This window comes from Alosa pseudoharengus, unplaced genomic scaffold (assembly GCF_046254945.1).
Source record: "Alosa pseudoharengus isolate Yale_2024_CS ecotype anadromous, Long Island Sound unplaced genomic scaffold, YU_APseudo_1.1 YU_APseudo_1.1_scf_6, whole genome shotgun sequence".
Lineage (NCBI taxonomy): Eukaryota > Metazoa > Chordata > Actinopteri > Clupeiformes > Clupeidae > Alosa > Alosa pseudoharengus.
Genome location: NW_027468848.1, coordinates 21,410,824 through 21,555,002, shown reverse-complemented (window position 1 = coordinate 21,555,002; position 144,179 = coordinate 21,410,824). Strand labels below are relative to the sequence as shown.

The following is a 144,179-nucleotide window of genomic DNA, read 5'->3' as shown; positions in this document are numbered from 1 at the left end:
ACCTCATTCCAGTAGTAAAACTAAGTAGAAGTGTGATTAGTTGATCTGCAATGGTAACAGCTGAAGAATGTAGGCATGAAGTCATGGAGTTCTCTTTTATTCAAACAAAAGGATGAGGATCCAACGTCTAGTTGGAGTCAGAATGGGAGTAGGACACCTTTGAAATGAATACAATAAATAAAACAAATGTATGATTCAGACGTTTATGCTTATCCACAGCTTATAACACCTTCTATAAACACTTAATGAATGGGCTTTTGTAATCACAGCCTCCTCCTCTGCTGTAGAGGGACTTGTTGGATGATTCTTATGTGTATAATAAATATTCAAGATAAACAACGATAGTTTCCAGCCCACTGTAAATCACTGGAGCTGCACACCCGGCTGAGAGGGGATATTGCTAATGTTAATGTGTTTGTGTAGACTGATTCTCCCGTAAGGCTGATGAAGTATGATGATGGCGGCACAGAGCACAGACTTTTCCCTCTCTCTCAAAAGCCCTGGCACACAAGTATATACACATACACACACACACATGTACACACACACACACACACACACACACACACACACACACACACACACATACATACACACACACACACATACATACATACACACACACACACACACACACACACATACTACACAGACAGACACACACACACGCACACATACACCACATACACACACACATACACACACACACACACGCACACACATACATACATATACACACACACACACACACACACACACACACACAAACACACACATTCAGACACACACACACACACACACACACACACACACACACACACACACACACATACATACACACGCCTTGAGTGGAGAGCGCCATCTTCCCTTAATGGAACTTCCTAATGTCCCTGACTGTCATTACTGTAAGAATTGCAACAGCCACCATATTTAGAGCAAATCTTTGGGTAATTAAAGGAATTGCTCCCCGACACATGCATACGTCACATAATGGAGGTTGCCACTAACACCCACACCCCAGCCCCCAATCCTAACCCCCAAACCCTGCGCTTGATCATTAGAGGGCCCGTTCCTGATTCATCAGACAGGGATTCAGAGATTCATCTGCAGTGTCTGCAGATGCCGCACAGAGCGTCAATGAAATGCATTTGTTCTGTGTGTCTCCGACTCTCTCTCTCTCTCTATCTCTCAGCTCCCCTCTGATGTTCATCTCTCATCTATCGCCTGGCCGGAGGGAGGGAGGGAGTTTGTAGGAGAGGAGGGTTGTAGGGATGGGGGGGTGGAGTGAGAAGGGAATGGGGGGGGAATATGTTCAATAATGGAAAAAAGGGGGGAGAAAGCTGGCAGTAACCTGTGCCATGCTGTCATCCCAGCTGACAGAGTTAGCAGCCCAGCGTGACGCGCTGCCCTAGTTATCTCTCCTGACCACAGACACTGCTGCTGCCGCCACTCCGCACGTCCTGCTATGTGACTTTGGACGCCTCGGCTCAACTCGAACTCGACTGGACTGGACTAGAGTGGACTCGGCATGCGAGTCCGCCCCGGTTCAGTGACGTCCCTCTGCTGAGCGCCGGCAGTGTGTGTGTGTGTGTGTGGCTGCGGCAGAGTGCAGTGGCAGGCAGGCAGGCAGGCAGGCGGGCAGGCGGTGGCTGTGGCTGTGGAGGCTGTAGAAATGTCCCGAGGAGCTGGAAGCTGCTGCCTCCGCCGACCAAGATCACTCCAAAGTCACTGGCTTTCAAATTCAAAAAACGGCCGATGAAAGCATCCTCTCGGCGCCGGGGCTTTATCACTAATGGAACAGCGACGGAGAAGGCATCTTAGACACAACTTGTTCCATTACTATGAATCGCTATGCATTTGCATTGCAAATGACTCCTTAGTGATTTGGAGAGGCTTGCCTCGAACTCTTTAAAGCCCTGTGAAATGATATCACTTGATGATAATATTATGTGTTAAATGGCACACTCGGGCTCTTTGTGGAGGTCGGTAATTATAATCTGACCTCTTATAGGAGACAGATTTAGGGTTCAGCCCACATGGAATATTATAACAGATTTTTTCCAGCTGGCATTTCAACGATGCATGCATAAGAGGTGAATTCCAATTATTGTATCTTTGTACTTGTACCTGTGCTGAACTTCTGAAATGAAGATTTCAAAGGACTGCAGCCTGAACTTACTTACGTCATCACATCGCTTATTAGAATTGTGACAACCAGACCACAACATTACTGTACTTTTGGACCTCATGCTTTGCTCAAGCAAGCTGATGCTTGTGCATGCTTGTCATTCTCAGTATTATGAAAAGCAAGGTAATGTCCTATTCAGATCTGTTATACAGGGGCCATGAAAGACATCAGAGAATCAGAGAATAGGGAATGTTGAATAACCAGGGGACAGGGTTTCGTCATCTGTGTCCATATGCTCCAAATCTAACTGTTTAGATGACAGCTGTTAGCACACGTGAATGACTTCCCCCACAATCCCACAATGCCAAGAAGCTTCCATCAGTCTGAGGTATAGAAAAGGTTGGCTCTCCCATTGAAAATGAGAATTGTGGACTTGAGAAGAGGTGAGAATTGTGGGACTGTTGATGTATTTGTCGTAGATATCACAAACGGAGCGAGTGAGTCATCTACCTTCTTCCTCTTCTTGTATTTTTTTTTGCTGCCCGGTTATTGCTGAAGGCATAAGCAGTCACATTCAGTCCATCTGTGTCTGTTGGAGAGAGAAATGCTCACAGTAATTGAGGGTGGTTGTCATCTGTGGGGGGAATTTAACCAAGCAATACAGCGTGAAGGAACATTTCCCCCAAGAATAACCTCCGATAGTCTCGCACAAATATAGTCGGCTATATATGTTTTTATTTAATTATTTACAATTTACAGTGACAACATTATCTGTCAAAGGCAATAGCAATGGCAATATGTTTAAACAATACCACAGCATATTCTCAAGAAAAATGGCTGCCAAGTGCCAAGAGCTAATACCGTGATTGAATAGGTGGTAAACGCCCTCACAAACACTGTAAAATTAAAGGCTGTCAAACATCTGTCTTGTAGCACTTTTGGATATCCATCCAGGACTAATACTGATTGGCCTTTCCACCAATATAATCTCAATTGCTCCATTTCGGGCTGCTTCCAAAGTACATCTCATTCAGACTTGACACGAAAATCACATGCAGGGGGATGCAGTCAGGGGCCGGACCTGCCCCTTTTATTATTTTTTTTAAATAAATGATCACCGCATCCAAACAATATATTCTAATCCATAATAAAGATTGGAAAAAATATTTTGCCTCTGTCACCATAGCAGCAACTAGCTAGTCTGAACCAAAGATTCTAGAACAGAGCTCTGTTCTAGAATCTTTGGTCTGAACGAGGTCTTGGTGAGGTGTGGAGTTGAGCGATTGACAGCAGCCATGAAACGTTTCCAGAGTGGAAGTGATAAACGAAAAAGAAAAAGGGAGGAGGAAGAATTTAGAAAGAAATTGCCTAAATTAACCAACTTCTTCCAGTCGAAGAATTCTTCCACGGAAGAAAGTAATTTGGACAGTGATGCAACAACATCTGCAACATCTGCTGAGCTGGGTGGTGTAGCTAATGCTAGCTGCAGCAGCTGTGGCACTGATGCACCACCACCAGCAACTTGCACTACATATTCTTCTACTGATGATGATGATGATTATGATGTTGATCTAAGTGAAACAGTCGTGAGGGACAAGATCACTGTCACTGCCGAAGTCCGCACTGGTGCTGTTGGTGCTGCTACGGACACAGTAGCAGAAGCTTTGGGTGCAACGAAACCAGTAACGTGAGTAGCCCTAACAGGATACCAGCACACGATAGCACTTCAGTTATCAGTGACGACCCTGCATTATGGCAAGACACCGTAAGAGATGCAGAGTGAGTTGAAATCGTTAAAAAACGCCCCGTGCAAATTAATAACTTTGAATTCCCCAAAAATGCAGATAAACCACCCAGAAGATTCACTCTCGGAATCCTTTGCCTTGGGCCTCAAAGTGTCCAGGTCCGCCCCTGCAGTGTAATGAGCTCAACGGGGCAAAATCACTTTAGGTTCAAGATTTTCAGGACATTCCCCATGATTGGTTGTTGTTGCTAGTTCAGCATATTTTCCTGATTTATATTCCCTACCACCAAGGTAAGAATTAGTTACAGGGCAAATAGATGACATTCCTACTCTTCTATTAATTCAGGACATAAAGATTTTAACACAACATTATTAGATCAGGGAAGTTACTGGGGCAGCTCACACTGAACTTCGTATTCATACATAGCCCCTTAGCCCGCATGCAGTGACAGCCATGTAAAGTAATGCATTTCTGGATATCTCTTCCTATTGTGCTGACCTTCCAACAGGAAAGCATGCCCCTGACTGAAGAGGCCATGTTGTAGTTTGGCAGTTTTCTCTTTCCTCTGACTTCATTAATGTGTTGCCCTCCTACATTTGTCTATGAGATTTCTTGCATGGGAGTATGTTCCAGGGCCATACACTGATTGCACTAATCATGCATCAACCATAACAGCTGTTCAAGCATGTGCCCACGCTCGGAGAATCCACAAACACCAACAACCATTTAGTATTTTCTCCAAGCTTGGGCAGATGGTGTTTTATGACTCCAATGATGGATGAAGACAGTGCCCAGCAGTTCGGCTTTCGCAAAAGTGGGTGCGAACTACATGAGGGCACATCACCATAGCATGTCCACCAACCCCTGCGGCTCTTCTCCAGCCATGAGAGCCGCGTGGGTCGGATTGGCTGATCCGGTTTTTACGGGGCGCTCGGCGCGGGGTGAAGGCGCCTGGGTTGCCTGGTCCTAGTGGCTGTTTCATCTCGGGGCAGATGGGCGAACGGCAGGGCGCCCCGAGGATGGGCCACTTGATCACAGCACAACGGTCCGCCCATCCAAGGCGCCGTGTTAATGCTCAACGATCCGTCCGTGCTTCCCGACGCTCCAGGAAGTTGTACAAGCTGTCCGGTAGCATGGCATCAGAGAGAGAGAGAGAGAGCAAAAGAGAGAGAGAGAGACAGAGAGACCCATCAACCATGGCAACAACCAGGAGCCGACTGGTTGCTTTGTTTACCTGGCAGCGCATTATACCGCACCTGCCCCAGTTGTCACTTTGATCTGCGGTTGGATTTTTGACGAAGGGGGTTACAGTGGTCTGCTATGGAATTGTGGATATCTGGATGCAATCTAATCCAAAATCAATAACAGATGGGGAGGCTGCGCTAGGCCCAGTCTCGACAATCCAGTTGTTAAATGTCATGTTTTATGGATTTGCTTTCCCCCCCCTTCTTTAATGGTTGATTAATACATTACTGCATCCTTTACGGAAGTGTCCTGGTAATTTCTCAGCCATCCCTAGTTTCATGAATCATGGTAAAAAGTTAATTAGTGCGCTCACGTTAAGGGGAATTAGGCAAAGGTATACGCTGTCTGCCCCTGGTGATAACTCAAGCTTCAAGACAGTAAACCCAGATTATGAATCTTAGCTAAGTCTGAGAGAGAGAGAGAGAGAGTGAGCATGAGAGAGAGCCAGTGTGAGAGAGAGAATCTTAATGTGAGGGAAACAGATGGCGTCTTTAAATCCTCTCAACCTACATTGTCTTTTATGTTTGCTTTATTGATTTCCTAATGGCGCAATTGATGAGAGGGTATGAAAATGGAAAATGTAGTTGATCAGCCTGCCGTGACTTCTCTATACCCTCCATTTGTCCCCCCCCCCCTCTTGCTATTTCGACACACACACACACACACACACACACACACACACACACACACACGTCCTCTACAGCCACTGAAACTGTCATACATATTCCACCCTAGCATTGTCAGGTTTGGAGCCATTAGCCCTGAGAGCCTGTGGAAAAGCACAGGAGGGTGAAATGGACTTGGTCGGCTAATGAGTTGAGAGGACTCTGGATCAAAATGCCTGGATGTCTTTTCTGTTCTCTCTCTTGCCTTCTCACTCTCTCTCTCTCTCTCTCACACACACACACACACACACACACACACACACACACACACACACACACACTCGCTCTCTCCCTCCACTGCTGCCGCATCTTAATGCAGTGCATGGAGAAGAGTAAAGTGGGGTGTGAAATGAGAGCTCGGACAATTGCCCTGGGATTGAAATTTGTCTGTTGGACATTTTATTTTTGTTACAGAGGTAGGCTTCTGTTTTTTTCTTTCTTCCTGGCACTGCAGACCAAAAGGTGCCTCACTACCACTGATTTGAAGAGCTAGCCTACTGGAAAACATCTAGATGTGTCTGTCTGAACTGTCTATATCTGTCTACCTCTCTACCTCATTTGTGTGTTTACGTATGTGAGTTTGTTGTGTTGTTTTGTGTGTGTGTGTGTGTGTGTGTGTGTGTGTGTGTCTGTGTGTGTGTGTGTGTGTGTGTGTGTATGTGTGTACGTTGGGGGATGGGGGGGGTTGTTTGTGGGGTTATTTGAGTGTGCTGGTTTGACTTTCTGTGCACGTGTGAAATGGTTCAACGTGGTTCAAGTCATTCAAGCCGTATTTCACCGCGTGCTTCCTGAAAGTGCTTGCTTAATTTATGGATGGTAAAGTGCAAGGACACGGGGCAGCACTGAGAATTTAGTGTTCAACATTATCATAGGCAATGCAAAGGAATCAATACAGAAACTTACACATTCATTACAGCCCACACTTTCCACTGACCCATAACATGTCCACAAACCCATGTCCAGTCAACATAGGCGACCAATCAGACCAGCAGCACCTCGGACTTTTCCAGAATTCTTTAGTAATAATGCACAGTAATCCTGGCTGTGAAATCCATCGTAGAGCAATTCATCTAAAAACAAAAACAGAATTACATAAGCCATTTACCACAGAGCATGTTTGATGGATGACATCGCCCCCAGAGCCAAACGGCTACCAATCACAACACTTTTCCCGCAAATGTCACACACCCGACAAACTGATTTCTATTTAAATGCAGCTCTGTTAGCCTAAAGCAATGCACCTATTGTCATATTCCACCTCGCCGTCAAGCAAAATCTAATGTAAAGAAATAAAAAAAAAAACTTTAAAGATACCCACAGCTAAGAACACAAAAGAAACAGCTTCCTTTTTTATATTATTATTTGGACGTCTCGGTGATTGTCAGGCTTTGATTGGCTGTCGGCAGCTAAGCTGGGGCAGGTTGGCAGATAAAATTTAACTGCCCCTGACAGATGATTTATGGGTGCAATTTTGCCCAGCTGTCACGAGCCTTTATTTGGGGAGACAGGATCTGCCGCAGCTGAAGCGGCTGGTAAACACATTTGATACAAATAGGGGTGCATTCCTTTAACTAATCGAGCTGTAGCCTGATAGGGTGGCCACGCACTGTGTACATTTCCCCTGGTTCAGGGGAATTAATAGTGGAGGGGGAGGGAAGGGGTGGTAGAACATGGAGGTGAGTTGCGTGTGTGTGTGGGGGTGGGTTGGTTGTGGGGAGGGGGATTTGGGGGTGGTGGGTGGGATTATGAGGAGGTTGGCGTGCTGGCAGATCAAAATCTCGCCTGTCTTGGATTCCATTTGCCAAAATAATCCTTCCTCTCTGAGGAGCAGAGGCCGGTGTCAGGCCTGAGCTGTCAGCATGTCACCCTGGCTATTGTGTTTTCAAAAATGAAAGTATGACAGCTGCATCAGGGTCAAAAAGGCGCCACGCTAAACCCAGCACTAAGCGTCTGGGTGATGTCATTCTCTCGATGTCAGTAACCGTAGCTGAGGTAGTAGCGATTTGCAGTTGGTAAAGATTTTCATTTAGGCTTTAGACATCTGTGAAACAAAACACTGACCAAGATATACAGGCGGTCTGAAAGCTATTGTTTCCATGAGGGCTTTCGTAAATCGCATGTTTTAAATGGGTCCTATGCTCTCTTACGACTTAAATCAGATAAAGGGGTCCGGCAACTGAATTCATTAGGCTCTCATTTGGCCCACTGTTAGAACACGCTAACAAATTTGGTATTAATCAACGGCGGTCTTAATGGCCCCTGCTCTAATGCATTTAGAGGAAGAGAGAGGAGGAGGAGGAGGAAGAGGGAAGAACAAAAAAAACGCATTTCTCTTCATCTGCTGTCATAGTCCAGCACTCTGGTCCTCTCCAAAAGAGCCTCTCCGACTAAGCACCGATTACTCACTGCCACTCCCAGCCTCTGTTAGCATCCACAACGCAAACGCAGCCCACCGCCACGAAGGCTCATGTTTCCAAGCAGTGGCTGCGTGCGCCAGGGAAGATGAAGAGGTGGAATTTAGTTTAGGATTCAGGCTAGCGCAGCTCTGCGATACATTCATTTTGCAGAGACAAAGCCTTAGCATCAGGAGTGACAGGTACTTAGCTTGTCAGAGACAAAGAAGGCTCAATATTTTGGTGGATTTATTTGATTATGTGTCAATGTCACAATGCATTTTTTTTTTCAGTAGTTTGGTTTCAGTCTATTTGGTTGCATTGCAAATCTATACCAGGCCTTTATCTCGCTATAAAAGCTGTGCTTTAGAAATACATGACTAACCATTTATGATGTCAGAATGCACATCAAAATGTTACATCACCTCTGACATTATGAAGAGAGCATTCTTTGCCTGAGCCATGTGCTTATATACTGTAGGCTAGGTGTGTATAGTCAATGTAAGTTTCAATGTGCTGCTAGTATTTGCTAGCAAATATGCAACACTGTACTGAGTATTGCTATTCCACTGTAAAAAAAAAACAACACTATGTAATATATATAAGTGTAACTAAATATTAAAATGGCGAATCAATTAGAGTTAGAAGTGTTATTACTGTCTTGTAATCTAGTTTCATTTTACATAATGGTACACTTGACCTATCTCAGTCGACAGAAATTAATTACAAGGTTTGATCTGACCAACCCTCAATGTTGTGGTAAACTTTTGAAACAGAGAAGATCTGTTACAGTTCTATAAAAGCTAGTTCACTGGTAGTGCGCACAGTATGGAGGAAAGACAATGTCATAAAAGAGAGTTTCTGCAACAGAGAGGGAGAGCGAAAAAAGAAAAAGGAGTTCAACTGAAGATCAGAACAAGAGAGATGAAGAGGAGAGTTGCCGATCCGGATCAAGAGCAAAAATAATCAGTGTCTGTGGTGAGGGGGCTCTTTGGTGTCCAGGAACTATGTGCAGCAGAGCGACGCCCCTCATCCCCCCTTTACCCCCTCTTCCTCCCTATCCCCCATCCAAAATGATAAAGCGAAGGTTCACAGGGAATCGGTTATAGTTAGAAATCAAGGAGGAGGAAAATTGGCAACAATATCTGGGAGGCAGAGGCAGGCAGGAGCTTCATTTATCATCCGTGAGATAAAAGGTTATATCCCAAGCAGCTGGCGCTGTTTTAGCCCCACGCAGGGGAAGGAGAGCCACGGCCAGGCCTCCTCCCAGCAGGCCACACTGGAAAAGGAGGGCTTCTACGTGCTAACAAGCGCTAAGCTAACACCTTGTTTTGTTTCTTATGAGAGTTAACTCATGTTAATTAAGTGTCAGTGACACATTTCACGTTTTCATGTCAGAGATGAACTGGTATGATAGGCTATGCTATGTGTGTGTGAGATCCAGCCGTCAAGATTCGGTGATTGCATTGTGAAAGGCGTGAGATTATCAGATATCATGCTGAATGAGTTTAGCATGAATGCTTTTGTCCAGAGTGAAAAGCAGTTTGTTGGCAGGGGTAACCGTGTTCCACAACATTAAGGGCATGATTGAGGCTGCTAAGTGCCCTGTCATGCTGTGATTGGCATTTTGGACACCATAGAGCTTTGTGCTGGACAGTGTGCAAAGAGAAATCGGCAGCACTCTCATTTGAGTAATGGCCCTCTTTCAGTTGCCGGACATGTACTTTTTCTTGTCATTTCACTCTTTGAAAATAACAATTTTATTGCCAATGGATGGTGCATAAACCTGAAAAGTTGGATCTACAAGATACTCCCAAGCAGTGATTTAAAAACAACATTTTGAATATCTTTTTTTATAAAAATCTAAAGCATTTGTAGAAGGCATTGATCATTTTTAATGTAAATATCTGCAATGTAGGCCTACCTTATCAATTTCATTCCCTTGCCATCATCCAGAGTAGAGGACCCTGGTGATGAACCCCTCTCCTCGGCCTCACCTCACCCATGTCTCTCATGCTATTCAACCATCTGAGTGCTCCTTTGAAGATATTTTAAATCTACATATTCAGACTATATCTGTGTGGATAGATGTCACTGTTGTGGGTTCCTTAGCTGCTATCTCTTCCCTCTCCTGCAGCATCAAATATGGCAATCTCACCTCAGCTCATGCTTCTCATGAGTCTGAAGGCTTTTAATATTTATTAGTATTTTTGAAATTTTCAGAGCATGACTGCCTGTCTTCATCACATATGATGCAAACATTAGCTCTGCCTCAGTATGACATGGGTGATTCAGTTTATATTTCACCAAAAGCACAGACAGCTATGTAATGTTATATTACACATGTACCAGGAAACCATATTTATACGCATGGGCAGAGATTTATGATGGTTAGGATGATGTGATATTGATAATGCAGACCATTCCTTAAAAAATATGGATTTTTTAATTTTATTTTTCAGAGATTTTTCTTTTCATCATCTTGTTTGTGCCTAGGGGAAAACCTACAGTTGTTGAGGTGGAATATTAAACTTCACATCTGAAGAACACCTTCAAACAGCTGTCATGTGAGTGCAAAACCCTGTATTTGCAATAATAAGCATCATTTGGTTGCGCTGTTAGGCTGTGTCTTTTTGACATACGGATCTGTGATGACAGAAAAAAGGCAGCCTCATTTAGTCATTCAAGCTGAAATTAGCCACAATTGTACAGATTCCTAATAGGCACTGAAGTTCGATCCATTTTCTGTGTCCTCTTCTCTCTTTATCCTCTTTTCACGTTGCGTGCCACGTCGTCCACAGGAGACCACAGCGAAAGCCTCAGACACCGGAGCCAGCTGGCCTGGATACGGTCAGCGTTTGCTGGCTGGTGCCGGTTTTAGGGGCCGGCCTGGCAACCTGGCCATGGCGCCCAATCTCTATCCGGCTCCTGGGTCCTGGAGCTCTCACACAACCATGGGATCTCTAATCCACAACTAAGACAGTGTACATCCTGGGCGTCAAAGCCGCTTTATTGGTGGGGCATCTGATGGGAAATGGTGGGAGGTAGATGTGGAGGTGGCAGAATCCTCAATATTGGACCATGATGGAAATATCGCCTTTGGCTGTGTTTGTTCCAATAGAACGTTTTTGTTTGTTTGTTTGTTTGTTATTGACCGTCCATAGAATACAGAGGGTTTTGTGATGTACAAAAGCATGGAGTATATCTCAGCTGTGATATGACAATATAACAAATACCACTTTCAGACAAAAGAAGCCTGCATGAATGAATAGCTCAGATGAGCACTCACGTGCCCCACTGACAAGACTGACACCTGCTGGCTTGGCTTCACCATCAATAGCATTCTTCCACATAGGAAACCTTGAAGCAATCCAACCCAACCATTCAGTCAGTACATGTACTAGGGTATTCATGAATATCATCTGCCCATTAAACTGTATAACAAGCTCCCATATTTTGCATTATAGAGCAGGGCAAACATTCATGTGGTTATCATGCCTTTGCTGTAGCCTGTGGTCCATGAGCCCGCACTGCTTAATCAGGTTCTTTCTCACACATCATGTCTCCCTAACAAGCATATCGCTTACATATTACAGGCCAACCATAACACTGTAGACTGTGTGCAGAGCGCGACCAACAGGATACTCAGTGTCTGCTTGGAAAAAATGTGTCTCTGGCCTCAAAAGAGGCTGGTGGATGTACATATGCACATAATTAAAGGATTGCATGGCTTCCTCTGCAGACATATTTCCAGACTGTACGTTTCTTATTGAATATCTGTTTTTCCTCACATCAGACATATGTCTATAGGCTGTAAGAGAGAAAGAGGGAGAGAGAGAGAGATTCCAAAAGTGTGAGAGATGGTCTGATTTTAACCAGAGCTGAGTTTATGTAGAACCATACCAGTGTAATCTCAAAATAACAGCCTTAGAGTGGATCAGTGATTGGAACATGTGAGTGCAGTAAAGAGATAGAGAGAAAACAGAGGAACACGGAGATAGCAAGAGGAGAGAGAAAAGAAAGATGAAGAAGGAGAGAGACATAAATATATATATGTATGTGTCTGAGCTGTTTGTGCATTCTGGTGTGACTTGGAGAGACAATGCACACGCACAGCATCTTGAATGCGTATGTGGGTGTCTGGGAGTGGAAAGGCATATCGCTTTACAAGTAATTAAACAATCTAATGCACTCATTAACCCCAGTAATGAGCAGATCAATATACTGGGGCTCAAAGATCTGTGTTAAAATCACACACTGCATATGATATGATGAATGGACGTGCTCTCTCTCTCTCTCTCTCTCTCTCTCTCATTCTTCTGACTATACAGAGAGGAGTAACATAGTGGGGAAGAGAGGCGTAGATTCCATGCTTAGTTAAAGAAAAGACGTCCACTCCACACCCAAGACTAATGAATCATCTACCTAAAAAAGAGCATCAGTGGCGAGAGCTGCAGCACAAAGACATGGCAGCAAATGCATCATAAGATCATTACCCCCTTGATGTCTGGCAATTAAAGTGTCTAAGAGGAGATCAGAGCCACACTCCGGCAGGCACGAGGAGACACCTTCGGGAGGCGAAGCACCTTCCTGGGCCGCGACGAAGGAGAAGGTATGCAAATTCTGTCCCACATTTAATGGGAATTAACAGGGTGGGATGGATGGTGGTGGTGTGTGTGTGTGTGTGTGTGTGTGTGTGTGTTAGGGGTTAGACACAGCAAACACCAGGGATTGGGACGTCGGACAGAGAAATTAGCTCGAGGTGAAAGCCAACAACCCTCTTGACATGCACGCTCGCTTCACAGGGCAACCAAGGCCTCAGCACGGAGTTTGATGATGGGAAGCTTTGCCGTAAAGCGCCGAGGAAACTTGTCAAAGTGAAAGAGACAGGTGTCAACCCATGAATGGGAAGGGTGATTTGGTGCTGCGTGACACCACAGAGTTGGATTTGTGAGACCCTGTTAAGCACCATAATATTTCATCAGACAAAAGAGGCGAGGAGAAGCACACCTGAAAACTCGAAACCATCAAAGTGGAGATGTGACAGTGTAATGACTAAGAAACACAAAGGTAAAAAAGACACAGAAATTAAATTAAAAAATAGTGTAATGAAAAAACAGAGAGAGAGAGAGACTGATTTATTTATGACTTTATTCTATTCAACCTTGAGGAGACATGTACGTAGGCTATGATGTTTTACTTGGGATCCAATCCTTCTTGTGGAAGACAATAAAAAACAACAAAATGTTAAACAACTTTCACTCATACATCTCTGTGGAACGTGGTTTGATATCTTGGCGTGTTAGTGCACTGGGTTTCGGCAGGGAACAAAACACTGACGTGATTGATGTGAGAAATGATGGGCTCTTATTGAAATCCAGCTGTCTCTGCCTCATTATGAAGCGAGTGAGATATAGCCTCCATGTTTGGGCCCACTGCGTTCTGTCTTCTCCCAGATGCTCACTATTTCAGCCCTTTGATAGTTTCATTGGCTGTTCAGTGCTTGTCTTCGATGAATAATTGAAATGTTTCATTCATTTGCCAACATTGATTATACCAACTTGTATACACATATTTAAGTTAACTGGATCCTCTGAGAATGTCCTTTCATTAGACTTGCTGGACACATGCATACTGAATATAACAGTGCACTAAATACAAAATTCATAGATATTTTTATGAAATGGTCTCAACCAACCCAAATGGTGGCCTTGGGTGAACTATCAACTTAAAACGAGGCAGTATCTGATCTCTTTTGTTCTCCGCTAATCAGCATTGTAAATTAAATAGGACCAAGCTGACAAATGTCACAGTGGAAATCTAAAGTCAACAGATTAATGAATATTCTTTCAATCATTTACTTTGCTGAACACCAGATTATTTAGTGATGCCTCCTCTGAAAGCATCTGATGTTAAAGTGGACCAGGGCATGGATAGAGGTAGCATACACGTTTGCTACTCCTGTTTACTCTAAATTGAAAGTGCATTGTCCATCTTTATTGGTCTCAGGGTCTATGTTCTGGCGAGTCATTGTAAAAGAGTGGTGACAAATGGTGGGCTTGATGGTTAAATGCTACTTCTGTATTATTATCAAGATTAAAGAAACACTGAAGGTGCACCACCATTTTGAGGGAAAGGGAAGAAAAATAAACGCAGTGGGTGAATGAATTACGTTGGGGTTTGGAGCTTCAGGCCTCAGTGTGCATGTTTGAATCCTCCTGATGAATGTGCCAGGCTCCTGCTTCCATTCTGGAGTTTCACCGGGATTTTCTCTGCTCGTAGCCATCAGTGTTTTTTTTACGTGTGACGTTAACGCTATGCTAGGGTTGAAACTGAGAACCCCCTCAATCCCCGAACCATCAGAAACCACACCATGCTAGTTTCAGAGTGCCCTTGCTGGTCGTGACCTCTGATATTGAGTTACTAGCCAGCCATCATCTGCACCAGGTTACAGTGTGTACACAAGGGCTACTTTTAGCACAGGGATATGGTAATCAGACTCTATTAGGCTAGTTTGGGGCCGAGGTCTCTTGGCAGCTGAGGGGCTCAACTGACAGAAGGGAGGTATTGATTGGCTCGAGGCAATTGTCAGAGACATAATTTGTAGCAGATTGGAAGACTATTCCCAAGGAGGGCGACCAAGATTGCCGTAGATGTTGACGTGCACTGCGCACTACGTTTTCAAATATGAATCATTTAATATCCCAGGAGCCAAATCAATGATAATTTTCAACAAATTATCTTCTCAAATCAAATCATGCTTCTAAAAAAACACACTAAAGTGTGATAGAGCATAGCGCCTCAGTGCTATGCACACAAACTCACAAGGCTACTGAATATAAAATGTTCTTGCACAATAACAATGAAAGGATTCATAAGCATAGAGGGCTCCATAGCAACGCAAGCAGTGGAACTTCTCTAAGAGTTACTTCTTTGTAGCATCTTTACATGACTTCACTTGCAAAAAGAAGAGAGAGAGAGAGAGAGAGAGAGAGAGAACAAAAGGAAACAGGGAGACTTGGTAAATCACCCCAGGTCAGACTCAAACCTGGACATCAACGCAACATTACAACAGCTCTCATCAAGCAACATTTCTCTTAAGCCTTCATTACGTGGATATGATAATACATCATCAAATAATAATGTAGTTCTCCGTTAATGAATAGCAAGCTACCAGCTGCGAGTGTTGCATCATGGTGGTTCAAATGTTTTATAAACAGCTTTTACGATCTTCACTTAGAGCAGAGTGGATTGTGGCCCACTGGTGGTCCGTTAAGGCATTGCTGGTGGTCCCTGACTATACATTTAATTCAAATCAATGTAGTTTGAAGTTGAAGTCTATTGGTCATTCAGCGGTGGACTTCAGGTTGGTTCCTTAGTCTGAGTGCTGGTCCCAGGGTCACAATCAGTTTAGAGGTTATGCAGAAGAAGGGCTTCAGTTTCATAGATGCCCTCAACCGGTTTCAACTTTTCATACCGGTAACTAATCCAGTGATTATGAATTTAATAACTGTTGTTTCATATGGTACTGAAAACTAGAGCATGTATTATGTCTTGAAAGAGCCTTTAAGTGTTACTCCTTTACCTCCGTTTCTATGGTTTCATGCAAGTTTTCCTCACTCATTATTCCTCTGACGACATTGCTCCATTAAGTGGTTCTTCACATCATTGTGTGTGCATAAGCACTTAAGCAGTAAAGGTCTTTGTATTGGTACTTTATCTAAAGCACTGCCTAAATCTATCCATTTCTGAGCATTTCCTTTTTAGAGCAAAAACCAGGGAAAAAACACTTCCTCTGAATATAGAGTAAAAATAAAAGTTGAAGTTTGACAAGAAATCAATGTGACATTTTAATACACTTTGAAGTCTCTTCTGAGCTTGAACTTAGTCGACTTGTGTCTTTTTTGCTTGCTGCTGCATTCATCCCATTTCCATATAAAGCAACATGTGAGAAAAGCCAGTCTTGTCTTCAGAAAAGGAACACACTGTCCAAGATACTGATAACGGCATTGCACTCAATTAAAATCCTATCTAGATTAGAGCTTTGATCGTGCCATGAGCCAAATGAAAAGGCCGGACACAGTGGTTAGATACTGTCCCATTCTCCCGCGCCCCCTCATTCACACACACACACACACACACACACACTCATTCATTTACTTGATTTTTTCTTCCTCCTCCCTTTCCCATTTCTCTCCACTTTCATTCTTTTCCCCCCTTGTTTCCTCCCCTTTCCTTTGAAAAAGCGAGGGTGGCGACAGTTGTGGCTCCATAGGCATGGCGGCCATTGTGCGGAAAGTTCCGGCTTGCTTTGGTGACGGGCGTCTATCTGTCTCCCTCAGATGGTGGGAGGCCTGCGGCGCCAGTGGCGATTAGGCCAGTCCCCTGCTGGTAGTGGACGGAATGAAGCTCGACGATAACGCCTTGCTATCTTCACAGGCTTTCCTCATCCTCTCTCTCTCTCTCTCCCTTTCTTTTTTCTCCCTCCCTCTCTCACTCTCTGTCTGTGGTGATGGAAGGAGAGAGGGATCAGTTGGAAGAGGGGCGAGTCAATGCGCAGGAAACCCTGTCGCTGTACCACATAAATCCAGACAGCTTCCCTCATCCACTCTCTTTTATTCTCTCTCTCTCTCTCTTTCTCTCTGAGGATGGAGGGAGGGAGTGAAGCATCAGTAGAAAGAGGAGGGAGTCAATACACAGGAAGCTGTGTTTCTGAACACCAGAAAGCTAGTCTGATTAAGTATACACTGCATAGGGAAGACACCATTTAGCCATCAACACGCTCAGTGAATTCCACTCACATCAACATGTGGAGGGTACTGAAGAGAGAGAGAGAGAAAGAGAAAGACTGGAATTTATAAATAAGAAAGCAGAGATTTAAGAGAAGAGTGAGTGGTGAAGGGGGAATCTTAAAGGATAGAGAGACACATTTCTCTTTCAAAAAGGTCCTTTGAAACAGTGACAGCTCAAAGTTGTCCCTTAAAATTTGATGCAAATGTATGTGACTGATGCCTGCTAGCAGTGGCGATTCTAGACATTTTTAACAAGGGTGGCCCTAGTGGGGCACTGATTAATTCAAGGGTGACATGAGGCAAAACATCCAGATAAACAGAAACAGGCTCAAGATATTAAATTAGCACAAATACATTCGGAAAACCATGCACCAAACACCATACTCATCAATTTAAAGGCAAATATCATACTCTCACATAAAATGTATTTGAATAAAATGCAAATACAAATAAACAAACATATTAAATCTAAGTTGTCTATCAATGGGTTATGCTGTGCTAAAACAAATTCCATCATGGGGACATTAAAATTTATTCTATTATATTATATGGCTATCTATGGCCATCTATTTTTGTAGCTGTTAAAATAATTTGACCTGCTTTTTTTGTCTGAATTGGCAAAGAGCTATAACAAAGTCATCCAAAATCAACAAACACCTCTGAACTAAATGCTTAAAATACTTTTGTATGAAACATGAATGAAATAAACACCAATTAAAGACTAATCTTAATCTAAACATAATGTTACATTCATAATGCTACAGACCCTAAGGCTCAATCCCATTTGTCATTCTTCCCCTTCCCCTTCTCCTTCCCCTAGCCTTCCCCTTGTCCCTCAAAACAGAGTGGCAATACATTGGGGTGAGAATATTCCCCTTGGATATAGGACACCTGGCCTATAGGGGACAGCTGGGACGATCAAAACACTTTTTAATTAAACGTTATTTACAAAGAGACCACACCGAAAGTTAATATTTTGTCACTAGCAATAACTCACAGTATATCTGTCTTTTGTCAAATACAGTTGCACTTTCAGCTCTGAACAAAACCGTTCAGGATTTAAGCAAAAGTGGAACGTGCGCAATGTTTCATTTATCCCTCCTGGTCGGGACGAATAAAACAGGCATGGGGTAAGAAAGAAACATACAGTTTAGCCTAAGCTACGTAAACTTCCCAAAATGTAAATATTTCACAACAAATCCTTGACTGGTTGAATGGTCACCAGAATTCATATCGCTACCTGTAGCCTATGTGACAAGTGTTTATAATGAGTGAGATTGATGAACAGTACAGTAGACCTGCATCACTGTATGAAACATGACAAAAACATGAAACATGACATATTACATAGACCTGTAAATCATCTGATTTTAATATTTACAAATATCTAGGCTATATTTAACATTTATGTTTTATTTGCCCTGCTATAAAATGTAAAGCCCACAGTTGGAGACATGTAGAAATTTGCTGCAAATTCAAAACCAGATTACTCTGGAATGGCTATCTGTACAGGGGGATGCTTTACACCTTTGTGTTCGGTAAGGTCCGCTGTTTATTCTGATATATGGTTTGTATGTATTGTTTGTATATGGGAAGAGTTCGCAAAGCATTCCACCGAGATGAATGGGTAGGGAGATGGGCGAGGAACTGTATAATAATATGATTCAATTAAAGTTACTTTTCTCACGAACTGTTTACAACAGCAACTAGTGGCTCACATCATTTAAAAGCTGAGAAAACGCTCTTTCATGTGATGTGATACATGTAATGTCTGTGTGATGAGTAGGCTACTTTGCGAGTAGGCTACGGTAGTTCAACAGAGAAGAATAGGTGAATTTGGACGCTCTTTTTTTCTTGCCGTGCGCTGTCACTTTCTCCACTGCGTAGCCTAAAAGACTAAATTAATTTGCGCTGTAAATGCTAAGATTATTTGACAGGCCATAGGTTAAATGAAAATCGCTATTAGTCAGATGCAAAGATTATTGAAATAAGGGGGCACCAAGTTCACAGTGGCCAGTGAACCTCCGATTTTCCAACCTTGATTTGGACAGTATTATCATTAAACGCTTTTACAAAAGTAGGCCCACAGTTAACACTTAATGACCTAGCAAATGTTAGCTGGGTAGGCTAGGTAAAATAAGCAGGTAGGAAAATTAGTCTAGGATGATGCAACTTGTGTGTGTGATTAGATAAATAGGCACTGGCAGATGTGATAGGTAAATAGATATCTTTGCTTGTTAGCACAAGCAGGCCTAAACTTACATGCTAAAAACAGTAAGTCATGTATAATGGCGTGTTTGGCACTTTCTGACATCTGTCTGACACTTCAAACTAGCGCTGCAAGTGCATCAAGAAAGGTCCCGCCTTAGACCGTCATAATAGCCAACCGTAGACTAGGATTTTGGGGTGGCACCTGGGGTGACCAATCGAATTTCAAGGGTGGCCTGTGCCACCCCGAGCCACCCCTCTGGCTCCGCCCCTGCCTGCTAGGACTGACTGAAATGATTTTGTATATGTTTCAGACTAATCACATAAGAGCATATCCAATGATTGAAAACCTATAGTGTTGTTATTTCTTGGAAGGATCCTCCCTTTTTAACTGAATGCAGAGTTTCTCTGTGATACCATGTGAGGCCATTTTGAATGCATTCTAATACCAAGTGAAGATGAATCCCATTGCAGACCATGCTTGGCTTATCCACAGAAACGGTTCATAACCATATGTTTGCTACATAATGAAATGGTGTTGTGTCACAGAATCAAGCAAACATCTCTTTATAGCGCTCTTATCCAAATTTTATAGGAACCTTATAAATCTTGCCCATCCCTTCACACAGTTTGAATGGGAATGGACATTTCTGTAGAAACACTGTTAAATTCACTAGCATGAATCAAATTCCATCAAAACAAGTGGCTGCCATATATTTGCATTCTTGTTAATCCATGTAAAGATAAATGTCTCATGATCTGACATGATATTCCAGTAAAGATGTTTGCCAAGAATTGGAATAACAACATATGCCATTTCGTTACCAGCTTTTGTAATGTTCACAGACGCGAATGATGTTCAGACAGTCCACTCGTTGAAGGTATCAGAGGCAATGAGGATATGACGTATGACCCCCTCGTGACACACCACGACCCTGACCTGAGGTGTTGATCATACGTAATGAGGTATTCATGAGTATGTTAATGCAACAATTGCCCCTGTTATCATACAGTAGGTGTTATGTATTTGCAATAAAGGCAGGATAGCGGGAGGGTGTGTATGGGGTAGTGAATCAGGCTGGGATGGATAATCTGGTGTGAAAAGGTGCCATCATTATTACCACCATTATCTGTAATGAGGCCCACTCTCTCTTTGAGCCCCGTGGTCATGGCACTGCTATTAAACAAAACAACAGCAGCAATAACACCTAGAAAAAAATACATGTCTGGTACATAAGTCCCCACAGTCAGGGAGGTATAGTGTGTCACTCTAATTGCGAGGGGAATATCTGCGCTCAGAGAAAATCGTGCTGGAACCTGCTGGTCTTTATGGGTGGGTGTTGAAGGCCTAATTAAGGCTCTGATTGGTGGAGCTGGGGGATTGGGAGAGGGGAGTGAACAAGCCTCGCTATCAGGTCTTTGCTGGTTAACAGTGCCTCATCTGGAGCTGGGTGTTATACACCCATAGGTGTAAGTTTGAACATACCAGATGATACAAACACATCTACTGTCAATTTAAGGGCCATGTTTCATGCAAGAACACATTACCTCGGAATTGAGATCATTAGGTTAAAGGCAGACATGGAGAAGAGAATAGGGTCAAAAGGAAAACTACATTTCTGCAGTCAAGTAGGATATGCAGAAACAGAGTGTGACAGGAGCTTCGCTTTGAATTATGTGCTGAAGTGTGTATCTGTAATTGTGTTTCTTGGTGTTTTATGCCCCCAATGTTGTCTTCAAGGCAGCACTGCCTGGAAGGCGCTATGGTTAGGCATGGGTTAAGGTTAGGGTTAGGGTTAGGTTTAGGATAAGGTGCCTTTAAGTCAGTGGTGGCAGCGCTGCCTGGAAGACAACGTTGGGGGCATAAAACACCATCGAGCTGTATGTAATTGTGCTACTTTGAATTGTAAAGGGTAGTTGTGTCACATCATATCCATTGTGACAACTGTACAAGGCACTCATGATTACCAGTGACACAAATGGTCAGTAAGACCAACGAATGTTTCTGTAACTCCAGTCATTTCTTCGCCGATTTCTCACTTTTGTTGTCGCATTTTTCTCTACGGAGCTCCCCCTACAGCTTTGGGGTGCATATTTCACAACCATCTCTGTTTTTTGATGAACGTCTAAAAAATGAATCAATCTTATAGCTAGCTAGCATGGCTTACCGGTGCTTGAGGGGGGCGTGTGTAGGTCCAGAGAATTTTAAGCATTTTGTGTTTCTCGCTTGTTCTCGCACGGGACTTCCTGATTCAGACATGGGATGCTAGTGCAGATCTTGCAATGGTTTTCCGCTAAGACGGTAGGGGGAGCAGGGAAAGTCGTCATTCTCACCACAACAGGTCATTTAACCAACATTTCTAAACTGTTTTATTAAGTTGAAAATGTTGCATAAGGGGCCTTTAATTCTACTTCTTATTTGTAACATTGCTGTACACTATGAAGCATTTGACAAGTGAGATTAGATTGATGTTTTCTGTTAAAGGGCTACTTATTTTAGCCTGGCCACGCCTACTTAGAGCTCTTTTCAGGGAGATACTAGTCTGAATAGTTCCATCGGTCATCAGATTACCTGCCCAATCAGTGACGAGATATTCCCAATCGTGAGTGACCAGACTCTATTCACTTTGTTAATTGAGGTTTTTTAGTTTTACCAAGCTAACTCATTTCGACTGTCAGGTCCAAAGTCTATCTTGTACATTTGATCATATCCAGAGTGCATTCTGCCTTTCAAATTGGAGATCTTACTCTATAAGACTTCCACTGGCTATAAGGCCCAGTGGATACCATCCCTTGCACCTGGTATGCTGGAAAAGCCTGTGATGTACTCAACCTCCTCTATTATGATGTAAAGCTCTGTCATGGGCTGACAAATGTCTTTCTGAAGTCCAGAGGGCAGGTGGAGACTGACTGATGGTTGTAATAAACACACCTCACTTAGTTCTCACTGGAGTGAGGGTGAGCTGCAATGGGATCCCACAGATTGAATGTGTTATAGACACACTTATGTGCATTTGTCTATATTCAGGCCTACAGGTTATCATAAGGTCGAACTCTAACTGAGTTTCTTTAGGAAAAGTAAATGTAAAAAGAAAAAGAAGTGAAAGGTTTCTACCAAACAAAGTTTGTAAAGATAACTTTTTGGTTTCACTCCAATACATAACTCAACAAAAAGACGTTATGGAATGCCACACAACTTTACTAGACATAGGTCCTTTTAAACATCAACAGACAGTATGTATTTGAACAAACATGCACAGTTTGAATCACAGCTGTGCATATATTAAATGAGCCTCCCACAAATCCTCAAGAAGGTACCTTGCGCCGTGTTCCATGCACAAGCCACTTTTAAGAGCTTCTAAAAACAAAGTACTGGCAATAGTCCACGACTTGCCCAAATATACTGATATACTTTTAAAATCCAAGAGCATCCACCAACAGGGAAATGTTTTTGGAGGACCAGACAGATTGAAAAGTAAGGACGCAATGTCTAGCCTTCTTTCCAGTCCAGCAAGTCCAGCAAAACATCGAACAACGAGGCGGGTAGGGGAATGATAAGTTGAAAATCGGAAGCCATAATTGACCATCCACCATAAGCGAGGAGGAGTACCTCTGGTGCTGATGGCAAGGACAAAAATCAAAAAGCACTGGAGTGCTTGGGCCTCTCCATCAATCAAAATGGGCCCATTCCCCTCTGTGCTCACACTTACTCTTTTAAGTCATTAGCGGCTAATGGAGGCGGATGAAATAATGGAACCAGCACATAATTAGGGGGGGAAACATCATTAGATTAATTCCGAGAAAAGGAAAAAAAGCATTGGGGCTAGAACAGAAGGAAGCACCCTACTGTTTCACAAAGGGTCCATTTCAGTCAACCAAAGAAGCTTTTGGTTAAATCTTTTAGATTGAAACTGTTAATAAATGCATTCGTTAATTTCAAATTTACTCCATGAGTATTTTTGGCCTGAATCAATGCTGTTCATTACACTATGATTTTAATACATAAATAAATAAACTGGATTGTTTTATTTAAAATATTGTAATGGGTGTAATTTCATCTTTACACTACACTTTTCTGTCTTGGGTCTCCAATAAACTGTAATTAAGTGAATAAAGCTGATGAGGCAATGTGTCTAGAGATGGATGTGAACGACATATTAAAGAATACAATATTCAACAGCTTCATTCCTCCACTTCTAATCCTTAAAGTAGCTCTCTCCTTGGCTGACCTCCTGCTTTGTAGCATACAAACACAACACAGGCCAATGTGTGAAAGAGTCTGCAAGCCAAGCAGACATGGGTTTTCCCACAGCAGGCAAACCCATCACGCGTCTACGGCAACTCCCACTCTTGTCAGTCTCTCTCCCCTCGCCATCTACTGGAAGTCGATGCAGCTTTCAATAGTATGTCAGACTGGTGGAGGTGTGTGTGTGTTGGGTGTATCGGGGGGTGAGGGGGGGGGGGGGGTGGGGGGTGGTAGAGAGTTACAGATGAAGCTGAGGTTGACTGGCTCATGACCTTTTTCACGCCCCCTCCCTGGGAGCCACTGAATAATGCATGGGTATTAAAAGCCCCGGTGCGGCGAGGATGTGCCGTGTCGGAGTGCATTATAGAGCAGCAGCCAAGGAGGGCCAATGGCGTGGATGGGGTGTCAAGACTACTAGACAGAAAAGTGCAAACACACTCCACAAAGGGTGTGTGAGCGCTCGTGCGTGCCTGTGTGTGAGGGGAGGGACACAGGGGCAGGGATGGGGTGTGTGTGTGTGTGGGGGGAGGGGGGGGGGGTGAATGACATCACATTTTTACATCTCTGTCTTCTCACAACTGTCAAGGTGGTGAACAGCATTTGTGTGAACTTTCTAATTTGCTGTGAGTAAACCCAGACGCAATGCAGCCAGAGGAGGATGCAGGAGTCATTAAATTACCTCTGGTGTTTCGAGCGCTTCGGCAGCACACGCGTCTGAGAGAGGAAATGGTGAGGCTTTGAATGAATGTAATTGCAACTGCAGTAAATTGGATGCTGAAATCATGTCCCCCCAAAAATAAGTTGCGGGATCTTGTAAAAGAAAAGCAAAAGAAGGAAAGCAAGACAGAAAAAAAATAAATGCTTCCCCCTCCTCCATCTGCCTGATGAAAACTTCCACAAACACATGCCGAGTCCCATCCATCAACTTCCTCTCATTTCCCTGCTGGAATAATTACATCTGTTTCTCACTATCCTGCTGCAGACGACAGATTTTCACTTTCTCTCCACACTTAAACGCTCATGTCAAACGTTCTTCGCCAAAAAGCCAATTAGAATGGGGTGTGTGTTAGTACCATTTTGCACATTTTACTTGTTTTTTGCAGTGTCATGAAAAAAATGTACTATCACGTACACAAACAAACTACTTTGTTTTAGTTTACACTATCTGTGTCACAAATGATTCAGTCGTTCAGGGAGGGTAGGGGTGTGAGTTGCTGGAAGTTCTTACAGATAGAGGCTATATATACGAGCTATTGCTGAACTTGAAAAGTCTCCTCTGCTTCCCCATTGTTATTGGTCCCATCAGCATTCCACTTCCTGCTACAACACTCGCTACCTCCAGCAGCTCCTACCACCCACACGCCACCACCCCAACACACACACACACACACACACACACACACACACACACACACACATACACACACGCCACCTGCCTCTCCAGCCCTCTCTCCCTTAACCGTACCTCGGGCTCGCTCGACTGCCCAGAAGCAGACCCCTCATAAATCACCAGCACCCAAAAAGCCCTCCAGTGCGAGCTGGGCTCCCCAAACGCGCCCCCGTACTCCACTCCTGTCTGCTGTCCTCCCTGTGTCCTTGGGAAAGCAGGATGGCTGTAAGTAGGAGTTAGCCCCCATCCTTTATCACACACACACACAGAGACACACACACACACACACACAGAGACACACACACACAGAGACACACACACACACACACACACACACACACACACACACACACACACACACGCACATACAGAGAGAGAGTCACATAGACACAGAGAGAGAGAGTCAAATAGACAAATAGACACACACACACACACACACAGCCACCCATAGCTCTGCCTTTGCATACCTGAGCCAGGTTTTGTCCACTGTCACAGGGGCTGCCAGAATCCCCCTTGGCAACCGCCTTGTTGTCATGACAAGCGCATAGCTCATCGATTGGGCATGGAAAGCAAACAATGAGCACCTAAACGTGCTCTTAGTTATTTTGATGTGGGCAAATAAACTGTATCTGACCTCTGCAAAACATCTAACGCCAATGAAGATATGTGAGTGGTTGATGTGTGGTTTGTGTTGAATGGGGCCAAAAATCCTGACAAGTTAATGGTGGAGTGTGTGTGTTGTGTGTGTGTGTGTGTGTGTCTGTGTGTGTGTCTCTGTGTATGCGTCTCTGTCTGTGTCTGTGAGGTGTGTGTGGGTGTGTCTGTGTGTGTATGTGTGTGTGTGTTTGTGTGTGTGTGAGAGAAAGAGAGTGTGTAAGGGGTGGTGGTGGTAATAAAGAGACACCAAATGAAGCAGATGGTGACGAATGCTCAAGTGGAACACTGCAGCACATTGTGAAGGGCACTCCAGACATGGAGCCCTGCTTCATCACAGACCCACCTACCGCTTGTTTCACACTCCCTCTCCTCTTGTCCACTTTCCTATCCCCTCTCATCTCTCTTCTCTCTCCTCTCCTCTACTTTCCTCTCTTCTCTCCTCCTCTCCTATCTCTTCTCTCTCCTCTCCTATACTTTCCTCTCTTCTCTCTTCACCTCTCCTCTCTCCTCTCCTCATCTTTCCTTTCTCCTCTCCTGTCTTCTTCCCTCTCCTCTTCTCTCTGCACCTTTTACTCTCCCCAGCCTCTTTCATCTCCCAGGCTTATCCACACACAAATGGACAACACAACAAACTGACCAGAGGCGTGGAAATGTAATCTTACAGTAAAGTCATGTTTGAAATATGCCTCAATAAGCCATACCATACAGTTACAGTGAAAAAACAAACAAATGTGAGATGCATTTATTTAACATTGTTCAGTTAAGGCAATGCTCCACAAATGAAACAGACAAGAAATTCCCATGATATTGGATGGTACACAAGAAAAAAAACAAAAAAAAAAACAATAAAAATGTTGCCATTTCATGTATGGACGGAATATACCACAGAACAACATCATCAACAACAACAACAACCAAGGGAATATAGTTAGTAAACAACAGTGAGGTAATTTCTAGATACTGTGCTAAATGACAGTAAGATGCTGTACTAACGCTTGTGTTGTCTAATTAAGGATACATTCATACTTAGTAACAATATGAAGGAGACGGGAGACATTCATACATCATAATGGTACCAAAGCACATTAAAAGTAGCATGGCATTAGTATTAGGAGGCATTAAAGGAAGAGATTGGTGGTGATCAGCGTGGCTGATAGAGGGGCCGGAGGGAGGCGTGGGGAGAGAGGCTGTCTGCTCTGTCGGAGAGGCGAGATGGGGAGTGACAGACACCGGGGTGGCCTGCGTGTCATCGCCGCAACACCTCGCTGCACAGGCGCAGCTGAAGCGAAGCGACATTCATCTATAACTGTCACACAGTGGGCATCCCCCGCAGTCACGCCCCAAACCCCCCCCCCCCCCACTTTTTCTCTCTCTGTCGTTTGCTGTCTCTCTTTCGCATGTGATCGTTCGCTCTCTGTCTCAGTCAGTCTCGCTGTCCTACTCTTACTCTTTTCCACTACTGTGGGCATCACTTTCTCTCACACTTTCTCTCTCTCTCTCTTTCTCTCTCTCTCTCTCAGTCCACATGAGCTCCTGTGGGGACAGCGTAACATGACACACGTCTGGCCCCCCTGATATCTCTCCTCTTCGATGGAGCCCGATAAGGGTGAAGGTTGTTTGTCCCCTCCCTGCCTCCTTCCCTCTCTCCCTCCCTCCCCTACCTCGCCGTATCATAAATCATCTCTTAGATTCTATGATGACTGGTTATTGCAGTAGTGTCCCTCCACCTCCATCTCCTCCTCCTCCTCCTCCACTACCACCAACACCACCACCTCTGCTGCCCAAACCTCACTCCCTGTGGTTATTTTTCCTCCTCTTATCGTCTCCTGGGCCAGGAGCGGGGAGGTGATAAATAACGGCACAATTCTGATTACATCATCTATTATGTGTCAGCGGGAAGAGGAGGAGGAGGAGGACGCTGTTTCTCGGTCCCCTTTTTCCCCCTTCCTCCTATCAATCAATCGGGCCGATCCAATCCAATCCGAGCCGGGTTCCTGTTCCACCTGTACTGCTCTGATGCAAGTGCTGTCGCGCGGCTTTTATCTGCGGATGATATGCCTTTATCGACACCCGCCGTGCTCCCCCAGGCCATGCTTGATGGGCTAATTTTATTGAGTCTGTCCAGGTTACGGGCGCTGAGAGATGGCTATCTCGCCATCAATGCAGAAGCTACTGGCTAGTCACCCTTAGTCATTCGTATGTCCCATTTTGTCACAACACATGAGGCTTGCATCATCAGGTCTCAACACTTGCACACGTATGACATAAGATGACCACATATTCACTCACACCATTTAGACAAACCTGTTCCAGCTGAGAGAGAAGCACATTCTGGTTTTGTTTTTCATGCACACTTCCTAGATCAGGAGCAACTTCAACTGAAAAAAAGAAAAGATGCAAGGGCTGGGGGAAAAAATGTCTCAAAAAATGTGAAAAGAAACTTGACAGACCTCCAGTGATCTCTTCTATATTTTCTGACAGGATTATTACGCAACTGGAGGACATTATACACTGAAGATAATGCCAGTGCCTCTCCCTTGGGCAGATCTCACAGAGCAGCGCTGGATGTTTGCTGGACAATCCGGCCCCGTGCTGCGGGCAAGGACTCGGCTGCCTCTGTAAAAGGGCACTGTTCTGTTTGCATTAGCTTACCAGTGTGGCGCGGACGGGCTCTTCAGAGAGCTCCAGTGCCAGCCGTGGCCCGAGGAGGACTCCGATTACTGACCCTGATGCTCCGCAATTCAAAAGCCCCACAACTGGTGTCTTTTAGTGGATGAGCTCTGAAAACTGTACAGTCAGAGTGAATTAGTCTGTGTGTGTGTGTGTGTGAGAGAGAGAGGGAGAGGGAGAGAGAGAGAGCCAACGAACGAGCGAGAGAGAGAGTGGGGTGGGTGTTAAGATAAGTGGGTTTATATGTGTGTAATTTGCACTAAAAATTCAATGGTTATTTATCTAATTAGGTATGCCTCGAAGACTACAATGTCAGTTAAGACCTTGGGCTGAGTTTTATAAGTGAGTATGCATGGTGTACTAAAAACTTTGTCAAGAATGAATGGCCATTATCTATTCAAAAGCCCTTTTGTACAATGGTCTTCACCTCCGTTACCTGGAAAACATTCACACAGACTACAATGCGCTAACTAGTGCACCATGACCCAAAAACGTGCTCTGTTGGACGGTGTGTGTGTATACATTGTGTAAACCGGTGGGACACACAAAGGCAGCACGGGAGAAACTGCAATTAACCCCGTCTCCATCAAGCCAGAATGATTCACTGCCAAATCAATCGCTGGGCCTTTGATGTGCTGGTCAGTGGGGACAGATCCCCTGGGCCGGCCTGCCTCGCAGGTCCCCCTAGGCTGGAGCTTTGCCCAAGCAGGGACACAGCCAAGTCAATACCCCTCCACCCACCAACCCACCCCCTCCCTCCACACTCCCCTCTCACCTGCTAAGAGAAACAAACAGCTCTCCGGTTTATAGAACACACCACCTTCAAGGGACATAAATATCGCCACTCAGCAGCGAGAATGGCAGCAGCGGCGGTGGCGGGTGGAGGCAACTGAGGCATTTCTGTGGCTGCCGCCGCTGCTGCTGTTGCCTTTGCTGTGGGTGCTGAGGGCAGGGTGGGGCTTTTTTGTTTTTTTACTGTGCTGTAAAATGCCACTCCGAACAGCAACAGAGACATGTGGGAGAGACAGGGGGGCCCGACAGCTCGTGGGAGAGAGAGAGAGAGAGAGAGAGAGAGAGAGAGAGAGAAAGAGAGAGAGAGAGAGGAGAGGGATGATGAAGATGTAGGGCACTGGCTGCTGGGTAGCGTGGTGCGGTGTGGAGTGGAGCGCTGTGGTGCGGTGCAGTGCGGAGGTGCTCTGTCGGGTGATTAATGGCGGAGACCAGGCTCATGATGAGGGGGATCTGAGGGAGAGGCAGCCCGCTCACCTCCTGCAGCTTTCATCCCTCCCTCCCTCCCTCCTCTTTCCATTTTTGTCCTCCCTCTCCCACCATCATTTCAAAAACACTAATGATGTGGAAGGGCCATAACATGGACTGTCACTGCAATACATTTAGATGTCCTGTCTTTGTACCACAGAGATGCTCTTTAATGATGCCAGGGTCACAGGGTTGACTTCCCAGAGAGTCTAAGCACTACATTTTGTGCTGCATTGTAATTACTATTATTCGGTTACACTTTATGATGGATGTTTGGATGAAGGTGCCCATGAAATGACTAATTATGATGGAAATTCAGTACAACAAAGCCTCTGTTTCTGAGGTCCAATTTGTTATGCCAAACTATGTTTATCCTTAAAACCTGTGACAGGAGGGTCCTTAAAGCCAAAGGCTAGTGTGTGTCTGAAGAGCTATGGTGTGTGTGTTCCGGATAACCTTTCAATTAGCTAATAGGATAGGATCTAAAGAGCCTACAGACACTTCAATGGAATCGATTCTTTAGTCAATAAAGTGCTAGGGTCCCACCAAATCCTTCACATTAGGCACTGCTGAGAAGACAGACAAAAGCCTCCAGTCGCATTGGCCTCTCCCCTGGACAGACAAGACAATGGCAGAAGTGTTGCCTGTTTAACTCATTTCTGTTGAATTAAAAACAAAATCCAGTGAAAATGAAAACAGGGCGAGGAGACGTCCCTGTGGTAAGGAACCTGTGGTGTTGCGTGTGCGCTATCAAAGAGGCTGTGATGTACCGAGGCCTGTTGGCTGAAATTAAACCTGCCTTTTTTTCCTTTCCCGCAGATATGAATATTTAATATGCATGGACGGCCTTTACGTTCCCATACAGATGAGTGCGTGCTACGCTGCTGAAATATGTATGTTCAATCAAATGCTAATCTGTGTACCTTGCAAACTCCAGTGTCGAAAACAGCTGTTGCTGTAATTGGAGCCAAATAGCAATATGCGGCTGCGGTGACAGAGAGCGAAAATGAAGATGTTAAGCCTCCTCCTTGCGACACGCTGCGCCATGCCACCAAAGAAGCCCCCCCCCCCTCCCAACTCCCAGCTGCACCCCCCCTCCCCACTTCCCTTCCCTCCATCTACAGAGAATAAATAATTCACACACATGTCTGAAGAGTTCTGTGAAACTAAAGATGTACTTTAAATATTCAAAAAGACATTCACCAAACCTCTGAAAAGGTGGATTACAATGATGTAGATCTAAGAGGGTATTTCAGGACTAGTTAGTTCAACAGGTGTTTTAACAGGAACTGTGGAACGTACATACTTTAACTGTAGACCTAAAAGGTGTTCCCATTACATATGGATTGATTTTGTATGGTGGAGAAACACAAATGAGAGTATATTTCCTTAATGACATTGTATACTTCAATTGAATGGAATCAAATTGAACTGAATTGAATTTGTATAATTAGCTGTCTAACAGTTGATACAATACAGTATGTAGGGTAATACCTAGCCTGACGTTGTCATACTCAAAATGAAAAGTTGTGGGCGGGGCTAGGTTCGGCTGGCATCCAGGCTAATACGTGCACCTAACTCCAAACAGGTGCATATCTTAATTACAAAACGAGATCATGGATACAACCTGAAATAAGTTAATTTCATCAAAGCAAAAATGCATCTTTGAATGTCATTACAAAGTCATCCTATAGTCCAATATCTGAATACAGAGTAGCATCATTATATCCTGAATAATAAGAAAATGGGAGAAGGCGCCTCCAGTTAAAGACATGTCAACCTATTTGAATCACTTCATTTCCCTCTCCCCGAAAACTGACAGAGGCAGAACAGGGCATGTCTGATGCTCTATTAATTTTAATGACAGTGGATAAAGATGGAAGACCGACACACAGTGTGTGTGTGTGTGTGTGTGTGTGTGCGCAATCATTGAGTGGCTGTAATAGCCCATTCTCTACTTCTCAACGCATATGTTTCCATCCGTTCTCACTATTCATCTGTTTGGCCTGCGTGTGGGCACCAAACGGCCATGGAAAGTCCAGGCTCCAGGCGCTCTCTCCCCCAACCCCCTCACACATGCCGCCACACTCACAGGGATTTCTTCATGGACTTGATGTGAACCTAATCCTACCCTCATTCCCCCTCACACCTGCCTGGGCCCTGACACTCACACACACACTCACACACACACACACTCACCATGCCTTAAGGCCGAGCTGGAGCCTGAGCTAGAGCTAGTGCAAAGGCTGGAGCCATGCCCCCAAACGGAGCTCCTTTGTCACCGTCAGTGGCGCCACGGCCCTGTTCTCCCGACTCGCCGGCAGGCGGGATGATGTAGTGGTGCGGGCCGGCCGAGCGCTCGGCTCTGATTAATACCCCAGAGCCTCTCCTCTCCTCCACCTAACCCCCCCCCCCCCCCAAGCCCTCTCCTCCACCTCCACCTCCAGTGGGCTCTGCCGCTGGTCATCCACGATTGAGGAGCGCCATTACAGAGCGTGGGGGGGGGGGGGGGGGGGGTGGTTGTCGGTGGGGCAGAATTTAATAAAATCATAAAACATTTACAGGGCCCTGCTCGGCACACGTTTGAGTTATGGCGCTGCGGGAGCTTCAGGATCCCTCCGCAACCTCGCTTTCTCTCTGTCGCCGGCCGTTTCCTGTGCCGTCCTTCTCTCCCTTTGACCGTTCGTCTTCATGATCACCACACAACGCTGTCAACATGGCGTCTCCATCACTCTCGGGGGAGTCTTTTGAGTAGTTACTGACAGTCTGAGACTAATGTTTTCTTAAAAACAATGTCTTACCTCAGTTTTAATTTCTTCACTTCGAACAAAAATTATGCAGTAGTAATATTTTCAACCTGTAAGAAAGTAATTCAAAATATTGCTATCATATTATTAACTAGCCCCAAGGTTCGCAAGATTTAAACATTAACAGAAAAGCTGCTTCTGCCATTGACTCATGGGATCCATCCCTGCTGTTTTGAAATTAACTGTTAGTTAACTATCACCTGGTAGTGTTGTACAATATGATATACAGAGCCCATTTTACATCTCTCATGAAGACAGGCCAGTGTAGTCTAAACAAATGGTACGACAATTTTAAACATGCTGAAATGCCATAGCCATTTGCCTGGCAAACAGAACTTGGCTTGGAGTAAGAAGGTACTATAAATCTGACTGAATGAGTGATGTGCTAGAGGCATTAGCCTCCACACTGAGGGATCAGCAGCTGAAAGACTGGGGTTTGAGGAGGCTGCCATGCCGACGGAAGCTAATTCTGACTTGTACAGTCGTCCTCTGCCTGGATGCATGCCAATCTATTATTCATTCAGGCATTGCTTTGACAGTGTTGAGTTTGGGGTTCTATTTCCGAAGTCACAGTAAAATTGTCTGAAGTAATGGAAGTAATGCATTACACCATGGATATGCAAGTCTTTATTTGGGCATATGGTGATGGGTTGATGGATGTCTCATAGTTGTTCATATACACTCTCATATGTCTCATAGAGTTCATATACACTCTTGCTCATTGGAGTCCAGTCCTTTTCATGCAATGAAATGTTAAGCTGAAGCACCACTTTGTGGTAAAAAAAAATCAATCAATAGTCAATCAGTATTGATTTTAATCAATAAATGATACTGAATGTAATTGTCTATGGATGTCTACATGAAAAAATCATAGTTCTTGCATTATGTATTACCTGTAACAAATCACTGGAGGAAGACTAGAAGAGAGTGTGAGAGAGAGAGAGAGAGAGAGAGAGAGAGAGAGAGAGAGAGAGAGAGAGAGAGAGAGAGAGAGAGAGCATAGTCTGTGCCTTCAACTCTTACAAACAGGCACTGGGCCAAGGAGACATCCAAAAAGTAAGCAATCGCAACAGCTTGCCTCGATGACTAATGAAGAAGCCTTCAAGGACTATTACCTAGACCCAATTAAAACATAATGCAATATGTTGTTTTTCAAAAGATGATTTCGAGTTTCCTTTTTATTAACCCTCCGAGAGATGCGAGATCATGCCGTCTCTTTGCAAGCTCCAAGCAAATGTGAGCCACATATGGTGGTAAGTAGCTGTGGGCCCAGTAACATCCTGACACGGACTTCACTGCACCATTAATAAATGTGCTGACCAAGTGATGCAAAAAAGAGGAAAAACAAACGGAAAAAAACAACCTCTAACAGCAAGTTTAATCTCTGAGTTTGTTTTTCCAAATAGCTGATTGTATATAGTCCAGCAGTCATGGACCATATTTGATTTCCTAAATGGTTGCAGAGGCATTTCCACTTCAAAGGTTTTGAGCAAAATTTGCAATTGGAGTATTTTTTTCTTTAATTGACATACTTAGCCATAACTAGTTGTATGAATGTTCCATTTCCTTCTAAAGGAAAATCAGGATTACTTCAAATTGACTGGTTAAGATATGCTAATGCATTTTTATGTATAGATATGTGGGGAGGGTCCTGCTGGTTGGTAAGCATGGCAATGTGCTAATCCAAGGGAACTGGGGATGGCAGGGGGTGAATAAATCCAAACAGCAGGGGTCAGCAAAATTTACTAGCCAAGCCTCATGCATAACGGCCAAGTTAGGGATGAAAGTGCCCATTTTCACCTGGAGTACAATCTCATTTTAGGATTTAACAAGATCTGTAAGTACAGGCATTACTGGCCCCCCTCCAAGCCGAGCCGACGCCGGAGAGCGCAGTACAATCAGGAGGGGAGAAGAGACGTTCCAATACACTGCGCGACGGCACTCAAACAGAAAAAAAAATGACAAGCCCATTTTTGGGAGAAAACACAGCATTGTGCTTCTGCACACTTTTTGTCTGTCAGGGGAAAAAAAGAGAGAAAATGGCAGCTCATGCTGCTTCAAAATCAGAGCACAAACATTTAATAATCCAGAGTCTGTCTGGAACATGTCTTCACTAAGTCTGTCTTCTCTCTCAGCAAGCCTCCATCTCTCTATTTCTCTCTCTCTCCCCCTCTCCTCTCTCTCTCCCTGTTGATTCCTTCACATAGCCCGACTCCACTCTTATCTCTCTATGTGGTGACATCAAGGTGATATTATTCAGAAGCACTGAAAATGCAAATTCCCTCCCTGCTCAGATGGTGACTGCAGGCCAGCAGTTTATCAGGCCGCATCTGGCCAGCTTGTCTGAATGCTTTAGTGACTCAGAGCCGCATCATAAATTCAGTGCGGGACAAGGATGAGGTTCGAGTGAGGCAACGCATCTCGGCCACCGCGTCCTCGGACACACAGCGCATTCAGCAAGCTGAGTTACGGACGGAGATAATATCCCCCCTCCTCTTCCTTTAGTCATAGATCTCCATGTCTGCCAGACATCAAAGGTGTTGACTAGGGCGTTTATTATAACACAAACCTCCGGGGCAGACAGTGTAAAGCTTCTCTTCAAGACAGAAATGAGATACCTTTAGTGAAGTTGAAGCTGAAACTTGGCTTGACTGAAACGGACAGAGACAACAAAATCATGGTCTGTGCCAAAATACATTTGGATTGTCTTCTTTATCATGAGTAAAATCTACTAGCTTGTGATTCTATCACATGTCAGGTAGACCTGGGCATACAATGGCAGCATAAGGTCTCAGTATCCTTGATTCAGTTGTATATTAATTCAACCACATGAACACGAGGTGCCTTAAATATGATTCATTACAATAAGCACATCATCTCCAAAATCCTCCATATCCAAATCGCTGACACATAAAAAACATCCAAGCCGTAAGCTTCCAAATGGATGATGGGATTACTGGAATGTGCTTTTTATCCGCAAATCCTCCATGTCCAAATTACAGATACATTTACCCACTCGAGGAGATACACATGAGGGGCGTCCAAGAGGAGAGATTCTTAAATTGTTTGTCATTTTCAGTTTCATCATCAGATCATTATCTACATGATGTTCAAAGCTTTTTTGAACTAAGATGGGACTCTCAATGTCTCTAAACTCTAGATGCTATGGAGAAATGCACCAGAAACAAACAACTGAAACAAAATTATGTTAGAAGAGCTCAAATGTAGATAATGGAGAGAATTGTCTTATACCTACTAGCTAAAACAAAGCCATTGGCCGCATAAATGTTTTGAACTGTTTTATAAACTGATGGCAGATGTCTGTAAAAGGGACCACCAAAGCCTCTTTAGTAAGACTCATGCAGCATCCTCTACCTTGAAAGCAGTCACAACAATAAACAAAGGGTAGTAAATCACAGGGTATTTGTATTCAATTACCATACAGCCGGATCAAATCAAGGATAATTGCTTAAGTGCATTATGTTGATTAATCTGTTCCTCTCGCTATAATAAGTAGCGAGTTGGCATATCTGTTTTGTTTTTTCTCTTCCAAGATCTTTACAAACGACATGAAAAATGAGATGGGACTCTCTATCAACTTCTCTCTCCCCACTCCCTACCCCCTTTATGCATGGCTCCCCCACCTTTTCCCCCCTACGCAAGGCTTTTAGCGAAGGCAAAATCCAGGCAGCATAAAAATGTCTGAGCTAATGAAGAGAGTCACATTCCTATTCATGCTAATCACCATCTCTGAGGCCGCGGATGCAGCTCTGCCCAGCTCAGCTCTCCTCTGCTGTGTGTGTGTGTGTGTGTGTGTGTGTGTGTGTGTGTGTGTGTGTGTGTGTGTGTGTGTGTGTGTGTGGTGGGGGTGGAGGGTGGCGCTAATGTGGAATCCTAAGGTAGCAAATGGGCCATTTTTCAGGAGCGGCGCTACTCCCATGTTTTATTCAGAAGCGGCTGACTCCACAGTATGGAGGATTTGAGAAGCGGTGGGCAGGCCAGGTGAGTCACGAGTCATGTGACCTCATAAATCATAAATGGGCACCGATGCCCGGTGAACTAAGAAGGCTGTGTGTGTCTGTGTGTGCAGGCACATGTGTATATGTACGTGTGGTGGGTGTGTGTGTGTGTGTGTGTGTGTGTGTGTGTGTGTGTGTGTGTGTGTGCGTGTGTGTGGGGCGGAGGGTTGGCGAGTGGTGCCATTGGTGCCATATTCTAATTCTCCTAACATTGCTATCCCCTTTAACATGGCGGAGCACTGAAATATGTCAGGGAGCTGGAAGCCAGCGTGCTGTTTACGATGCCCTCCAGTCGCAATTTATTTGGCTGGGCCTTTGAGAGGAGCTCTGACATCTGCCCGTGGCTTCTGTTTGGTCAGGGCTCAGAGCTATAGATTGTGCCACACACACTCTGGTGGACCAAACCTCCTGCATCGCTACCAGCTGTTGACAGTGAGGCCCAAGTTCTCCATGTGTGTGCCATGGCTTCTAGCCACTGCAGAGCCAGGGGAGAGAGCCTTTGAAAGGGGGTTGGAAGATCCTAGAAGGTTGTTGTATGACATTTAATTTTCTTTTTCGAAAAAAAAGTGTGTGCAAAACAAATCGATTTTTTGTGTGTGATTGTTTTCAATTGGCTATAAATCACACTGATTTGAATACTTAAAGTCTATCCATTTCTGTGTGGAAGATTTTTTTTTTCCAAATGGAAATTTCCATTCCGTTTCATTCATCTAGTGCCAACTGTGTTACAGTATGCGCATCAAAACATCCACAGCAAATATTGCAGCTCTTCAATATTCCCACAAACACACAGAAAACAGTATTACATAGAGAGGCCTCTTCTCTCTTTCATAAATCAACTGACGCATCACTTCCTCCAGTCCTCCCCCTTCCCCTGTCCCTCCACCCTGCGCAAAGTTTTTTTCCGCCTGGTTTTTGTTTTTCCAATATTGGGGGAGATGCTGTTCTTGTAATTGCTACATTAAAAAGTCCTGTTTCCAATCTCCCTTCCCCAGCAGGAGTGGCGTGTAGCGTAGCGTAGCGCTCGGGAGACCGGGCGGTGGTGGAGCCGGGGGTTGGGGCCCACAGCCGCCGCCGTGTTCAGGAGCAGAAGAGAAGTGTCATTAGGAGGCCTCAGAGAAACATTAATGCTCCCTGTCTGGCTGAGTGGACACCTCCATCACCACGCCTGTTTGTGTAAGCTGTAATTAAACCTCCACCGAAACAAAAAATGGAGGAACAGAATGAAAGAGGGAAAACACAAAATGAAGGGTGGGAGGGGGGGCGGGGCACACCAGAGATGCACCCAAAGAGGCCCACATGGAAACACTCAGACACTCAGAGTGACACTCAGAGTATTACAGATGTCAGTTCTTGGGAGGCATCATGCTCTGAGGAACTGCACTCCATTCATTCAGTTGTATTTAGCCAACGCAATACCAACTTAGCCAGCACAAACAAACAAGCAAAAAGTTGGGTTAGTGCATGCTAGCCTAATGCACATACTCCAGAAAGGATACCCTTCATTTTAATAAATTGTATTGTCATGTGGTAGCCTACTTAACATGAACCATTAATCCTTTAAGGACATTAATTCATATCACATGTCTGATGTACTGCAAGAATTTATACATACATCCACTGCTCTCTACAACTACAATTTGTAGTATACACCAGAGTGTATAATATACTGTACATGTTTACACAATATGTAAAATAGTCTCCACTACACTTCAGAACATACAGCACACACCAGCGACTGAAACTTGGAGTCAGCTTGAAACAGTGATGATATTTTGGCAGTGAAGTCAGAGATAAAAATGCACTTGACCTTTAAATCACTCAGTGCCTTGAAGCGACTCATGTAAAGCAGTTTTCCTCTCCATCAGCTCGCTGTGTGACAAAGGGGGAGGAAATTAAAGAAGACTTCATTGTGAGCGGAGCTCCGCTATCGCCACGAGACGTAGAGCTTGCATCGCGCCAGATCCCATGCTCACACCCGCTCCTGCTCTCGTCCTCGCCCAAGCATGCCACTTTTTGAATTAGAGGGCAAACATTATTCCTCTCGAGCCATCTTCTTCTTTCACTCCATTCACAGAGTGCTGTGTTTAAGCAGTCAGATAGACACAAAGAGAGAGTGAGAGAGCGAGAGAAAGAGAGAGAGAGAGAGAGAGAGAGGAAAAGAGAAGGGTCCAGCTGTGCGATATGTACACTGTCATTCTGGCACCGAAGTCTTCAAACGCGACTCTAATGAAATGAAGAGATATGTAACTGTGATAATAGACAGACAACCCTCTCATGTGGGGCCCTGGAGAGGGGGGCAGAATCAGTGAGGTGATACAGGGGAATTAGATGGAAATGACTTTTCGCTTCTTCTCCCTCGTCATACACCACGCTGGAGAAAAGTGCAGGGATCTCGTCCGCGGCCTAGACGAAGCCGGGGAAAGACTCCTGCCGCGATGGAAATACACTGTCAATATGCATTCTGGCGCCTGGTCTAAATCTCACTGCCTCCAGAAATTATAATGTGAGAAAAGGCCACAGGCATTTTTAGCTTCATAAAAAAAGCCTTGAAATCACAGGCTGTCTATTCTGTCGCCTCTCGGATCCTGTAATTCTACGTTCTTTTCCTTCACTTTTTCCCTTAACCTTCAGGAGACAGCAGCAAGCTCTCCCTCTTCAGCATGTGGTGCGCACCAGTGGTGACTCTGCTGGAAGATAAAGCCATTTTCAAATGTGCAGAAGCGGGTGTTTTGCAAATGTGCAGAGTGAAATATGAAATTGGAAATAAACTTGGGGTTTCCTTTAACTGATCTGGTCTTCATCTTGCAAATGTGTACATCATGTAGACTACATATCTCTGATTGAGCCATTTCTCTTTAAATGGATGGCATGCGTTTCACTGCTCTCAGGACATCCATTGACTGTCACATGATCTTTAGGCGTTCTGTTTGTAAATGGAGTGAGACGCCACTTAATCTTTTTTTTTTTTTGTTGTAAGCATTCAGCTGTAGAGATCTTGATGTTATTTCTTGCCTTCATTTCCAGGGTATTATTTCCTATTTTCCAACAGATTTAGTTAAATTGGAGCCGCTAATGAAATTGTGATATCTATTATAATTACATATTGTGTATTATAAAGCGTGTAAATCAAATTAGCTGTGTATTCTCAAAGCTAACCCTCCAGGGGCCAAGGGAGGCAGAATGAAGGAGTGAAGGAGAGAGCTAGAGAGAGAGAGAGAGAGAGTCAGAGAGAGAGGAGAGGGAGAGAGAGAGAGAGAGAGAGAGAGAGGAGAGGGAGAGAGAGTGTGATTGGGCTAGGAAATCAGCTGCATTCTAATGCTGCCTGATTACATCTCATCCCTAAAATGTCAAGTGCATTTCCATTTAAAGTGCTTGCTTAAACAGGCATGAAAAAGGGTGACGCCCAGGCCTCATGGAGCGGCAGGACTGATCGAGGCTCTCAGAGTGCCCGGCGGCAGGAGCAGTGGCGGTAGTGGTGGTGGTGGTGGCGGCAGTGGCATGGAAATCACCCGCTGCTGCTGGGGAAGCTTCTTCTTTGTCATCTTTGCAAAACAATGTGAGCCAATGCATTTTACAATGACATGGAGAGAGAAATAGAGAGAGAGAGCGAGAGAGAGAGAGAGATGCCACATGCCACCCCCCACTTGCTTTCCCATGCCAGGGTGTCCTAAAGGGATCGTTCACACAGAGTACACCCCCCATCCATTCACACCCCCACACACACTATCATAACCACCCTAACCCCATCATAGTCCAACTGTCCCGCTGTCTCTGTGCCAATGAGGCGACATAAACAACAACATACATACATACAACAAAATACATACACAAACACACACACACGTCAACTTGCACAATGCACACACACACACACACGTCAACTTGCACAATGCACACACACACACACACGTCAACTTGCACAATGCACACACACACACACACACACGTCACCTTGCACAATGCACACACACACAAAAAAGCACAATGGTGTTTCAAGCCCCCAACATCGTCTTCCAGGCAGCACTGCATGGAAGGCACTAGGGTAAGCCAAGGGTCAGGATTAAGGTTAGAGTTAGGTGCCTTGAAGTTGACGGTCGCAGCGCTGACGAAGTCGACGGCCGGGGCTTAAAACACCATCAAGCCACAAACAAACACACTCCACTTGCACAGTGCATGTCTACAGTCACACACACACACACACACACACGCACACACATACAACACACACACACACACACACACATTCTTTTCCTCCAACTACACCCCCCCCCCCCCCCCCCCGTCCCCCTTGCTTCTGCATGGCTAACGAACAGCAGCCGGGCTCCATTAACACACTCGAACAATGGCACGTGGACCGCAGGCTTAATGCAGACCGGGGGTGAAACGCCGTGCTCCGTGGAGAATGGGATGTTTCCAAGCGAGTGAAAAACCCCTCGCTCCACGAAACGTCTACATCACGGCGTGGATGTATATGGGTGTCGGAATGCGCTGAATTGATGTGAATTCATAACGGGGTGATAATGCACCGTGGCAAGAGCGGAGAGCCCACACATTTCCATTTCCAACAGTGTAGCTGCACACACTGAGGCAGCATAAAAATAGCAAACAGCCAAGTAACCAACTCTCCATATTTACACTGGGGCCGCTCCATAGAAAACTGCCCAGCCATGGACTTCCGCACATGGACGCCACGACGAGTCGCTGAAAAGGAAAACTTTTAAAGCTCTCGGAAGCTCGAAAGCAAAACTAATTTTTGACTCCCTAAGGGATTCCAGGGAGGATGTGCGGGTCAAAAGGTGAAGTCCTGATAGAGATCGGAGAATTAAAAACATAATAACAGTAATCTCCCCGTGAAGAAATGACTAAATAATGAGCGTGCTCACAGGCATATTTATCACAAGCGGGGATCTCAGGGATGGACAGAAGGTTCAAGTCAGACTCGATGCATTAATAATCTCTCAGTACTCTCAGTAATCATCTGCAGGAGACAGATGTCTGACACTGATACACTCAGACATAGTGTGAGGTAAGAGAAAGTCTGGTACCTATTAGATTTAACTGAATTATATGGTGCTTAATAGAAACCTATGGGTTTGTCATACGACTTGCTAGTTACTGTAGCTTAGGTCTACAAGTAATAAAGTGCTTGCCTCAAGTCATTCAGTTCAATGGATCATGAACAGTACATACTAGTCCACATGTTTTCTCATTGACAAACATGAAATCACTAATTTGATGCTAGAATCAACACTCTTGAGCGCTATTCCACAACATTTCCAATACTCAGTATTTGGAGCAAGATGGCTATGAGCTAATTGCTTTGTCAGACTCAAAGCAATACTGTAGGCCACCACCAGCCACAGTTGGTGAACAATACTGTACTGTAGCCATGCTCTGAGAGTGTCCTCACACCAGGCCCTAGTGATTGACATCACAGTCAGAGGGAGTGGAAGTAACGGTTCATTTCATCGCTGGCAAGCGGCCTGCTAAGCGCATGCATGCTGCCCATGGCAGTCAACGGGTGGGCCGTCTAATTTACATCCATCTCTGACTGCCCCCACGCAACTATACAGCACTACCCATCCCATCACAGCGCTCTCTTGACCACCCCTGACGTTTCCTTCCAGTCTCACCACCAATCCCCCCCCCCTCTCACCCAGCATGCCAGAAATGATCTCTCGCTCCCCCCTCTCCCCCCCTCTCCTTTCTCCCCCCCCTCCCCTTTTTTTCTTACCCATCCTCTCTGTTGTTCATCTGCGCCACTGCTCCTCTGAGGTCTCTGTCTATCCATCCATCCGCTCGCTCGCTCCATTTCTCAGTACATCCTGTTCTCCTCCCAATTTCCTTCTTCCTCCTGTTCGCCACGGGGCTCCCACTACTCCCCAGTCTTTATCCAGAGAAAGGTCACGCTCTCCCCCACTTCTCTTAATATTCCCTCTCTCTGGAGTCTCCTTCACTTCTCTCCTCTCACTCCTTCTCTGGGTCTTCCCCTCTTTCTATCATGTTTTGTGTCTAATTGTCAATGGGAGGGAATTTCATTGACTTTCTGTAGCCAGAAGCTTCTTTCTTCTCCTCAGCTATGGGTCTTCTGATTGTCACTGCACTTCCCATCGGCCTGTCTGTCCCTCAGTTCCTGCCCCACCTGTCGGAGGCCAATCCCCCCCGTCTCTACTGCAGTTTGGTTCTCTGCTGCTCCTCGTTCAGGTGGTTGCTCCTCCAGGTGATCTCCTGGTCCCTCTCCTCTGCCTCTACCATCTCCACCTCTTCCATTTTCCTCTTCCCTTCATCTCTAATTCAGCACTTTCCACAGCACACTGCTTGTTCTCCAGAGTCAGAGACACCCCCAAACAAATAAGCTATGGCTGACTCCCCCTCTTGTTCTTAGCCCCTCTCTGCTTCTGAGTCTATCTGTCTTACTCTGCTTAATCCCTGTTGCTCAGCTAATTAATCTTCATGTTCAGGTGGTTGCTACTTCAAAAAGATGGCAAAATTCAATACGAGCCCAATATGAGTCTATAAAAACTAAAACCACTTTATGAATGCAAAAACTGAATAAAAGAACTCCATATCCACTATCCATCTGTGATCCTGGGAGTCTTAATATTTCTCGCTTGTCTAAGTTTAGCCATTTTCACTGAGCCCACTAGCTTACCTCAGTTAAAAGCACCCATAAGGCCCAAATAGTGTTGAGCAGGCCATCTCAGTAGTGCTTCCTCCAGGCAAAATGAAGTTCAGAGCAGAAGTCTTTGAGTACTTCCTCATGAGGGTCTCTATCTCAGTCCTACCTTCTGTTCACCTCAGCAGTTCCTGCCTACCCAGCTATTTATTTCTTTCCTCTCTCTCTTCTCTTTTTCCACTTTTTTGAAAGGAATTTCATTAAACATCTCCTTAATACCATTTTCCTCATGTAATATACTCACCTAAATATTCTTTCTGTCCATTTTAATGGATTAGCAAGCTAACTTTCCCCATAATCTCTTGACTCCTTGGTAATAAATCTCTGCTCCTGACCTGTTTTCTTTTCCTTTTGCCCCTCTACAGCACTCAAGCTGGTGTTGTTTTTAATCACAAGCATTTCATCAACATCTTCTTCAAGGCGAGAAATATGTGCAATAAGTGCATCTGTTACACTTCACAATCATCTTTGAATGCCCTTGTGTTTTTATCAGATCAAGTTGACAAAAGCGTTAGCTGTGCTTAGCGGATTTTTAGATGGTTATCCTCAAATTTCAAACCTTTTTTTACAAGAAATTCAACAGAAGCATACTATCCCATTCCAAACACGTATACAGTGCACAAACTATTAGGGTTCAACACATCATTCACCTGAAATGGCGTAGCATACACAGGCCAAATAACACAGTTTTGACTCCAGTGAAGGCTCAAAGCGCTATGCAAGGGATGACAGATAGCAGTGATGCGGCTGTCACAGCCTCAAACACCATGGACTTCTTCCATTCAGCCTAAAACTGGATTCAAAGAAGTCTCCTCTGTCAGTCTGTCTTTCTTGTCCTGTCTTCCTCTGACTTACAGTTCTCTCTGCCACCTTGAAAATCTCCTGTCAACTCTGGCTTTCATTTCTGTCTTCTGACTCGCATGTTTTTCCATTTCATATTTAAATCCCGTTCCAGGAGTCGATTGACAACCAGCCTTGCCTTCGAAAGTTGCTACTCATCCATGACCCACTGTCACCGTCTGTAGTGTTTTCCAGTGGCACCACCACCCAGATCAAAACAATGGAATGAAAATGATTCAATGTTCAGTCATTTGACTGATGTAAATTAATATGGCAGACATTTTTTTCCATTGAGCGACTCACTGAGAAGTAACAGAGGGCTCTTCTCACTCCAGACAGAGTTGCAGGACAGCCTTGACCTGCACCAGCCACAACTTCCTTATTCACCTCCTGACACCTCCCCTCCTAATGTCAGTCTGTGATGAATCCCCTTCACCATGTATCTTTTTAATCTCATGTCCTCCACCATTCTCTCTGGCGTCTGGCCTTTACCATTTCTGCAGCCTTCACTGCAGTCCAACTCAGCTTTTCCTGGCTATTTTTGCACACCGCTATCCTCAGATTTTCTGTTCCATAAATGTATACAGTATTCATGCTAAACAAGATTGCCTAGCAGACTCTATTTCCTTCATCTGTTTATTTCTTACATTCTACGGCCGTCTCAATCTCTCCTGTTTGCTTTCTTGCTCTCTTTCACACACAGAAAAATAATGAAAACAATATTAATTTTATATAACGGCATAGATGTTGTGCAATATTTTTACTTACTTTTAATGGCTGACTTATGGACAATACAAATGTATAGTATATTTCAACTTTTGTCAGCATTTATAAGGCATTAGATGAAGTGCAAACGGGTAAGTGGTCTGCCCCGAGTGTCACAGTCAGTTTAACTTGACATGTCCATTCATTGCACATCAATAGTTAAAATCTGGCCTGAAGCAAGACTAGGTGAAGGCCCTGCAATAAATGCCATACAGCGTAATATGCCGTGACAGAGGCCATCACTTACATCCACGAGGTAGAATTTCACTCTCTCACTAGACATCACATCACACAGAAAGCGGGAGCTTGCTGTCAGACACCAGTGTTAATGAGGAAGCAGGCAATCAGTGGGGTCTGCCGTTCCCACCTGCACCTCAATCAGAGCCCCAGAGGGGAGCCTCTTGCCCCACCCCCTCCTCCCACTGACACACTCCAATTTACCAGTCAAAATGAGGAAACTAAATCTTTGATTACAAATTTGACTCTAATTGTCATTAATTGCTCGTTCGCCATTTTGAACCATCACCCTGTCTTTCAAGCGAATGTTTACCTAAGTGCTCGCTGTAATTAGTGTTCACAGCAGAATTTATACAGTAGCTTTATCAGAACTGACTGGGGCACCTGCACCATACGCCGGCGACCCGAGTTTGATTCCCGCCCCGTGGTCCTTTCCGGATCCCACCCCTGCACTCTCTCCCATTCGCTTCCTGTCACTATCCACTGTCCTATCATTAAAGGCAAAAAAAAAAATATATATATACTTTCAAAAAAAGAGTTACAATATTTGAGTAACAAAAACGATGAAATCAAAAACTACTGATATGTTGTACTGTTTGCATTATGGTGTTTTTTTTTTTTTTAAATTTGGAACTCAAAGTGAGCAAAATCACTATGGTTGTCTCCACCATAGATATAGAATGGCTAGATGTCTTATGGCGGAGTCTCCAACGGCATCACCCGCGGCCATCTTGTCACAGACAAGCTATCTGGTGCATTCTGTGGTACCTGATGGCTCTTCTTCTACTAAAGGCCGAACAATGCCCCCAGGCTATAACAATGACACCTTCAGGTGCACCATTGAAACACAATGTTATGAGTTAGCGAGCTGACTGTGGCAAGATGGCCGCGAGGTGCGGACGTCGACCTCCATTGGCAAGCAGCGCGGACGAGACATCTAGCCATTCTATATATACCTATGATCTACACTTCCCATGGTACTGCGAAGCAGCATCCCCAAAGCTGACCAGGGGTGTATTTCCCAAAACCAAAAGTTTGTTAACTCAGTTAACTTTGTTGGTTGCAATGCAATTTCCCATTGCCAACCAACTAAGTTGGTTGGCTAACAGGTTAGCAGGTTACAACTATGGTTTTGGGAAGCGCACCCCATGGCAGTTCACTTTTATCTTCCTCTAATGTTCGAACCCCGGCCACAGTCACAGTGTTTATAAAGAAATGCTCATTGAAAAGCACGGCTAAAGTGCTCACACACTAATCAAAACAGACAGACTAATCAAATCAAACACTTCGCCAAAACCAAATTTGACTGTGCTGCACTAGCGCAGTCATGATTGTGACTGGACAAGATTGGGAAGAATTCAATAAATGCACACCTTTGTTTGAGCATGCATGTCATTTCCCCGTCATCTCAGGTGTGTAAATGGTTCAGACCTGTTTTAATGGATTAACAACTTCAAACAACAGCAATTCTGTGAAGGCAATGTCTATGCCAACGTCCCCACTAGTGTGAAACTAACTAATGTTCTAATGTCACACTGTTTTCTCGGATTCAGATGAAATCCTTGAGCTAATAAACTGTATGGATATCTGTCAGTTGTAGCCTACTAGATAGAAACATACAAAAATATGACAGACATACAGTATTAGTGTCAGGGTAACAGAAACTTATACCACAACTTGAGATCAAGCGGATCAAGGTTCTAAGCTGCATGGTTTGTTTTTGAAAGCTGAGTTATTCATCTATCATTTTTATCCCCTGTATCATTCACATGGTTTTTTTTTTTAAACAACATGAGTGATGTCCTGTGTAATGCACCATAATCGAGACTTATTCAATCTGTGCATTTGTTTATTTATTTGTGCGCTCTTTATTTTTTATCAAACACTCAGCTCTCTCTGCTGTGATTTATTTGATTTAATTAGTCTGCCAATGTAAAACAGGCCAGTGTGATGAAAAGGTAAACCACGTCCAGGGGAGGGGACACATAAATAACATTCTCTCTCTCTCTCTCAGTCCACTGAATAATGATAGGGGCTTAATGCCTAATTAGATTAAAAGGGTTTTGGCGAACAATGCCACGGCAGAGGGTGTGGCGGAGCTGTCTCGAGGCTATAACAGAAGACGGCGCGTTTGACTGCAGGTAAACAGATGTCCGACTGCCATCAGCATTCTGTTTATGGGACTCGCAAGCGGTCACTCCGAGGCCGTTTTCGCAGTCTCCCCCAAACTGCCCCCGTGCACTTTCAACTCGAGAATTTATGGGCCTCCAGAAGGAAGCTGATCCGACTATCTCAGCGAATAACCCACGTGATTTATTTTGAGTGATTGTGTGTGTGAGAGAGGGAGAGAGAGGGAGAAGGATAAATCATTTCTTCATGCTGGCATTTGTTTACGTGTTCCTAATGGCACCACAGATTATCTGCAGTGCTTAAAAGGCCAACACAATAAGAGCATACCTATGAGAATGTCCTGTAAATGTCTTTCAGGCATTACTAACACAGACACATCACTGTGATAAAAAGGAAAAGACATCATGGCCAATTGATTATTTGGTGCCATTTTATTTTTGCTTTGATGGTGGAAATTAAAAATAACACAATGGATTGATGGTTCAGAGAGTTCATGGTAGCCCAAACATTTATTATTTTCCAAAAGTCCCCAACAAGGTGCCTTTCTCTGAGTTAAAAATGCTATCTGCCCTCGCATGGAGAGCAAACATACGCCACACTAAATATTTTATAAGGATGCATCCAGGTCTGTAAACCTCTTAATAACCTCTGGAAGGCTTTCCGCACCACTTAGAGCGAGAGCAAAGTTAAATTATAACTGTATTGGGCTCCACGCCTGGAAAAAGACAAGGACTACAGCAACTCCGCAAGGGCGGAGTAACCATTGATTAACGAGGAGATCTTATTAGAGTGTGCAAATGAGTAAATAAGTTATGGCTCTTTTATCTGACTTTCACACCTCTTTGTGGTCGTCAGCAAATATGGATAATGAATTATATGATTTATGCATACGGAGGAATGCATTAATTTCACAAGACTTATTTCACTTTCGCTTAATTGTCTCTCGCCGTGGTCGCACCGATAATTATACACAGGAAAAGGTGTCAGCTAAAGTCAATATTGTTATTGAAATTAAAAAAAATTGAAAAGTTCGCCATGCATCTTGTTTGGAGGAGCAGAAATGACTTCTTGTCATTCCTTGTCCATCCTAATGGTACCAAAGTTGAGATTATTGAAAAATAGTGTGAGCCAGGCTTGAATGTTGCAAATAAAAGGTTATTCCTTTTCCCAGTTTGTGCCCTAAGGCTTATGAATAAAAGCATCGTGATTGAAGAAACTCTGTCTGCATCAGGTGGACAAGCATCACACTGATGCTCAAACTTAACTGAGGGAAGAAAACTAACTCGGCTATTTTTTTTTCTCTTGCTGAACTCATCACATTTCTCCACAGGCTGTTATGATCGTATCATAATGCCTCCGTGCTCACCTGGCTTTGGACCAGATTCAGGGCCATCTCATTGCTAGGCTTCCTTGCTGATGGAGATGGAGCGGCAGATACCACATCACCTCTCCGTCTACCGTGAGTGTGCAAGTGTGTGATGGAGGGGATCTGATGGAGAAGCCGTATCAGACGATACTCAGAGAACTGCTCAGACCATAAGAAAGAAATACAAGCCTCAATGCTTTTAACACACCTCACACATACACACACACGCACACACACACACGCACGCACACACAGGCAGGGAGAAAGGGTCTTGATTAACAGGTGCTCAGACAGAAAAATAAAAAGATTGATAGATTATATCGTATAATGTATAAAAAGTAACTTTACTTTTTGGGACCCATCACCCAAAACAAGCTTGTTGATGCTTTTACATCAATCAATACAATTAATGCTTTGGAACAGCTTGGCGACTAGCAGGGCCTTCCCATTTCGTTCACTTTAAATGGGCTAATTACGGGTCAAACTGTAAACATGTCCAGCTTTGTGTGCCTGCAGATCAATGCACCTAACTCATTCCCCTCACAGTTCACAAACGACCGGTGCTAAAATAGTCAACGAGACACACATAAAGTAAAACAAAACAACAGACTCACACATTCAAATTCTTAAATTGTTGAATTTACTCATTTATGTTGTGGATGGAAAGTGACCACTTAAGGCCAGAGGGATTAGAAATGTTAAAGGTGAGTTATCAAATGACCACCCACGTGTGGGGCTTCTGGTGAGCTTTGGCTGGCCGCTACGTGCTGTGGATGGAGAGGTTCTCTGGCATGGCGCCGTGTAGCCTCAGGGCAGGGCTGGGCATCACCAGTGGGTTGTGCAGGGTCACGTTGAATGTGCCTTTGAGCACCGTGTCCGCTATCGCAGGGCTTAACTGTGGAGGAGAGAGAGAGAGAGAGAGAGATGGGAGTGAGAGAGAGATGGGAGTGAGAGAGAGAGAGAGAGATGGGAGTGAGAGAGAGAGAGAGAGATGGGAGTGAGAGCCACAGAGAATTCATGCACCATCATCATCGCAGGTCAGGCCGTGGGGTCACACTCAAGAGTGCTGTTAAGTGATAATGTGTGCGCAAATTTCGATGAGTCTCTAAATTTACTGCTGGCAGAAGTTGGTCCAGCGTCATTTCCATAATGGCTGGTTGCGTGTGTTTTTTTTAAATTTTTTTAAAAGAAGCAAGCCAGATAAGCGGCAGCTCGAGTGAGCTGAGCCCCTCGAGCCGGTTCCTTAGAGGGGAGTCACCGTGTCCTACAGCCAGGGGCTGGTCATCAATAAAGAAGATGACCACAGTAAAGGAGAACAGGACGAGGAGGGAAAAAAATAACAGAGGGGGGGGGGGGGGGAGGGGGGCACAAACAGCAAAGGGGAGAGGCTGAGCAAAGTGATGACAAGGCACTCCGGGGAGCGGCAAAAGTAAATCCATATGGATCTCCCCGCTGATTTATTCACTCTTTCAAGATCTCCCTTCCTCTTGTCAGTGTGCTCTTTCACATGGCATTTGCCATACCCTTGACCTGTGATGTATACTGACAGGCATCAACAGAGTCTCACGTCTTGACACAAAAACAGACCATGCATGCACAATGTCATGCTAAGACCAGTAACTCCCACACACGAGTGTTAAAATTCACAATACTGCCACGCTGCAGAAAAGCAAAAAAGCTTTGCGACGTTTGCATGCAATCTTTTATTTATTTAACCGATTAAATATCTGCTGAAGTGAAAAAGAATGAAATATCGTGTTTGGAATGATGAACACAGTGCTGATGTAGGACAGATGATAAGATGTAATGAAAAAATGACTCACTCAATCTTCCCCACATCCAGCCGGAAGATGAGAAAGAGGCTGTGTTTACTGGTATCTCACTAGATGACTGTAACTGGGCTATCACGCTTCAAACACAGGAGCAAAGATAATGTTAGCAGCCACAGTCAGGGGGGGGGGGGGGTCTGTGGGATTCTTGACAGATGTTATTCTATGGTCAGACATGACCTATGGGGTGTTGGAGAATGAGGGGAGGAAGAGAAGGAAGAGGAGGAGGAGGGGGAAGGATGCCTCACATGCTGGACATAAGTGGACATAAGTCACTCTGGACTCTCAATGCCTTCTCCAAGTGTAGGGATAATGACAGGCAAACAAAGAAACACACTCGGGGACCACTTCTGCACTTCTGGTGAGTGTGCCATGGCAGTAAATAACTGCAGGCCATAAAAATATTCCCACGTCTCTGTCCAGTCGATCTGGCAAAAGCTGCACACTGCTGGCCCGCGGAGCCCCAGAGCCTGATGACTCTTACCGATGGCCAATGAATCTAAATACTTCACTTCCTGCTGTCCGGGCTGCTGAAATATGGCCGGTCAGTGGAATGAAATAAAAACACTCCAGCAGGTCTGGAGCGAGAGGAAACGAAACATGCTGGGCTGGCTGCTCTGTCACACACTGTGCGTGCTGATCGCAGAGGCTGTGGAGGCAGCGAACGCTGGATGGGGCAGCTCCATCAAGCGAAGCTGGGAGTGTGAGTGTGAGTGTGTGTATGTGTGTGTGTGTGTGTGTGTGTGTTGGTGTTGGAGGAGGAGTGGACGTGATCCGAGCGGCACTTCAAAGCCTGACCTCAAAGTCACCTCCATCGGGCCTGGGAAGCCTGAGCTGCCACAGTCACACACACACACACATACACACACACACACACACACACACACACATGTGTGTCTGCATCTGCACTGGCATGGCCCCTCCATCGGTATTCTGGTGGCGGGCGGTGAGCGGTGGGCTTGGCGCTTTGTATGCCTGGCGCAGGGGCGCGTGGGGAGGAGGCTGGGTGCGGCGCTCAGATAATTATTGATCTGTTTGTGGAGGTTGAGCGTCGGGGTGCCCCCCGCGTGCAGGAGAGGGGCTCCGGGGCCGGGGTGAGCAGAGCCGCATGGTAATGGAGCCGCCCGGGGAATTGGCCGCGCGGTAGGAGCACGCAGGGCTGATCAAACTGAGGCCAACGTCAGGCGCCTTTTCAGGAGAAAGGGAGAGGAAACGAAAGGGCAAAAGGAGTAGAAGAGAGAAAAAGACAAAAAGGGCATTTTTTTTCTCCTTTACCTCTCTTCCTCAAACATGTGTGGAATTTGTGATCATGACGTGCCAGAAATGTCAGCAGCTTGCGTAAAAACCAAGACATCTCTCAGCTCAAACACATACAAACCAAACCAAACACAACACCTACCAGTGCACATACTGACTGATTAACATAACATAGCGACTATATCCATGGGCGCATACTGACATTTGTTAGTGAGAAGAATATTTTTGGATGTCACTGTAAGCTGCTAAAGGACTACTGACAGCACACTGCACAGGTGCGTCTGGATAAGCTGTTTCCCATTACGTACAGTCATTAGAGAAGCAATTCACTGACAACTAGGGAAGTGATATAAATTGAAGCGAGCACATCTGACCTTCCCCTTAATTGCTCCCCACTGTCAGAATAAAAAAGCTAGAGAAAAACTTCAGTTGTAATTATATAGCGATATTATATATAGTGCTATATTATCACACATCACTGCAATGGATGTCATAAAGTCTTCTGTATGGAACGGCTCATGATCAAACCAAAGGTTGTTGCAGCAGCTGAAGAGACGCAAGCCTTTCCCTTGATCACTGCTCTCGCCGTTACACGACACAACACGTCCAAGACCAATTCGGGCCAATTAGATCAACCACGCGGATACCGACACACCCACCCATCAAACCCACAATCATACACACACCCACACAAACACACACACACACACACACACACACACACACACAGATACTGACACACACACATGCAGTTATGGAGGACTGGCTGAGCTGATTCAGTGAGTGGATGCATCCCTTTGTCTTTCCATTCTCCTCCCTGCAGTCCCAGCAGGCTGACCAAGGCCAGGTCCATCACCCTCAGCTGTCCAACCCCAGCGCGCAACGGTGACTTTCTCTCTGGTCATGGCTGTTTGCTTCTGACAGGCTAAGCCCTGTGCGGCTCTGTGCAATCTCATCTCAGCATAATCAAGAGGAGTGCCAAGCTCATGTAACACATACAATCACAGTCCCTGGATATATGCATGAGTTTCACATGGAAGAACATTTTATATGCTTATATGATTGAGTTATATTAGTCTGCGGAAACAAAGCTCAACTAAAGAGAATACATCATTGACACTTGGAATATGTCATTTCTTGCAGGTTTTAGGTAGCATATTTAAATGTCTCTGACATCGTGTGAAAATGATCTTAAGGCCAATAACTGTCAACATTTGTATCACAGCCTGATTCATTTTCAGACTGTTTCAGTTTCAGACAGCGATGAGAAATGTGCCTCTGAGACTGTCACACTCTTCCATTTTTATAACCTTGCCATCGGTCTCGAAAGCTTTAGTCCCTTTTTGTCTCTGTTTTGCCTGACTGCAGGACTTCACTCTTCCCAGGGATCTTATGAAACATCAGTATGCACCGACGTGCAGGAGTGACCCTCCATCACAAACTCACCTGGTATGTGCCTGGACCAGGGGTCATGTCCTTGTGGCTCTTGAAGCGGTCCTCGTGGGAGCCGATCAACGCCAGCTTGGCACTGGACTTGATCTCTGGACTGTAATGGCCCGGTCCTGGAAGAGAGAGAGAGAGAGAGAGAGAGAGAGAGAGAGAGAGAGAAAGAAAGAGAGAGAGAGAGAGAGAGAGAGAGAGAGAAAGAGAGAGAGGAAAAATATTACGAGTTTTAGTCATAATGTTTTTCCCCTCCCTCCCTTCCTTCTCTGAAAGAATCAATAGAACATGTGTATTGAATGGATGGAACACACATTTCCATTTTGGACTGGTGAGAGCTGAACTGTGTGTGTGCCTGTGTTTGTGTGTGTGTGTGTGTATGTGTGTGAGAGAGAGAGAGAGAGAGAGAGAGAGAGAGCCCCAGCCAGGGACTGATAAGGTTTATGGGAATGATGGAGTGATAGAGACCTCCAGTAATTACGCCCAACCTCATACGGTGTGACATTTCCACCGAGAGAGAACGAGAGACAGAAAAGGTCTTTTTTTCTTCTTCTCTCTCTGCAGAAATATACCATAATTAATCAGACAGACCCAAAGGTTTTTAAGGTGAGGTTCTCCCAGAGCAAAAACAATTAATGAATGAAATAAAATAAATAAATAAAAAAGAATAAACTCAGGTGCAAATGTGGTGCCCAGTGACAGCAAACTGCTTACTGCGATTAAAAGCAAAAAGCCTGCTTGTATGATGAGCTCTGTTGCATTGCCGGCGTTTTAACCTGGAGCACATTTGGAAGTCATGCACCCCATTACAACTGGCAGCAGTTTTTAGAGGGTGTGTCAAGAGGCACCTGTCAAAAAAAAGAACTGCTGATTGAAAATGTGTTTTTAATCAACTTCCCATCAAAGGAGGGATGTGGCGAGGCAGCAGATGAGAGGTGAAAGAACGCACGCACGCACGCACGCACGCACGCACGCACGCACGCACGCACGCACGCAGGCACGCACACACACACACACACACACACACACACACACACACACACACACACACACACACACACACACACACACATTTAGAAAATGCAAATTACGTAATAGGTGAAATGAACTACCCATGTGTTTGAGTGCAAACTTTGCAAACAGACGGATCTATTTATATGCAAATCACTCTTTTGTTAAGCGCCGGGTGACGGCCTGGGCGCGAGGGGAGAGGTATGGTTTCTCCAAAGAAGTGATGAATCTCTCCATTTTGAAACAACATGCAGAGAGGGGAGAACATCTAATTGATGTAAATATTTGCCCAACTGCACAAGAAAATGGATATGGCTCTTGGCTTGCGTTGACATTAGATTACGGCAGTCAAATCTGATGAAACGAAAGGTCAAAAGCTCTGGGTATAATACGCACACACGCGTTTCACACATCTACTTTGGGTTGAAAATTCAATGACAACAGAAATATCTCACTGCACACTTGTGCTCTAGTGAGCACCCCAGGGAGCATTGACGTGGTCTCGGAGGTACCTGGAGTGTCGGCGTGGGGGCGTATGAAGGTGGTCGTTCGGGGCGTAGCACTCAGGAAGGAGCCCTGTCTCCTCTTGGCGTCCTCATTCCGGGGCACAGAATAGCGCCTGTGGCCGTAGGTCTTCTCATAGGCCTCGCGGACGTTGTACAGGCTGGCCGGAGGGGTGTCCTGTCAAAGAGAAAGACACACATACATGTGATCCATACTGTACTCAGGACAGGATGCTGGACAATGTGGCTTCCCATGCGGATTTGAACAATTCATTTTACTTACCACCACTGTCCCACTCTATTTTTTTTCTTTTTTTTTAAAGAAAACTAACTATGTTCCCCAACTATCTAAGAAAAACCTCAAAGTCATTGAACTTGCCCTCTGCCATTTGATGCTTACCCATTTGTGCTTTAATATATATATATTTTCTTTCTATCTTTCTGTCAAAGGGAATTTTTATCTACATCTGAGATACACTGATTGTGTCTCATGTGGTGACCATTTAAGGCTGACTGCTGACGCTGCTGACATGTTCATTCATAATGACTTCACACATGTGCTCGGTCCCTGGTGAAACATCTGTGCCTTATTCCTCTCGACTTCCTTAATGAACTTCCAGGTGTCTAGAATATAGCCACACACTTCCTCCACATTACTAGCTGCATTCATAAATCTCCGATTCAGGAAGCATTTTTCAACTCCCCTCTCTCTTAAGTAGCTGTTTGAGGACAGGATGTGCTTTGCGTCTTACAATGACACACACACACAGAATGATATACAGCAGTCTGCTGTAGGATTCCATTCAACTCAGCACATGGCTACTCCCGGTCAGTTTGTCAGGCCCTGAGATGGGGTTTCAGAAGGATCATAAAAACCAGAGGAACGCGAGTACATATGTGTGTACAGGTGTGTGTGTTTGTGTGTGTGTGTGTGTCTGCGTGTGTGTGTGTGTGTGTGTGTGAGCGTGTGCGTGTGTGTGTGTGTGTGTGTGTGTGTGTGTGTGTGTGTGTGTGTGTGAGCACTCATTCACAGTCTGGGCTACATATAAACTGTCAGAAAATCAGTAGCCCCATGCAAAGGGGCATAGGGGTGGATGCCATTAGGGTGCAAAGATTAACCACGTCGATATGGTCAATCATTTCGCCTCCCCTTTTCAAGCCTCCCTCCCACCCGCGCCAGGTTGCCGGGCTGGCGCAATACCTAGCATAGCTACGTTTAGATGAGTAGAGAGACAGACTGGGGGCAGACAGACAGGGGGGAGTCATAGAGGAGGACGGGGAAGAAAGTGCGTAAAATGAAAAGGAAGACGACTGACAGAAGATGGACAGTGATGGAAGTAGCAGCAGGCTACAAGATGGAGCCAGACAAGCAGGACTCAAGAGAAAAAGAAAGACAGGCAGACAGATAGAAGAGAGAGAGATAGGGAGATAGATAGATAGATAGATAGATAGATAGATAGATAGATAGATACAGTAGATAGATAGAGAGAAAATGAAGGAGAGAGAGATAGAGAGGGAGGGAGGGAGAGAAAGAGGGAGATAGATAGAAAGAGAGAGAAAAAGATAGAGAGAGAGGGAGGGAGAGAGAGGGAGGGAGGGTGAGACAGAGAGAAAAAGATAGATAGATAGATACAGTAGATAGATAGATAGATAGAGAGAAAGAGAGAGAGAGAGAGAGAGAGAGAGAGAGAGAGAGCTGGATGGCTGAATGTGGCGGACTGCTCCAGGCTCCTTGGCTCTGTAAACACTTTGTGAGCTCCTCACATGGCGCCCCCCCCCCCCCCCCCCGCCTCCTGTGGCTGAGCGCCTTCTCTCTCTCCCCAAACTTCACCTGTTCCGGCACAGCTGTCTCCACACAGCTGTCTGCCACATGTGGCGGAGCCTGCCAGATGGAGTCAGGGCTACTGGCCCACAAAACAGACACAGGCACAATGTGATGGCGGCAGAGACGCCTGTTTACAGAGAAATTAAGTAAACAAATCACCGGGGCTGTGCTGGTACATTCACACACACATTCAACATAATGCAAATTTGTTTGCAGATTGAGTAATATTCTTCATAGAATAAAATAAATGTTTTGGAATAAATGGTAAAATAAAATAATTATGATTTCTTGAATTGGTTTATCTCTGTGTGGGAGTAGCAGAGAGGATAGAGTCTCAATTGCTTTATTGCTGAGGAAAGTCAAGGCTGCTTGTAGGCTGTAGACCAAACAATAGACCCACAGCAGTAGCAGGGTCTTCATTATCTTTGCAGTTTCTGTTAGTGTGTGCCGTCTCAACCTTCACACTCTTGTCCTATGCATGCGAGGTACAACAAACAGTTGTAGCAGATGGAAGATGCTATTTTATTTGCAAGTCTGATCTCTCCCCCTGCCTTGCCACTAGTTTTCTCGCTTAGAAGAGACCACAGGCAATGTTTTCTGCAAATCGTATCTTTTTAGCCTCTCGTGCCTGTGTGTGTGCCGGGAGGGGGGGGGGCAAATTGCAAATTCACAGCATGGGCGCATGAGTCTTTCACAGAGCTTGTGGTCTTCACCCCAACAAAGACACATTCCCCCCAACATAGGACATAATGTATTCCACACAGGCCAATTCCATGCAAATAAATGTACAGTTTTGCCAATGCAAGGTCACATTTAAAAGATTGGTTTCTACTCTCCCTTAGTCACACACACAAAAACACACAAACACACACACAAAGTCCATGCTCACACACACCACCTAATGAGTGATAAGAGCTCATTATGTAACACAGACTATGCATTACAATGGGCTAATAATGCACTGCCTGCATAGTAACGTAGGGGCCACAACTGCCTGATTAACCGCCCAACCCGACCACCCAACAAGTTGTGACGAATAGATGCACATAGTGCGTCAATTAAAAGTATTTGGGCTTGTTATGTTTTTTCCCCCTCTCCTCGGGCCAGCAAAGCTTTACTCCATGCGCGGGAGGTCTACAAAGTCCCTCAGCCGAAAGCTAATTGACTCCTGCATGGATGACAGGCCTGGTGTCCTAATAAGGTCTCTCTCTCCTACTCATTAGGATGTGGCATTAGGGGGGACACAAGCTTGCTGGGCAAAGTTTATTTTTTCCATTTGATTTACTGCAGGCTTTACTTTATCTGGTTAGTTGGAAAATAACAAGGCAAGGGAAACGAGATGGTCGACAAAGGCTGCCCTTAGAACCTTTGACACTCCCCTAACAGTAATGGGCAGTGGAGCCTGCAATGTAACAACGACATCAAAAACGACAAATTAGTCAACCCGAACGTGTTAAAGAAAAATGAATGTGTTCAACGTTCAAATCCAACACCTTGGCGATATACCATTCATTGGTGACATTCTGAAATACAGCACCTTCAGAACTTCATATTTCCACAGACGAATAGCGGATCAAATTGCTCAGTTGTTCCTCAAGAGTCCCACGGAAACTAGTGCAGACGCAGCGCGGCATCTGTACCTTCTGGCGGTCCACCACACCAAGGTCTCAGCTCGATAAAAAACATTAATGGGAAAGAGCTGTCAGTAAAGCGGGTCAATACGGCCGCCGCAGGACATTACTGCCGTCTCCAGCACCACCACTGTCCACCCAAGACCGCCGCATTTCTAATTCCATTTCTCTCACAAAATAAAGGGGAAAAAAAGGGACAGAACTGTGTAGGAGGCGAAAATGGCACCTGCAGCCGCGGGGTGGGCATGCTTCTGTGTAGTCCTGATGGGAACGGACAGCCTTGACCTGCACATTATAACGGACAATCATATCTGTATCCTTGAGCGTCCTGTGCCAGGGACTGTACCTCCATGCCATATATCCCGTCACACCCCGGCCCTCCCACAAGCCCTTCACACCCACGTCCAACATTTTTTTTTAATAGCTGGTAGGCATAATTTCGCTTATGGATCTCAGCAGCTCCACTGCTCGTCCAACTCCTCTGGGGACGCAGTGAATCGATGTGATGCTTGTTCGATAAATGTATGTTTAGCAAGGCTTCTAATTATCTCCTCGGCCGTCTAATTGAATAGATAATAAGACACCCTCAACTCTTATTAAAGAAGAAGAATGAAAAAGAAAATCATGAAACAAATGACTTTTTCCTCCTCCTTACCCTTGTCATCGCTGATGCTGATGCTTCACCTTGAGCTTGTAATTTCCTGTTAGTGGCTGTGCCCTTACTGTTTGCACTGACAGGAAAGGGGCGTTATTTATCTGAAGGGCACCTCTGGGTCCGATCCCATGGTATTCTGACTTTGCGGCGCACACAAAAAGCCTTCTGAAAACATCAGGCATACTGAAAATAGCCTCTTTTTCCAGCAGCAGTGACTATCAGGCCTTACTGTTATCATGAATGAGTCTCAGCAAGGAAGTCTTGACAGGCAGGAATAACACTCAGTGCCAATGCCTCATCTAATGGGCCAGAGAGTGGAGTGGAGAGTCGCCATGAGACTTATTAGTTATTAACTTATTAAAAGGGGAACATGTTTCCAGGCTGTCTTAGGGAAGATGAGCCATGTGCTTGGACACAATGCACTCACATTACTCACATTGTGTGGAATAACAGGACTCCCAACCTAGCAATTTAGCATTTATGGTTGTTTTCTTGTGTGCTCAAATCACTTTCAAATGATTCTGACACTAATAGCATGTGATTTTTGTTTTATTGCTTTCTTTGTGACAACAATGCTAAGATCAACAAAATGTTTTTATTGCACAGCATGATAAATTGGGCAAAACCTAATATCTCCTCACACTCCTTCAGTGACAGCCACATCAGTGGAAGATGGACAGTGACAGATGAAGGCCCTCCTCCGCACCATTTCCCTGACTCGACGTGACGGAGAAGCCTGATTAGGCAATGATTAGACACTTTTAATATAGGACGCGGTGGGACGCGGAGGCATGTGGACCATGCTGTGGTGTTAACTGCTTCGGCGTCTCGCGGTTTTTCATTAACTGTGCTGAGGGGGGGGGGGGGGACCAGCGCTGCATTATTAGAGCCTTTAGATCGTCCACTACACGGGGTGCACCACCACTCACACAGAGAGGGAAGAGAACTGGGACAGTGCTCAAGAAAAACTGCAAAACACAACTCTGAATCTCCAAACTGATGTGCACAAAAATCTGGGTGAGCCATAAAGATAGACTTCTTGACACAAGCTGTAATGTATAGTATGGTATAAGCATAGTGCATAACGTGTAGGGATCATTTCCCCAGGCCTTGACTACAATAGCATGGTTTCTTTGCTTTGTATGCTAGTCAATTTCTATCTGCACTTTATGATGTTCCATATGTTTCTAAAACTTGCTGAATGAGTCTCATTTATATGATGTATAATGTAACTGAAGAAGAAAATGTGCTCTCATAAGTGCAACCATCGTATCTGTTTCTGGTAGACAACAACGGCTAAACTTAAAAATGTACAGCTCCGGCCCCAGCAGTGGCGCAACTGGCTGGGTCACCTACACCATACGCCGGCGACCCGGGTTCGATTCCCGCCCCGTGGTCCTTTCCGGATCCCACCCCGACTCTCTCTCCCACTCACTTCCTGTCATTCTCCACTATCCTGTCGCATTAAAGGCATAAAAGCCCCAAAAAAATATACTTTAAAAAAATAAATAAAAATGTACAGCTCTTTCAAGAGGAGAATGAGCAATTACCTGCTGCAGCCAATTTCACAGCTCCATCAAAAGAGCCATTTCTACAATAACCTCTACTAATGAAAGGTCTACAATCATAATTTGACCAACCCCAAGTGCTCGTCGGATCATTTTTAAATGACTGTTAAAGGCAATTAACAAGAGGAGGTACTTGCTGGAAGGGATATTAATTATATGTCTGCTGGTATGACGGTCTACAACTGATTAACGTGGGAGGATACACTGCATGGAATGGCTTGTGGAAAGTTAACAGCACGTAGTGGTGCCATTCGAGCTAAACAACGGTAGACGCCCCAAGCAGAGCCTACCTATTTGTAGAGGACATATATTATTCCCACAGTGCAACTCCTCCAACATAAGCAGCTATGATGTTGATACACCTTTCTATATTTCCAAGCATCTGTTGGACTGATGTTTTGTGTCGACACCGGTACTGAAGACAACACATCGGCAACAGAGTGGGTGCGGAGAGCGTGCTGAACTGAAAATCTCTAAGCTCGGCGGGTTCAAATGGAGGGTGCGCCTTTCACATCAAACAGAGAAGCTTTAGTGATGAGACGCGTACATTGCATGGGTAAATAACTCACTGTGCTCCCGCCTCACCTTTAACACAGATCCCCCGAGCAATGCGATTCCCAGAGCTGACAGCTGAAAAAGGGGAGAGCTAACTATGTTGTCAGAGGGTGTGATAGCAACGGCTTCAGCTCACACCTGGAGAAGAGTACTTCTTTACACCACCGCAACACATAGGCATATGGCCTAAACCGATTTTATTTTATTTTTTTAAAACCAACATCACTTAATCACTCTGGACTACATATTTTATGCTCTGCTTCACGCGCAGAGTGCAATAAAAAGAAGCAATTTATAGAGCTGCTGAAAAGTCATGCAACAGTTTTGAGACAAATAGACAAATGTGGCACTTTTCCACCCACCTACTGTGAAGAAGCCCCCTGGCTCTGTCCTGACACAAACACGTGTCTCACCCCACTGTCGCAACACGTCACCTGGCCTGGAGAGAAGGGAGCCCTCACCATGGTAACCAGTTCTTCATCATAAAGTGCAAGACCGGTAAACAAGACCACGCCGCAGCCGAATTCCGACAGCGGGGAAAACGCACAGTGGCAGTTGCCTCTGATTTGAGCAGTGGGGTAACGTGCTGTTGTTGACAGGGAGGCAGAAGCAGGAAATGGGATGACACACATACAGAGTCCGAAAAACAGACAGCATTTTTATGTTTGATTTGTTTACCAACGAGAGGAGCACTCCGCTATGCTTTTACATGTTCTAAGGCTGTGTTTTTCTCCACAGATGGCAGAATCCTTTGAGCAAGACTTCCCTCATATTAAAAGTCACTTTCTTGTGCTCCAGCGTTAGAGTCAACACTAAATGCAGGGAAATGTTTATCCCAAGCCCAAGAGGTACAATTCAAGCATCTGATTTTGTGTAAGGTCATGTGGAAATGGTAATTTCATTGGAAGTGGTTAATTCAACATTATATCAGTGGCAGATGGCTTAGTAACCATCAGAGCGTGGCTTCTTTTAGTATGTGGAAAGTCGACTTTTTAAAGGCTTTGATGTATCTTACTTTGGTCATCGTCGGGGTTGCCAGGCGTTCTGTTTCGGACTTAAACGCCGCAGTTTGTTGACGTTTGTACAGCTCTTCCGACTTCTTCTCCACCTAAAGCACAGAGTATCGCGTTACAATAAATAAAAGCATAGCAGTAATTTGGTGAGCCCAAGCCAACTCTAATAAGACACTCACTCCAGGCCCTACCTGGTATTGTCCTGGCCCAGGAACATGAATGTCTGATTTGTTGATGAACAGGGGACTGCGGCATACCGACGAGCCAAACGCTCCTCTCCTCGTGCATTCCAAGAACGCCTTTTTACCGCTTTCCTGAGCAAGCCCGTAGTCAAATATGTTATAAGCACCTGGGCCTGCAGAAGGAGAAAGCCATGTAGAGAAAAACAATTCAAAATTGTGGATAGGACTACAGCTACATATTGTTCCTTGTTTACTCAAAGTTTGCCTTAACAGAATTCACAGTGCATAAAGTAACCAGCAGCAAAACAAGACTTTTGTTTGAGGTACTATTGCAGAGTGCCTGCACAATGTGGAATTTGCATCCCCCATCACGATGACAGGCTTTTTCCTGTTTTCTTTTTTTCTTTTTAACTGCATTCATTTAATTAAAATGCATTTTACAGGCAAACACACACTGAGTCATGGACATCTTTGCAGTGAGTGGGTGGCAACGCTTACTATTGTTTGCATGGAAATCAACAGACAGAAAGAAGTTCTCTCGCTAGGGTGAAAAACAAAGTCAACCTTGATACATCAGACAAGAATAAGAACCTGTTAAAATGCTAAAACACTCACGCGCGCACACACACACACACACACACACACACACACACACACATACACACACACAGACATGCACACACACACCCACACGCATACACACACACACACACACACACACACACACACACACACACACACACACACACACAGACATGCACACACACACCCACACGCATACACACACACACACACACACACACACACACACACACACACACACACAGACATGCACACACACACCCACACGCATACACACACACACACACACACACACACACAGACATGCACACACACACCCACACGCATACACACACACACACACACACACACACAGACACACAGACACACACATACCTGGAGTGGATGGTTTCTTTTTCTCTGAGACGAATCGCACAGCCGTCAATCCAAACGGGCTTTTCTTTAGGCTAGTGGTCTTCTTCAGCAGCTCCAATGCACAGCGTGGGTCATTATAGGCACCAACAGGGGGCGCCACCTCCTTCACCGATGTAAAGCGCTAGGAGTAAAAAACAACAACAACATGATGTACCATCCATTAGAGACGCTGTGAACTCTCAAAAACGTTTAACGTAAGGTTTAATCCATCTGCACCAATTAAAACGTGAGACAAAGTTATATAACCAAATAAATCCTCTGTTTTTTTTGTTGTTGAAAGAAGAGTGCTGACTGAGTGAAAGGCTTTTGCTCTCCAGCAGTCTAATGGTTCACTTTGGAGACGGTCTCCCCTCTGCCTCACCTTGACAGTCACCATTATATACAATCCATTCCCCCAGTTTCAATGTCGCAGGTCCAAGCCGAAGCTTTCACTTGGTGAGAATTGTCTACATCTTACAGAGCAACACCCAAGGGCACCTGACTCACAGGGGCAACTACCTGAAGGTATTGAAGGTAAGAAATTCTTGGCTGTGTTTTTTTAAAACCTTAAAGGACCAGGCGGTCAATGTGTTTCCTTCAATTCTACAAGGCTGAGGCGAGGAGGAGGAACAGGAGAAAAAACCAAGTAGCAGTGTGAGTGTGTGTGTGTGTGTGTGTGTGTGTGTGTGTGTGTGTGCGCGCACGCATGTGTGTGTGTGTGTGTGTGTGTGTGTGTGTGTGTGTGTGTGTGTGTGTGTGTGTATTAGTAATGAGTTGTTGAATTATAGAGCTCTTACGAGTTGTTCCACACAGGACACAGCCAAGGCTGAATGTGCCAGATTGCATTAAAGTGCTGCATTAACTCATGTGGACTGTGGGAATTGCGGCTCAGATCTAGCCTCAACACGGGCAGCAGAAAGCGTCTGATTAATAATCATAAGTGGATAAATTCTCAAGGAAATAGGCTGAGCTCCAGCTGCTCCACTCCTCCTCTCCCTCTCTATCCCTCCCTTCCTCTCTCTCCCCCTCTCTCTCTCTCTCTCTTTCTCTCTCTCTCTCTCTCTCTCCAGGCTTCCACAGGGCCCCATCAAATGCTGAAGCCGCAAGCCGACTGTCTGATCCCCGACACACCGCAGCACCTCACAGGTTGGTGGCAGTGACTTCACACGGAAGATCAGAGGCGACCGAACTCCTGTGCCAACGTTAAAAATAAATAAAACAAATAGATTAATTAAAAATAAAATAAAAAAGAGGTCAAAGAGTTTTCCCAAGCACTCTCACTCTCTTAGTCTTCCTTCTAAGCATGTCTGTGTGGTGTGTACGTATGTGTGTGTGGTGTGTATGAGATGGAAGGGTTTCTATCATCATGGTAGGGTACCCCCACATTGACATGTGTGAGGGTGTATGAGTGCATATGTGTGAGGGTATATCAGTGATGTCTTTCAGCTAGCACCATTAAGAAAATGGCAAACGCGAGCAGTTCCTAACATTAAGCATGCAGGCATATCATATCATATCACATCAGGAAGCATCTCATGACTTCCATTTCAAAAACCTCTGCACTTCCTGTATGAATTGAAAGTGAAATGGAAAAGAAAGAAAAAAAATCATATTACTACAGCATATCTACAGTATCTCAAAAACAAAACTCAAAAGGTCATTATGTTTTGATTTCTCTCCCAGTGGCCATCATCAGTCTTGTGGGGAGCGAGCACATCTGGAGAGACCTCCCCTGCTCCCCGGCACAGGGCACCGCGTGACAGAGATGGCAATCTCGGGCCCGTGGCCACGGGGCATATTACATGTCAGAGCCGCCCGGTGCCACCAGAGTAAAGACAGATGGCAAAGCCCTTTTGAGCCATCACCCCGTCCGCCTGTCACGTCCCGTCACAGCGGCCATTTTAGCTGTCTATCACCCGCCAATCGAATCCGTATCAATCCACCGCACCGCACTTGCTCTAGCCAACAGATGCTGTATCGGCAGTATCGCAACATGACAGGGAGAGAGAGAGATAGGGAGAGAGAGAGAGAGAGTGGGACTCCTTAAGTGCACTGAAGCAAGAGAAGATCAAAAGAGTATAGGGGAAGGAGGGAAGAAGTGATGCTTACCTGGGCCTGCGAGAGAAAGGGAGGGATGTAGCCTACAGGGGCTCTGTGGAGGCTGCTGGACTTCTCAAACTGACTCTTGATGTGGTACTGACCAGGTCCTGGCACACCCTGAGAGACAACAGGGAGCAGATAACAAGGAAAACATATAGCTGATCAATGGGGTGTGATTGATACAGAATATATGGTCTGTGGGATTATCTATCACAGGTCTAAGCAATACCCTAGAGCTTTCTCTTTTTTTCTTCTTGAAGTTGTCAAACACTCAATTACAAAGATGAAGAGCTTCAACCTCACAGACAGAGACCGACACAGGGACGGGAAAATCAAAGGCAGACAGATAGAGAGCAAGAGAGAGAGAGGGAGAGAGAGAGAGAGAGAGAGTTTGTCAGAGGGAGAATAACCTTTCTCTGATCAGACATTGGAGTGTTGTGAGGAGGTGGCCATTATGGCGCACCTCTTCACTGCCCCCCCCGCTCACCCTCCCCGGGAAGACTGTCCCACGTGGCACTCCACACCATGATTTATAGGCAATTACAGTCCACAAGACTGATGCCAACTTACAGAGTAGGGGAAAGGAGAGGCAAGTGAGGGCACACACGTTCTAAACCAAACAAAAACAACCAAGCAAACATACACACATACAAACACCTTACACCCACAAACCCCCCACCACAATGAAACCTGCACCCACAGTTTTGCAAGAGAAGCTAATCAAGTTAAATGAGACGGAACAGCGTCTAGGAGGGAAGCACTAGCACAGGCATCTCGCCACACCTTTGAATTTAATGACTGCTAACGACAAGCAGCAGTGTTAGCAGCTCCTGTCGCCACAACATCCTACCTAATGGGCACATCAGCACCGGACACCCCCTCTCACACACACACACACGCACACCTTTGTGTGTGTGTCAAGCCTGCACCCTCTCTCCACATGGGAGAGAAGAAAGTACACATCTTTATGGATGTGTCTCTGTGGTCAGGCGGGGTCAGCATAGAAACCCATCTGCTCCTGGGTAAAATAGCGAGAGCTGCCTAATGATTGCAGTCAGAGTGGGCCGCCGCTGACGCGAAGGCAGAGAGGGGTCACCCACACCGCAGGTGCTGCTCGCTTCGTGGCCCCGTTTGCGCTCGGGCAGCTAGCGGAGACCGGCTCCCAACTATCCCTTAAAAAAACACCTTCATAAAGCAGGTAAGGTAAGGTAAGGACCCCAGATGCCAATTATCTGTGACTATACCACTACATTCTTCACCATTTCCGTACTGACATGGCAAAAAAAAAAAACAGTGAAAACCAAACAGCCTTTCAGCTTTACACTGCACCAAAATGAGAGGGAAATGACAGATAACAGTTATCACATATGTTGATGTTGATGTACTGTGGGTTTGGGTGGCCCAGTTTAATGTCCCTCATTTTGGGAATGATACTATTTCCAAACTCGTTTTCGTTGAATCATGAAGACATGTAAAGAGGATTTCACAGCCAGTGCGTAATTATTAGTGGTAGTGCTATTGCTGGCCTCTGCTGACACCCTTGAGGGAAGATTACCATGCAGACATGCAAATGCATCCGTGTCAAATGAGATGTGTTGCCAACCAATATATGTGGTTAAGGATATGAGATCAGACCAAAAATGAATGTGGAATCCCCTTATTGTAACTATCTGTGTCTGCTATCTCTTTTTAGTTTGAAGATGAAACAGTAGATCATTTCAGACAACTGTGATTCTTAAGGAATCCTTCTCGCCTTGCATTTTCCTTATCGTTTGATCATGCACATCCTGAGCTCACACAGCTCACTCAGTGGACAAACTTCAGGAAAAGAAAAGTGCATATAATCATTCTATTCCAATGATTAGAATCGAATGTCCACTTACAGGAAACAGGACCAGCTGTGATTTAGCATAAAACATCAATTGTTTATGTTGTATTTCTTTGCATATTCTTTTGCTTTGTAGATTTGCATTGAAAATCGACTAGTGTTTGTTTACAGTTAAACTATACATGCAGGGCTTTGAATGTGCCCAGATATTTAATCTCTGTTAGAAGATCAGTGAAGCGAGGCTCCACCGCTATATTAGTGATACCATTTACTATTTTGCATGCCATTGAGATAAACAATGTGCCATCAACTGAACAAAGTATGGATATAATTGGACCAAATAATCATTCTGAATAATGCCTCAACACTTGGCACAAATGAAACAGACATGAGCAGAACATTTAGGCCTATACATTGAGCTTTGGCGCCCTCTAGTGTAGTGTCACATACTGCTAATTTCAATTACGAACATCCACAGAGAAACTGGGTCAGGTTGAACGATGAGAATGCAGCTACGTTTGTTTACAGGAACACTACAGTTTCTTCATACCAGACTAAGAGTATGACATGGCTATTCTGCACACGTGCTAAACCAAGGCAGCAAACTGTACAGCCAAAACAAAAAAAACTACTTTTTTTGTGCTTGGCCAGCAGCACTGTGAACTGTTTGATGCAAGCAATTTTTTCCAACCTATGGAGAGGTTACTAAGCCTCCCCGCTGCTTAAATTTAAGCTCACAAGGTTCAGCAAGGACAGAGAGAAAGGAGAGGAGAGTCAATCTTCTTCCTGTAAGAGGAAGGAGGGAGTACCCTTTGGCCTGTTGCCTTGGGATTGCTGATGTAAAAAGACAAGACCCTCCAGGCCCATCAGAGAGGAGAGAGAAGATTGGGTGGGTCAGCGTTCTTTGTGTTTCACATAGAGATGGATTGATGGAACTGCTCATCTGTCAACACACCTTAAAGGAAGAGGAAAAGGTGGAAAAAGGAGGAAAAATACAAGCACGTAGCAAAATGTCTCAGCCATTGTGGAATTTCACTGTTTACAGCAGTTTGGAGTTTTTCAAGCTACCTAAAGCATGCAAAAAATTGCAAACACCATCAACAGGCCAAATGACAAAAGCTTGCAATCATGCTAACTGGTGTCTTTTGGCAGTATTGTTGACAATATCCTGCTGTAAAGGCTTTACTTACATTTCTGTGTGGTGTTCTGACCTAAATAGCAAAGTTTAATATTGCATGGCCTAGATGATATGGGAGAACAACAGTTGTATTTACCTGTCCTTCATGTGACCGTATACCATCAAAATTCATCTAGTGCTACAACAAAAAAAGTAGCTGCTCATAAAAATATACCTTGAAAAGTGGCAATGGTGCTTTAACGTGTGAAAGAGGTGCGTTCTGGTAAGTCATGCGAATGAGGCAGTGTGGTGCTCCTAATCTCCATGCTAATGAAACACTGATCCTACTTTTAGGCCTTCTTCTCACCTTTCATGCCTTATATCTCGGTGTGAAAAGCAGCCTGTTTCTTCAAGACTTGAAGTGCAGATATTCATTATCAGTGACTGAAATTAATGTGAGGATTCCAGGAGAAGGGCGGGAGTAGGTAAAGAAAATAGAGAGAGAGAGAGAGAGAGAGAGAAGAGAGCGTGAGAGAGAGATCACCTTCTTCTCTTCCTGAAGGGTGACAATTTCGTGATAACGAGGGATGGCCAGCTCCACCCTGCTCTTCTTCTCCTTCCTCAAGTTGATGTTCTCATAGGAAGGGGCATCATGCCTATTCAGACGAAAAAGAAAAGCAACCAGCAGACCATCAGTCACCAGAACAGGAAACCAACGCTGCGATCGATCTCTTCGCTATCCATCCACCCGCCATGATAAATCTGCTCCCGTCCCATACAGTATATCTGTGTATGAGCAGAGGGCCCGTAGAAGGGAGCCGGGGAGATGTGATTTATGCATTCTGTCTCCTGTCTCAATTACAGAGAGTGGGGGCGTGATGAGTGCGGTTGCCAGTGTCCTTCCTGCAACTGAGCTGTCAATGCATTTTTTCCTCTCCTCCCTCCCTATCTATCGATGGGCTGGGCCGTGGCATGGGAAAATGCTTAGTGAGAGCACATCTCCCTCATCTTAAGGCATGCATGTCCAAAGTCCGGCCCGGGGGCCAATCACGGCCCGCGGTGAGATTTCATACGGCCCGCAGCTTCGGTCTTATAATGTATTATTTATGGCCCGCCTGCACTGTCAAACAGAATAAATAAATCATAAAACTTGAAACTGTAGTTCCTCCTTTCACCAAATGGTGGCAGCACCACTTTAATACTATCAGTCTCTGCATCGGTGCCGCGAACCCCTCTCCGCTCATTTCTGCCATGGCCACTGCAAAGAAAACGAGGAAAGTTGACAGTGAGGGCCGCCGCTTTCAAGAGAAGTGGGAATTACAATACTTCTTCACTGAAAATCAAGGCAATTGTGTTTGTCTAATTTGTAAAGAGACGGTTGCCTTGTTTAAGGATTTCAACGTAAGGAGACACTACCAGACTAAACATGCTAACATACGACAAGCTAACAGGGAGTGACCGTGCTGAAAAAGTGAAGCAGCTCCAAGCTTCACTGGCATCACAACAGCGATTCTTCACGCGGGCCTATGAGTCAAAAGAAAATATCACCAAAGCAAGCTACGAAGTGGCCATGTTAATAGCTAAACATGGCAAACCTTTTACTGAAGGTACATTTATCAAAGACTGTGTTATGAAAATGGTGGAGAACATTTGCCCTGAGAAGAAGCAAGAATTTGCGAATGTTTGCCTGGCACGTAACACTGTGGCACGGAGAGTTGAGAACAGGCCCGGGGTGGGTAATCGGGAGAATTGGGAGAATTCCCGGTGGGCCGCTTCACTTTTGGGCCGGTCGAGGAAAAAAATATTGACATTTGTCACGTTAGTCTAAGTAGGCTACACGTTCCGCATTCTGTGCATGGCACCGTTGCCTCTGCATGGGTTGTAGCCTACCGTGTGAGGGAGTTCTCCCCTCCCAAAAAGAGTTGGTTGGGTCCATATAGCCCGTCTTTTCCAAAAAAGTTTTCTCAGATACGGATAGCCGGGCCGGCCCTACAGTAGCCATAAGCGTCAGGAAGGATGGATGGTAGAGGCCAGGAGGGACTGAAACGGCCAGGTAGATGCTGCTAAATGTGCCAAGCTTCTAGATTAGGCCTACAGACAAAAGTGGCAACTGGTAAAGAGAGATAGCTATAGGCAATGATTATTAGCAGTTATTGGGCTAATATTGGACCTTTGTAACGTTGTCAAGCTATTTGCAAGCAACATATTACATTTCTTAAAATATTAGCCTTTTGTATCCGATTCATAGACTTTGCAGTATGCAAATATTAATAACAAAACTGAAGTTTGATCTGTGTAGGCCTATGCGGTAAAAATTGTAGCCTCTGAGCAGCAGATCAACCAGTCGACCACTGAAAATGATGAGCCCGAAATTAGTGATAAGGAGGCCATGACTACAGGGACAAGTAGAGAGGATAAATTAAGTAAGGGATAATATATAGAACGCCGGTCATTATGGGGAAAATAAGTCCCGACAGGGCGAACCGGACCCCGACGCGCCAGCGGAGGGGTCTTGTTTCGCCCTGAAGGGACTTATTTTCCCATAATGACCGGCGTTCTATACATTATCCCGCTTATTATACGGCTACTTGCCAAAACGAAAAAATAAACTCCATGATATGTCTCTTTACACTTATTTGTTACCGTTTCGTCGTGGCTTTTGATGAGAAACAAATAGTTTGCAACACACGCTGAACTTGAATCAAACATTCTTTAGAACACGGCTGATCAACCGTCTGCTTTCACTTTCGAATGAAGTTCCAAGCGCAAACTCCGTTGCCATTGTCATTGACAGCGGTCATTCTTGTTTTCAGAGGTCCTTTCCCAAGAAATAATGACCGCTAGAACTTTCGGAAATCCCATTCAAGTCAATGGAGCATTCTACTTGCATTGTGAAGAGCCGTATAATAAAGTTATTTAATGTAAGAAAGAGCCAAATATGTATGCTACATGATGAACCTATATGCCTTGTTTGCTTAAAAGAGGGTGTAGTAAAGTAGTAGGCTAAATCACCAAACAACAATATAGCCTACCCATGCAAAAAACATGTAGCCTAAACATTAGTTCAATATGCCTCTTTGTGGAAGCGTGGGATAGGCTACATTTCAAAGGCTTTCTTTCTTTCTGTCTTTCTTTCTGTTTTTATTAACTTGTGGAATAGTGGAATATTTTTTGTTAACTTCTCAGTTGAAGTGAATTAATATAACCTTTACACATTTGTTGAACCATGGTACTAATAAAAACTACAGGATAGTAAGAGCTGAAATGTTGCTTCATTTATCCAACTTCCACCACTATGGAAAAAGTGGGCCGGTCTTGGGCCTGAAACTCCCGGGCTGAAAAGTGGCCCCACTCCGGCCCTGGTTGAGGACATATCGGCGGATATTCAGAGCCAACTGGGGGACAGGGGAGAGGCTTTTGATTATTTCTCATTAGCCTGCGATGAAAGCACAGATGCATCTGACACTGCACAGCTAGCTTCTACTGATTTTTAAAGAGGAGTTGACAATAACATGAACATAACAGAGGAGCTGCTGGACCTCCAAAGCATGAAAGGCCAAACCAGAGGATCGGATTTATTCGTTTCTGTTTGTGAAGCTGTTGATGATATGAAACTACAATGGAGTAAAGTTTCTGGGATCATTACCGATGGTGCGCCTGCCATGGCTGGTGAGCGAAGTGGATTGTCCACACTGATCTGCAATAAAGTCAGCAAAGAAGGAGGTAACGCCATTAAACTTCACTGTATAATTCACCAGCAGGCTCTCTGCGCCAAACATCTCAAATTTGATCATGTTATGAAACCAGTGGTAAAGGCAATCAATTCTATTCGCTCTAAAGCACTATACCACCGACAGTTTCAGCAGTTCTTGCTTGACATCCAGGCTGAATACGGAGACGTAATATATCACAACGATGTGAGGTGGCTAAGTCGGGGGTCCGCACTGCAGCGATTTTTCGCTCTCAGAGAGGAAATTGGACAGTTTTTAGTGAAAAGGGGCAGCCGATGGAAGAACTGTCCGATCCTGTATGGCTGGCAGATTTGGCTTTTTTGGTTGACATAACGAAGCATCTGAATGCGCTGAATGTTAATCTTCAAGGACGAGATGCAGTGGTGAGCCAGCTATACGCTCACATCAAAGCCTTTGGAACCAAGCTGCAACTTTTCCAAAGACACTTGTCCCAAACAGAGGCCTGCACCGCGCACTTCCCGGCTTTGAAAAAGGTCATTGACAGTTTCCCACAGGACAACATCGGTGCGCAAATGAAGAGTTATGCAACAGCTATCGCATCTCTTTCTGTGGAATTTAACAAACACTTTCGGGATTTTGCAGTTATTGAAAAGGACATGCTGCTTTTCTCTTCTCCCTTCTCCGTGGACCCTGATGATGCTCCTCCACAGCTGCAGCTGGAGCTCATTGAGCTGCAGTGTGACGATGAATGGCGCGGCAAACACCAGCAGCTTTCTCTTGTTGACTTTTACTGCAAGCTGGATAAAGACAAGTTTCCAGAAATGCGAACATTTGCTAAGAAAATGCTGAGCTTATTCGGCTCCACATATTTGTGTGAGCAGATATTCTCTGTCATGAACTTCAACAAGAACCGATTGAGGTCAAGACTAAGTGACTCCCACTTGCGTGACATTTTACGCATTTCAACCACTGCCCTCAAACCAGACCTGGGCCCACTTCCCCGATAACGACGGAGACACGCTCTTAAGAGGGTTTTCTACGATTCATCTTACGATCGTTCGTTTAGTTTTTCCGACTGTTTCCCGAACATGCTCGTAGCGTGAACGCGCGTGCACTGCTCTTAAGATGCTCTTAAGGGGAGCTGTCCACGTTAATAGTTCTGAAATATCCTCTGATTTGACGGTGATGATGTCAGGTGACTGCACGTCACACCTATAGGCCTACCATTTAAACTTCAGATCTACACATTAATTCACATCAATACGAAAATAGAAACACTTTGACATCTGCATGTAAGCATCCCAAGTAGGTTATATACCACACAGAGACATAAATAATTGTAATTATTTTAAGATTAGATTGTTGCACCATGCAATAATTTTTCGCAGTGCCACTTAAGAACACGTTTGAAGATAAGAAAGAAGTCGAGTAAGAAAGAGAGGAAATGTGTAGGCTTAGATTTTGATGCAGTAGGCTACAGACTAAACCACATGTTGCTTTCTCTGCTTTTTACCTCATAGGCCTAATAAAATATTCACTTAGCAAAGATAATGTCAAACTATTCTGGCAACGTCTCGTTTCATAACTTTATTGCATTTTTGTCCGCTTTTCATCACATTATTATGACCATTAAATGTAGGCTATTTTGCACGCTAAAATCTGATTCATCACAGGTAAACACAACAAAGAATGGTAACGTAAATTGGATTATGTATTCTAAGTTGTAATTCCTCTGTATGTCCTCTTGGTGACCTCAGTGAGAAGTACTGTTAAGACGCTCTTAGCCGGTAACGAGTACTCTGGAGCACTCGTAGATCTACGAGTGTTTTCACGACGCTCTTAAGCTACGATAGTTTCGGGAAACAGTCGGCAAATCTTAAGACGTTCGTAAGAGGGACTTTACGACGCTCTTAGGCTTAAGATGCTTTCGGGGAAGTGGGCCCATTCCCCGATGACGACGGAGACACGCTCTTAAGAGGGTTTTCTACGATTCATCTTACGATCGTTCGTTTGGTTTTTCCGACTGTTTCCCGAACATGCTCGTAGCGTGAACGCGCGTGCACTGCTCTTAAGATGCTCTTAAGGGGAGCTGTCCACGTTAATAGTTCTGAAATATCCTCTGATTTGACGGTGATGTCAGGTGACTGCACGTCACAGCTATAGGCCTACCATTTAAACTTCGGAAACTTGACATTCATTCACATCAATACGAAAATAGAAACACTTTGACATCTGCATGTAAGCATCCCAAGTAGGTTATATACCACACAGAGACATAAATAATTGTAATTATTTTAAGATTAGATTGTTGCACCATGCAATACTTTTTCGCGGTGTCACTTAAGAACACGTTCGAAGATAAGAAAGAAGTCGAGTAAGAAAGAGAGGAAATGTGTAGGCTTAGATTTTGATGCAGTAGGCTACAGACTAAACCACATGTTGCTTTCTCTGCTTTTTACCTCATAGGCCTAATAAAATATTCACTTAGCAAAGATAATGGCAAACTATTCTGGCAACGTCTCGTTTCATAACTTGATTGCATTTTTGTCCGCTTTTCATCACATTATTATGACCATTAAATGTAGGCTATTTTGCATGCTAAAATCTGATTCATCACAGGTAAACACAATAAAGAATGGGAACATAAGTTGGATTATGTATTCTAAGTTGTAATTCCTCTGTATGTCCTGTTGGTGACCTCAGTGAGAAGTAGCCTACTGTTAAGACGCTCTTAGCCAGTGACGAGTACTCTGGAGCACTCGTAGATCTACGAGTGTTTTCACGACGCTCTTAAAGCTACGATGGTTTCGGGAAACAGTCGGCAAATCTTAAGACGTTCGTAAGAGGGACTTTACGACGCTCTTAGGCTTAAGATGCTTTCGGGGAAGTGGGCCCTGGCCTCTTTACTGAAATCCAGATCTCAGTATCACCCTTCTCATTAGTGTCAGCAAGTTATCTGTTTCTTGATCAATCTGAAATTGAGTATTTTGAACGGTAACATCTGTCACTATCAACAGTGAAAAGCCAAAAAAAACATTTATGCACTTGGATTTATGGCACTTATTTTTATTAAACTCTTGAGTAAGATTTGGTTATTACTGTTGATGTTATGAACCTGTAGATGTGACACAAACTATTATTTTCTGAAATATATTGTAAATGACAAGAGCAAAATTCACTTGTTTTAAGATTTAATAATAACAGACAACTTTGCATTACTTATAACTCCTGTTTTAAATGTTCATGAGGCAAAGATATTGTTAAACTCATGTAAATTTAAGGTATTTCATACAGTTTGTTCAATGTTATCTGACTATCCAGATATGAATGAAAGGCAGAACAAACTATTGGCCCCCGGGCATCTTCACTTTATCAAATCTGGCCCTCTTTGCAAAAAGTTTGGACACCCCTGTCTTAAGGAAACGAGTTGCGGTAGGCAGGGGGGCTGACCTGAAGAGCATTAGAGCTCTAGTCAGAGTGCTGATTCTCATTGACACGTACACACGTTACTGTTAAAAGGTTTTGAAACCAAATTCAGCTATATAAATTCTTAGCATGACACAGGTAGGGAAGAATTTGCTGTGTCAAACCAAAAAAGACGTGCTAAATGGGTAAGCCTTCTCTTACACTAGCTTTCTGGCTAACAGGCCACAAACCTATTTTGCTTTTGAGATGTAATTAATCTCAAGTTACAAGCTTATAGGCCAATTAGCTTCTAGCAAAGCCATAACTTTACTGAGCCACCTTGAATATTTGCCCTGCCACTCATTCCTCCACTACTTCCATGACTGAACATTATCAGAGTCAAATGTCAAAGTCATGCTGAAAACTCAAGGAAAGTGTCTGCTCTCTCATATTTTCAAAGGAGCCATTAAGTGCAAAGTTTTTAATAAAGAAGTCAAACTAGTTGTGAAAGAAGTGCCTCAAAGGTTCATGTACAGTAGAGGTGGTGTTGTTCCCAATATTTAGCTCTTATCATGGCCTTGAACGCTTCATAGTCAGGGGGCCTATGTGGTTTCTGTGGGTTTGAAATGTTAATTTTTGGAAAGTGGTTGGATTGTCTTTAGATGTCATTGAACATGGAGAAAAAATGTCTCCATTTTTTTTACCTGTTTCAACCCTATTTTTTGAAATTGTATATTTCACTGTAATTAGCACCATACATTTCACCTAAATCACTGGCTATGTTGAATAAAGTTCACAAAACAGTTATTTTCAATAGTATGATTGTATGTCAGTAATATGATTGTATGTCAAACAATTAGAGATAAGATCAATAACCAATCAGTTTCACCAAATACACATACTCCATTGCTGAAAGATAGCAAAAACATAACAGAATCACAGATGAGACCTCGAATAACATTTAATTCATTTACATATACACAACATATTAGATCTCACCTCCACAATTTCCTCATCAAAATCTACAACTAGTCTACTAGACCCTATTCCTACCCACCTTCTTAAGACTGCTCTCCCCTTCCTGGATTTTGCTCTAGATTATAAATAATTCAATGCTATCAGGGCATGTACCGCAGTCGTTTAAGACATCTGTTATTAAGCCCTCCCTCAAAAAACCTAGCCTTGTATTGATTAAGCCCTCCATCAAAAAACCTAGCCTTGTATCAATACTGGTCCTCCTGGACCTCAGCGCTGCCTTTGACACCATAGACCATGACATACTACTTAGGCTTGAAAATTTGATAGGCATCAAAGACTCAGCACTTGCTTGGTTTAGATCATACCTTCCTAACTGTCAACAATTTGTACAGGTCCATAATAAACCATCTTCCCAGATTATGGTAAAATATGGAGTGCCTCAAGGCTCAGTACTGGGGCCCCTGTTGTTTAGCAGATAATACACAACTATACCTCTCCAAAAAAGCCTGATGAATTAACCCCATTAGCCAAACTTGACACATGTATAAGATAAAGACATGGATGAAGAATAATTTCCTGCTTTTGAACTCAGATAAAACAGAAGTCATGGTTTTAGGTTCTGAAAAGATGAGGGATATGCTATCCACATCACAGGCTACATATAGTGATCTTCCACTGACCTCATCCACAAGTGTTAAAAAACTAGGAGTTATAATTGACCAGGACCTAGCACTAAATAGTCACATAAAACAGATCACCTAAACTTCATTTTACCATTTAAGGAACATTTCAAAGATAAGGAAGTCCGAGAAATTAATCCATGCTTTTTTCACCCCAAGGATAGACTATTGCAATGCTATTACGCTGGCTGTAATAATACATGTCTAAAAAGTTTATACAAAATGCAGCTGCTCACACACAAAAAAAATATGAACATATTTCCCCCATCCTAGCATCTTTAAACTGGCTACCTGTTAAAAGTCATTGACTTCAAAATATTACAATATCTCTTGGTTGGTTGCCTGCATTGAAAGAGGACACCTCATGAAGACACTCTTTTTGTCTGCTTCTGGCAGAAGAAGCACTTATCTATGCTGGCAGCAGCTGCTGCTGAACAAGTGTACAAAGTCCCTCTAGATGGACTTGATGCAGTTGCAGGTGTTGCTGCAGGTTCAGAAGATGGTGTGTTCTGCTCTGAATGGGTGTAGACAAGAACTGGTAGAGCAGGATAGGCCTAGCCTAGAAATCTAGACGCGCCCCTAGCGCTAACCTAAATTACATTTGCTGCCAGGGCTAGTCTAGCAACTCTCCGTTGGCTTGTGAGCTCCAGAAATCGAAACTTATTCAGGCCAATGAAATCGTGTATAGAGTCGTTAGGTGGGCTTAACATAATGATTGATGGCAGAGTTGCAACGGTTTGGCTTGAATTCCCTGCTACTTGAAAACAAATCAGATGGATGTTGCTGCTGGCAAACAGTGTGACACGAGTTAAGCTTTTATTATGTTGGCAAACGTTTGAACAAGCCAACTAGGCTAGGATAGGCCTACACTCAAGCACACTAATAGGCATGAATTGATAGTATTGATATTGAAGTATTATTTTTTTTAGGGGACAATTTCGAGAATTTTAGGCACAATTTCTTGTTAAAGAGATCAATCATCAGCCTCATTTTTTTAATAATGTTGTATTGTTTATGTGGTCCACTTTTGCAGACTACCATGTAGAATATCTTTACTTTTTGGCACCAAACCCTATGCTATAATACCAACAATGTGAGGTTTATGGACAAAACACCAAATTTGCCCTTTTCTGAATTTGACCTTTGATTTGGGTCCTTCAAAACCTTAAAAAAGATGAAGACATGTTTTTTTTACTCTTAAGAACCCCTAGAACAAAGATATAATACTCTCCAAAAATTTAAATGCGAATCCCACAAGCCCCCAAATTAGACACATAGGCCCCCCTACTATCATACTATATTTTATGGAAGGCCTCTTTGTGTCCACATTCATATCTATCAGATAAACGGGAACTGCGTCTGTTTCTGGCGTACAGATTACTTACACATCAGGGTCATATTGACCAGGACCAGGGCCTTCGATAACCTTATTTTCTTTGCGTTTCCCAGTCATCTTTCCAAAATGGATCCCTTTGTACTTCAGTGAGGATGTGTTTTCTGCCTGCAGGAAAGAAGAGGCAACAAGATAGACAAAAGGATAAGTATCTGTTCCCAAAAGACAAAACACCACTCATGAGTCCCTAATTTCCACTCCAAAGTGTTTTTGTCACTTGTTCCAAGACACTGAAAAAAATAAAACAACATGGAGGGAACAAAGACAAACTGGGCAGGAGTCAAAATGCTGTTTTTGCTGGCTCTTAGTCAGCTAATCAACTGCACGGCACCAAAAGCTTTTTGTCAAATCATCTGTCTAACCGAGGATTGAACGCCCAGCCAAAGTGGGAGGGAGGGAAAATGAGTGAAAGCAAGAAATTGATGCTCCTTTAATAAATGTAAATCACTGAGCTCTTCCTGTCTGGCAAAGAGTGGACATAACCTATCTCAAGGACATTGTTGACTTAGTTAGTCAATATTGAATGAAATATGAGTTAATTGAAGCCAAGACCAGCAGGCATTGCATTATTTTAAGTGAATATAGTAATATAGCTTAAAGAATAATTACTAATGGCCCTTTTTGTTGACATCAGGATGGATTAACATTGTACTCTGTGAATTTTAAAATGGCATGGCCATCATTAGCAATGGAAATAAATTCTGGCAAATTAAGAGGCCCAGTGGTGAATTAGATATGCCACTGCTAATGGAGTGGACCAGTCTCATACAGTTGGCACGCACATTCCTGTTTTATGTTGTCAATAGAGGGAAAACAAGGAAGATAAGTGTGTGTGTGGGGGGGGGGGCACAGTACTGGTAAGTGGTTTTCGGGGGTCAGTGCATATGTTACAAACAGAAAATCAGTTGCCCAGAATCGACTACATTTGGTCAAATGTAATTTTTGCCATTATTTCAAAAATGACATTTGGCTGCATTTCACTGAATGTACGCTTCCCTTTGTTTTGTACTTGGATGAGATTTAATTTCTCACCTTCAGCGGATTGTAGAAAGCAGGTCCCAATGTGTCATCCCTGTCTGGAGGCACCTGTTTGCAGAGCAGTCCCTGGTCGTTCTCCTCATAGCCATAAGACTGTCCAGGATATGGGATGGAGGGGATGTCAGGTTGTTGAATGAACTTGATGCGATTAGGTACAGCCTGCTGAAAGTGTGGAAAAAACAAGGTGTTACACATTGGGTTTAGGATTTCACACAAAAAAAAACAGCAATTATGCCATTTTGTGCCGTATAACCGTGTTATTTAAGTGTTAACATACCAATTTCTTATACTCCCTCTGTTTGGTAACCTTATGTTTAGATCCAATTGTTAGGGAAAGATCATATGCTCCTGGGCCGGGCACAGCTGGGACCGACTCCTCAAAGCGCCTTGAGCGATTTTGGAGACTCTGTCCTCCAACAACATGACTCTACAAAATGACAGTAACGGTAATCATTTGCATCAATACGAAACAGTGGATAACTAAAAAAAGTGATCAACTGCATTTTCAATGAACTTTTTATAACACCTTGGCCAAGGAGTTGTACTGGCCTGGGCCTGGGGTAGACAACTCATCATCAGAATGGTGGAACAATGTCTGTCTCTTAGTTAGTGATAGAAATGGTGCATAGCCATCTGGGTGGGGGATACATAGTGGAGAGATATTGAGAACACTGCTTGATAATAGGCCTATGTTACTGCTTAAAAGGTACTATTAGGTTAATTATAACACGAAATACATTTAAAATGGACTTATTTAAGTTGTGACCTAGATTGTTAAAATGTTAATGCAGCCAACCCACCAGTGCTAATCACAGTGCACACACACATTATGGTGACTGCTCAGCACAGTAGCTTAGGCTAGGCTACTCATTTTTCAAGTTCAAGCAACTTACTAAACAGCATGAACTGATGTAACTGACATGACATATCATTTATATTACCTTACCTCCACTTAGAACCTACCCGATGCACTGGTTTGGAAATGGTTGACTTCGTATGATCCTGGACCCAGTTTAGATGGGGTACATCCCACTGTAAAAGAAGTAACTCGAGGGGAGCGACCATACATTTTGGCTAATGTTTTCTGGAGCACACGTAGTTAACTCTTATCAACATCAGACGCGAACTGTTTAGAGCATAATTGATGTAAATCTGTTAGTCGGGTGTGTTTCTCGAAGTGCTAGCCTATCTATCGTTCATCTCTTGTTGGTGCAACATTAGCCGGACGAAATTCGATTGTATGTAGCGTTGCTTAGACACCTGAGAAACGCACTCCATGTGTGGTCACTCAATGGGAAATGGGAATTCATTATTTATTTCTCGGAAATGTAGGGTAGCTCGTTTTCAAAGATGCCGAAATTACAATAAAATTACAATAAAACAAAATAAGATAATACATGTACACATTATTTGTTGTGTACGTAGGCTAATAAATAAACCAAACAAATTACCATCAAGCCAATTACATCCCCAACCGCCCACTGCGGTCTTCTGATGAGCATCTGTTATGTCGACCAGTCATAAAAACTAGGTCTAATTCAAGACTCTATTCCTCAACCGAGGTGAAGTTAGTTATTCCTCAGTGGTTCCATGTTGGTGGAATGAGTTGCCCAGTGCTCTCCGTTCCTGTGGTAGTTTTGGGTCGTTTAAGAGGGGTCTAAAGACATTCCTATTAAACATGTAGGCCTACTTAGTTGTTTAAGCGCTTATGTGTTATGGTTTCTATAATATTGTTTTATTTTCATTAGGCTGTTAATTAATTTGACATTATTGTTTATTATTGATATTCTCCTTAATGTAGTCTTACCATGTCATTGTTTTTATATTATTGATTGAATGGACATTATTGTTTTATTATTGCCTTTCCCCTCATTTTCATAGCTTATTTTTATTAGGCTATTGATTGAATTGATATTGTTGTTTATTATTACTATTCTCCTTGTTATATTTGACCAACATGCAAGTCACCCCGCTCACAATTTGTTTGATCTATGCCCTCTGGGAAGAGGTACAGAAGCCTGCGCTCCCGCACCACCAGAATCACCAACAGCTTCATACACCACGCTGTTATGCTGAACTCTCTCCCCCCTCTCCCCCCTCCACCCTCAGCTACTTAACATCCTGGACTTTGGACCCACAATGGCTGCCTTGCACTACTCCACTTGCACTACTCCACTTGTACATTTGCACACTTTGCAACTTGTTGTTGTTGTCCTGTTGTCCTGAAAACACAACACACTTCTGCTGCTCTTACATAACTTGCACCACTATGCCACTTGCTTACTTAGGTCAAACAGAACTACCTCAGCCATTATTGGCCTGTCTATGCACAATTGCACAATTTCAACCCAATTTTGCTGCTCTTATTTATTCATTGTATGTGCCTTCTTATTTACTTTTTATTGTTTACTTGAATGTTATGTTTGTCTGTGGACTTAATTGGTAAAATGATGTCTTGTCTCCACCGTGGGATGGTGAGAAACGTCATTTCAATCTTTTTGTATGTCTTGGAATATGAAGAAATTGACAATAAAGCAGACTTTGACTTTGACTCATCAAGCCGCGTGAACTTACTAGTAGCCAGGCACATCATAAGAACTTCACTTTAATTTGAAATGTTGGTAAATGACTCCATCTAGTGGTATATAGGGGTATTTGATCACAAAGATAGCCACACACACCACTACTTTTATGATTAGGCCTACCTTTTAATCCAGGGGTGTCAAACATAAGGCCTGGGGATCAGATCATGATTTATAGAACTTGTTTGCTCATAAGTGGGTATAGTAACGGAGTATATAATCAAACAACACTCTGATACCCATGCAGAAAAATGATAATGACCATGACAATGACACCGGCCCCTAAGGTCTCATTCCAAATAAGTTTGAACAAAGTTAGCCAAAGCCTGCTTGCAATGAAATTATAATCAATATGCACAGAAGACACTGCACTTGGCCCTCATCATGACTTAAACATCATAAGACTCTGAGTAAACACCAAGTGACGAATCAAGTGATACATTTATTCATTTGGCAGATGCTTTTATCCAAAGTGAAGCAAAATGAGGAATAAGCTACATTGCAAAGAGACCTTAGATAAGTACTGCTACATCAATACTACTATTAGGATGAGAGTGCAAAAGTTGTACTAGTCAAGTGTAGTTGAAGATGATTTGGTGATTGAGTGGTTCAAGAAGAAAGGTAGAAGGAAGGAAAAAAGGGACATGGTAAGTGCTTGTTAGGTGTGTTGGATTGCTAGATGTGTTTTAGGAGAGGAGGTATACTCTTGAAAGAGTTGGGTCTTCAAGAGCTTCTTGAAGATAGAGAGGGATGCCCCTGCTCTGGGAGCACTTAGGTCTTTCCACCAGCAGGGAAACTACAATTGAAAATACTGCTGTAGACCTACTATACTGCCCCTTTTTGACAAAATAATAAAGCTATACGCAGTGTGCAGTATGCCATTTCGGAAACTTAAGCCTAAGACCAATTTAAAAATGGATTTAAAAAAAAAAATAAGATTAAATAAGATTTAGTAAAAAATGTTTTGCAAAACTGAAATAAATGTATTTATAATCTGGTTTGTTTTATTGTTATTGTCAAACAAAACATTGGACATATAAACCAATCAATCCAATATTATATTTTTACCAATGCAAGATTCTTGTGGATTCGTATCTATCTTTTACTGTCTATGATTCGTAGGCTATGGGAAAACTAAGTCTTACCATGGTAGCCTTAGCCTAGCCAGAGACATTATTAGACATTCTCTGGCCTAGCCTACTCTTGAATTCATGATGTAGGCCTACTGGTTCTTGTGAAGTCAGTGGGTCAGTGGGTCCACTAATCACGTGAACAAAAGCTGCCAGCGTAGTGACATTTTACCATGACACTGATTATGATTGTCTTTTTAAAAAAAAATAGTCGACCATATGATGGCCTGTGGTGTGCATTGTGAAAGATTTCGTTACATGTTTATCATTAGTTTGTTTATGTATTTTGAGTCATAAAACGAACACAATGCGTTTCCTTTTCCACTAAACCGCCAATCACATAGAATGGGTGGATGTTATATATCTCCCTCAGCCAATAGTTATGGTCTACACGACACCAACTACAGTGATGTAATGCTTGGACGACCAATAGTAAATTAGTTCATATGATCAAGGGCGTGGTTACTTGCAGTGAAGATGAGACAAAGAAGCCAAGGGAAGGCTGGAGGACTGTAGCCACTTTAATAGAAAAAAAGGTCCAAAAACATTGGCCGTTACAGCCAAAACGGGTGTAACGTATTAAGCCAACGATATTTTAATTCCGTTATTATATGATTTACTTTGTTCCTCACGTGTTACATCGTAATTGTCTAGGAAAACCGTCAAGCATTGACCATGCCCAGTAGCACATCTTTGTTGGAGAACGAGGAAACGGAGCCTGAGCTCCCGCCACTAGTCCAAACATTTGCCGGCATGGGCATCGATGACCACCTCGCTCAAAGCCAAACTGAACAGCCAACCCTTCCTCATCCATGTCGGACCTCGCCTTTCAGCTTGCTAGGAGCTGTTTTGGATCTTCAGCCTTTACCGCTCAACCAAGCTGGAACGGAGGAGGACGACGAAGAGAAATCAGACGAAGAGGCACTAAATGAGAATGAATCTGTGAACCATTCACTGCTCGCACAGGCCCATGTCTCAGGGCTAGGCTCTGTCATGCTCCCAGGACATGAGGCCCAAGAGCCAGTCGTCCTCTACAGTGATGGGATTGACGATTCATCTGCTCAGCCGGTTCCTGGGATGATGATACCGTATGGGGAACCTGGATATGAACCACCTCTGATTAATATGAGAAGAAAGAGCGTCAATACCAAGGAATGTGTCGAGGTGCCTAGTTCTGAACACGTAGCTGAAATTGTCGGCCGACAGGGTGAGTTTGCAACGCCTTGGATCATTAGCTAACAAGCTAACTTGCTTGGAAGCAACATATTTAGCCGGAAGCTAATGTTAGCTTTGTACCAAATAAATCGCCCAAGGTGACGTACAGGGTTCTGTCCAACTGGTCCGTGATCATGCGATCGATTTAACACACTCCATTTTGAAACTACTAAATATGTATGTCATAAGGCAACTTAGGGAAAGGGGATGGGCAATGTAACTTGGCTAACTCAACATGTTAGCTAGCGAACTAGCATTGTGCTTAGCAAAAATAGGGCTAGCTAGCTACATGTTTGAACGTGGCCACGCCATACCTTCTAATTTGGTACGAACACCAGTCCTCTAATAAACCAGGCTATCTCTCAACCATAGTTATGCCCTCACCACAATCCTACTCATTGTTGTAGTCGATTATGTGTTGTGTTGTTGATGTAGATGAACAGTCAGCGCAGCGGTATGCTGTCTTTCTTTCTGAAGTTGGGCTGTGGTACGGCTAGCTTGCTTCTTTAACGGAAAAGTAACTGAACCTGCACTGATATACATGTCCAAGTTGGCACGTTGTCTTAGTGGAAAACCTGGTGTGGTGTATGTGGTGTGTGTATGTGGTGTATAGATGTGCTTGCGGTGGGAAGTGAAAGGTCTGTTGCTAATCATGGTTTCTCACTTGTAGGTTGCAAAATCAAGGCTTTGAGGGCAAAGACCAACACCTACATCAAAACACCAGTGAGAGGGGAGGAGCCAGTATTTGTAGTTACAGGCCGGAAAGAAGATGTGGCCATGGCTAAGAGAGAGATCCTCTCAGCTGCTGAGCATTTTTCCCACATTCGAGCCTCCCGGAACAAGGCAGGACCGTTAACCACCGCCGCACCTGGTCTGTCAGGTGGCCCCACCTTACCTGGCCAAACCACCATCCAGGTTCGTGTGCCATACCGTGTAGTGGGTCTGGTTGTGGGGCCTAAAGGTGCTACCATAAAGCGAATTCAACAGCAGACTCACACCTACATTGTCACACCCAGTCGCGACAAAGAGCCTGTGTTTGAGGTCACAGGAATGCCTGAGAATGTTGACCGAGCTCGCGAAGAGATAGAAGCACACATCGCCCTGCGCACAGGCAGCTGCGTTGATATGAGCACAGATGACAACGACTTTCACTGCAACGGTACCGACGTCGGCTTCGAAACGGCCGCCCACGGGGCATGGCTCCACTCAAACACAGCCCTGCCCAGCGGAGTCCACCGGGGAACCGGCAATGGCTCAGCCCGCATCACCGCCAGCTATCGCAACGACAGCTCGAGCTCCCTCGGCAGTGGCTCCTCCGACTCGTTCTACAGTGGTGGAGGAAACCGCATGGCTGACTTCAGTCCCACGAGTCCATTCAACAGCAACAGCAGCAGCAGCAGCAGCGGTGGAGGTGGGGGTGGGGGTGGAGGTGGTGGTGGTGGTGGTAGCTTCTGGTTTGGGGAGTCCTCCATGCTCCCTGCAGGGTCTGAGGACCTGGCTGGGCTGGATCCCCCAGGCTTCGACAGTCTTCCCCTAGCGACAGCGGCGCCCTTGGTCAATCCCGTGCCGATGGTGTGGAACCCCTTCGAGCAGGGCATCCATCTCTTCGATGCCCGCGCCCCCTCGTTCCGCGACAGCCAGCCAGGTACCCCGCGCCTCTCACCCACCTTTCAGGAAGCCCTGGAGCACCCCATGGCCCAGTTTGTGCAGAGCGGCTACCTCAGCTCGGATGCACACAAGTTCCCCAACTACGGCCCTGCCTTCTCATCCTCCAGCGACAGCACCACCTCCAACTCCCCTCCCGACCACCAGTTCTGTGGTCCAACCTCTCGAGGAGGTGGCCACTACTCGCTTCCAAGAGAGTGACGCCCATCGTCGCTGCCCCATGTTCGACCGGCCCTGGGCACCCCGGTCTTTCCAGAGTAGTATGCACTCACAGTATTCTACACAGTGCATATCCCATTTGCATTTGTGTACCAGACCCAGGCTGTCAAGCTAGGTAGCATTTGAGCTGATCTGAGGTGTGAGAAGGGAGGTCCATGGGGGTGCATGTGTACTACTTAATGTAATGTTTGGGACTGGTCCTTGGGATGTAGCTGGTAGTTAGAAAGGGGGGGGGGGGGGGGGGGGTGTTAAAGTAAGAATAAGGAAATATCAAAGAATATGGAGTTTTATTTTTGCATTACATTAATCCTGTTATTTTTTTATAATTTGTATTTTTATTTCCAGAAATGTTAAAACGTACGGTTAAAGCAAACTTTAAATCAAGGCTAATGTCTAACTTTTTTCCTGTCATTTTAAAACACCCCATGTGTTTAGCTGCTATGTTGATTTCATGTATCTTTTATTTTTTCCCTCTTATTTTTGAATATTTTTTTTACATTTTCATCCTCAAATTGCTGAAAGTTGCTGGAGTAGGTTTTTCCTTGGGAATTAAGAAGTGTTATGCACTGCCGTGCTTTCCATTTCTTCAAAGAACATGCTTCGATTTTATTTTTCTAGTTACGTTTACATTAACTCGTGCCTAATCCAATTCCACTTGATTAAAATCCAACCTTAGTTTTGTGGGCGTTGTGTTACCATAGAACTCTAACTTACAAAAAGCATGTCTGCGGCCTTTGAACCATCGTCTCGGCTAGTTTAGCTAAAACACTAGACGCCAACTATGAGCTTTTTGTTTGTTTTTTCATCTTTGTAAATGAAACAGTAGATGTACAGGATAGTGGTCTTCGATGTAGTGGAAATGGGTGTGGTTCTTGCACTGACATTCCAGCTTAACCTGTACAGTTTTCTCTTGTAGCAGGGAGAGTCAAGTGAAAAAGTGAACTCTTGAACTCTAGAATTCTAGGCAGGGAACTCAAACAGTGTTGAGAATGCGGCTGTCTGAGATGGTTCTCATTACATCGCCTGATTCAAATAACTGACAACTTTATTGCCTTAAAGGAACCAGCCAGATCATTCACTCTGTGGTCTGAGACAGTCAGCAGGTCCGCAGATAGAAAAATCTTTTGCGCCAGGTACGTCCTAAGTACATGGCGTGGGGAGTTCCACAAATGTGAAGGCTAAGGCCACACCTGTTCTCATGCGTCGGTGTGTGTTTGTGTGTGTGTAGGGGGGGCGGGAGCGGGAGCAAGCTGTATTAGGGGTGAGTTGCTTTTCTCTGTGATGTGCTCATCAATGTAGAAAGGTACACGTTGTCCACTGACAACACGGCACAACAGCCCACACAATTCTTCCTCCGACCACTACTGCAAACCCAGTGTTTTAGAGCCGCAGACAAAGGCCACGTACTTGACGAGTCCTGGTCAAACGGATGGAGAACACATTGGTCCATAACCTCTCAAGATTACTCTTGACATTTTTTGCATTGTTTTTTTAAATGTAGATTGGTTAAAATTGTACAGAACTTTATTTTTTATTTCTTCTAGAAGTTACATTTCATATGCCTATAAATAAATATATATATATTACAATTTTAAAGATAAGGTTATATATTTTTTTCTATAGTATGAGCAAAATCTCTCGGTGAGCTGCAGTGCACTGTTGATTGTCAGTGCCCTCCGCTTGTAGTGCAGTTTAACAGTATTGAAAATAAGATTAACTAGACTTTTTGGCAAGGAGGAATGTGCACATAAGCATGTTTTCATAACATACCACATTGTACACTGCAACTAAAAGGCCAAGGATCTAACATGTAAGATGCATATGTCTGTACGTCACCAAACTATAAATGAAATGATATATATATATATATATATATGTGCAGATATTGTTTATCGGTACAGTGTGTACATATTGGCTCACTGCACCAACAGTAAGTATTTGCTAATTTTACTACCTTCATTATGTGTATGTAGGGACACATTAGGGCATATATGTTCTACAAAATAAGGTTAAATGCAAATTATATTTTATGATTAATGGCCTTCATGTGTCATGTGGCCAAAGCACTGATACTATATATTTGCTGTAAAGAGAATTAAGAGTTTTATTTTCTGATATTAAAAGTTACTTAATAAAGGCAGTTTCATTCTAAAAAAAGCCTGTTTTTCCTGTTTGTTTTGTGTGTAAGTGATGCTTAATTTCTCCTTATCCTTGACCTCCCCTCCCCCACTGGGAAATGGGTTAAATGTGACGCTGCTACGCAGCAGAAGAAAGCCTACTACAAAGTGCTGTGCTTCTCATTGAGTTGTGCTTGCATCCTTTTGGGCTTCAGATTATGTTGACAGATATGAATAGGTTCATTTGTGGTATATTATTATATTATTATATAGATTTACGATGAATTAATCTGCTGTTTCAAAAGTCAATATTACTGACACAAGGTTAACGTCAACCTATTTCAACCAAGTATGAATAGAATTGTATGGTGAATATTTAACAAAAGAAATTATCATTGTTGGAAGTGCATAGACCTTGTGGTCTCTAGTGTATGCTAGTAGGTGGGAATGCCTGCACCTATTTAACTTAGTGTCTGCATCACAGTTTGTCACCCTTTGTATGTATGTTCACTTCACAAAGACTTGACCAAATATGTAAGAAATAACTTTTTATTGCCCTCTAACTGTTCAGTGTTTATGGCAGAACTAAAAAAAAGAATTCTGTCAGAGCAATTTGCTTAATGCAATAATACCATACTATCACTTGACATGATCAGTAATATGCCTCATACAGGTTAATTTAAACATATTTAATATTGCTATTTGCTAATTATATTATACAATATAGAATGCAACTAGATCTGCTGAAATGGAAAAATCCATAAAAGTGTAAGTAAAACTCTTTTAAAGCTGCTTTTAAAGTAAGAAATGAAAATGGCAAGAATTCACACAAAGTAATATCCACTTTAACAGGCCTTTTAGAAAAAGAAACCTACACGGTAAAACGACAGCTTTGTAGTATGGCTCTAGGACACTTCATGAAAGATGTTTATTTATTTTGGAGGGCAATCCAGACATCAGTAAACTGAATGGTCGGGCAGAGAACCAAAAAAGAAAACAAAATGAAATGGAGAGATGCTGATGTACAGCGTCAGTATTTGGGCAAAGTCAAGGTGGCAGTTCACCTGCTGGGCTCATCCTTCTGTGGATCTTTTGAATAAGGTGTAAGCCTTTAGCTTAGCAATTAGGTGTTCTTAACTGGAGTCAAGATTCACACCAATGATTTGAAGAGCATTCCAAACAGTTAATTATCTGTTCATGGCAAGCCACTGTAGTCAGTAGGACATTCTAGGACAAGAACCAATAATAATCGTTTTTGCCACTCGCATGCAAAATTTCACATGCATTAAAAAAATAAAATAACTACAGTGAGTGTGGTTAGCTACTTGGAAAAAAAAAAAACATATACATATATTTATATAGCTTAGTGCAAAATGTCAAACTCAGTTTATCTTGATGTACTATGCCACTTAAACAAAAAAAAGGATAAACATTAAAAAATTTAAAAAAAGGATAAAATCTTTCTAGTGTGGGTACTGGATCTTAATCTATGCGACACAATTATCATTCAATCCATAGCGCTTTCCTCTGGGATATGGAATTAACATTATTATATATCAAAAGGTGCTAAAATACATTATCACAATTACTTTGTAAAATATGCACAAGATGGAAAAAGTCAAACACCCACACACATTTGTATAAATATACTTGCCCCATCTTCTCGTTCAACCAAATCACCTGCATTATCAGTGGAGGAGATGAATTGGGATGAGCGGAAATTAAACCATCTCCTCTCACCAAATGTTCTGCCACACATGCAACTCTAATCCCAGGGTAACAGCCTAGAATCCTGACCTATCGAGGAGGACAGGGGTGAAGGAAAATAAACAAAACCTCCCCTTAATTATCTCCTACCCTCACTACCCCTATGTTCTCTTTGTTGCTGTGGCAGTCTCATAGACTCCTTTTAGGGAGAAGCTGTGAGGTAACGGATACATAGAAGAAAAAAAAACTACCAGTGAAGTCAAAAAAAAAAAAAAGAAAAAGTGATCTTTGCATTCCTGGTGACAGAACAGAACTCCGAAACTCATACAGAAGCCGTTGTCTCCTGTCAGGGGCATTGGGATGAGTGGGGATTCTCCCTGGGCTTCCCCATTTGCCAGGAGGCATCACAGTGAAGACGAGGAGGGCGGGAGAGTCTCAGGTCTCTCTCGTTCGTTTGTTTGTTTGTTTGTGAGTGTTTTGTTTGTAGCTGTTTGGAGAAACAGGTTAGTCGAGGGGCTGTGGGTCAGCGATGGGCATGGTGTGGAGCACCTCGTCCAGCAGTTGCAGGGCGCGGTGCAGGTGGATCTCGATCCAGCAGGGCGTCTCTTTGATGCTCTGGCGCGGGTAGTCAGGGCCCCAGCCCTTCACAAAGCTCATGCGCAGGATGCACAGGCGCCGCAGGTCGTCCACACCAATGCCTGCCGCTGCAGACAGACCTGTGCAGGAGTCGGAGAGAGCAGGGCTTATGTTGCAGTCAACCGTTTTAGCTGTAACGTAACCCTATTCTATAGCTGCATCCTCATGTAAAAGACAAACTTGAATATTACAAACCACATAACAATAAGACACAACATTTAGGAGGTCCTTTCCCATTTCCAGTTGACCAGTGCCCCACTGGTATTGACTATAATCCCTTAGTGAAACCTCCCAGTGTTCGTTCACTACACTGAGCCTATGTGAAGCCTGAACTGGAAGAAAGAGAGGGACTCACTGATGGCCGGCGCGATTCCTCCCACTGACCCTGGCCCTGGGATGTTCCCCGCCACCGCTGCCGCCTGGGCCGCGGCCGCCGCTTGTGCCGTAGCCGCCTGCTGCTGCATCTGCCGGTGGCACTGACGCAGGTCAAACACCTGGAAACACAAACACACACACACACACACACGAATAGAAATTCCATTTGTTGTAGTGTTCCTTGATCTCTACAAGGCAAGGAGCAAACAGCCAGGTCATGGGTGCAGCACACATACACATATGGATGGACGTCTACCACTGTGGATGACTTTATGAAGAAATGTAAATACACAGTCTGAGACCGTCTGAGAAAAGGCCGTTTTAGAATGAGGAGCTGAGAAGCACGATGTCCCAATTGCTCATTTCGTAGAACATGCCAGTGGCAATTTCATTCCGCTGCCAGAGAGTGACAAGTTCTGACAATAAAAGCCTGCCAGCGCACTGTAGGGACCAAGAGTCAGAATGTTTCCAGGGGTTTTGTTTCAACCAGCTAGACCAGAATACAGGAGCCGGCTGGTGCTGCTAATTGGAAATGAGGAGTCAGATGGTGCATGGGTGGTACTAAAATCATGGAACCATATCAGTGCTGTGGGCTTACACTCTCCCACATTCGCTACACTTGGGCTTTGGATTAAATTACTTTCAATCAATATGCATTGGCTGTGTGGACGTGCAGAGAGCCAGCGGTACCTTAATGTAGGCACTGGGATAGATCTTGTGCACGGCGTCCCCCGGGGCCCGGCCGGCCTCGCGGTCCAGGTAGTAGCTCTGGACAAACACGGCGTGGTCACTCAGGCAGCGCACCCACAGGTCGCCCTCCCCTTTGCACTCCAGCTGGACACCTTTCCCAATGTGTAGTCTGGAAAAAGCATGGACACATTCAACGGGCATCAGGTTTCATACTATTTCTGAGCATCTAGAACTGGGGAGGGGGTTCAATGTTTCTCGTCCAGACGCTTAAATTCAATGGTTTCCCTAAGGAGCGGTGTGACTGACCGTTGCAACACTCCTCGTTTTTTTTTGAAGCGAGGTGCAAGCAGGAAAAAAAGTGAGGCTTCTAAAAAAGTTACACATTTTTTTTCCAACAATGGGTCGTTGCTTAGCTACCTGCCTTAGCCAAGTCAATGAGCTAGCAATTTAGCTAAACAAAACATAGCAACATCCTAGCAACAACATGTACACAATCAATTTCTCCTTTGCATGTTTTTAACACTCACTACTTGAAAAAAGTGTGTCACTGTGAATGTAAAGTAATGTAATAGTAAAGGTATGCGATCTTGAGCTTAGTTTGGGATAGTATTATTATTAGAGTTTGAAAGCCTTTTGTGTGGTGCATTCTTATTCATGAGGCTCACAAACATTTTACACACATTTACTAAGAGGAAGCATCACTTTCCAGTATTAAAAGATGGCGCAGAGGACATCAGAACACTACATGGGGCTTTACCTGGCTCTCTCAATGGCCTCTGTGCGGTGGACGTTGCTCAGCTGGCCCAGGCAGAAGCGATCTCCCCCGGACGGGTCCACATACCCATCCACTGTCACAATGGGGCAGCTAGAAGGCACCTTGAACGTCTCGCCCACCTGCACGTCCATCTCGAAGTAGGCAATAGAGCACCAGTAATCCGGCGCTGGGGGGTGAAGAGCAAAATCGTTTTATTCATTTGAAATTTGTGAATTAGTGAATGTCAAACAGGTCAATATTGTGATCGCTGTCCTACCAGGGTGGTTTGAAATTGGAGGCTGGAACGCAAGTTCACTGTGTTCTGGCCCTGAACAAAAAAAAGAAAAAAACATTGGACACCTGCTACGTGCCATTACGCTCACTCATAAAACAGTGCAAACCTGTTGTGCTGTGGATGCTTACAGTAGTGTCCAGGATGGGGCATCGGGGGGTGATGCTGTAGGTGTCCGTTCTGATGGTGAGGCATGTTGGGGGTAAAGCTGCTGGTTCTTGCCCAGTTGGAGGTAGCATCTACACAAGGGTGAAGTGTGGATAGACGTTTACAAAGATTTACATTCAAAACCCACAAAAAAGACAAATAGTCCCCTCAACCCAACTTCACACCACTAAACATGTTTTAAAAAGGGGGAAAAAAAGACCATGAGGAGGAGACCATGCAGGAGGCATGAGGAGCATGGAGGCATGGAGGATGAGAGACTAGTCAGCACCAACCAATGGAAAAGAGCAGGTGTATCTTTTTGACAGGATGCTCTAGTGCAGTGGTCCTCAAACAACAACCACCCCCAAAGGGATTATATAATGGTTCACAAACGGAATTAAACATGTTCTGACCCTGTGGTGCCACTAATTGACAGGGAACAGAAAAGCGTCAAAGACCACTGCCCTAGGATGATGTTGAAAAGCTTTCCATCCCCCCTCAAGAGAAACGTGGTGGAGGGGGTGGTTACGGGCCCCCGTGTGTGGACAGAGAGACAGGTTGGGGGTTTTCGGGAGGGTAGGGCAGGGGTGGGGTTGGGTGGGGCCTTACTGTGGTGGAAAGTGGCCGGCGTGGCGGGGGAGAAGCCGTTCTGCTGGGCTCCTCGTGCCGTCCGGGCGGCGGCCGTCGGCAGCAGCCCCTCCCCGCGGCAGCCTGGCAACAGGCTACTGGACTGGGCTGGGGAAGAGAAGCGGCAGGAGGATTGGTGCGGGGCACACACACACACACACACACACACACACACACACACACACACACACACACAGGAACAGTCGGGAAAACAACACAACACACAGGCGCGCACCACCACACGACCAGGCCAGGCCGGACCACGCCAGACCAGGCAGTCGAGAGCTTTCAACCCGGCCAAAATGGACTGCTTCCAGAAAGCTTTTCAAAATCACTCCTAAAATGGACACTAGCTGTGATGGATGATGGGAATGAGCTGAAAATCTCCATCAGTAGAGAAAGACAATGGCAAAACTACATGGATTACTGAATTCCTAAAAGACAGGGTACCAACATACTATAATCTAGTACACACAAGTACACAGACACTAACAAAATGATGACTAAGGCATACTGCAAAGTGACAAGCAATGGTGTCATAACACTGGCGAGACCACCAGTCTTGTTGGTGAATGGGGAGATATGAGGACAAGGAGGGAAGAAGAGGGAAATAATGGAGGAAAAAAGGAGGCAGCCGTTATGAACGGGAACCCTGGTTGCGTCTCACTTGATCCGACGGCGATGCCCGGGAAGGCAGATGTGGAGGCCGAGCTGCCTGCGTCCGAGGGGGGCAGGAGGGCAGGGCTGCTGAAGGACTCGGAGGGGCCCGCACGGGTGGAGGGGGGGTGCTGGATGGTCTGTATCGAGTGACCCCCCTCGATGCTGGGCAGGGAAGACGGGCCGTCGTACTCGTACTCATCTTTCACCATTAAACCAGAGCTGGGCCCTGAGGGAGAGAAAGAGCGTCAGGAGCAGCAGTCATGTAGAAGTCATACAGCAGCCGATGTAATATTACCACATGAGTTTACTAATACAGCATCTGCATTAAGGTGAAAGACACAAAATCACTCACAAATAAAGTTTCAGAAAGTACAGAACTGAACAACCATTACTAGACTACAATTTGAAATTGACTGTTGATTAAATCATATGATTGGCTAACCACTTACCAGAGCTGGTTAGTGTTAATCCTGACAGATCTGCAAATGATATGAAGACATATTGTGAGTAGTAGATCAGCTGTAGACTTCACAGAGTTTGTACTTGATGCACTGGAAAAACAGAAACAAGTGTTTCTCTCACCAATGCCTGGGGACACCACCCTTTCATAGTGATAGGGGTTGACGCAGACGCTGTCACACTTGAGATCAAATGCGTACTGGCAGTACTTCACATGCTTGAGCTCGTTTTTGTGCAAGTCGGGCCATCTCCATAACCGTGCGTAGATCACATGGGGGAAACCTTTGCGCCCAGCCACCTGCGATAAGACAATTGAAATCAGGGTCTGACAAAGAAATGACTAAGGTATACATGAACCCAGAAGCACAGACTGCAAAGTGCATCCAACAATCTGCACAGAAACAGATAGTTGAATGTCTTGCTCTAAAAGCCTTTTTGAGCTATTTGTGTTCATCCCTACCTGTAGTCGACCATCCAGAGTGCGCTGAATTGTCACACACTTGCTAGGGTGAGCTCCATTTGTGGTTATAGCAGTGATTAAAGAGTCCAGTTCATCCTTCTTTTCTTTCAGTTTCTTTACCAGGCTTTCAATAGCTCGTTTGGAGAAGCTTTCGCTTTCGCCACCCTGCCGATGGCACATCAAGCTGTGCACAATGCTAAGGCAGGCATCGTTACTGGTCGGTGTGTTTGTAATTGACATCCTGGATGTTTGTTGTTTACTCGGATCACACAACAGAATCGCAAAAAAAGTTTCCAATGTATCAATTCATCACACTTGTTGCTCTTTCCAGTGGAGTATCACAGCACGCCAAAAGACTTTAGTCCCTGTTGAGCAGGTGTAGGTATTAAGAGTCTACTGGACTTCAACATCTGACCGCCAGCTGTGAGGGTAAGAGCATGTAGGCAATTTCATTAGGTAAAGTGGGAGTAGGTGATGAAGCAATGAACATGTTACAACTTAAAGGTAAGGGTTGTCACGGAGGTCCATGGTGACACTGGAAAGCAGGCCTAGTTGGGAAACCCTTGTTTCCATTCGGAACACATTGAACGCAACACCTCTCGTGACTGTAAATAGCTAGCTACCTAGCATAGCTTCCGCGAAGTAGCTTGATAATGGGCATTTAACCATAATGAATTGCTTTAGCATGCTATCTAGCCAGTTGTGTACATTTTAAAGAGCAGCGTGTATATTGTAGTTAAGATGAAAATAACCCATGTTAAATCATATCCTCTCCATCGTAAATATTGTATTGGCTTCTAAAGGCAATATTCAACGTTTAATTTGCTGCGCAACAGCAATCACATAATTTCCTAAATACTAGCGTTGCGTGACGTTAGCTCAGGTCAGCTAACATCAGCTGGCTAGGTTGCAGCCAGACAAGAACTGTTACTGGCAAAAATAAATCGACCATAAATATCTGTCTAACTTGACAGCGCAAAGCGCAACTCAGTTCAATATTAAGTTAAATTCTTGCGTATTTATATGTATCTGTGTGTATGCCTGTTTGTATACTTCAATCCATGGCCTATAACAGCAAACCTGAGCATCAAGCTAATGTTAGCTTGCTAACTACGACGTCCCTTTCCAGAATGAATAGCTAACGTTAGCCGTGAGCTAGTCAACAATAAATCTTACCGTTCCGATGGTTAATGCATTTCTCTCGGTATGCACGTTTGCAGACTATTTTATTTGCGTATCATACAACAAACGAATCGGCACATGCCACTCGGAAAGGCTTAATTCCGAAATTAAAACTTGATTGCAAGCCTGGTAGCCCGCTAAACATCAGCTGAGATTCATGTAGCGACGCCCACGCACGCTCCTCACAGCGACTGGACTGCTCCGAGTTCAATAAACATGGCGATATGCGCATGAGTAGGCTAGTAACCCCCTGACGACATTGACAGTCGGGAACATCACATCAAAGCAGTAGGCTAAGGCTTATTAATCACTCGGTTAAAACATCATTATGTGTTTTATACGGCGATAAAAATCGGCTGAATGTTTTCCCCATTTAATTAAAATAACATGGTAAAACTGTTTCCTTTAGCTACAGCACTACCTTTGATTTCATATAGAAATGTGAAACCTAAAACAGATGAGATTTTTTTTTAGAGAAACACGAAAATACAAAAATTATTCATCTTTATTGTGACCCAGCATACAATTGCAGAAGTTATACAGGGGACCCAACTGTGTACAACAAGTGCACACAGGTTTCAGTTTGGTCAGAGCACCTGTGCACCAGTTATATTATTGATGGACATCTCATGTCCACTACTGATGTGTAGTCATTTTATTTAAAATAAAATCTGCAGTCAAACTTTTCTGTGGCAAAGTAATTAATGATCCATGACTGTCAGATAATTTATAAGATAAAAGCACATCAGTGGCAAGGTTTTTGTGACCTATTCTCAGGTCAGTTTGATCTTTTGATCGATATGGGCAAAGTGAGGAAGTCCTCAGCCAGCAAAACCTCTGTGGAAGTGCCTTTCAATGCATCTTCAGCCTGCCTTTGGAGCTCTAGGACATCATCCTCTTCACTGTCCTTTTGCAGACTAACAGGCTTGTATCTCTGGCTAAAGTGATAGAGCACCAGACGGCGCACTTCACAGGAACGAGCAACGGCTGCTGCCATGCTTGGCGTGCTGTGCCCGTGCTCAACAGCTCGTTCCTGGAAGCCATCGGCCAGGGTCGCCTCATGGACGAGAATGTCTGCTCCACGACATGCTTTCAGCCCGCCTTCCCCGAGCAGTGAGCTACAGTCACCAAAAATGCACACTTTTCGGCCAGGAATGGCTGGCTCCAGGACTTCGCTTGGTTTCACTACCTGTCCGTTTTCCAGAGTAATGGTCTCCCCATTTTTGAGCTGCCCATACAGTGGTCCTGGTTTCAGTCCTGTTTTGAGAGAGAGCATGAGAGAGTGAGTGAGTGAGAGTGTGTGTGTGTGTGTCTATGTGTATGTGCATGTGTATGTGTATGTGTGAGTGAGTGAGTGAGTGAGTGAGTGAGTGGGCGCAAGCAGAAGTGTTGTCGACATGTTGCTGATAAGTGATAATGTGCATTAGCTGAAATGATACAACAGTTTTGACAGTGACAGATGGTGGTCAAAAAACTTGATGGAGATCCAGATATGTTTTAAATGCAGGGTAAATATTAAATTGAAGAAATTATTTGGCCCCCAATGTAATGGCATACAAGTTTAGGCGTTCTGACCTTGTGTTCCCCTGCACTTTTCATAGCCACACCAAGTTTTGTAAATCTTAACATTTTCAAACACTGTATTGCATCCCATTTAACGCCATAGTTGCCTACTTCCCTATGGCATGCAGGACATGCAAGACAAAAATGGAAGACATACCTAATTCTTTTAATAAGTGGGTGTTAAGACGTCCAGGACGATCATGCTCCTGTACACAGAACCCAAAGGATGGTATCCGGTGAAAGAGCCTAAAAGCCTTTACTGTGAAATGTTTCTCTTCGAAAAGCAAGTAGCAGTCACTCTCTCCTTCCAAACAGATGGTGCGCCCTGGCCGCTCTTGAGGATGAAGACTTTCACTGCTCTGTGTCACTGTGGGACTTAGCAGGCCCTCTGGGGGGCACTGGTCCCCGGTGGGCTCAAGCTCGTGGACAGCATAAGGGAAAACGAGCTGAGAGCCTGATAGCTCCAAGGCAACACGTAGGAAATGCCTGAGACCAACTGGGCCATATATGTCCACACAGTGTGGGGGTTGCGTGGGACTGTAGTTGAGGCTCACAGTGCACAGCAACCCTGGTAAGCCAAAGAGGTGATCTCCATGTAAATGAGAAATGAATATTTTGTTGATTTTACCTGTGTAAAGAGAACACAACTGTGGAATCGTTTACAAACACACATGGAAAGAACAAACGCATCAAAATACCTAAATGCATTTTATTCAAGGAACTTTCATGTCCAATGTTTCATCTGCTGAGAACAATTTGCGATCTGGTAGGAATTAAGAACCTGCTGACTTATTCTGTTTACCAGCCTTAAGTTGACTCTTCATCAGCTGTGTCTGTGTACCCTCTCCACAGTCGAAGAGCCAACACTCTCCCTCGGTACGAAGAACCACTGCTGAGGCACCGCGATGTGGAGACGGGTATGCTGATCCCGTCCCGAGGAACGTCAGGTCCATAGACATAATAAAAGTTTAAAAACACGAAGGGCAATTTTCGATTCTGAGCGTCACTGAAAACATGTTTGCTTCAGCTTCCTGCCAAGCACAACACGTTGTTGCGTTGAAGGAGCGACGTCATCGCTGATTGGATGATAGGCAAGAAGTCTTTGTATCAATCAGAAGGTTTTATTGGTCGTTTCTTGTCACATGATGTAAGGGTGCGTTCAAGAGTACAAAAGCAGGGCGACGTTTCAAGATATGTTTTAAAAGTTTTAAGAAATGGCAAGGAAGGACTGTTACATAAAACAGTATTTATATATATAAAAAAATCTCTCAAATGAGAGATTTTTTTTTAATTAGTAGGTATTGTCCTAAACATTTATCAAACAGTAGGCAAAATTACACAATGAACACAAGAGGCATGGCGAAACAGTTGAAAACTAAAATCTCATTTATTCTGTTCGAGCACACACAAGGAGCTGGTCCAGTGTATGTGCTGTTTTGTGCGTTCATACGCTAAGGCAACATTGCATAGCGAAAATAAACCATTAAACCCCAAACCCCAACACTGCACATATGCAAACCACTATATATCAGAAATTATACCAAAAACATGGAGGTCCACAAGCAAACAAATACCTGGGCACTTACAGTGTTCTGGTGAGGCAAAGAGCTTTTACTAGATGAACCAGCATGACAAACACTACACATTCACGTTAACAACATAAAGACACAACTGGGTAAAACCACTAACACTTCACATCTCACGTTGTTACACTGGGTGAGTGGTATTGATAAGTAAAGGAATTCCCAGTGGAATCCTGGTTTGTCATCTAGACAGGGAAAAGGAAAGAGGTGGTTCAATTACCAGACTGAAATAAACCCATTGTTCAGTCTAGTGACTCACTTATAGTCCACCTCAATGTCAAATGTGAAATGCATTCATGAACAAGTGATGAACCAAAAATGACTACATGGGCATAACATGTAGGTTATGATATGACATCAATAATAATCGTGTTAAGTGCTTCTTCAATTGAAGTGATCTTAAAATCAGTTTCAGACCTTGCAGCAGTGTAATAATTTAAAAAAGAATGACAAGAACTGCGCTGAAATCTTTGGCTCGGTAACGGAATGGTTGATGAGCAAGACGTCTCTCGAAATCTACACAGGCACTTCAGAGAGGGTCAGCCAGGGAAAAATGCATTCCATGCTGTACCATCATCTGTTCCCTGACCTTTTTAAGAATGTGAAGTGTCTATGCTAGTGATCTAGGCATTACATAAGATATCATTTAGCCAATGGTGTATTGCAAATTATGCAAGAAATGTGCCAATGCCCATGCTGACATCTATTTGATATGTGTAACTGTGGCATATATGCAACATTGTATAAGGGCATATTTCTCTGTCCTGCCCAGAAAAACAGTGAGTACGGGTACTTGAAGGAAACAGGTCCAGACATCTCATTCTACCTTTGACTGCAATTCTGTCTTCAAAGCTGATGAGGGTTATTTGTATGTATTTCCATCAGGACACAACAGAGGACATTACAACATTGCATTGGACACTAGAGTTCTTGAAAATATATTTGTAATGACAATCCACAGCTCTCTCAAAAGTTTAATGAGACTAAAGATCATTCTTAAAGTCCACTGCACAATACTGGTCTTTTTGATGTTCATTGTCTCCTGAAGAATCAAATCTGAATCCATAATCTTTCCTGCTTTGTTACAACATGTAATGCAATACATTGAAATGGGGACTGAATGAAGACAAATTAACTAAGAAATACAAGAATTAAACCCCGTTTCAAATACATTTTAGAACTGATCTCATATGTGGGGAGTGTGTATGCTTGGCTTAAAGTGTAATAAACTGATATAAAAACTGAAAATAAGAAGCCTCATGTGCCCAAGGTAAAGGGAATACATTAGGATATGACAAATCAGAGCATAGAAAAGTGAGACGAGTAGTTAGGGGTAAAACCACTGACCATGGAGTGTGTGCCATTTTCACTGGCTTTTCCATTTCATGTTTGATGGCCTGAGTCTACTGAGGTGATGGTGACCCTACAAATCCACTGCTGTCTTAGTCACGCTTCCTTTCTCTAGCACCTTCCCTAACCCGTCTGTCTGTCCGCCACACCATAACCTGTCCCAAGTGCTCCGTCCCCATCGGTCCTCTACTTTAAGGGCTTGTGGGACACCCCAGGCCAGTTGTAGATATCCGGGAGGAAAGAGTCGTAGTCGGTGTTCCAAAGAGTTGACCGCACAAACTTCTCCTTATCAAGAGGCTCTGGGTAGCGGAAGGCCATTCCCTTTGCATACACATACTCCACCACCTAAAGGGGGAGAGATTGAGATTGAGTATGACTTGGTATCAAATATCAATATGTTATAGGCATATTTCCTGAGTGTCTAGTGAAAGTCCAGGCTGACTAATGTACTAATGTGCAACACTCACTCACCTTGATTGCCATGTGGACAGACACCTCTCTGATGTTGGACAGAGGTGGGTACAGCCTTCCCTGGTTCATCTCGTTTGCGGTCACCTGGTCGGCCAGGGTCTGTTCATATGAGCAGTGCAATAAGTGTGGTGCATTTCCCCAGGGCAGCGGCCATAATGAGGATAGGGTGGCATGCTAGAAGTCTGTGATTCTGTGAGAGTACTGCTTACCTTAGCTGCCTCCAGGAACACTGTGTCACTGATGTGCCTCACTCCACTGAGGATCACAGCCAAAGCCACTCCTTCAAAATAAACACGGAGAGCACACGGACATGAGACCTGGACATTAATAAATATCTAAGAGACGTAGTCATTCATTCGAAAGCCATTAGAAGTGTTTCTCCGAAATCCATGACCCCAGTCAGGGAAAGTTTTGGAAGGAAGTTCCACACAGAGACTCCTGTGTCTCTGGGTTTGACCTGCCCTATAAATGTGTTGTGTATAAATGAAGCTGCAACTGTAGAGGGCCTACCGTAGCTTGTTTATTGTCAATGGTAAATTTCCACAACACTAAACAAGAGAGTAGTGTACTAGCAGCCCGAAGGAATTTGAAGAAAAAAATATGTGCTTACAGGTTACAGCCCAGTGCCTAAAATGTAGCGAGTTGCTATTTAATAGAAATGGCGCCTTCTTCCTGTGGCCGTTTTGATGACAGCGCTTAGTTTCATAGGGTCTACTGACAAATTCCTCTTCCCTTGTTTCATTTCCATCTTTTAAGTCCTCAATTATGACTAACTTTGCTGAGGAGTCTGAAGCAATGAATAACTGACGGAAAAGATCCATGAGATTAAACAACTCAATGCAAGTTTCTTCATTAACAGCTTGGATCTCTAAGCTCTTACATGTATCCATGAGAATCAACAATCCCCACAGGTATTGAGTGGATTATTTGCACAAGTCTGTGTGTTCTTCAAGTGTACGGATGAGGAGCTGGGTCAAGAATGAAGCTTGCACTGACTGGACAATAGCTAGGATTTCATCCACTCATTTGCATATTTCAGGCGCATTCATGAAATTCAGCTAAAGAAAAGGCGAATTGCATTGTGCATTTCCACTGATTGCATTCAAATAAACCCGTTGTTATCAACTTCAGTGGCATTATACCCTAGTTGGTGCATGTGGCTGCAGGGGGCCTCACCTGGGAATATGTAAGCATTGTTCCCCTGGCCAGGAGTCAGTACACGGCCATCTGGCAATGTGACCGGGTCAAAGGGGCTACCGCTAGCGAATAGGCATCTTCCCTGAGAACACACAGGAGAGAAAAAACCAAAGCGTCAGGGAAAAGCACATGTGAAACCGCAAAGAGAAACTGCATAAAGAAAAGTACTGCCTGTCAAGCGAGAGAAAAGAAGAATGCACAAACAAAAGGAAATCAATTTCCTTTCAATGTCAGCTTGAATTAGAGTCACATTTTCTACAGCATAATAAGTATGTTATATAATATAGAGGTAATGATTTTATAATTATCTTCAAAACAATAATTTTCTATATTAATGTGTCAAGTGTCACAGTAATACAGAGTCAGTTTTGACATGTGTGGCATCTCTAGACATGCCGAATGTCTGTGTGCGCGTGCACATGCGTGTGTGTGTACCTCTGTGAGTGTATAGGCATCCTCTGCTGTACACTCTGCTTTGTTAGTGGGGTTGCTCAGAGCGAAGATGATTGGCCGTTCATTCAGGGAGCCCATCGCTTTGATGACATCATGTGTAAAGAGTCGCCCTGCCCCCGACACGCCTGTGAAAAGAACAGCGTATTACAACAGACCTGTTTTTCACAATGCAAAGACAGGGAGACATATTTCATCTAAACCATTGGTTCTCAAAGTGGGGTCCGCAGCACATTGTCAGGGGGTCCCTGACAAAGTTTGCTACAAAATATGAAATTGTCTTATATGGCGAAAAATGCTACATTTGCTACGCCATAAATACAGGCGCATCTCAGAAAATTAGTGGATCGATCGTGGAATTTTTTTTTTTTTTTTTTTCATAATTTATTTCAAAAAGCTCAATTGCATATTCAATTAAACTTTCATATAATATATATTCATTACATATAGTAAATATGTCAAGCCTCTTTTTGTTTTAATCTTGATTATTCTAATCTTGATGATTACTATATTATCAGTTTTTTTATTGTAATTATTTTGAGATGCTGGAATTTTGATTACCAGGAGCTGTAAACTGTAATGTTGACATGAGAAGAGCTCTAATCAGCTAATTAAGTCAAAACTCTGGCAATGGTTTCCTGAGCCTTTAATCTCCCAATCTGGGCAGGGCAATGACATTTCGATGATATTCTAATTTTCTGAGATGCACCTGTATGTTATATGAAATAATATATAATGACACTTTTTTATGACATTAGGCTACATGACACATGGGTGCCTTCATTCCAGCCAGAGTGAACCCACTCTATGTGATGGCACTGATCCTTGAGGCAAGATAGACATGCTGCTGTTATCAAAACTGTTGGTTCAACCTCTTTTTTTATGCAACTTAAGACTTACTGGACTCTCTTATGCAAAAGTATTCCCAGAGAAGATTACACTTAAAGCTGCTATGTGTGACGTTAGCAGTCTTAGATGACTCTGGCCAAACCCTTCCTTTAATTTGAGTTATTTTGTGTGTGCACAGCATAAAACCACCCATCACTTCCACATTAACCAAAACCAGTAGTAGTCCAGTAAGCAGGGATCCCGATTAATGGGACAAACACCAAGCCGACGTTGGTGGTTACTAATTATAGAGCCTGGGACAGTTCCAGACATAAGGTTTTTTTCAGTTTCATGTTTCAGGATTCCAACAGTACCACACAGGGCAGCTTTAAGTAGGTGAGAAACACACAGATGTTTGAGGGAAATAAGCAGGAGTATTCATAGTTTAGGACCTTATCTGATAGCGAAAACACTTAATGCTATAATAAGATCAGGTTTATCAGTTGTATCTGATCAGATACTGAAAGCAATGGCCATGGCTTTCATACATTTCCCCTACCAAGGACAAAACATAGCAGAACACTCCACTGCTGACACTGCTCTTCAGTAGTTGTATTCTGAGCACCCGGCCTGAATACAGCTCTTTCAACTGCATACACAAACATGTGTGTTCTTAAGGCATTTCCGGTGACACAGAAAACAGCATTGAGCTATGGGTAACTTTGGGACAAACAAAAATGTAAAAAAACAAGTTTTAAAGTTGACATTTTGTAGAGCATTACGCTGAGGTCCAAGTGGATTTTAATTTCAAAGTATCTGCGTTGGTTTTGCCCGTTTCAACCAGAAGCCCTCTAGGAACAGATTGAAAGGTTGAAAGGGTCTATTGGAAATTGAGCTAATGACACTATGCAAACAGAACAGAACTGCTTCTTACCAATGATGGCTGTGGGCTTAATAACATTGACTGCATCCAAGAAGCTCTTGACCTCTCCAGGACTGGAGTGTACAAACGCCTCCTGGTTACTGTCTGTGCCCTCTGGTCTGCCCTGTGAACACATACAGACATATTAAGGCCAAGGCCCTACGCTTTCTAAGGCAACCTAGTTTCTATGTGCATGACTCATTTACCCTTCCCATGTGACGTGCACCACACATTTTAAAGAGACAAAAAAGGGGGCGAGGAGAATTTCCTCTAAAATACAGAAGTATTCCAGTTATCGAGTAGAAAATGTTATTTTAATTTCCTTCACATTGTTTTTCTATGTAAATAACTGCATGTAACCATACTGCTCCTCAGAAGTTCAAGTGTACTTTATGCGGGGATGTTCAGAAATGGCATCAGATCCCGCAACAGTATTTATTAGGCCTCCTTGATTGACCAAATAGAAATCCAGTGCAAACTGACCTGCACCAGTAGGCCGTGTTTGTCAAACAACCAGATCCTCTTCCTAGCCTCCGCCTGAGGCATGCCAGCCTCCGTCATCGCCATGGTGATAAGGTTGGCAATGCCCACGGCTGCCTAAGTGAAAGAAATAACATAAAATCACGTCCTGGTTTATTCATTTTTGTTTGGCTTTTTTAGATTACATGCATTTCAACTTGGCTGATCTACATTAATTAAGCCATTGAAAACGAAAAAAACAAACAAATCTTGATCTTGTTCTTTATGTATTTTTTAAAAAAATCTGAATCTGAATCTTTATCTTTACCTCTCCAGCTCCCAGGAATAACACATTGTGCTCAGTGATGGGCTTCCCAATAGCCTTTTGAGCAGCCAACAGCCCAGCAAGAGCAACTGATGCAGTGCCTGAAACAAAGAACCATTAGTTACGGCATACAGTGGAAAGTAAGGTCACATTCTCAAAATACTACACATTGCTACTCAGAAGATTAACAAGTATTCTTTAAAAACACACAATGTAGATTCTGCAATGTCCAATTGCCAAATATGCTGTGACTAACCTTGGATATCATCATTGAAGGTGCAGTACTTCTCCCTGTATTTCTTCAGGAAGCGGAATGCATTATGGTTGCCGAAGTCCTCAAACTGAATCAGGGTGTCCTGGCCATATTTCTCCACGATCGCCTCCATAAACTCATCAATGAGGTCATCGTAGAGCTGGGAGCGATCTCGCTTCTGGTACAGGCCCATGTAGAAGGGGTCTTTCAGCAGAGTCTGCAAGGGGAGAGAGAGAGAGGAGTCTTGAAGAAAGCCTGAAGGTGCAAGACTTGTATCCTCTTTTCAGTCCTGAACCAGTGATCTTCACCTCACAACAAAGACTTGCTGGGTTACTTTTTTTGCCATTTTACGATAATAAAGGGGAAAAAGGAGTAGAAAGGGTCCTTCAGCAGAGTCTGTGACTGTGATCGGAGTAATCACACCATCACTCAAGAGTCTGTGAGTGTGAGAGGAGTAATCTCACCAACACTCAAGAGTCTGTGAGTGCGAGAGGAGCAATCACACCAGCACTCATAGCCTTACCCCCTCTTTGGCCTTTCTGCTTCACCAGAAAGCACTAGGTTCACGACAGGGTGTGAGTTTTAGAGTTTGCATGCTCATCTGCGGCAGTGCTGAGAAAATTGTCGGAGGTGAACAAAAAAAAAAAAAAAACACAGCAGTCCACCGATTAAAATAGCTCTTTTTAAAGGGTGAGGGGGTATCTGCTAAAACAGCTATGCTAAAGCCTCCCCCAGGGCAGTAGCGGTTAGCGCAACAACAAAAGACATTCATTAGCGGCAGCGGCGGTGTGCTAACGCTCCAGCCATGCCCACTGACCTCATTGTCTGTTCCCACATCGATGCACACGGGAAGGCATTTCTCCGGCCTGATTCCACCGCACGCCGTGTAGAGGCACAGCTTCCCGACCGGGATGCCCATCCCGTACACTCCCAAGTCGCCCAAGCCCAGGATGCGCTCGCCGTCCGTCACCACCACAGCCTGGGAACGCAACACGTGCAGGTGAGGAACAGAGCAGCCGTGTGGCGAATTGGAGCCATTTGTGGAAAGCTGAGTCAAATGCAACAAGCTGAGAGCCACACGCACATACCGCTACGTCAGTCTCAGGCCAGTTATCCAGGATGGAGCGCACGTGACCTCGGTCCATGATGGATATGAAGAGACCTCTACAGAAAACAATGGCGAGGCTTGAACTATTCACTTCAAAATCCTAGCTCCATCTCTATATCAATCTGAATCACATTGCTTTCACTTGCACCCTTGCAGCCATCTTAGGGTACTTTTATGAGGTAGTAGAAAGACAGACAAGACGTCCATATCTCCTTGGATTCAATTCCTTGAGCATGTACTTTAGGAGCGCAAGTGTGAGCAATGCAATTCGGCTCCTAGTGTTGTGGAACTAATATATCTGCAGGTGGTCAGTGGTGAACTTACTTTGGCCTCCTGAAAATGTGTCCATACTGTGTGCAGGCCAGTCCCACTGTTGGCGTGTAGACGATGGGCATGAGGTCCTCGATGTCGTCCATCAGCAGCCGGTAGAAGAGGCGCTCGTTACGCTCCTGGACTCCCATCAGGTAGATGTACCTGAACACAGACGAGTTGCATGAACACGACCTACCAAACGCTACACAGAGAAAAAGGTATCTATGCAAAAACATAGCCTAAAGTCATGTGGAACAGCGAGTTCACCGATAAATCACGTCTAGACAACTCATGTAGGCATTGCAAGCATTTCACATCACAATGAGCCAACTTGCGTCTACAGGAAACTGCAAGTTCATGACGTGGCAAGTCTCACTTCTGCAATGGGTCAGACATTTTCGACAGATTCTTCTGGAAGCGTGTGGCCTGGATGTCCTGGGTCTCGATTTTGGGCGGAAGAAGGCCCTGGATCCCAAGAATCTGACGCTCCTGCAGCGAAAAGGCCATTCCCTGGAAGGAGGACAATGAAAAAGGATGATGATGACAGAGAGAGAGAGAGAGGGAGAGAAAGAAAGAGAGATGACTTGATGAGTGTTGTGCTATTTATGCTACAATAACAGAAGCAGACAGGTGCTAGAAGCTGGCACTAAAACACTGGCTTGGTATGACAGCTCTATCATGGGTTTTGTGACAACACAGCAAGCCTCCACTGTGACATGGGCCTTATTATGTGATAAGAACGTGGCCCACTGGTTAGCACTCTGGACTTGTAACCGGAGGGTTGCCGGTTCGAGCCCCGACCAGTGCCCTTGAGCAAGGCACCTAACCCCTCACTGCTCCCCGAGCGCCGCCGTTGAAGCAGGCAGCTCACTGCGCCGGGATTAGTGTGTGCTTCACCTCACTGTGTGCTGTTTGTGTTTCACTAATTCACCGATTGGGTTAAATGCAGAGACCAAATTTTCCCTCACGGGATCAAAAAAGTATATATACTTATACTTATACTTAAGAACGCAGAAGAAATGGCTTTGTGAGCTCTTCATGCACTAATGCAACACTGGTGCAATACGCTAATAACTGGCAGAAAGAGACACCATAACCAAAACAAAACCATGCAACTGAACTGAGTAAACAGCACAGAGGAACTATTTCAGCAGTTGCTTTCATAAATATTTAATGTTAGCTAGCTCAGTAGTAGCCTGTAACAACAACTGGCACTCTGTGAATGCGGTCTGGCATGCATCCTAACAGGCATGCACTGGTTAATTTAGCACAGGTTAATTTGGAAACCACTGGATCAGCCTTTACACAAGCTTTACACAATTTCTAATATGGGATTGACATGCTTCCAACTTCCCCACTAATGGGACATTATATACACTTTCCCAAACCCTGTTGCCAGTAGGGACATAATGTGTTGGCCCTTGTTGAAAAAATGTACACATTCTTCTTGATCCGACTTCAATTCTTCAAGGTTTGCCAATACTGTTTGTATCACTTTGCCTAGCTCTAGCAGTGCTGCCGATGTTGTTATTATGCCTACATTTTCTAAATGCATCACTTCAATGTCATCACACTTAGCCACAATGGCATCACTACTGGTCACTAATTGTTCTGCCCTTCAGAGTGGCTGATTCATTTTGCATTATGGTTTCCAGTCTGAGATGATAGCAATAGGCTACTCTAAGTCATTACCACTGCACGTCTTAAAGTGAAACTGGCGGAAACCTTTGAGGAATTGTAGACCGAGTAGAGGAAGAGGAAGATGTCGGGAAGATGATGTGTGTGTGTGTGTGTGTGTGTGTGTGTGTGTGTGTGTGTGTGTGTGTGTGTGTGTGTGTGTGTGTGTGTGTGTGTAAGGGGCAGCTGGCCATGAAACCAATAAGGGGAGTCCTCAGAGAGACACCCCTCAGCTGTCCACATGCACTATCAGATGTTCTGGGGCCGCAGTGGTGACCTGAGTGAGTGTTTGAGTGTTTAGGGAAAGTCAAGCCGGAGCAGGCAACATATGGAAACCATAGCGCCTGGTGTTTATCAGGGACTGCACAATACTGAGCGGGGGAGTTGGGCTCTCCACCAATCAGAGTTGGGGATACCTCATTGCAATGCATGCACCCATTTTGTGTCGAGTCACGCTTGTAATGCACTCCAGGCTCAAACATTTAGGATGTGTCTAGTGGTACGGACTGTACTTTAGGAATCATTAACCATTTCTTATCCATTCTGATTTAATTTCACCTATGTTTGACCTAAGATAGCTGCTATACAGTACTGTAACTAGCTCCCAAGCTATTGCATTTACTGTGTGTGGTTACACTGCAACAGATTCATAAATCGTACGGTTCAACAGTTGTGCAACAGCCTAATCCACTATTTTGGCGCATTAAAACAACAAGCAAAAATCAACTCTGTTTCTTTGTTGCTATCCTCATAAAGTGTGAAGAAGACCTACCTTATTGGTGCGGGGGTTCAGCATGAGGGGCTTGCCCTTCTCCTTGGTGTGGACCCATCGGCTGGCGGCAACGCATGGGCGCACAGTGGACCTCAACCTGGACAGCATGACTGCTGGATGGATGACTGTGGTAGTGGTTCTCTGAGGGAAGAGAGGTCACTGAGGTCAAGGCAGAACGACTCAGTACTCACTCATGCATACAGTAGAGACTAGTGACTGGTCTCAGTGACGTTGCATGAGTGAACACTTTGAAGCATCATTGCTTTCTTCCTTTCCTGAGTTTAACAAAGGCAGGGAAAACACCACCATCTCCATACACATGTGACATGTGAGCATTCTCTCACGCACACACGCACGCACGCACACACACACACACACACACAGAATAGTCATGACTTTGGTTCAGCTCTAGCCTACAGGGCCAGTGGCAAGCTCACAGTCATCAGTATTCACACCATTGCCACACACACACTTTGCTTATTGCATTTGCTGAATTATGAGGCTGCCCTTCCCCCGTCCCCCTCAGAGGAACACACTGCGGAGGAAGATATGCAGGAGGCCAGTGATGACGACAGCAGACCCCTCCCCCGCGTCTTGACCTTATACAATGTTCTCACTGCACATGGAGAGAGAAGCCCATCTAGGACAGACACACTGGTCGCTGACAGCAGGTCTCCACACTCCACAAGAGATTACGCCCACTGATAAGAACAGACAGATTGTAATCTGGGTTGAGAAGTAATTTACAGCTGAATCTGACGCAAGGGGGGCGGGGGGGGGGGGGTGTTTTCTAGTGACTGTCTTAATCTTCTTTGGAAACCAACTTAAAGGATGTTTAGTATTGGAGTTTTACCATGAGACCTCAAATGCCACACAAATGCTCGGATTCCCCTTATGTGAAAGTGGGCCTAGTTAGTCTTTGGGTGCAAATAAAGAACAACTGTGAGAAAAAATACACTCTCAAGCAACTTACTTTAACTTAATTTACTGGAAGCAAATCAGCACTTTTTTTGGTACAAGTTCTTATACATGTTTCTTGTGTGGTTTCATCATCTGTAATTTAATACCACATTGAAGCAGTCTTTAGTTACTGTTGTGATCACATGAGGGTCCGATTATTTATTCAGTTGATAAGAGACGTTTTTTTCAGCTGCTGCCAAATGCCAACTATCCAGAGTAGCACATTGGATAACAACAGGGAGGAACAGGAAGCCCATTGAGGTTACTCTGGAGAATAATTGTCTAAAACATTGCTTCAGCAAAGCACAACTGAAACCAGAAACCTTCAGGACTGCTCCAAGTCCAAGTCTAATCCACTAACCACTGTGAATGCCGACCAGACACATCACAGTGAGCTGCCCTGACTGTTTTGAAGCCTTGTATATTTCATCACAAAGGATTAAGCAAAGGTCTGAAACCTGGAAGGAGGTGGTGACATTTCACATTCACTCTAATAAGGTCATCTGGGGTCAGCCTTAGTTGCCTTGTTCCCTTGAAAGCAAGTACATGATACAACGTTGACACTCCAGATAGACTAAGTCTGGACTAGCTGTAACATTATAGACAGTCTACGCAAGGTGCTGGCATACAGGCGGTGTAGACTCACAACCACGGTGTCATCCAATCTCCTATCAAATGGGTGCCACACTTAGATGTAAAGGTAAAGTGAGGATAGTTTCCAGACAGCAATACTAAGCAGGAAGTTAACTTAATTGCCCATAAAAGCAGCTCAAATGATCAAATCACACAGTAGGCCAGCACATTGGTAACCAATTTGATATTAACTTGACAGTAATTCACATTCAGCAGTTTCCCCTGTGCTGTGTGTGCTGGAATGTAACATCCACATGAGTAACAAGGGGTATATCACAAAAATAAGCAGTTTGAAATTCCACATCAACTGCTGAAAACTGCTCTCAAATGTGGAGAGTTTGGAATTTAATGAACGGTCTAGACTCTTGAGCGTTGCAGGATGACTAACAATGCCTCTACAAACACAGACCACTCCTGTTCTCATACCACACTGTACCTGAAGCGATCCACTCCCTTTTACTTCATACAGAGATTAAGTTATGTTTTTTATTACTGCCAACCTGTCTAGGAGACAAAGTGCACATTCAGTGACATCTGTCTGCACACTGACAATGGTTTTACGATGTATAAAGTGATAGAGGGAGTGATGCATCCCCTTAGTATCTCTTACATTAGTTCTTCAATGTTCAGTAAGAACAGCAGCAATTATTTCAGTTGTATTCAATATTTGTTGAATGTTGACACTCTCTAAGGCCAAGGTAATGTGTGTTAGCCAAATAATAAACCTTTACAACAGTGATTTCCTTACTCAGGCCGAAGTAACAGTTTGAAACACCCTAAAATGCCTCACAAACAGTCTATTCCTGAGCCACAGTAACCCTCACCCTAGCCTGACATTTAGCTCGCCATTTAACAGCTGGCAGATGCCTATTTTAGGAAAGTGCCCAAAACAATCAGACACCGTGAGATTTTGAAGTCACAAAGGAAAGGAAAGGTTTCCAGGAAAACTTCAGTTGGAGTAACCTCCAGTAAACATCCAATTACAATTCATTAACAGCTGCACGTTATTCTTAGACTAACTAAAGCCTTGCAAATGAATGAGAATGTGGCGATTAACCATTAACGTTAACTTTAACTTAGCCTTCATGAAGGAAGATGACAGGAAGCGATTTCAAATCGCTGTCAAAATGTCATGCGCTTTGGGTGGGAGGAAAATGACTCAATAGTGAATAGCCATGATAGCGCTCAAACCTGTGACGCTGTGATGAAAAGGACACAGGGATGGAAAACAAAGGAAGACGCGAGAGGACAAACGAGCTGTCGATTCACTAGACTACGTTTATCTCACTAAAACCCCTGCTAAACAGTTAGCCGGTCTGCTAACTTGACGTCTGCTTTTGTATCGCTAGCGAGCTTTGCTTTGCCACCACCTAACATAACGTTGGTTAGCAAGCTACGCAGCTCGCTACAGACGTTATAAGCAAACTGAATATTTAATCTAAAATTCTCTTCCTGTGATTCATTAATTTGTACTCACCTTTAAATGAGGATATATCTTTATTTATTTTCCCTTCACTCGCGGCTTGAGGACATGGTATTCAAGCTGCCGACAACCTACAGCCCTTCCAGCCAGTAGGAGAAGAGGCTGTCAGAGACTGGTGATCACGAATGAATACTACACCAGGCGGCACAGCAAAGGCTTCTGTTAGAGAGAGCCCGAAGGTTTGGCCAATCGGAAGAGCGCATTCTGAATCTGAAACTGTACAGAGCCCCCTACTAATAAATGATCTGCCGTGGTGAAGCCATTCTCCGAATGAGAATACAGTGGCAAAGTCACGTACGTAGTCCTTGATACAATTATTATCCTTTTTACACATCGTTTAACTGCATCTTTTTTAATTAGTTTCAAAGTCGAATTAGCCCTAACCTAAGACAAGCCCATGCTTTATCACCAAACGCATAGTACAGTCGCATAAAACATCAAGGACTTGTGATTGATTGCCAGTTTCTTTAAATTATCTTAATAAAAAAAATAAAAAAAACTGAAGAAAATCATGGGCTGCTGTTGAGTTGTATTTACTAGGTTGACTCCATAGATGGTGCTGTTTAGCTACATTGAGCATTGTGTGTAGCCTACTGTAATCTGTCAACAGAGGTGAAACTTTGTGAAACCAGTAGGCTACAGCATTGTATCATTCATGTACAACACCACCATTCAAAAGTTAGAATAATCATTCGTTTCAGCATTCAAAATTTGTAGGACTCCATCTTAACTGCTTTCCCCCCAAGTAGGTTGGGATCTGTTCGAGCTATTGACAATGAAACTCGCTCCAGTTGAGTGTCTATAGGGCAGTGGTTCTTAAACTGGGGGTCGCCAAAAATATTGGAGGGGTCGCAAAATGATTTGCACTCTGGATTAAAGACATTTTTCTAAAGGTTTTTAGTCAAAGGCTGCCATTGCCGTAATGCCTTTGGTGTTGATATGGTGTGATATGGTGTTGATATGTTCTGCCTCTGCTTCCAAAGCCCATCTCACAACATTTCGAAACCAAATTCCGCCGGTTAGAGAGAAGGGGTCTCGCGAGACTTGGCCCATGTTTTTGGGGGGCTGCCAGACAAAACGTTTAAGAACCACTGATACATGGCTTGTGAAGTAAAACTGAATTACATTCTGCACATCCTTACCTGCAGCGCTGTCAGAAAAGCAAGCCCTGCCCCTTACTTTTATCCTGAGATGGTGCATGCAAGGACTCCTCCAGTAGGCTATATTTTCATGATATATTGCAAAGTTTGTTCTCTGTGATCTTAACACTTACAACTCAGATCATTTTTTAAATAATTTCCCCGCCCATTTGTCTTGGCATTTCATTGGCCAGTCGAGGATATGCATAGAAAGTCAGCATTCCAGTGCCTCTTTACTGTTTAAGTGAAGACTGCTGTTTTCTGGGTCCTATAATAAAGCTGCCAGCTGCCAGGATGTGTCTGTTCCTCAAACTAGATTCTGATGTTCTTATCCACCTGCAATTAGGAGCTACTGCTTTTTTCTGAATCCTCAATAGGACGTGTTTGCACTACCTGCGAAAAGTGTGAGAAACACCTTTGTAAAATATCCTCAGGAAGACCATAGTGAAGTCAAATGCTGAGTAGGCCAAAAGAAGGTTTTCTGTTTTTATCGCTTCTTTAAACAGTGTGTGTGTGTGTGTGTGTGTATGTGTTTGTTCATCCTCTTACACAAGAAACACAATCATTCTTACACAAATGATTTCAATAAGAATTTAGTATCAATGTTGTGAACACCAATTCAATAACAGACTGAATCAATTCTAAATTACGCCGCTTATCTTTATAATGCTGTTATTATGATCCAATACAAGAGGGGGATTAATGACCATACACAAAAGTACTGATGTCAGCGTTTATTGAACAAACACTTTCCAACAAAATATATCAGCAAAGTTTAATTTTTACTTGTCAGCAAAAGTAGAAACTGCACAGAGTAAAACGTCATGTGACGTCCACAAAAGATGTTACATCCAAAGGACAAAATATGGTAGAACTCGTAAGATTACATATCAGTACCAACAGCAAATATGTCACACGTCATGAAGAGTTGATCAGATCTAAAGCAATATTCCACGTACCATGCAAAAAATGAGAAGAAATTGTGCTGGAAGCACAGGAAAACACAAAGGCACATCAGTTTATTTCTGAAAAAAAAAACAATCCATCAAAGCAATCATGTTAGAATTACTATGATAATTATGATAATATTACTATAATTCATATTATTATATTATTGCTGAGTGGCATGGCAAATGAGCAATGACATGACTCAATTACTCTATTACAGAGTATTCTACCTTGGAGATCCATTGTACTGATCTGGCAGTGCTTGTAGACTGTGCTCTTCAGAAACCTGATGTAGTCCCATGTCATTTTCTCATTAGCTTGCATGGATTCAGAAATTATCTAGAAAGTTTAAAACTTATTTTCAGACTTAAAGAACCTTTAGTGTGATTAAACCAATTCATCTTCTGGATCATGTGACATGAGTTATGGTATGAGGGTGCATTATCAATGCATGTCTATGCAGATTGTTCTTGTACTGTTCATCTTTTGAGATGGCTGCAGCATTTCGGCATTTGGGTTTTTATTTGCAATAAAATACGCTGTGGCCTTCCAAGAAAGATTGTAAATATTGCTTCAGGGCTAGAGGTGAAAGCTCCAACAAAACACTCTTAAAATGGTATAACGGTAAAACCATATTATAGACCACTGTCAAACACTAACAAACATCAGATAAGGAATGTTTCAATATAGCAGGAACACAACTTCTAAAGTAAATATACAAATTTACACAGTATCAGTGTGGGAAGCTCAGCAATAATGTTAACAGTGTAACATTACAGTGATATTAACAGCATCAGATAGCCAAGCAGTTCTCTTGGTTTGAAATGAGTTTAAATGCTACAATCCTACTGTCCAGTAAATAAAGTTAAATGCATTCAGAATTTAGTGTTACCAATACCAGTTTTAATCCTCTTTTTGAGTAGTCAGAATACATTTGTCTACTCTCCATAAGATGTCATACTGCTTTGTTACTGTTTCTTAGAAATGATGTTTGGAGAAAAATCAGCTTTATACTGTATCTTGTGCATAACACAGAAGCACCTAAAGGCAACATGATCTTCCCTCTGTTAAAACTTGAAGTGAAACTTTGCAAATCATCATTCCTATCATGCACATTATCAGTCACATGCTGCTTACGTGCCACATACGTGCCTGGAAGGAACAGCGTGTGATCTGAAAACGCCTATCCTAGTTTTCTTGGACTGATTCAAGCAGTGTTGTTGCTTCATCGCAGTGGCATTTCTCAGCAATGAAGCCATCACTTACTGCAGACAGGAGACCAGACACATCACCAGCCTCAGAGTCATTTCACTGGGCCATGCTTGACCAGTGCTCTTTGCGCCCAGGCGAGGCCGGACGGTGGTCCGCCAGCCCTGGAACAACATTCATGTTGGGCCGTTTGGCTGCGGCCGGACCGGAGCCTCCCAGACCGTCGCTCTGGCCACACAGTTTGAGCGCGCGCGAGATGAACATGTCCAGATCGAACGGCGACTGGAGCTTCTCGGCGGGAGGGGGCGTCTGAGGAGGGGGCGTAGCACCTGTCCTCTGGGTCCTGTGGGGGTAGGCAAACGAGGGGCCTGCCGTGGGGGACGACGGAGAGGATGGCAGCAGTGAGGGGGGAGCGGAGGTGAAGCGACAAGGCCTGATCCTCCTGCTGCCGTCATCGTCCTCCTCCTCCTCCTCCTCCTCCTCCTCCTGCATGAACTCAGGGGTGGCGCGCAGCAGCATGGTGGCGGCACTGTGGCGTCCGAGGGCGCTCTGCGGCAGCAGCGTGGGGGAGAGGGGCAGCGGGGGTGAGCTGGGTGTGACGGGGGTCTCCTGAGGCGGGCTGGGCGAGTGCAGCCGAGACTGCGTGCTCTCCACCCAGCGCGAAATTTCCCGAAACAGGTCCCCCGGCTGCTCCTCCTCGGGGGCCAACGCTGACACCTCCTCCTCCTCCTCCTCCTCCTCCGCACTACTCCTCCTCCGGGGGCCGGGCCGCCCGTTGCGCCTCCAGTGCGACAGGTCCAGGATGAGCTTGGGCTCGGAGTAGTTCTGGGGCTTGCCCTCGCGCCACGCGATCTTGTCCAGGTACGACGGTGAGCCCACCTTGTAGTCGCACGAGCGGCCGCAGTCCAGCTCGCCGTAGACGCCCGCGCCGCCTCCGCAGACGCGCTCCAGGGAGGAGTGTGAGCCTTCCAGGAAGCGCTCGGCCGAGCTGCTGTGCGAGTACTTGCGCGGGTCCACCTGCGCCTCCCCAAGGAGCGTGCCTGAGCTGGCCCTGGGGTCCCGCTGCACCTCCTCCTCATCCGGGTCGCCCATCTCCGAGACGCTCTGCATGCAGTCACACCTCTCCTGCTGCGGCCAGCATGTGTCAGACGACAGGCTGGTGTCCGACCTGCAACAACAAGACTTCAGTATCAGAACTTTTAGCATCCGACATTCATATTTGCCTGTTCCTTTCTTTCTGTTTCTTAATTTCTTTGTTTCTTTCTCTCCCTCTTTTGTGATTACATTCCTTCTTTCTCTCATCCACTCTTTCTTCCTTCTAGTCCATGAGCCAGAGGCCTATTTTGGGCCGATCGGTGCCAACTGAGGGCACCAAACTTTATTGTTATTTTCTGATAGCAATATGTGTCTACTCTAGAACACAACAATGCATGATGGACATCTGGGACTGACAGCTGAAGCTTAGTAGAGCACTCAATATAGATTTAGTGTATGACAAAAAAAACCTGCTAAAATGTATGCCCAATGTATTATGCATGAGGAAGGTGGGGAATGTAAAAACCCATATTAGTTCACATCTTGAGGGTATATGCTTTCAGACAATATATTGTTTAGGTGGTTTAATTAGTTTTCCCTTCATGGTACAGCCCAAAATGTATCAGCCATATACTCTATTTACCAATACCCAATGTACTGTATTATGCATGGGCAGCATACTAATGAGGAGAGTGGGACATGTCTCATTTCATCACATCCTGAGGGTATAATCTTTCAGAAAATGTATGTTTGTCATTTTAATCCGTTTTCCCTTCATGGTACAGACAAAAATGTATTAGGTGTACTTTTTTCACCTAAAACCATAAAATCCCATTCATTTCAAAGGGAAATTGACTTAAGAGGCTCTAGAAATCTTCAGCTGTAAGTTTGGAAAGCCCATCACACATTTTTGTCATGTGGGGGCATAGACAAACAAAATAAAACAGGTTTGGTTTAGTGCCCTCTCGTGGCACCGACCTCTCAGCTGGCTCATGGACTATTCCTTTCTTTCTTTGAATTTTAAAAGTCAGCTCCTGAAGCTGTCATTAATTCACGCCAAAGAAATCTCTTAAAAGTTTCTGCCCTGTTTACCTCAGGCTCAGCAGTCTAATGAATAGCCATATGGCAAGAGGGACGACAACAAGGACACGACAATGATGTTGTCAGGGCATTAACCAAGAGATGTAATTAAGGGGAGAATTAATGTGGTGCTATATTTAACTGCCATGAAGTCTCAAAAAGTCTACTGAGAATGGTCTCCATTTCCAACCAACATCTCCCAATCTTACACTATATCACAGGAATAGATCTATGACGTTGCCATTATGAGTTGAGACTCATTTCTACATCCACCCCATCTCTATAAGATGACAGTTCTTATCAGAGACAGTTCATATTGTGGTTACTCAGTTCATCTCATTGGAAGTGGGCAAAAATAGAGAAAAAATACAGAAACAAACCTTACGTAAGTGTGGAGCCTCTCTTCAACCTAACTTTATCCTTGACAGGCCTATGCACCTGTTTGATATACTGTGAGATCTATATCTATATCTATATATATATATATATATATATATATATATATATATATGTGTGTATACACACATTAGGGCTGTCAAAATAACTGATTCATTTCGATTAATTAATTTGAGAAAAAATAACTGATTAAAAAAATGAGTGCAGATTAATCGATTCCGTATGACCCCGAGCAGTTCTAGTCAGTAAAAATTAGACTTTAAAATGAAGGAGAGAATAAAATGTGCTGCCTGGATCATTGATTGGAACATTTACTTTTAAAAAATGGCCTGATGGTGTTGATAAAAAATAAAGTGTTGAAAATAAAGTCCTCTGCAATGTCTGCAGCAAGGAATTTGCATATCACCGGAGTTCATCAACTCTATAGTCGCACATCAATGCAAAGAAATAAGTGTTGACATATTAGCATATTAGCATATTAGGTCATATCATAGATTATTATGCCAATTATTTGAACAGTGAAAATAATAATAAAAGAGTTTTTTAACTTTAATGTCACTAATGCTGATTATTCAATGATTCATTTGAATTTAAATATTTAAAATACTTTCACAGCAAAAATTATATATGCGATTAATTTAGATTAATTAATCACAGAGTATGTAATTAATTAGATTAATTTATTTAATCGATTGACAGCCCTAATATATATATATATATATATACAGTATATAGGAGTGTTGAGAGATCAGAGCATTCTGTCTAAAATGTTCTGCCTGTTATAGTTCCATGAAGAGTAAGGTTTCCCACCTCTCTCCCTCACACTGCTGAGCCTGGGTACTGAGCCTTCTACAAGTGTCTCACTGTGAGCTAAAAATAAAAGACCATTTTAGTCGTGAAGCAGCCGTTATTTCAAACTATCTGAGAGTGTGCACACAGAGAGACGTGTTCACAACCCGTCACCAGTTTATCTGTTCTTTTCCACAGATTCTTTTCTCAGAGTATTTATGCGTGCAGCTATCCAATGCAGAGCAACACCTTCGGAGATGGAACCGCCAAAGCGAACGCTCTCCTCCTTATTCTGTGTATAGATGTGCTCATCAGTTAGCCTAGAAATCTAGACACACCCTAGGGCAGCAAATGTAATTTGCAGTCAGGGTAGTCTAGCAACTCTCCGTTGGCTTATTCCAAAAATAATTCCGTGGAAATGCATGGATTCCAGTTGCTGCTACTGGAAGCAACTGGAATCCATTCATTTCCACAGAATTATTTTTGGAATCTGATCCCTTATCATACCTGTTCATTCGTAGTCGTCGCTCAACTTATCGTGACTAAATTCAAGATGGCGGCGGTGAACGGTAAACTTCCTGAAGGTACTGTCTGTATAAATCGTCTACGGAAGTCTACCAATGAAGTGTGGAGCTACTTTGAGCCTCGTAAATGGTGTAAAACAGTGATTTATTTGCATGGCTAGGCTAACTTGTTGGTAGCATCGGCTAACTAGCGCCAGATTTCGGAGTGCAGGGGAGATGAGCTATGAGACAAAAGTTTACACTCGGTATCATGTTTCAACACACTTTAGGTCAATATCACACCGAACTTTTCCTTTAATTGGCAAAAGTTCGATCAACTAGCCAACTAGCTCCGCTGGTGGGAAAATGCATGGGACTAAGTTGCACTGCTATCCTATTGCGTGCAGAGGAAATTTGAAAGACAACGGTTTATCCCGCCCCTCGGATTGCGCAGCGCCAATGGTAAGTTCCCAGACCCTACATCTTGATGTGGGTATGGCTCGTCAGGCTACTCATCAGTGATATCTTTGAACCAAAACATTGCACTAATGAGTGAGGTCAAAGCTGAGAGGAAATATCACAGGGTAACCTGAATCGTACCCATGACGGCACTACCTCCAGGATATCAGAACACATTATGCAACGTGCATATGAAACTCTAGCACTTGACTTGACTCAGCTACCTGTGCCAGTGTAGGGATGTGTCAGGGCTGTGCTCGGTGACCATCTTGTCGTCCAGCTCGTCCTCAATGCGGAAGGGCTGCAGGGATGTGGGCTCGTCCTGCGGACACGAGTACTGCTGCAGGTAGGGCTGAGCCAGGGCCGCCTCGGCCGTGAGCCTGTCCATCGGGTTGAAGGTCAGGATGCGCTCTAGGAAGCAGATGGCTATACAGGGAGGTACGTGCGTAGAAAAGGAAAGACAATCCTTTATCATGGACAGGACATTTGAAGATGGCATGGTAGTTTTTCAAAAAGCACAGATCATAGTAAAATCAGAAACAGAATAAAATCAAAAGCAGTAAATCAAATCAAATCAGAGCTAAGGAAAGCAGGAGAAAGGAGAGGCATTCTTTGCTTGCTCTTGGATGCTTTCTCTATTACAACTAAAATTGAGTTGCCTTCACAATTGGATTGATTATCATGGCACTAAAACTAACAAAGCGCTTAGCTCATCTCGTTGCGTAAGCTGCATACTGATTCTTCAAAAGCAGCGGGCAGTGTAGCAAAAAAAACGCAGAGGCAGAGAGAGAGAGAGAGAGAGAGAGGGAGAGAGAGAGAGAGAGAAAGGGGGGGGGGGGGGGGAGATATTTTTAGCCGCTGGCAGTAGCATCCACCCTCACCCTCTGTGTCCACCTCCGGCAGCAGCTCCCGCAGTGACCTCCTGACCTTCCAGCCACGGCTGACGCAAGAGGGCATGACCTGCAGCAGCTCCTGCCGGTCCTCATCGTGCACCACCGGCACCGTATCCAGGATCAGCTGCATCTGCTCCAGCTCGTGGGCCCCTGGGGACCCCAATGTAGACCAAGATATACATACAAACACACACACACATGCGCACACACACACACGCACACGCACACATGCACACACACACAAAAAAACATGCGCACACACACACACACATACACACATGCACACATATGCACACACACACACACACACAAAACATGCGCACACATAAACATATACACCCACACACGCACACACACACAAAAAAAACATGCGCACGCACGCACACACACACACACACACACACACACACACACACACACACACAAAACACAAAACACCCCGTAAGACATAAGTGCATGGTAGAAACATGAACATGATATGAGCAAGATGGGGTAAATTGTTCTGTTCTACCATTTATGTGGACGTGTTGTCTATTTATACAGCCATAAGTACAGAGGGGCTGGCTGTGTATGGCTGGTGTACCAGTAGTATATAGTCAAGAGGATGAAGTGTTCTCTGTTTTTTATCAGCTCATTGTTATGTGGCATGCTCCACATGAACACAAGCTTTCATTTTTAAAAATACACGTGTCACACAATAACCCTATATGGTCTGCCACAGCCCACTCATCGACTTTATCACCCTCACAAATCTACAGAGAGTCATGGAGCTGTGACCTGGAGCACAGTCTGAATCATATTATCCAAACCGCCACATATATCGCATCCTGCATCTCTCCACAGGCAACGAAGGCTTTGTACCTGCAAAGAGCATACGGCCGCTGAGCATCTCAGCCAGGATGCAGCCAGCCGCCCACATGTCTATGGCCTTGGTGTAGTTGTTCGGGGAGAGCAGCAAGCGAGGAGAGCGATACCACTTTGTCACCATGCCCTCTGACAGGTACCCCTGAGGTGAAACGAGGGGGCGAGAGAGAGATAGAGAGACAGAGAGGGAGAGAGAGAGAGATATAGTTAAAGGAAGAATAAAGAAACAGGAGATGAAGGCATGAGTGATGATCAAATGATTATCTCGACAGGAAATATTCTAATGCTGCTTGTCATACTGCGGAGAAAAAGGGGGTGATATTTTTGGACCACAACGCCCTACTACAAAGGGAGAAGTGCCACCTAATGAGTGACAGAACCAAGCTTCAAGAAAAGTCAAAGAAACACTTGCTCTCTTTCTCTCCCTCCCTTTCTCCCTTTCTCCCTAGTCACCATTTCCGAGACACTTCCAAAAAGCACCGATGCCGACTGGTGGCATCTGCACTTATCAGATGTGAGACAAGCAAGAGAAAAGGACACATCCTTGTGCCTTGACAGCCGCTAGCCTCTCAGGTTGAGCCTGCCTGTGCGCCGCCGCGCGGGGTGTGCATTAGCCTGCCCTCCTAATCCTCCGCGGCTTTGCTTGACAATAACCTGACGGAGTGCCACTCAATGTTTCATGAGGGAGACAGCCGAGTGACCCCATCACCCACACACCTCCTGCCCGCACCCCCCCTCCCCCTGAAAGCCAACCTCTGTCTGTATCCCTTCATCTCTGTCCTTCACTATACCTTCTTTCCCTCCACCTCTCCCTCCCTCCTCCTCTTCCCCCCCTTTCTCACCTCCCACACACAGCAAGTCCAGGTGATGAATTATTTGTGGGCTCTGGCTGGGCAGACTCAGCAGGGAGGAACGGGGAGTTGAGCTGGCACAAATATGCGCCACATGCTGCGATGCCGCTTCCTGTGGCAGGCGGCTGCTTATTGTCTCTCCACACTTTGTTTCCAAGTGATATATCAAAGTTGTATCATGCCAATGTACACACAACATACACAACAGTGCAAAAAAAGTATCAAAATGCAACTAAATTAGAAGGGCATTAAAATGGTCTTATAACGTTCAACAGTTTAAATGTATTATCTCCATAAACATAAACGGTATAGACACACCTTTGAATGGCATTAGAGCGTTTATCACAGCTTGTTAATACAACAGCGCTACAACAAAAGCTATGTTTTCATCAGTGTTCGCTGGGATGTGTGGCACAAAAAACACTTTGTTTACCCAAGACACTCTCGCTCACTGCAGCGCTGCACCCACCCGCTGTTTGTTTGAAGAGGCAACACTACCGTAGGGGCGACAGGAGGCTTGTCAGGGAGGCCATTGATCTCTGTGACACGTGCTCAGCTTGCTGTTCCAGAGTAGAGGCTGGATCCAGGTTACTGCCGAGCGACTATCCCATTAACCATCTCTCCATCTCTCTCTCTCTCTCTCTCTCTCACTTCCTCTTTCTCTGTTCTCTGTCCATCACAGGCTGCCAAGTGACTATCACACAGGCTCTTTCTCTCTGTCTCTCTCTCTCTCTCTCTCCACACTGGGTCTCAACTGGTGCAGGGCCTCCATGTCCACTCCTGTAAAACTGTGAGCACTATGGACTCTTAATGACTAGCAGAAGTGCTGGTGCCTCTGCTGCCTGCTCCAGAGCTGGGGAGGAATGCATAAAGAGCACTGACTTTTTGGAGCTGTTCCAGCTCTGCAATATGAAACACAGCTGCTAAAGCACAATCCACGAAAGACTCACTGTGGCCAAAACGGCAGGGCAGCATCGAGGGCTTCTTTTTTGGAGAAATGTCGGTGGTGTGTGTGTGGCAGCGTGGATATCAGCGTGGTTGTACCAACGCGGGCCATTCAGACACTGGCGGCTTTGTCACAATGTGTCAAAGCTTTTCTTTTGCCTCCATAACACATCCAAATTGTGTATAATGGCTGTTTTGTCTGACCTCGGTATCTGTTGCACAGCGTGGCCCATTGTGGCCCCTGGGGCTGCACGCTGACCGGTCTGTTCTTCCCTTCCTTCTTCTCCTCCTCCTCCTCGTCCTCCTCGTCCTCCTCCTCTGCGGCTGCCAGCTCCCACCATGCCCAACCCCAGTCCATGTCCAAACCTTCCCCTCCGCGTGCAGCTCCGCTCCTGCTCATCCTGTCCCCGTGCACAAAGCCCCCCATTCACACAGGGCCTTCTCTGCTCTGATAGAGTTACACAGAGGGCTCCCCGGCAATAATAAACCTGCACAATGAGCCAGAAAATTGGCACATTAATCTTTCAGGCCGTAATCCTCTTCAGACAGCGGGAGTGATTCAATTTGATTATTGTGTAACATTATATGACAATGTTTGATGAGGTTATTAAAGTATTAATTCACGGAAATTGTGTTCTAAACCGTTGTTGTTTCCACGGCACTGATGTAACACTGATGTTAATTTACTCTAAATTATGCTTACTAATATACTTGTTACCTCCAGGGCCAGCCCAAGTTTTTAGCTGCTAGCACTAGAGCTATCAGGGTGAAAACATCACAAAGAAAATATTAGGGGCGAACAGTAGAGCTAAGAACATGCTTTATGGCATAGTTCAGAGATTAAAAATCTATTTGAGGAAATAAAACCAAATGTGGGAATTATGCTCACCAGAGCCCTCTGAAAGTAGGCCTAATACAGAATTCAGAATGCTAAAATGCAGGACATTGAACTGTTGAGTCCACAGTCTGGTCTTCAAACAGAGACTCAGTCTTACCAACAGCATCTACCCCTTCTTAGACACACACTTATGTGCAAACCTATAAACTCAGGGGAGAGACATAAAAGGCTTAATCCCATATGGACCCCCCCCCCCCCCCCCCCCCCCAGCATCCCATCCATAGATCACTTCGCTGTAAGCTTGCATACGACTAATGGCTCTCTGGTTTTATTGCTTATTGCAGTGCCATGGCAGGGTCCATTACATCTGGGTAGCGAAGATTTATCCTCTTGCCATGAGGATGTCTGCATGAGGCCTAATGAGAAAGAATGTTAATTTGGCCTAGTGATTAAAGTTACAGTTTGCATATTGTGCTGTTCAAAAAAACAAAAAAACAAGAGTGCATCTAGGTGTACAATAATAATATATATCTTAAGGAACGGTTAAGTGAGCAGGTTCTCCGATAGCCCTGTGTGTTTTGTGTTTCATGAGTCAATGTTCCTTGAAAGCAACTGTTTTCCACAGCCTGACCGAGGCAAAGCTGTATAACAACAGAGAAAGGGCAGCAGGAGAAACTGAATTCTCCTCATAAAAAGATACATTCTACCCTCAGTTCTCCTACACATCCATTAATCAATATTTCCTGCAGCTGATGCTATCAAAATGGTAACCGCACAGCATTTGTAATATGAACAGTGGATCTTCATCAGGTTAACCTGTTATGCAACAATCTCGTCATTATGACAACTCATCTTCTACTTCTGGAGAGGAGGCTTTGTTTAAACGCGCAAAGAGATAAGATGACATAAGGCATCTTCAATCTGATCAAAATAATCTGATCCCTTTCATCTTGATGTGTCATCATCCCTGTCAGCTAAGTAAGTCCCTTCACAGCAAAGTGTTGGTAAAATATAAATGGCCAAGACTTCTACTGACTGTGTCATGGATATGCCATTGGGGATCAGTTTTAGTATGCACTGCTCATTTTCCCTGTGCCACAGGGCCGAGTGAGTTTAAAGCTGCCGTTAAACAAACCCACAGCTTTCCTCCTCCTCTTTGCCTTTTCCCGCAGCACACTGCACCACAAAGTAACATAATTCATTCCCAGACCCCGGTCAATTCCGAGTAATGAAACTGCCACCGCCACGGCTGCTGCTCTGTATTCACTAGCCAGCCTCAGGCAGACAGCAGAGAGCGAGTGGACACACACACACACACACACACACACACACACACACACACACACACACACACACACCTCACAGAGTGACAGCCTCACTCAGATGCGATCAGACTCCTGTCGCCTTGTCTGGTCGGCGTCCACCAACCTTGTGCGAGTAGTGCGGGTCCACGATGCGCGCCAGGCCGAAGTCGCCGATCTTCAGCAGCAGCTGCTCGGTGTTGAGGAAGATGTTGGCGGGCTTGAGGTCGCGGTGCAGCACGTTGGCTGAGTGGATGAACTTGAGGCCACGCAGGAGCTGGTAGAAGAGCAGGGTGGCGTGGCCGGCGGACAGCGGGCCCTGCTCCAGCAGGCACGCCAGGTCCGTCTCCATGCACTCCTGGAGGATGTACATTGCCGAGAGCTGGGCCAGGTCAGCGGCGGGCAGCAGCGGCTGGCCGTAGGGCCCCAGCACCTCGTGCACGCGCACCACGTTCTCGTGCTGGAGCCGACGCGTGATCTTGACCTCGCGGAGCGCGTGCTTGATGCTGACCGCGTCATGCATCACCAGCTTCTTGACGGCCACCCGCTGGCCTGTGCGCCGGTCGATGGCCGACAGGACCAGGCCCGAGGCACCCGTGCCCAGGGGCCGCACGTCCTGGAAGTGGCCCCCGAGGTCAAAGCCGTAGCGGAAGGGCGAGGATGTCTGCCTGGCCATGGCTCAGAGGGCAGCCTCTGGAGAGGATAAAGAGGGAGAGGGAGGGTTTTAACAGGTAAAGTTCCACCCAATCAAATCTCAACACAAACAACTTGAATAGCAAACAACTAGACTCAATCTAGACTAGAGTCAGTGGAAACTGGACTGGACTCCAATAAAACAATAAGACTTCAAGTTGTCATTAACAACACAAAAATAAAAGAAATAAACAGAGAACCTAATCTAGATATCATCATGTCAACTCTCTACTGTCTACATGATCAGAACTGGCCTGAACACAACCCATTCAAAGTTGTTGCTGAACAGATAAACCCCCTAAGATGCAGCTTCTTCCATCTACCTCCGATATCAGCCAGGGACGAGAATTAGCGTGAGAGACAACTCAACACTCTGGTGCAGGGCAAGAGTTTCCATAGCAACATCCCGCAGACAGCGCCTGCTACATACACTGGTACAGTAGCCCTTTCCCCTTGCACAGGATTGTAGGCTTCGCTCTCTCAGCTGTTCGCCTACAAGAGCAATCCTGCCTCTAATCTATCCAAGGCTAAATTGAGTTACATTCCCAGAAAATCAAAGCCATCTTCCTGCTTGGCCTCCCTGTGTGCTGCCCCTCTCCCTCTCCCTCTCTCTCTCTCTCTCTCTGTGAATGAATCCCTGAGTCCTTCTTGCGTGCACAGAACTCTCACAGACGGTTTTGGCCTGATCAGATCTGCTTTTAGTGGCAGTGAGTTAATAAATCCAAGTGTAATCCGTCCGTAATCTAAGAGGCCGCCTCTTGCCTTCTCTGGTTGCAGGCTGTTCCTTAACCTCCACTAGCCAACAGGGCCTGCTCAGGACTGGCATCGTTGTGCATTGCCTGCTGGGTAGAAACAAAAAGGGACAACAAAGGGCAAAGTAAGTGAGACTGAGGACACCTAACTTGACACAAAGGGGACAAAATAATGAGTGGAGTAAATTTATCTCAGTAACTTCTGTGTGTGTGTGTGTGTGACGGTGAATGTGTGTGTGACAGTGTATGTGTGTGTGTGTTTATTTTCAAAGCCTAATGACTCTAGATCTACTCAGAAACTTACATTTAAATCACACTCTTGTCACAATTGAATTTTCATGTGTTTCATGTGTTTAGTTAGTTAGTTAGTTATTAAATGTGTTGCATATGCCTCTGTTCTGACAAGAACAACATGTTAAGCCAAGTCAGCCTTCGCAGCAAATCCATAGGACATGAATTAGTGAGCAAGAGTAAACAACAAATATTCAAGGTAAAGACACTCACATACTCAGTGCATGTAATCCATTGTCGAGACAGTACCAGGTAACTTGCATTCTCCTGCAGGCAGAAAAGTTTTTCATGACAGACCGAAGAAAAAAACCTCGAAAATAATCATAGCACCATGTAAAACATTAATCAAATATGTTGATTAAATCCACAAACACAAACACTCACAAAAAGAAGGGATGATGAAGAGCCCATCTTACATCCAAATAACACTCTGACATTAACAAATGTAACCCCCTTTCAGCCCTGATGACTTAAATAATTCAAATCTTTACACAAAACCTCCACTTTGTGAAAAAAGGTTTCTCACGACTTCATTGCTAACTGAAGGCAGGGAGTTCCAAAAGAGTCCTTCATCAAAAGGTTTCTGGAACCTAGAGATTCTATTTCCTAAGAATTCAGTCTTATTTCCCCATCTTGCCAGGAATATGATGCATGGCCAAGAGAAAAGCGCTTGCAATACATAAGCACATTCTCATTGACCTTTTTAACTAAGGGATGCTGCACAGAATGGTAAGGAAGATGGAAGGAGCGGCTCGCCGCAGCCTATTGCTCAACTTTATAAATAATGTATACTAGTATGGCGCTCAGTGTATCAGCTCCGCGGAAATTTTGCATTGCCGTTTCACAGGAAGGGAATAATCAAATGTCACAACACTATTTGAATACACGATAGCTTTCTTTTGGTCTTGTAAAATAGCTTCACGGAACCTGATCCTATCAGGTTAATTAATAAAACATAGCCTATAAATACATTTAAGCTTATCATATTTTCTAAAATAAAACGCACGCAGTGGCCACTTGTTAACTGTCCGACTGATGGTGTATTGTGAAATTTAATAAATAACTCATTTACCCCCAAAACAATGACCATCCGTCAGCTGGTTATTAAACAATAGTGCTGCATTTGCCTTTGTGTGTGGCAACATGAGACGCCCGAATAATAACTGAACAATCGCACTGAAACCCGTGTGGGACCGAAATTAACTTTCATCCTCGAATAATGAACTGAAATAAGTAGAAAGGCTGAAATAAACAACCCCGCATGAAATATTCCTTCTGCATCACGACATGCTTTCACAACAGGCTATCTTTTATCTTCCGGCCCATCCATTGAGAAAACTACAAAGAGGCAGAGACGGCGATACAGTTCTTACCGTAACATGGTTAGACATTAAACAAAAAAAAAACCTTTTTTCACATCACTATACGGGACTGCGCGATCCACACTTATCACCGAAGTGGACATGCAGGAAAGAGTTGTCTCATTTTCCAGGGCTTCGCGATGTAAAAGACATGGTGCACTGATGTGATTTGTAAGATACAGTAGCCTATCTGCCGACTGCGCGGAGATGTTTTCATTCCAGGAAGGTATCAGTCTTTCTGATGTAACCCTTGATAATCTGGAGAAAGGGGGAAAGACTATTAACGAGAGCGCCAAGCATGAGGTGTTCCTGCGCGTTACAGCTTTCCTTTTCTTCTGGTTTGAGCATAAACCTTTATTACAAACTCCTCGGCGCCCCCCGCAATGACGTCACTCAAGTAGCTGTCAATCAATAGGCTACATCTGGACACCTGCTATCAAAAACAGTTCACTAAAGAACCTGGAAATGTATGATTCAAGAATAGCATCTGTTATGCAATCAATTTCTTGAGTAGCCTAACGTTTTTTTTTTTTCTCGGACTATTTTTGTATGTTTGTTTGTTTCCTTTGTCTGTTTGTTTGTTTTTTGGTTGTGTGACATGGTGGATTAATTAATAAGATATTAAAAATATTTTTTGAAGTCTCTCCCTTTATCTGACTCACTCTCTCTCACACACACACTCACTCACACACACACACACACACACACACACACACACACACACAGTTCCCATGGAAGTCATGCGACAGATTATGTGATTGCAAAATGAGAGCTGCTGGGTGAGCAGTCTCTCTCTACTGTGGGGATTACCACCTCATAGCCTACTGTAGGTGAGGTGCATGGAGGAGGGGCCTTCTTAATTCCACAGAAAAGCCAGACAGCGCAGCCGTAACCTCTCTCACCTCTCCCCCAACCAGGCTTTTGCATAAGTGACTGAGAGGGAAGAAACAGCTGTTTCACGTCACATGTTCGATTTGTCATTTGTCCCATATTATACCTGAAGCTATGACTATAAATGTCGGAATGTCATGGTAGTGATACTGTGAAATACAGTGATGATTTATGGTCTGACCAGTGTGACGGGAAATAACTAAATACTCTTTAGTTCACACAACATGAATCAAGAAGCTTTGTGGTGCTCAAGCTCTTTCATGCATACCCTAGCTCATACTGTATGATTGAAGATGATCCCACCTACACACACACACACACACACACACACACACACACACACACACACACACACACACACACACACACACACACACACACACACACCCCACCCCCCACACACACCTCTCCATATTCCATATGCAAACATGGCCTGGGATGGGCAGGTGGGGAGGAGCAGATGAGAGAAAAGTTGCAGAATGGAGATAAAAATCATTATAGTACAGGAGCCAAAAATGCTGGCTGCAGCATCTGCAGTATAGCAGTACCAGCAGGCATGCAGGGCACTGGCAGGCAGGCAGGCAAGGCAGGCCGGCAGGCAGGCAAGGCAGGCTTGCTGAGACGAGGCGGTGCAGAAGTCCTTGGATCCCCTCCGAGAGGGGAAGGATGTTTGGCTGCCCTCACGCTGTCTCTCTCATCATCCTCAGGGGTCAGGTTTCTGCACGGACGAGTCGGCGTAAGAAAAGGGGGAAATGAATAAATGAGGAGACCGGTCTAAAGTGTCTTCACTGGAGCCACCTGACTCAGCAATCTCAGTGACCTCAATGGAGGAGGGGAAATAGTCTCAATCTGTAAGGGAGAGAGAGAGAGAGAACATATAGCAGATAGATGGATAGAGATAGATACAGGCTGGCACGAAGACAAAGACAGACAGACAGACAGATAGCTTGATAGACAGACAGATGGAGAAATAGATACATAGATAGATAGATAGATAGATAGATAGATAGATAGTAGATAGATAATATTGTGTGTGTGTGTGTGTGTGTGTGAGTAATGCAGCAGTTAGCAAAATGTATTGCTCTTGTGGGGAAGAATATATTACCTTTTAAAATTGAATGTCAATATGAAATAAAATTGTTTTTATTAATAAACTCTTTATGTATGGCCATTTATTATTAACCATATTTTAGAAATGAAAAAAGAAATGGCAGCACATTGGGCACTTGAGGAGATCTCCAGTGCAAAAAAGAAGAGCATGGTTTAAAATGAATTCAGTGAATAAGTTATTTTTAAATAGGTAGAAACACAATTTGTAGCCACTGGCCTATATTGGTAGACGATGAAAGTATTATGGAGAATGGGGCGCTCTGCCATTGCACATTTGCTGGTCATTGTCACTTGACATTAACTCTGATGAGTGAGGATTTTTCCGCCAAGCGCTCAAGTTGTCAAATGAGCAATGCGCTCACACAGGTGTGTCAATGAAAAAAATAGATGCCACTGACCAAGAAAAACCTGGTCTAAAGTGGAGGGCGCATGTATAGGACAGCTATTTTGAAGGCGCCCTGTCACAAACTGGAAAATGATATGCTAAATGGTTACATAACTCACAGAAAAATGGACTGTAGAGGTGAGATAATCTTAGTTAAGTGAAGAAACCTGGTTACAGGGAAAACACTGACTTGACTTGCATAATAATCCCCTGTTGAGCCATCACTTTCTGTATGCGAATCGTCTATCTTATGTGATCATGCTAAACAATATTCAAACCACAACAATTGCACCCTAGACTAAGCTATGACACTTTTTATTTCAACTAGATAGGCTTTAGGCTTCTCTGAGTGCATTACATGATCACATGGAACCATGGTAATATAGCTACACAAAGGCATACCCAGAAAGCACATGCACATGCAGATGTTTACATACACAACCAATTTTTTGAATATTTTCCACTTTTGCCACTCTTCTACCAATGCATAGATTTATGTTAATATGATTATAGTTATGGTTGTACTTTGTTAAACCCTCAATAGCTTAAGATAGAATGGCACATGGAAAGGAGAAACACAGTATTATTAGACATTATTGTTTAAAATAAAACATATAAACATATCACCCCGTGTTCATGAATTTGTACATATGATACAAAGATTTCATTAAGCACATAGGGGCTATAGTTTGCCACCAAAGCGTTGTGGGAGAAATTTTGGATTACTAAACAAATCTTATTACATAGGTGATTAATAATACATTTTCATACATTATGTGTATGCTTTTCTATACATTTAATACTGTGCATCAACTTTGCTTTGTCTGTCATTTGCTCTCTCCATGTCATGACTTTCTAATAAAGGTCATGCGACCCTTTTGTCACGAGTTAAGGGTATTCTGCTTGAGGCATTAATTTTAGGAAAGGAAATGGACTATGGCAAGAAAATGCTAAAGGATGTATATGTATTGTATTGACCAATTATCTTACTTACTTGGAGTAGCCACATGACTTGCGTATGGCGTATGGATCACATGCTATGTCCAAGAAGTGTACATGTATTGTTGTATTTCTACATATATGAGGAGTTTTGGAAAAGAACATTATACTCATGTGATTTGTATTAGCAATGTAACTAACGTGTATAAGATGGGGCCGTCTCGCCCTAGAGAACTTTGAGTAGTGCTACTGGAACGTGCTGTTGCCAGTGCTCCCGGTATCATGAATAAACCTGCAGTGTTTTCTCACACCTGAGTGTGCCTGGAGATTTTTGACCACATCGTGATCATTGACACTCCACTGACCCACAGTTTGAGGAGAACTAAGTGGTGTGCAAACATATTTGTCAACTGATAACCCCCCCCCCCCAAACTAATTTCCTAGCAACAAATCAATATTTAGTGTTCATAATGTTTTGCCTGCAATATGAAGATTTTCCATAGTGCCAGCTACCTGAAACTTGGCTATAAATATGGTATGCACCTTTGTGTATGTGCACATGACCTCAGTTGGCACTCCCTTGAAAAAATAATAATGTATATTCAAGGTGTCATTTTGAAAAAATTAAAAGTTTTGAAGTTCCATTTACTATTTATGACCTGCCGGCCTCATTGACCTGAGCTCATACAACTCTGTGGGGTAAAGATTCTACTGGGGAAAGCTTCCTGTGGGGGCTCTCATAGAAACAAAGAGGGGGAGTGAGGGAGTGTTTGTGTGTGTGTGAATGTAGGCCTACACAAGGACATACGCTGTCCTTCTGATCAATCAATATGTGCCTGAGCTCAATTGTTACTTACCATGGTCTCACTCATTCATTTCTAATGGCCAGTCGATTTGACCGGGAACACCACAAGTGTACAAAAGTTAAGTAAACACCCAAAATGTTGAAAATTATCAACATTTATTCTGTATTCCGAAATCGTAAATCCGTCCCACATTAAAATGCAGGGTCTGGGCACTCACCGTTCACAGTGCTCAGTCCGAGGGGCGGGATAATCGGTTGTCTTTCAAATTCCCTCTGCACGCAATAGGACAGCGCTATGAGTCCCATGTGTTTCCCACCAGCGAAGCTAGTTGGCTAGTTCAAACTTTTGCCAACTTTAATAAAAGCTTAACTCGTGTCACACCGTTCGCCAACAGCAACATCCATCTTATTTGTTTTCAAGTAGCAGGGAATTCAAGCCAAACAGTTGCAACTCTGCCATCAATCATTATGTTAAGCCCGCCTAACGACTCTATACACGATTTGATTGGCCTGATAGAAGTTTAATTTTTCGAGCTCACAAGCCAACGGAGAGTTGCTAGACTACTGTAGCCCTGGCAGCAAATGTAATTTGCTGCTGCTAGGGTGAGTCTAGATTTCTAGGCTAGGCCAGACCCTTAATCTTTCTAGATTTCCAGACTACAAACTCATTGCATATGACTACGAATACCAGAAGAAGGCGCCGAGTGTGGAAACCTCTTTGATTTTTCTGCTCAGTCTGACATCAAATGGTCACCCATTGCAGACCTATTGCATTAAAGGAAATACCTATCCACATACAGTAGTGGCCTTCAACTCATTCATTCAACTCAACATTTATCACAATTCCTTAATGTGGGCATCTAGATTAATTTGTAAGGCCTGCTATTGCATTATAAAAAAGCTGTTAGAGAGCTGTTGCAATCTGGTACTGTCGTTGGTAAATGTAGCTACACCCAGGGCTGGGCAGTATTTATAATACGTATTTAAAATACAAAATAGTATTTTGTCATTTGTATTTTATTGGGTTGAAGAAAATGGCTTTGTATTTTGTATCAAAACACTTTATAGGTGTATTTTTGTAGTTTAAAAATATTGCCAAATATTTTGGTAAAACCAATACTTTTGGTGATGACATCATAAAAGTGCAAAGCAATGAATGTAGCCTCTGACTGGTGCTGACTTAGTAATTTGCCCAGACTGGTTGTGATCAGAATATGGAGATTGCGGAAGATGATCCAGTGCAAGATGAGTAATGTGGTAACTTACACACACACCCCCTCTCTCACACCAACCTCAAGTTTCTTGAGAACTTGAACCATCAGTTTCTTGAGAACTTTAACCATCGGAACACATGGAACCTGTTTTGTGGTTCCCCTGCAACATTGTTCAAAAAGTGGCCTCATGTATCATCCATGTCTATGCCCCTTGGCATCAATATAACCCCATTTAGCGCTTGCACGATACCTAGTTAGTTAAAAACCATCTAAAAGGGTCATAATCCTACCTGATCAACAGCTTTACACAGTGCAATATCATTCTCGGCATGCATTGACAATGTCAGAGACTTCATTCCCTATTTTATATGTCAGTGTACCATTGGTTTGAAGTCATTATTTTAAGGTAATAGAACTGCATTGGGTTGCTTTAAGCCCACATTCTGTGGCTCTCAATAGGTTCAGTAGGCAAAGAAAAGCTGTTGCTCTTAAACACTGTCCACTTAACAGTCAGTGTGCTGAAGAAGGAATCGATTAAATAGACAGATGTGGAAGGTTTGCAGTGTGATTTCATGCTCCCTTTAAAAGAGTATTTTTTAGTATTTAGTATACAAAATACAAATACAAAAATACACTATTTTATTTTGATACACGGTCATGGCTACTGTATTTTGTAATTTATTTTGATAGACCTATAATTAGGATATTTTATTTGAAAATAAATTTTGATGTATTTTTGCCCATTCCTGCAAAACCAAATTCACTTTATCTATGACAAAATAAAGTACAAAGAAATCTGCCAATCTTAATGGCAAAAACCATAGCCGTATAGCAAAAACCAGTATACGGCTCTGGCAAAAACATGTTTGTGCTGCCCCCTTGTGAACAGAGCTTGTCATGACTTCCAAACCTGTCGGAGGTTTGGTGTCTTCTATTCTGCATGGTTTTCTATAGCAGTCAAACAAAGACATAAAGAAGATGAGGTGCAACATGAAGTGCATTATAAGGTCATAAAACAGTTTGATTTTATTTAGAAAATAATTTCAGTGACATTCAGACTGACAGTATTAAAATCTAACCTTAAAGTACATTTAAAAATCATTATTGCAAGAACATTAATAAAATATCCACACACATTAATTACGACCTTTTCTGTGTGGAGTTCTTCAATATGAAAATATATATATTTTTGCATTTGATTTCAATGACCTTTTTTGGACAATATATTATGATTGGGAGTGTTATGCTTGGGAAACATGCTATTTCACAACCTTTTTGGGAAGTATCCAAAAACTGTCCCAGTCGTTGACTGCGAGAGATATCTGAAACTGCAGCATACATTTTCTGAGAATTGGTGGCCAGCTACAAGGAAGTATAACGTGATAAGGCTACCAAACCATATCTGTGTCTGTAATGTTAGATATTGAACAAACATACTTGAAATATGCAGGACTGGCATTACAAAAAGGCCCTCACTCCACACCAAACATTTTCCCGATGTCATCCAAGTTTCCTAACCAAATGATTAAAGTAAAGTAAATGTATTTGGCCCGCAATCTGTTTCCAACTGGGTAGCAATTAAAGGGCAAAACCGACCTGATAATATGCCAAACCAAGTCATGGGCAAAATATGCTTTCAGGTGACCCAACACCAGCCCTCATTTTGTGAACTACAACTCAAACACTAATCTAAAATTCATGGATACATGGAAAACTAGTCACCTTTTCTCTCGGGCCAGACAGATAGATAGATAGGGCACATAATAAGTCCATCAGTTATTTACAGGAACTCACTGTAAGTAGCAGAGTATTTTTGGAATCAAACGGTCAGCATTGTAACATGAAAATGCTATGGAGCTATCAGACCTATGTGATGTCATGTTACGCTCTGTATAAAGACATTTATAACCCAGTGCAATAAAACAACAAACCGTTCCAAAGACCAAAGGTTTCTTCAATAAGGTGGTGTGTGTGTGTGTGTGTGTGTGTGTGTGTGTGTGTCAGTAGGAGAGCCTTGGGATCTTCAGAAGCTTCTCTGTTGAGGTCATGCGTAGAACTGCTCGTAGTCATTTCTGCGGCTTCGGCATGTGATCACACAGACACTGATAATCCCAAAGAACTGTGAAGGAGTGCAGACAAACCACCGTATTAAGTATGAACCACAAACAGACCTTGTATATTGACCAAATACATTTCACATTTCGAAGGGCACAAAAGAAGAGTCGAGAGGCCCAGAAAGAGGTACCTTGACGATGGCAAAACCCAAGATGACCAGCAAGGCGTAACCGGACACGCTCTGGAGAAACTTCTCCAGCTGGATTTCACATCCCTGCACAGACATATCATCCATGACTAAGTCAGCAGGACATGAAAAATAGTGATTTCACAAGAAGGCAAATGGCAGTTCGGTGACCAAAAGGAAAGGGTGAGGCTAATCTCTAAGTCTCTTGTGGTAAATGTGGATAGCAATCTGATGTCTCAGTGTCAGTGTGGTTAAGGGTCAACATCAGGAGTCCTTCTCTTAAAGCTCACTAAAAGAAATAGGGAGCTATATCTTTTACTCTTATGACAACAATATGAAAACATGTGAAATTACACGAGTATTCATCAATGGAATAAAATAACATACAGAAGATACTTATGGACAGCATATATACTGCTCAAAAAAAATTAGGGAACACTTCAATCATACACTGGATCGGTACTCTGACACTGTTTGATTCTGAGCACAAGTAAAACTTTTGAGGCGAGTGTTTTATTTTGCAAGAACTGTCAGACATTCTGTGAATGTAGTTTGAGAATGGAGAAAAGGGTGGAAGGTTTCAAAAAATGTGTTTTAACAATTCTGGAAAACTGTAAGTGTTCCCTTAATTTTTTTTGAGCAGTGTACTATGGCAAGTGTCTGATTCCTCACTCTCAAAGCTCTGACTGGCCACAGCTCAAGTGTATAAGATTTAACAAACATGACCCAAGCACTCTTGAAACTTCTTGGGAGCCATTTCTACCTGAGTATTGAGCTGATCTGGCTGGTCTGGTCTTCCGGTACAGGTGGTGGTATTCTTGCAGCAGGACAGGGGCACGGTGTTGTTGTGAGAGCTGTACCAGGGCATGCTGGTCCAGTCAGTGTAGTTGCTGACACCGCAGCACTGAAGCTGAAGGGTGAAGTGTGGAACATTTGAAGAGTTATTCATTAATGTGTCAGTTGTTCATTGATGTGTCTACTTGTTCAGTAAATGTACAATGCAGAAAATGCAGACAGATTTTGTTATGCTAAATGACCGTGTCTTTAGATGAAAAGGAATATTTCAGGACCCTTCTGATGCACGTCATGTTTAAACTACTACCATATGTTGCAGTGCAAAATCACCAACATATTAAAGTACTGACACAACTTCATACAAGACAACAGATCCAAGCAATATGTCTCACCTGAGACTGCAGAAGGTCCACGGTCCGAGTCTCTGGATTCTGTCCATCATATTTCTCAAACACAGTGGTCATCGATTTCTCTAGGCTTCCATTTATCTGTCAAATGCCACCCACAAAATGAGCAAAGTCACACAATTCTCAACAGGCAGACTGAACTAAGTTCTGTGTCACTCTTAACTTTGAGTGTTGAGGTGCTCAGATTTTGAACTATTTGTTCACACTTTTTGTTAACAACAATTTATGGTGAAAGTTAGGGTTAATTGTTGTGTTAAGATTTAAAGACTGAACTTTCAACAAACCATCTGTAAATTCTCTGGAGGCTAACTATAAAAGTGTTGTATATTCTTCTGCTTTCATGCATTGTCTGACCACAGGTGTGAAAAGCTCTACTGCAAAAGCGATGCTCTGCTCACTTACCCTTCCCATGTAGATGAAACCGCAGACTAAAGCAGCCACTTCTGCTGCAAAGATGATCAGTATGCAGATCAGGAACTGGGGTCAGAAAAGCCACAATGGTCAATGTCTACAGACAACCCATAATATTAGGGCAACAAATATTTGGGGTAATAAATATAGTTTGAAAGAGAACAAAATCCCTACTTACAAAGCCTAACCCGAGCTTTGACTCCCTTAAAGTGGAACAACATCCCACAATCCCAATTATAAACATCAGAACAGCCACACAGATGATGATGACCGCAGGAATGAGGGTGTACTTGTCGGCCAGGAAGTTCTCAAAATTATCGACACTTTTGATGACAGATGCTCCTACAAAGGCCAACGCCGCTCCTGCAGCCTGGAAGAAAGAAAAATAATAATAAACACACACAGTTTAATAGACACTAGATCCAGCTTATTTGACTTTCAGACATGATGGACAACCTGTTGAGCCACTGGAACAAACTGAGAAAACACCCCACGCCAAATATTTATTGTATGCTTTCATTTCATATTGCCTTCTCAGGTTCTATCAGTTACATTTTCCTGTTTATTAAACAATAGGTTTGAGTAGTCAGGTAACCCTTTGCTTCTCTTTCATGCTGAGGTGTGACATGCTCATCCTGTTATTCTAAACCAGATGGCTCTAACTCATGCATAGCCTTCACCTGAGGAAGGAAAACCTGTAAAGCATGGCCTTCATGGTCACCAAATGTGACTCCTCCTCCAGTTGAGTGAAAAGCACTTCCACATAAACATGTAGACCAAGCAGAGAGATCATAATTCAATAAAGATTCTTCCTTATCCATGAATGGGGAGAGGGGGTCATCAGCCCAAATAAGGAAATGTTTGCTTTCTTGTGCTTACTCAATGTGTATACTTCTAGTTTAACAAGGCACAAGACACACAGTATAGTTTTCTAAACTGATTATAATCCATTTTCCAATGTGGTGTCTGAGTTGTTCTTGGGGAATTGAAGATCTATTCGGCCTGAATTTTTCTCCTCCAAACTACTGGCAAAGTATACTGCATGGGGTGACTTAATATTAACCTCAATCAGGAGTAAAAAATCTGCCTCTAACTCTATGATCAACTCTCGCCCTGATCACATGTGCATTGTGCGTAAAAGTCCAGAAGGTGACTCACATGTTGCAAGGAAATATGCTCTCATGACACACAGACAAAGCAACAGAGGAAGTGTTACACTAAAAAAGAGGGCCTTTTCTGAGGTTTGAGGGTCGTTCCCGATCACATGAGTCACCCACTCACTCACCCCTCCACAGCACATGACCGACTGTTCTTACAATCAGACTGCCGTCATGGGACCTCAGGATACTATCCCCTTAATCCTTCTAAGAACTCGGATCCCGCAACTCTGATGTTAAAGAAAAAGTCCGACAGCAGATGGGGGAAATGTGGTTCATCGCTGTCTCACCTCAATAAGAGAGGAATGGACACATACTTTTAGGAAGTCCATGTGCATCTTTTTTATTGTCTGTTTCATTTTTCACATTTAGAAATGTCCACCCTAAAACTTTCCCAAAAGCAACTAAGACAAGCAAGTAAAAAAAAGGAAAGAAAAGAAAGTGGACTTCAGTGCACCCACTAATGGAGATCTAACATGATTAGTAGCTCTCTGGGAGGTACTATCAAGAAACCTGAGAGGCAGTGATGTAAACATACAACAGGATGTATCAACAACAACTCACTAGTTGACATTAGGCTATTAGTTCTTCGTTCACTGTGTGCTGCATATTCTCTGTGGAAAAGGTTTAAAAGGGATTTCCATTTCCCAGCCTCGGGAGATTCAAAAGATTAGGCCTACACCTTAAGGAGTCCAGTAAACAAAATAGGTTGGCCTAACTCCGTCATACTTCATGATTCATGGCACACTGAAGGTTCAAACTGTTGTTAGCCTATTTTAATAAAAATATATGGAAAAACAAAGAAACCCAGTCATGCGAAGAAACGAGGAGAGGAGAGAGTGGGGAAGAGAGATTTTTCTCGAAATAACTGTAAACATGTTTTCATAGGAGGCGAGGATCAGATTAAATTATAGGTGCCTAGTTGAAACCAGGGGTATGCGAAACCCTATGCAACAGTTTCCGTAAGTTTTGGACAAAGTAACCTGTTAAAGAGTAGCTTAAAAAAGAAAAGAAAATCTATCACGATAAAGCAGCGCAAATACAAAACCAAACGTAGCCTAGAATCACAAATCTGCAAACCATCTCTGTGAATAGACATAACAGACATGAAATGTTAAAGACAAGAACAAATGAAACGATGGTAATATACTCAATTTAAACGAAATAGGCCTACAACAACACCAACTTAAAAACGGAACTAACACTGGGCCAAACAAACCACAGCGATATTCAAAGTGTTTCTTCCTAATAAGGGTCTTCAAACACGACGGCGGCTTCAAGCAAGGCTACTACACTGACCGTTACTGAACCGGTAAAAACAGTAGGCTAGTCTACTTCTTCTGAAGGTAGCCTACTCAAATTGATCAAACTATCAACAATGCTTCCATGGAGTCCCTTCTTGTTGCTGACTTGGCTACTCAAACATTGTCAGTGCGTTGTTTTTCATTACATTTCAGTTGAGCGAATTCGCCTGCCTTTAAATACTTACACATTCAACTTCAATTTATAAATATAGGCTTACCCAAAATATAAGGCTGATGAACAGCAGCACAGTTTTAGATGTGAAGATTCCACAGTCCATCTTTGATCTGGCGATAGACGTTTAAAGTTTGAAGAACAGTGCTCTCTCTCTTGTGTACTGAACCACTATGCATGCGCTCACTGCAGTCGATGGTCTTGCCTTACTGGAAATGACAAGTCACATGCTCAGGCGAGGTTGCGTAAATCACAAGCCTCAAACTCGTGGAATCACAATGTAACTTTACTTTACGCTCATTTTATGACAATGAAGTAGGCCTATCACATGGCTACATGCAAAAGGAAGACACATACGTATATATACTGCTCAAAAAAATTAAGGCAACACTTCAATCATACACTGGATCAGTATTCTGACACTGTTTGGTTCTGAGCACAAGTAAAACTTTTGAGGCAAGTGTTTTATTTTGTAAGAACTGTCAGACATTCTGTGATTGTAGTTTGAGAATGCAGAAAAGGTTGGAAGGTTTCAAAAAATGTGTTTGTGACGTTTGTGAAATGGTAAAACTTTTAAGCTCATGAAAAATGTAGTAGGCCTATGTTATTGTTTTGACTTGATCCTGACGATCCTCCATGGTATTGGTAAGCTCTACTTTGCCACACAATTTTTATTTGGTATCACAATTAATTGCCTAACTCCAACATCAGGCCACAGTGTTGGACTGCCCCCTTTTCATGTTATATTTGTTTTTTTATGGTAAGCAAATTATATTTGATTTCACAACACTTTGTAGTTCTGCCACACATGTGCCATAGCCTATAGACTATATATCTGATCTAATCTGAATCTGATTAAGATTAATATAGGCCTTTTCCTTTCACACACACACACACACACACACACACACACACACACACACACACACACACACACATTATATAATTTCTGTTTCAATCAGATTCCAAAAGGGCCATGGAATATTCCAAAGTAATGCTCTGACCAGTCATTTAAACATCATTATACTTTCAAAATGTCAGGCTGAGGAACTTGTATGACCAGTTTCACTATTTTCTTTTCAGTAAACAGAGAAAAACATGTGACATGTCACTCTTTATCTTCACTTCCTCCCTGCTTGACCTACTATTTCCGTATGAAAAATAACTGGGCTATAAATAATTCAGCTGTGACTTTGGGCTTAACCACAAAGGCTGTCCCCGAGCAACTACATGCAACACTAATATCTCAAACAGGCTCTTGGTTGTTTTATCTTTGTTTTACTGTCACTTAAACAAGAGTTGAAATCTTTAATGAAAGAACTGCAGGTTACAGCTCCAGCTGTTATAAGCACACAAGCTCTTAAAGGTATGCAATTCTAATTTCTTTCCTCAACTTTCTGTCCAGTTCAGTGACAGTTCTCTAACTGTGTGTATGCAAAAAACCCCACAAAAAAACCCTGATGTTCATACACAGTCCTGTAAATTGGGGGGAAAACAACAACAAAGTGACTCAGACCAAGCGAATCCAAGTTGCTTCATAGTCAAGGAGGGGAAAAGTGTAATTTGATTGACTGTATATCGACAACCTTTGGCCAAAATCATAGTCTGTACCGGAGGAAAACATGTTAGTCCTCTCCTGCCTTATCTTTAGAAGTGTACATGCTCCCTGTTCCCTCTGCTAGCCCCCAGGTGTCACTGTTAGCCTCCCTGCTGTCCATTATCTATCCCTTCCTGCTTGGCCATATCGCAAGGCACTCTGATACACTGCTGCTTTAATCACACGATACCCAGTCGCAGATCAACACCAGTCCAATAGCCACCTCGCCACTCTCATCATCTGTCTTACAGGTGCATTAGTTCAAGCTGTATCAATTCAACAGCTTGTAGTTCCTATAGCATTAGTGCATCTTTAACCATGGGCCAAAGCAAATTCAAATCTTCTTTAAACAGTACACACACTGCCTAGAATTTAAGCCAGTGGTCTTAGCACTGCTTTATTTACCCAGTATGATTTCAGAGGGTAAATCTGGATAACGATAACCAAATGTGAAACTGGCAAGTTTCATCTTACTAAACAGTTACTGTTTAACTCTTAGATCCTAGCTCTTTTGGTATGGAGTACATCCATATACCATCTTACCCTAATGCAATCTCCTACTGACAAAGTGAGAGGGAAAAGGTTTGTGGGCCTACTGAAAACGAACAGACTGTTTACAGTGCTTATAAAAAGTATTCACCCCTCCCTCCTTGGATATTTTCCTCCTTTACTGCTTTTATAAATAGAGTCTTCATCAATTTAATTTGATGTCAAGGTGAAAGCAGATTTCTACAAAGTAATGTTAATTAATTAAAAATATATAATGCAAAATAAACAATTGCATAAATATTCACTCCCTTCAAGTCAGCATTTAGTAGATGCACCTTTGGCTGCAATTAAAGCATGGAGTCTGTGTGGATAGGTCTCAGTTAGGATTTCACATCTGGATATTGCAATTCTACTCCATTTTTCTTTGTCTGATGGCCAGAAAGCTCTATTTTGGTCACATCAGATCAAAGAACATTCTTCCATTTGACTTTGGAATCTCTCACGTCTTTGGGTGAACTTTAGTCGAGATTTAATATGAGCTTTGCCACTAGCCCATCAAGTTTTGACTGTTGAAGAACTTGGGCAATAGTTGTTGTGAGTTTCTCCCATCTCAGCTACTAAAGCTTTTAACTCCTTCAGAATGGTCATACATGCCTTGGTGGCCTCCCCCAAGGTATTCTTCTTGAACGGTCACTCAGTTTGTGGTGATGGCCTGCTCTAGGCAGATATACACATTTGCCATATTTGATTTCTTACATTACTCCAGGGGATGTTCAGTGACTTAATTTTTTTGTATCCATCCCCTCACCTATGCTTATCAATAACCTTTTCTCTGAGTTGTTTAAAGTGGTATTACCAGAGAGGGTTAAAGCGCTTTAACCCTCTCTGTACCACTTTAAACAACTTTAGTAATCAAGGATCTTTGGTATTACTGTATGTCTTCATGGAGGAACTGTAGCCAGGTATACAGATTGACCAGTGACTGGACCTTCCAGACACAGGCATTTTTATATTACTACTATATACATTCACTGCACTCAGGCAATCTCTATTTCACTAATTGTGAAACTACTAGCACCAATTTGGCTGGACCGCTGTTGATTTAGGTTAGTCACTTTAAGAAGGGTGAATACTTATGCAAGCGCTTATTTCACATTATATATTTTTAATGAATTAACATTACTTTGTAGAAATCTGCTTTTACTTTGAGGTGTGATTTAGTTGACCATAACATGATTGTATATGTTAGAGATTTCTTTCTTGCATTGAAAATCCCCCTGTCTAAGGGTTACCAAGCAGGTTATGAAATAACAGAGGAGAATACCGGTATGACAAAAGAGACAAGGTAATTCAAATTCTTTCGTGGGACTCAAGGAAATATCTGAGTGAGTGAGTGAGTAAGTAAGTAAGTAAGTAATTTTAATAGCACATTACTTTCCACGATGATTCCAGCACCAATTACAGCTGACACCTCCAGACACAAAACAAAAACAAAAAGTACAGAGACAGACATATAAACATACAGACAAAATACAAGTAGCATCAATCCAAAGTCCACAGGCTCAATGGCTGTTAAAAGCAAGTCTGAAGAGATGGGTTTTTACAGATTTAAAAACAGTCACAAATGATGCTGATTTGAGGTGTTGTGGTAAACTGTTCCAGTGGTGCGGTGCATGGACTGAAAGCACCGTCATCTTTCTGTGTACCTCAAAGAACCTGTCTGTAAAACTCCTGAAG

The 144,179-nt window shown here is 43.8% G+C and overlaps 7 protein-coding genes across 8 annotated transcripts; 1 reads left to right on the top strand and 6 right to left on the bottom strand.

The window, feature by feature from the left end:
• Positions 1–48,942: 48,942 nt before the first annotated feature.
• stpg2 (sperm-tail PG-rich repeat containing 2) lies at positions 48,943–79,983 on the bottom strand. Its single transcript, XM_076271323.1, has 13 exons — positions 79,878–79,983; positions 79,441–79,547; positions 79,192–79,341; positions 78,909–79,073; positions 77,869–77,984; positions 68,273–68,384; positions 64,793–64,900; positions 62,666–62,825; positions 61,718–61,881; positions 61,529–61,621; positions 54,289–54,457; positions 52,772–52,887; positions 48,943–49,134 (listed from the first exon to the last, which is right to left on the bottom strand). The coding sequence occupies exons 1-13, from the start codon at positions 79,981–79,983 to the stop codon at positions 49,000–49,002; spliced, it is 1,701 nt and encodes a 566-aa protein (XP_076127438.1). The 3' UTR covers positions 48,943–48,999.
• A 3,120-nt stretch (positions 79,984–83,103) lies between these two features.
• mex3c (mex-3 RNA binding family member C) lies at positions 83,104–85,971 on the top strand. The gene is made up of 2 exons (XM_076270125.1): positions 83,104–83,833; positions 84,512–85,971. The coding sequence occupies exons 1-2, from the start codon at positions 83,302–83,304 to the stop codon at positions 85,705–85,707; spliced, it is 1,728 nt and encodes a 575-aa protein (XP_076126240.1). The 5' UTR covers positions 83,104–83,301; the 3' UTR covers positions 85,708–85,971.
• Positions 85,972–88,377: 2,406 nt separating this feature from the next.
• Positions 88,378–96,042, bottom strand: smad4b (SMAD family member 4b). Of its 2 annotated transcripts, XM_076270222.1 has the most exons (12): positions 95,826–96,042; positions 94,650–95,070; positions 94,313–94,487; positions 94,180–94,209; positions 93,738–93,956; positions 93,053–93,178; positions 92,428–92,535; positions 92,282–92,332; positions 92,008–92,191; positions 91,251–91,419; positions 90,541–90,679; positions 88,378–90,265 (listed from the first exon to the last, which is right to left on the bottom strand). In XM_076270222.1, exons 2-12 carry the CDS (start codon positions 94,887–94,889, stop codon positions 90,054–90,056), a joined length of 1,653 nt encoding a protein of 550 aa, XP_076126337.1. In that variant the 5' UTR covers positions 94,890–95,070; positions 95,826–96,042; the 3' UTR covers positions 88,378–90,053. The 2 variants fall into 2 exon arrangements, with proteins under 2 accessions (XP_076126337.1, XP_076126338.1); XM_076270223.1 differs by lacking the exon at positions 93,053–93,178.
• A 276-nt stretch (positions 96,043–96,318) lies between these two features.
• elac1 (elaC ribonuclease Z 1) lies at positions 96,319–98,440 on the bottom strand. The gene is made up of 3 exons (XM_076270225.1): positions 98,197–98,440; positions 97,552–98,022; positions 96,319–97,088 (listed from the first exon to the last, which is right to left on the bottom strand). The coding sequence occupies exons 1-3, from the start codon at positions 98,351–98,353 to the stop codon at positions 96,610–96,612; spliced, it is 1,107 nt and encodes a 368-aa protein (XP_076126340.1). The 5' UTR covers positions 98,354–98,440; the 3' UTR covers positions 96,319–96,609.
• A 322-nt stretch (positions 98,441–98,762) lies between these two features.
• Positions 98,763–112,301, bottom strand: me2 (malic enzyme 2, NAD(+)-dependent, mitochondrial). The gene is made up of 15 exons (XM_076270221.1): positions 112,172–112,301; positions 109,102–109,242; positions 107,029–107,162; positions 106,665–106,814; positions 106,321–106,396; positions 106,050–106,211; positions 105,236–105,449; positions 104,983–105,080; positions 104,679–104,792; positions 104,208–104,319; positions 102,431–102,573; positions 101,975–102,077; positions 101,008–101,078; positions 100,799–100,897; positions 98,763–100,672 (listed from the first exon to the last, which is right to left on the bottom strand). The coding sequence occupies exons 2-15, from the start codon at positions 109,207–109,209 to the stop codon at positions 100,514–100,516; spliced, it is 1,743 nt and encodes a 580-aa protein (XP_076126336.1). The 5' UTR covers positions 109,210–109,242; positions 112,172–112,301; the 3' UTR covers positions 98,763–100,513.
• Positions 112,302–114,050: 1,749 nt separating this feature from the next.
• Positions 114,051–130,265, bottom strand: mapk4 (mitogen-activated protein kinase 4). The gene is made up of 8 exons (XM_076270953.1): positions 129,964–130,265; positions 127,377–127,430; positions 126,883–126,962; positions 125,555–126,120; positions 121,490–121,634; positions 120,617–120,778; positions 119,960–120,161; positions 114,051–116,641 (listed from the first exon to the last, which is right to left on the bottom strand). The coding sequence occupies exons 4-8, from the start codon at positions 126,101–126,103 to the stop codon at positions 115,573–115,575; spliced, it is 2,127 nt and encodes a 708-aa protein (XP_076127068.1). The 5' UTR covers positions 126,104–126,120; positions 126,883–126,962; positions 127,377–127,430; positions 129,964–130,265; the 3' UTR covers positions 114,051–115,572.
• Positions 130,266–134,864: 4,599 nt separating this feature from the next.
• On the bottom strand, positions 134,865–140,558 carry tspan36 (tetraspanin 36). Its single transcript, XM_076270952.1, has 7 exons — positions 140,403–140,558; positions 137,902–138,093; positions 137,715–137,789; positions 137,298–137,393; positions 136,874–137,020; positions 136,114–136,197; positions 134,865–135,987 (listed from the first exon to the last, which is right to left on the bottom strand). Exons 1-7 carry the CDS (start codon positions 140,460–140,462, stop codon positions 135,913–135,915), a joined length of 729 nt encoding a protein of 242 aa, XP_076127067.1. The 5' UTR covers positions 140,463–140,558; the 3' UTR covers positions 134,865–135,912.
• Between the last annotated feature and the right edge of the window lie 3,621 nt (positions 140,559–144,179).

Coding starts and splice junctions, on each gene's coding strand:
- mapk4 (XM_076270953.1), bottom strand. CDS start 126,103: ATGGCCAGGCAGACATCCTCGCCCTTCCGCTACGGCTTTGACCTCGGG. Junction 120,162..120,616: donor GCCGGAGGTGGACACAGAGG/GTGAGGGTGGAT, acceptor CTCCCTGTATAG/CCATCTGCTTCCTAGAGCGC. Junction 116,642..119,959: donor ACATCCCTACACTGGCACAG/GTAGCTGAGTCA, acceptor TTGTTGTTGCAG/GTCGGACACCAGCCTGTCGT.
- me2 (XM_076270221.1), bottom strand. CDS start 109,209: ATGCTGTCCAGGTTGAGGTCCACTGTGCGCCCATGCGTTGCCGCCAGC. Junction 106,815..107,028: donor ATGTCTGACCCATTGCAGAA/GTGAGACTTGCC, acceptor GTCTGTGTTCAG/GTACATCTACCTGATGGGAG. Junction 104,793..104,982: donor TATTCCTGGGAGCTGGAGAG/GTAAAGATAAAG, acceptor TCTTTCACTTAG/GCAGCCGTGGGCATTGCCAA.
- smad4b (XM_076270222.1), bottom strand. CDS start 94,889: ATGTCAATTACAAACACACCGACCAGTAACGATGCCTGCCTTAGCATT. Junction 92,192..92,281: donor TCCAATTTCAAACCACCCTG/GTAGGACAGCGA, acceptor TTCACCCCCCAG/CGCCGGATTACTGGTGCTCT. Junction 90,680..91,250: donor ATCCCAGTGCCTACATTAAG/GTACCGCTGGCT, acceptor TTGTGTTTCCAG/GTGTTTGACCTGCGTCAGTG.
- stpg2 (XM_076271323.1), bottom strand. CDS start 79,983: ATGTATGGTCGCTCCCCTCGAGTTACTTCTTTTACAGTGGGATGTACC. Junction 54,458..61,528: donor CAACCCCGACGATGACCAAA/GTAAGATACATC, acceptor TCTCTTTGACAG/GACACCCCTCCGGCCAGCCT. Junction 49,135..52,771: donor CTGGTCCAGGCACATACCAG/GTGAGTTTGTGA, acceptor TCTCCTCCACAG/TTAAGCCCTGCGATAGCGGA.
- tspan36 (XM_076270952.1), bottom strand. CDS start 140,462: ATGGACTGTGGAATCTTCACATCTAAAACTGTGCTGCTGTTCATCAGC. Junction 137,790..137,901: donor CAAAGCTCGGGTTAGGCTTT/GTAAGTAGGGAT, acceptor TTCTGACCCCAG/TTCCTGATCTGCATACTGAT. Junction 135,988..136,113: donor TGGGTTTTGCCATCGTCAAG/GTACCTCTTTCT, acceptor ACTCCTTCACAG/TTCTTTGGGATTATCAGTGT.
- mex3c (XM_076270125.1), top strand. CDS start 83,302: ATGCCCAGTAGCACATCTTTGTTGGAGAACGAGGAAACGGAGCCTGAG. Junction 83,834..84,511: donor TGAAATTGTCGGCCGACAGG/GTGAGTTTGCAA, acceptor TCTCACTTGTAG/GTTGCAAAATCAAGGCTTTG.
- elac1 (XM_076270225.1), bottom strand. CDS start 98,353: ATGTCTATGGACCTGACGTTCCTCGGGACGGGATCAGCATACCCGTCT. Junction 98,023..98,196: donor GAAGAGTCAACTTAAGGCTG/GTAAACAGAATA, acceptor CTCTTTACACAG/GTAAAATCAACAAAATATTC. Junction 97,089..97,551: donor CCACTTATTAAAAGAATTAG/GTATGTCTTCCA, acceptor CTCTCAAAACAG/GACTGAAACCAGGACCACTG.